General features: G+C 39.3%; 5 protein-coding genes across 13 annotated transcripts; 4 read left to right on the forward strand and 1 right to left on the reverse strand.

Moving 5' to 3' along the window:
* Positions 1-2217: 2217 nt before the first annotated feature.
* On the reverse strand, positions 2218-17208 carry CPSF2 (cleavage and polyadenylation specific factor 2). Its single transcript, XM_082058431.1, has 15 exons — positions 17087-17208; positions 16297-16482; positions 14746-14905; positions 14548-14653; positions 12622-12751; positions 11385-11500; positions 10656-10843; positions 9949-10239; positions 8751-8851; positions 8220-8420; positions 7403-7555; positions 6600-6825; positions 4874-5173; positions 3806-3940; positions 2218-3704 (listed from the first exon to the last, which is right to left on the reverse strand). The coding sequence occupies exons 2-15, from the start codon at positions 16443-16445 to the stop codon at positions 3612-3614; spliced, it is 2349 nt and encodes a 782-aa protein (XP_081914557.1). The 5' UTR covers positions 16446-16482; positions 17087-17208; the 3' UTR covers positions 2218-3611.
* Positions 17209-17213: 5 nt separating this feature from the next.
* Positions 17214-20901, forward strand: NDUFB1 (NADH:ubiquinone oxidoreductase subunit B1). Of its 8 annotated transcripts, none has more exons than XM_082058436.1 (3): positions 17214-17352; positions 18337-18481; positions 20560-20901. In XM_082058436.1, the coding sequence occupies exons 2-3, from the start codon at positions 18342-18344 to the stop codon at positions 20594-20596; spliced, it is 177 nt and encodes a 58-aa protein (XP_081914562.1). In that variant the 5' UTR covers positions 17214-17352; positions 18337-18341; the 3' UTR covers positions 20597-20901. The 8 variants fall into 8 exon arrangements, with proteins under 8 accessions (XP_081914562.1, XP_081914565.1, XP_081914566.1 ...); XM_082058439.1 differs by having other exon boundaries at positions 18340-18481; XM_082058440.1 differs by having other exon boundaries at positions 17215-17362.
* Positions 20902-21026: 125 nt separating this feature from the next.
* Positions 21027-39768, forward strand: ATXN3 (ataxin 3). Its single transcript, XM_082058432.1, has 11 exons — positions 21027-21432; positions 24942-25106; positions 25640-25684; positions 27067-27152; positions 27568-27634; positions 29943-30030; positions 30283-30415; positions 31510-31685; positions 32109-32232; positions 32971-33059; positions 34670-39768. Exons 1-11 carry the CDS (start codon positions 21409-21411, stop codon positions 34762-34764), a joined length of 1092 nt encoding a protein of 363 aa, XP_081914558.1. The 5' UTR covers positions 21027-21408; the 3' UTR covers positions 34765-39768.
* Positions 39769-39902: 134 nt separating this feature from the next.
* On the forward strand, positions 39903-75693 carry TRIP11 (thyroid hormone receptor interactor 11). 2 transcript variants are annotated; one of them, XM_082058429.1, is made up of 20 exons: positions 39903-42355; positions 44855-44931; positions 46042-46152; positions 47272-47547; positions 48388-48456; positions 49170-49335; positions 50996-51361; positions 52031-52071; positions 53006-53218; positions 54303-57332; positions 60141-60281; positions 60473-60666; positions 61740-61903; positions 62244-62347; positions 62673-62772; positions 68588-68669; positions 69444-69558; positions 70108-70230; positions 71506-71653; positions 73741-75693. In XM_082058429.1, the coding sequence occupies exons 1-20, from the start codon at positions 42217-42219 to the stop codon at positions 73947-73949; spliced, it is 5868 nt and encodes a 1955-aa protein (XP_081914555.1). In that variant the 5' UTR covers positions 39903-42216; the 3' UTR covers positions 73950-75693. The 2 variants fall into 2 exon arrangements, with proteins under 2 accessions (XP_081914555.1, XP_081914556.1); XM_082058430.1 differs by having other exon boundaries at positions 73750-75693.
* A 13079-nt stretch (positions 75694-88772) lies between these two features.
* FBLN5 (fibulin 5) lies at positions 88773-135877 on the forward strand. Its single transcript, XM_082058114.1, has 11 exons — positions 88773-89159; positions 91302-91356; positions 93740-93791; positions 94928-95170; positions 122070-122192; positions 125393-125509; positions 126447-126566; positions 129356-129478; positions 130026-130152; positions 132918-133113; positions 135021-135877. Exons 1-11 carry the CDS (start codon positions 89143-89145, stop codon positions 135180-135182), a joined length of 1335 nt encoding a protein of 444 aa, XP_081914240.1. The 5' UTR covers positions 88773-89142; the 3' UTR covers positions 135183-135877.
* The last annotated feature ends 7877 nt before the right edge of the window (positions 135878-143754 follow it).

Below are 143754 nucleotides of genomic sequence, written 5' to 3' on the forward strand. Positions count from 1 at the left end.
TCAGTTACCATCACAGGCAAAACAGACTCGATTTGGGGAAAATTATTTTAATTTATTGCAAATCAAATCAGAGTAGGGTAATGATAAAATAAAAACAAATCTTAAAACACCTTCCCCTCCCTCCACTCCTCCCTTCTTCTCGGGCTCAACTTCACTCACCATTTCTCTACCTCCTCCCCCAAGCAATGGAGGGGGATGGGGAATGGGGGCTGTGGTCAGGTCACCTGTCTCTGCCACTCCTCCCTCCTCATGGGGAGGACTCCTCACACTCTCCCCCTGCTCCAGCATGGGTCCCTCCCACAGGGAACAGTCCTCCATGAACTTCTCCAGCATGGGTCCTTCCCATGGGCTGCAGTTCTTTATTAACTGCTCCAGTATGGTGTCCCTTCCATGGGATGCAGGAACAGACTGCTCCAGCCTGGGTCCCTATGGGGACACAGGTCCTGGCAGGAGCCTGCTCCAGTGTGGGCTTCCCACAGGGATACAGATCCCTTTGGGCATCCACCTGCTCTGGCACAGGGTCCTCCCTGGGCTGCAGGTGGATCTGTGCTCCACCATGGACCTCCCTGGGCTGCAGGGTCACAGCCAGCCTCACCATCAGCTGCACCACAGGCTGCAGGGGAATCTCTGCTCCAGCACGTGGAACACCTCATGCTCCTCTTTCTTCACTGACGTTGGTGGCTGCAGAGTTGTTTCTCTCACATCTTTTCACTCTCTCTCCAGCTGCAACTGCCCAGGTTTTATTCGCCTTAAATATGTTATCCCAGAGGCACTACCACTGTTGCTGGTTGGCTCAGCCTTGGCCAGCAGTGGGTCCATCTTGGAGCCAGCTGGCACTGGCTCTATTGGACATGGGGGAAGCTTCTAGCAGCTGCTCACAGAAGCCACCTCTGTAGCCTTCCTGCTACCAAAACCTTGCCATGCAAACCCAATGCAATATTCAAGGACACAGGCTCAGGAAGAAGAGAATACAAAAGCCAGTATTTACCCACAAATGCTACAGACTTTGGGGATGGGAGAAGGCAAGTTTCTGCCTTTCCTGTGCCTCCACACTCCCTTGGCTCTTCTTAACTTAGGCACTGAATTACCCAAGGCTCTTGGAAGGAAGTAGTTTTACATGGTCAGTAAGTACCAAAACTAGGTTTGTCTTGACGTGAATATTCTTGCCCTCAAGGCCAATAGAGCAAAGAGTAAGAAATGCTACTCCTTGTCAAATTTTTACTGCTAATGAAGAAAATGCAGGAGTCAAAAAATACAGCAGCACCGACATTTTGTGGAGCTAAGGGGAAATGAATCTTTCATTCCAGATACAAACAAGAACCAGATTAGCAACTCCAAAAATTACAAAGAGCAGTTCAATTATTATTTAAAGTGAACCACAGTTAAGAACGACGACAACAAAATAGAAAAGAACAATAATAATCTATTGGAGAACTGATAGCAGACCAGGCAAAGTTAATGGGCATTTGCTTCAGCTCCACGCTGCTCACAAGGAACGAATGCAGAGCTGAGGCACACGCCTGCCCTGCAGCGCAGCTGCAGCTCGTGCTGTGGTCACTACAAGTGTCCTGCGCTCTCCTTCATCCCTCTCACCACCAGAATTGTCCACAAACCCAGCTTGCCCCAGGCCCAGCACTCAGATGACTATCACCTTGTATGTCAGCTTTCCAGGTCTGATTTCAAGCCACGCTCACACTGAACAGACTGAAAAAAGAACAGTTTGCTGGTTTGCTCATACTTGAGCCTCTTCCTTAGTGACTCTCCTCTTTACCAGAAGATGTAGGAATTTAGTAACTGACAACACTGCACTTTTGTTAACTGAATTTGAATCAACAGATTAAAAAAGCAAACCAAACTAATAGATCTATGATCCCACTGCCTTCTCTTTATCCCTTTCCTAAAAATAGCACTACTTTTAGTTTGATTTCCTATGGGTTTTTTTCTTTATTAGTATACTCCATGCAGGCATGTGTGATCTCTGCCTACCGAACGTCCTCAACAAAGTAACTCACTTTATAAAAGTTCATTAGTATCTGCAACAATAGTAATACAATAGTATTCACCAACAAGCATCCAGTATCATACAGATTTACACTGCTTTGCTACAAAACAGCTACAAAACCAGAGCATTTCTAAGAAGTTCTGTTTGTCAATATAATGGAAAATAAACATTTTTCTACATTGTTGGGGAGAAAAAAAAAAAAAGGCATCAAGTCATGCAGTCATTCCTAGCCAAGATTTTCTTTGTATAACAAAATACATTTTCACTCAGCATTAAATTTCCAAGATTTTTTACATTTGCAGTATATAGTTCTAGCAGGTTGTTTTTGACACGAACTTCAGTTTTAAGTTACTATTTTAAACAGAATAAATAGTCTCTGTATCAGATGGAAAACTCTTTGACAAGAATGAATGGCAAAGTAAATTATCCTTCCACTGATAGCCCACAGGGTTACTTTTTGCCGCTTTTTCAAAATGTTTTATTTAAACATACACAGAGAGCACATGTTACGTTGCTGTTGTACATAAAAACAAGCGAGCAACCTTCCACTGCCAAAGCTGGTGAGATCATTTGTTTGCAGAAATTAATTTCTGTGAAAATAAGGTGCCCAAACTGTGTTCCTCTTTACCTAAAAAGTGAGGCGAGTTCTTAGTATCAGCAGCAACAATAAGTGCCACTGCCAACTAGAATGAAAAATGGCAGAAGGGCATTAAATAAATCACATGAACTCAGATTTCAAGATAAAGGATCTTCCTGAACGTGGTTCATGGCACTCTGAACAACCAGCGGTGCACAGATAAAGGCTTAGACTTTGAAATTGTTAAAATCAGAACTCAAAAGATTTCAGACTTGGTGTACTTTTGCAAAAGCTCAAAGTTACAAATGCTGTGAGTTTGTACACAAGTTACTCTGAAGCACAGTTACTGTATTTTAAGTGGCTTGACAATACTATCTAGTCTTCTTAGAGTACCTTCCCAAAGTAATTTTTTGATCCTGCAGATTAATACTTTAGAGTATGAAATTCTGTTCTGGATCAAATCAGTAATGTTAGGATACAGACAGATTAACACTAGGGGAAAATTTAGATAGTCTAGCTTTAAGTGGGTTGTTAAAAGTGTACATTGACCTAGCTCCATTAGAAAAGAAAAAAAAGACTGTCTCCTAAACCAAAGTTATTAAAAAAACCCCAAAACCAAACCAACCAGAAAAACCAAACCCCACACAAAACTAAACAAACAAAGAAACCCACATTTGCCTATCTTGGAAGAATGACTTTTCAATATTTTGTACTCTTTGGCAGGGAATCTATGAAACCAAAACATCTCCTGACAAATTGAACCATTACTGAGACGGGTTCATAGTCATAAACTCATTTGTAATGTGTTATGTGGGAGACAGCAAGTTGTAATGGTTTGAAAATCAACAACACGGAATGTACCAAGGTCTATGAAGAACAACAGGAGCAGTTCATTACATGTTCAGGGTAGTTAATTGTTCTTTATGAATTAGGTTTCCCCTGTATAAATTAGAAAACTACAAAAAGTCAAAATTGGGAGAAATCTCCATTGCCTTTAAAAGTTCAAGTGAAAACATCTTTGCAGCACTTTCTTTAGACAATAGCGTATTGCTTGTATAAAAGGTCTCTTATCCTATAGAAGTCCTGACAGAGACAGCCTTCCAATCCAATGCGCCCCGTTTCAGTCTGAAACAAAAGATATTTCAATTTATTAGCTTCACACTAATGAGAAACTTGATTTTCATTTAGAATATTATTTACCAAGGTTTAAGACAGAGAACACCTACCCTGCGAACAGCCACCAGATTGTTGCACACAAGCACTCCTCCTACAAATTCAGCTTGTATACCTTCTCGCAAGAGAACCTGCTTGAAGTCAGACAGTCTTGGCTCATTCATAAACACAGACTGATGTCCAATAACCTTTAAACAACACACACAATGTTAATACTTCTGCTACTTAATACCTTCCTTTTTTCCAAAGATTATCTCATCCTTGTATTGGCAAGAGTGTGGCCTAGACTACAGGACTATAAATGAGAAGACTGGTTCTATTTCTGTTCACCTGAAGCAAGACATTTCCAGGTTAGGAATGCCTTGGAGGTTACCAGTCAAGTAAAGGAAAAGTTTCCTTCTTTGCTCACATATTAAAGACAAATGCAAAGCTGTCATTAAAGATTCCTCTTCCAAGCCATGCTATGCCAGGGCCAGAGCTGCAGGAACTGGCACTGCTGATCAGTACGTACTTCCATGACAGCTGCCATGAATCTGAACAGACTTCAGAGTTGTCTCCACATTCATCTAGCTCCTAGAATAGACTATATTTAGGACTGTGTAACAGTACCTTAAAAAGCAATTCTAGGATTAGAAGGCATTGTAATAATTCACTGACAAGATTAAATAATATCTACTCACATGCAGTACTTCAATGAACTCTCAAATCACTACTATAGTAGCAGAGGCATGAATTTCAAAGATCTGTACCTCAAGTATATGAAGTATTTTCTATAGCATCATATAATAAAATCCAAGAGTGACTAAACACCAACTAATTTCTAAATCTGCAAGTACTAACTACAAATACGAAACCTGCTAATTAAAAATCTTATATTCTCAAATAGATGGTAACTATATGTTAGGTACTGTTAGTGGATGCAAGAGATCACCCTTGCTGAAAAGTATAAAATCTGAACAAAGAACAGCACCAGGTTTAACAAAGCCAAAAAAACCCATGAAGATCCAGTTTCAGGTAGGCTTTCATTTGAATAAGATCACAATATCAATCTCTACACACTAGAAAAAAAACAAATACAGAGCTCTTCAAAAAATAATCCCAGATCAGCATAATCTCTGTACCTCATGAGGTGGCAGAGGTTCCAAAGTAGGAATGATCTCGCTCTCCTCACACATCTCCTTGTCGTCATCACCGAAGAGGCTTTTCATGGCCTTCTGCTGTGCAATAACACTGGAGTCTGAAGAAGGCATATCCACTTGCATCTCTGTGTCCTCATCTTCCCTCAACTCTCCCTCTTCCAAAATAACTCCAGTATCCACTTTTGAAACCCGCATGTCCAGAACACCATCTATCCAAGCCAACTCAGCATCTTTGGCTTTACAGAACTGAAGGGAGCTGACAAGAGAATCTTTCAACCTGACCTGGGTTGCACAAAAATAAAAGTACCATTAGTTTGATGGAAAATGCAGAGAGTTCTCACTTCAAACTTTAAAAATTAGCAGTCTTGCTTTCACTATCTGTCTACATCCGTTTGATTCATACTCTTTTGGGGAGGGAAAAGAGGGAATTGGTATCACTAAGGCAAGATGTACTATACTTTCAAAATGTAACTTGTATAACCCTCATGTCACTACTCAGCTTAAAAGACAGCAGAGATCAATACCATCAATACCTTTTTTGTCTTGGTTAAAATAAAAAAAGAACCTATATGACTGAAAACTTCAGTTAAATTCACAGCAAGAGCAATCAATTCAACATCAGAAACCTTTTTTGCAGCCAAGGAGTTCCTCAGTTAGCCTTAGTAAATTTAAGGAAAATTTCTATAGATATTTAGGTTACTGAACAGCAGTTCCATATTTCAACCTTCCAAAAAAAAAAAAAAAAGGTATTTTATTGTAATTTGTAATTTTAGATACCAGATTTTAAAGGGACCAAAACATTACCTTATCCTAATTCCTCTGATGCATTCCAGGACTTTAGCCCATTAAATAAAGCCCTCATCTGAAGATTGTTATTCACATGATATTGTGATGTTGTGCGTGATACTTATAGTGGAATCGAGGCTGCAACCATACGAAGGTTACTGCAATTAACTACCCATTCTATGAACTTTAAAAGGACAGAAGAAATAAAGGACTAATGCCTAAATTGCATGTAAGAGACCCTCCTCTAAACAACTTTCAAAAGTTGAATCAGGACCACATATGATTTTCACATGCTTCACACAAATTATCCAAGTTTTCTTCTTCAGAGCTTAACCATGAAAATTAAATGCAACATACTAAGACAGTGCAACACACCATCATAACCTCGCTTTCCAAGAACCATCAAATTAACTCTTTCTGAGGGCAGGGGTGTCTCGTTTATGTATTTATTTTCAACATTAATTTGTTCCTAACTTTATCTGTTCATTCTTGGGTACTATTTAGGTACAAAGGATTTTTTTCCTCTTCCCTCTCTAAGGCTCCCCTTCAGATTCCAAAAAGAATCCTGAATTGCAAGTAGTGTACAGTAGTGCTCTAATTATAGGTATCAGAAATCGGTTAAGACTCGAGTAAAGCAAACTGATGTCTCCATGGACACAAACCTTGCCTTCTGCAATACAGGTAAAAATGCACTGATCTTATGTTTAAGCTTTTACACTCTTCTTATGAATTATAAGCATAAGGAGAACGCTTACCCAGAAGACAGAAAAAAAGCGAGTAATGTCTAGGTCACACAAAACCAAGTATGCACATAGGGACTATTGTCTCTCCCAAAGAACAGAGGGCCAAGTCACAATATATGCCAATACAGCTCTCCTACAGTTCACAGCACTTACACAACTAACACGTTCCAGTACCTTACCTGGTAAATGTGAGTTTCACTGGTTGCATCTACAGTTTCATGCAGTTTTGGCACGTAAACTTTAATATCTTTTCCACCAAAAGCTCTGCAACACTCTGCAAGGTCCTGACTGGCCTCAGGTGGTCCGTGGACAATGACCAGTTGTCTTGGTTTCATTTGGTTAATAATTTTTTTAATTGAGTCTCCATCTGAGCGTCCTTCATAATCAATGTATGTAACTCTGGCTCTAGTTTGAATTAAAAAGCCAAGAAGAAAATGTTATAGTTTAATAGATTAAGCCCTCGAATGCTCCAAACTATTTTATTTAAAAATGGAAAATATTTTGAAATTATTCTGCATTAGCAAAAGCTGTCAGCACAAGGTATATTACGGATCAGTAAAATACAGAACTGTTAAATATCAGCATGCATGTGTATTTAACACTATAAATTCCCCAAATTCACGTACATAGTTATTCAAATATGCTTCTGTTTTGGTAAGTTGTTATTGTAACAAAATATATACACATTTGAGTATCTCTGCCAACATACTACTGTATCGTTTGTTCTTCCTCTTTCACTGTCCCTATCAGACAGAGAACAAACCGTGAGTTTCTTAAGAGTCGGAACCATAGGACTCCGCACTCTGCTCCCAGAAAGACAAGTGAAAAAATAATTTTGACAGGCTGGGAGAGAGGAAAAAAAAATAAAGGAGGCAAGCAAGCCCTTTCCCACTTTATTAATTCCAAGCTAGCCTTTTATCTAATTCGCACAGTACTCATGCCATCATTCTAGAGAACTGACAAGAACAACAAAGCCACTCACTTAATTTCCATGGATTCTGTTGCAGAAATGCATTTGGTAGGAACATCTGATAAATCCTGGTCCATAGGCTCTTCTCCATTTGTCAAACCAGATTCTAATTTGCTTTTTTCTTCTTCTGTTGCTTGAAGTTCTGGAACTAGAAAATCCTCAGGTCTAAAGAATGAAAGGCATTTTGCTTTTAATAGTCTTACAGTAAAACCAAAGCACTATATAACATAAAACCAAACTATGCTGACCGCTACTGTGGAGATGTTTTGCAATTGTTATTACCAAAAAGTTTCATTATACTTGCCTTCAATAGTTCCACATCTGAACTAAGCTCATTTGGAAAATGTCACCTTCCTATCTTAAAAAGATTCTGGGATCTTGGGAAATACCAGCAACCTGAGGCTTTCTAGTAAGTATCCCTTATGCAAACAGGACAAGTATTGATAGATTTTTCTAGGATTACAAAGATCTTTCTTCTCACTATAAATTTATCAGAACTATGTATAATCTAAAGCAGATGAAAAAAGTCAGGTTAAAAAAAATATATCTGACAAAATAAAAGCAGAGAAAAAGAAAAAATAAAAGCCTGGAGTGCAAACACATCCTAAGAGGTGCAACCACAGGCCAAGTATCAGCACTCGGCAGCTTCAATCCACTCATAAGCTTCCCGTGAGACTTAGTGTTAACTGTCCTAACTGTTCAGAAGTTACTGCAATTTGAAGAGCATGAAACAGTGCTACAAAAGACATGAAACAATTATTTTTATTACTTCTATTTTTGAATTATTTCATAGCTATGCTATATGTTAGCATGCATTACCACTACGTACTTGATAATTTCACCGTATTCATCCCATTTAATTCTTTCTTCAGGGGCTGGAAACATTGGATAAGACTTCTTTGCCTGTTTGAAGAAACTTCCTTTCCGGCTACCTTCACCTTTCATCATCAAATCATGTTTGGTCTTATGTACAGTTGGCTGATCAATATCCTCTTCAGCATCACTCTCATCACTGGAATCGATATCTGCCCTGAAATGACATTCCAAAAAAAACTAGTACTTTTTTTCTTCAGGTTTAATATTACATAAACACACTGACTGCAAAATAACAGTTGACATAACACTGACCAACGACAAGGGGAGTTTGTGGATCTGAGAAAGAGCTCACAGCCAAACAGCAGATGAAACACATCTATTGTATCAACCGTTCCTGACTCCTCAGTGCTCTCACACAAGTCCATCAGAACTATGATTTTCATTTATCCCTCAAAATGGTTGAAGCAGCAGAACAACAATACAGAAATCTCAACTCTGACCACAAAATCAGAATGTGAGAATTGCCAATATACTTAATACTTACTCTTTAGACTGTTCTAACTTTTTAGCTGCTTCTTTCTTAAGCTTCTCCTTTTCTAGGTATTCTTCAAGTTCTTTTCCTTCCAACTTGACACGTTTTCTCAACTGCAGATAGAAAATGAGTATTATTGTGAGTAGCTGACATAATTTTAATACTTTTCCTACACATTGCTGACAAGAATGTTTGTACTTAAGTACCACGGGCAAGTACAACTTCTACGTCACATACAAAACAAGATTATGCAAACACGTGGTACCTTGCTGTGGCAACATCATGACAATGTTATTAATTAGTAGAGACTAACAGAAAAACATTTCTAAAACATTGAAATAAATTAGCATTAAAAGGATTTCTTAAAACAGCTTCAGGAAACATCCCTCCAATAAGTGAACACAAATACTCTGAGATAAGCAGTGTTTTTTTAATTTTTGTATCACTAACATCAAACCAGAAGAACCCAGCAAAGACATACTAGCAATCAAAACAATGTTAAGTTCTGATTCTTGTTTTCTGAAAATCAATTTAGAGCATAGGTCACTTTGGATAATAGTGAATTCTCATAATATTCTAACACTGTAATTCAATGTTCTAAAGCAAATCTGAAACAAAGCTACATCATCAGGATTGAAATTATCACTGCGATCACAGGGCATTGCCATAAATTAACGTTTGCCAAAGAGAAGTAGACACAGAAATACAAATTATTGAAATAATTTGAAAGCATGGCTAACAATTAATTGTGTTCTTCTAATTCCTAGCTTTCGCTCATCTTTCTATTCTGATGGGATATATTATACTAATTTGACTTGATTCTCCCCTCATCCAAACCCAGAGTATTTTCCAGCAAGAATAATCCATCATATATTGCGACCTGTACATAAATGGCAAGCGAAGTTTTTCTATTATAACAAAAACACAAAGAAAAAATGTTATATAAAGATAAATATTTAAAAGCAACTTCACGCTCATCTCTATGGAGTACTAATTTTTCCACACCACCAAAAGGCATTTTGCAGTTCCTAATATAAGACCTATTTTTAAGTAAGTTTTCCATAACTGGTTATACATGCAACATACTGATTTTAGATTTCCCTCTTCCTCTAAAAGCATTTCAGTAGATCAAAAAGAAAATTAAATTTGGTTTTGCTCTTGTTTCCCCAGATGGCCCACAAAAATTTTGAGATATATAGACAACTCTTACCTCAATATCTATAACTTTTTCAGAAGGATTATCAATCAGAAATCGTGCTAATGTTCCAGGTGTTGTGCGATAAGTTAAAATTATAGAGTTTTTGGAATCCTGGCACCATTGAATGAAGAGATCTCTAGAAAACCCACACTCTAAGTCAGGTTGACTGGCAAGAACAACTTTTGGACTAGGCACTCGAGCCAGATCAGACAGACTATGACATAAGGAGAGATGGCGGAACTGGAAAGGATTGTTCCTCTTGTCCTCAAAGCATCTCAGCAACTTGTCACTCATCCATTCAACCTAAAATATGTATTAAGAAAAAGTTATCTATAGGAATGCAAGTTCTACAATACTGCACAAACCTGATATGGGGTACTGGATGCAATATGCAAATGATTACATCAGTGTTTCTCAGTAAGTGAAGAAATAATGCTGAGTGTAAACAACATAGAAACACATACTTTAGGGACCTCTTTTTTAACAGCTTTAAACTATGCTCACAAGTCTTGTGATAAAAACAGAAATGAGTATCAAGAAACATGACCACAGCCATGACTGGACTCTGTTACCTGATCAAAAGATTTGAGACACAAACACGCACTATAAAATAAAGACAACATCCAGTATTTAGCCATTTTCTAATATTAAAAACAAAATACTTTTGCATACATACTCCATTACCCTCTTGATAATTGCATTTTAAAATTAAAACAAACCTGTGATTTAGAGAACTCCACTACATTGTAGCTGACATTATTCAAAAGTGCAAGGGAGTAGACTCCTAATCCTGCATCTTTAGTTCTCCAGATCTGATCAAGAAGTTGAGCAAGTTCCAGAACTCTGCCTGCTGTATCCACAGCTATTAATACGTTTCCATCACCTCGTAATGTCTCCAAAACATTAGCTAAGAAGAATTAAAAACAAAACAAAAACCTATTTATACTTCACACCAAAATTAGAATGTCTGTGGCTTGAGGGTTTTTTATCACACTAACAACAATAATCGAAAACAAACTGAACACAGAAATAAATCAAACTTCAAATGAGATCCAAAACCACATTTCCAGAAAATTAAAGGGAGATGGGATTTTCTTGGTAGCTCAGAAGATCTCACTGCCCTGATACTACTTTTTCTTTCTTTTTCATTAAAAAATAAATAAATCTGTTAAACCAAGTTTTAAAAACAATGTGCCGAGGAAGGTCATTATAAACCCCCTCAAGAAGAGATTAATTGATACTGCATAAAATACATTATTTTCAGGTATGGTTCTTTGTTTTCAGGAAAATGTTTAACCCATAAGATCAGTACCATCTGAAGAGTAATTCAAAATATGTAAATTTTAATAAAGGTTCTTAATTTGGATGCTGATAAATTTCTCATAGAAAAACATTTTACAGTGGCCAATAAATCACATTACCACTACTTTCAAACCCAGGATACATACTCAGTAGCTGTTCATCCCTTTGTTTCCTCCTGGGCTGTACGTAAGTAGCATTAAATGAATCCGTAATAAGCAATGAAGGTCTGCTCAACATTTCCAAGGAACATCCATTCAGATGGCTGTAGAAAAAGGTGAAATCTCACTTTTTGCATTTCTACTTTATGAGCAAAAAAATAAAACAGTGAGATTCCAGATGTTTGCATGTACAGAAATCAAATTTCCCAGTAACTGAAAAATAGGATCTCACGTATAAACAAATCAAACAACAACTCACAGAAAATACTTGAGACTAAGGGGATGTTTAAGTCCAGGTAAATAAGTAACTTACATGTAGCATATATATACATATCTGTTAATATCTAAAACTGACTATCAGTAAGAAAAGTGATAGCTTCTGGTGGGTTTATTTTTCTACCTTACTCTCTTCTCATTTGCCTGAAGTCTTTTTACTCTGAATTCAGTTTGGCTTGATGCATAATTCAACACATATTCATTAATATTAACCAGCAAAATTTATCTTATTTCAATATTTATTTTCTTACTCCTTTTCCTTTCCTTAAATAGGCATTTTCAGGAAGGAAGACAGGGTATAAGAAGTATCCTGTCTACAGAGGAAGAAAAGGAAGACTTTTCTTCAATGTTTTACAAGAGTTTAAAAGCCAATAAAGTTTTTCAGTCTTAAATATCTAGCAGTTATGCAGTAATTTTTAACAGTCAAAATTCATCTATGTGTCCTAAATCCTCCCAGGATTTTTTTTTTTTTAAGTAAATATGTGTATCCCAACCTAAATACAATTATGCTATATGACTGCATTCCAAATTCCATCTTGACAAGCTGGAATTTAGTACATTGTTCTAAGAGTTCCTCTTCCTACCTTCTGAAGCAAGATAGTTCCAGAAAAGAAGGAAATTAGGTAAATGATAACTCTCTTTTTTACATGACTAAGAGAAGATTCATGTTATCTTCCCTTTTAAAAATCACAATAAAAGCTTTTCTGAACTGCATGAAACAGAAGTTTTCTGAATGTTTCCTGCTTCAAACTTACAAATAAATAAAACTGAGTGGAATGAAGAAACCCAGAGCTAACACTTGTTTCAAGCTGACTAATCTGAATGCAAGTGAAATCACCGGTCTTATTAGAGCTGGAAAGGCACTGCTACTTCCATCTGTTTAGCACACGCTAAATGGTGCACACCTAACACAATGTCTAAGAAATATATATTGCTATGTTGAACTTACATCTCCCTCTTGTGGTTGAAATCAACTGCATAAACAATTTCTTCCTCTCCATCTTTGACAATCTTCCAGATTGTGCCTCCTATCATGTGGCCAGCTGGCAATGGTGTGATTGACAAACCATGTCCTTTGCCTACAAAAGTTTTCAATATTTTAGGTACATGTATTAAAGTCCATTACCCTGAATAAGAGAGTAATTTTAAATAACTGAACACCAAATTTATTACTGGGGAAAAAAAGTCAAATGAAGTATGAAAAATTGCTAACGTATCTGTCCTTCCCATCTGACCAGTACCTTCAGAATTTTTTGCAATTCACATCTATTTTGCCTCCAGAAAAAACAACTGAAGATCACTTCTTCCCTCTATCTCCCACTGGTACTAGAGGCACTGCAGAGCTGCTATAACTACAGGCCTAAACAACAATAAATTATGTAACAAACATATGATATGAAAGCAAATACATGGGTGAAAGGCAGACCGCTCTCTGTGGCAACACAAAATGTTTACTCTATCATTCACTGCCTAGGTACGTATAAAAGCACATATAAATCACACAAACTGGCAGTTTTCCAGAATGACAAACATGCAAATCAATCGATTCCAGGAAAGGTGTCTGTGTGTTGCAGTCAAGACTGAAGGACCTTTTCAGCACCTGATGACTTTTTTTATGCACTGCTGCTCCTCACCATTGGTGCTGGCCTAGATCTTTGTCAGAGAAAAACTAGACCACCCATGACCACTCCCACTGACTTTGCTGCATCCCACCAACTAGACCTGAAGTGCATAGCTTTAATAATAACTAAAAAGTACATTATCTTCTTAGATGCATCCATCGAGTCTTCTTGAGTCACATCAATTAAATATGAAAAAGATATTTTTGAAAAAGTTTTTCACTAAAATTACTTGTAAGACGTAAAAGTTGGCAGAACAGATATAGCCTTGCTATAAATACCTTGAAAAAGGTTCAGTAGCCTTTCAAGGATCGTATCCCATTTCTATTTTCCAAATTACAAGCATGCAGCATTCAGGAACTGGGAGATACTGCATCTTAGAGACAAGTTGTTGGTGACTGGCCTGTCTTTGTTCAAGAACTGCATTCCCATTTCATTCTGACCTTTAAATTCAACAAGAGTGAAAACCTGCTGACTCCCTGGATGCCACAGCTCCTAGCAATAAGCTATACTGGGAATTTATCATGCAGAGTCAGTGAAGCCTTCCTCATTACACAGAATCACAGAATGTTAGGGATTGGAAGGGACCTCAAAAGATCATCTAGTTCAATTCCCCTGCCCGAGCAGGAACACTTAGATGAGGTTACACAGGAATGTGTCCACGTGGGTTTTGAATGTCTCCAGAGTAGGAGACTCCACAACCCCCCTGGGCAGTCTGTTCCAGTGTTCTGATACCCTCACTGTGAAGAAGTTTCTTCTCAAATTTAAGTGGAACCTCTTGTGTTCCAGTTTGAACCCATTACCCCTTGTCCTACAGTTGGCTGTCACCGAGAAGAGCCTGGCTCCATCCTCCAAAAACTGTAACTTAATCTCTGCAACCTATCCATTCTCTAGAGAGCTTTCCTCTGTGCTACTAGTTACTGAAGAATTCTGAGGTATCTACCACTTGGCATGAGTAAAAACTTTTGAGAGACATAAATAAATTCCAAGAAAAGTTACAAAAACACAAAAGAGAAACAAATCTCTAAACATGCTTTGGCATGACCTTCTCCTCGTGTAAGTTCTACCCATTTCCACATACAATTATGAGGCAAATATGCAGCTGATATAGACTGATACAGGGCTACTGAATTCAGCCCTGCAAAATGCACAACACTCAAAAATGTACTCCCTTAAAAAAAATCAGGTTACTTTAAATCTTAATGACTCTGCCTTTCACCGAAAGTCATTAATTGAAAATTTGGCCACAACTTTACCTTTCAAGTTCACAATCTGAGAAAACTTCAGCTGTTGTATCTTATCAAATGCTGCATCTACATCATCCAATGTAAAGAGTGTGAAATCTTCAGTATTATGGCGGGACTACAAACAAATAAGAAATATAGAGCATTCAAGAACCTGAGCACTCTACCGTATCAAAGATGTCATGCATGAAAGTATCAACTTGAATATACCTGGTAGAGATCATACATAAACATCTGTCCCATTTTATATACAGGAATAGTTGCATAAATGGCACAATTCAAGCCCATTTTTCCCACCGCATATGGAAGAGCTCCAAGGTGTAGAGGATCAGGATGAGAAAGAAGAACAGCATCAACCTGGTGTACATGTCTACAAAAAGAGGGACAAAAAGCTAGTGAGAAGAGTTCTGCAGCAAAGTTTTTAAAAGTATAATTAAGAGTTACAGATATTTCCAAATGTTCAAGTACTTAAAAATGCAAGTGACTTCTGAAAACATAATTTCAAGGTCAGGAACACACAAGCTTCACTTTAAATTCTTGATTAGAAAGACTTTATTTGGAAACCAGAAAGTAGATTAACTGAGGGGACAAAAATATTATCAATGCAGACATGTCACAAATTGTTCATTCATGTAAAAACCTAAAACAGGCTACAACTTTCCTTCTCATGAGAAAGACCAAGAGGACAAAAGACACAACAATCCCTAAACTGATAAGGATCAAACCAAAATATCTTTTTTAAAAAACAAAAACGGTCAAAATTATCATTTAAGAGAAGTAGCACATATAATTTCGGGGTTTTATTCATCTTAAAAAGATTTTTTTTTTCTTGTAAAGTGTTGCATAAAGTAAGAACTGAGACTAAAACTTACTACCTATCATGACTGAAAAACCTGAGGGCATAAAACATATGCAACAATTGAAAATACAAGTTGGGCTGAAAGCTTTTTGTTCCATCACACAGTAACTGAGGCACACGCATTCTTGATGGCTGTTATTAAAAAGGTGTTTTTATCTAATTGCTTCTCAGAGAAGACACTTGAAAAATTCTGTAAGTTAGCCTTGGTAAATAATAAACCTCACTTAAAATACTTCAAACACTAGAAGTGTGTCAATGCTAGAAAAGGGAATCTATAAAAATAGTATCACAAAGCTCACAAAGTATCACAAATTTGTTTAAGGAATTTCCATGTTACAGTCCTAACCTTGTAACCAGTGTTTGCATCAGCAAAGCTCCTTGCTGTAAACCTGCAGAAATTCGGTATTAAAGGCTATACAGGTTTATTTCTTTGCAGGACTGGGATAACTAACAGAAGCTGTTTTCCTGACTGACAGTCTATTCCACCTGAAACAAGAGGCGAGAGTTGAACCACTTTGTATTCAGCCTACATAAACTAATGATTTTTTCATTTAAAACTTATTTAACCATTCTAAACTAGTTTAGAGCCCAGGTCAGCCTCCCATAAACTCTGCTCTATCATGTTTATGAAAAAAACCAAAACATTCAAGCCAACAAAAACACAGAAGAGTCTGTGAATCACAGTTAATAGGTGTAACTCATTAGACGCACAAGAAATAAAGAAGTTTTTATCAGAAATGTTTCAACAGTATAATTCCCTTCATATTAAACACATTTCAAGCAAACCAAAAACAACAATTTTGGATTTAACATCACCATACGCATAACAGCGCATGATATTTTGATAATTTTTTTAAAAGGACAAGACCTATTAAAAAAAGTGTACAAACTGAACTACTTACTTCCTCAGAGAATCAATAATATCCATAGAAAAGTTCTCATCCCAGCCACAGTCCAAAAGAAAACGAAATTCATCTACTTGCAAGAGGTAGCAGAGGGCAGACTCCTCCTGCACACCTGAAAGCGTAGTCAACTTGATAATCGATGTCATTTTCCTCTCCAAGTGTTTAAGCTCGAAAAGAACTAACCTGAATGGGGGAAGAAAATGTTTAAATGACTAATCCAAACAAAAAGTCTAGTTACTTAGATCTAAATTCATATATTTTTGAGACTACACTGAATAGCAGGTTGTGAAGAACGATCAACACGACTACTAGTTATCAATTATTAAGTTGTAGGTCTTTTGTTATCAGGAAGAGGTGTTTTTACAACACAAAAAAGGAACCGCAAGGAGCAGCGCAGCTCCAGCAGCTCCCAGCGCAGGTTGGGTGGGCACACCGGCCATGGCGGTCCCAGGGCTGCGGCCCCTCACGCCGCCGCCTGCCCGGGGGGCCCCATCACGGGCCGGGCCGGGGACTCCGCAGGGCGGCTCCAGGGCCCCGCTGGGTCCCCCCGCCGAGACAGCGGCCCAGCTGTCTCCCATGGGGGGCCTCACCGGCCGGGCCCTCCGCCCGCTCCAGTCCCGAGAGGAAGAGGAGAAGGAGGAAGAGATGGGCGAGTTCGGCTCGCACAAGCTGAGCGCTTCACGCCTCAGCACCGGGCCAAGCCCGGCTCCCGCGGGAGGAGCGGAGCGGGCACTCAGCAGCGAGCGCCGGGGCCCGCAGCGCTGCCGCCGCTCCCCAGCGCCGGTACCTGCCGAACGGGCCGCCGCGCGCCGGCCTCCCTCAGGCCCACCGAGGCGCGCGCCCACCGCCTCCGCCCCGCGCGGCAGCACCCGCCATCTTGCGGGGGGCGGGGAGAAGGAGGAGGGAAGGTGGGAGGGTAACGGACAGCACCACCGCGAGGCCGCCGGGGGTGAGGGCCGTTCCCCCCCGCTCCCTGCGCAGCCGGTGGGCTCTCCCGGCCTGCTCGCGCCGTTAATTGCCCTTGGTGTGGCCGCTGCGCGGGGCCTGGTGGCGGTGAGGAGCGGTGAGCAGCGGTACCGGTGGGGCCCGTCGCGGGAGGGTGTTTCCGTGGTACCGGCGGCAGCCTCCCCCGGGAGTGCCTCGCCATGTTCTCTGTCCTTTTCGCCGGGACCTGGGGCCGGGCGGGAGCGCCCCTCAGCCCTGGGGCTCTACGGCGCTCCTGGCACTGTGGGCACAGGCGTGTGGGGGGCGGTGGGTTTCCCGGGCAGGTTCGGGGTACGTGTCGCCGGGGCCGGGAGGGCTGGCAGGGCCCTCTCGTAGGTCGGTACTGTGCGCACCGGGCGGAGCCGCCATCGCGGCCGACTGAGGGAGCGGCCTCGAGGGGGCAGCGCTGCCCGCTCTGCCCCCGACCCGCCTCGGGTGCCAGCGGTGTCCTGTCCCGCGGCGGTTGCCCGAGGAGCTACGCCGTTCGTGTCTGTATTCCTGGGTGGTTATGAGGTCGCAGCTGTATGACTTGCTCGGTGACTCTTAAAACTTCCAGCAAGGTGCTAACCTGGAAGGCTGTGGTTGGGCTGAGGAAGGCTCGCTGGATTTTTAGAAATGTCCTTTTTTTATTTGTCCGTTCCCCACTGAATGTCCAGCTTTCAGTCTTGTTACAGATAGCAAAGCGTCCATCTATGGGAGTTTGTTATAAATGCGTTTGTAATGTCTTGTGAAACAGCAAACTTCTGTATCATTAGAGTTACTTCAATGGGTATGTTATTCTAGAACATTTTACTGCTACTATTTCCCCAGGGATGTTTCTATTTCTCACCGATTTTGGGATAAAATCTCCCAGGGCCAAGAGTTAGTTAGGATTATTTCTAAGAAACCTGTGTATGGATTGGAGAACAGAATGTGTCTTGTAGGGAGTGTTTGATGGCCTTCATGTTTATTATGCTGTAGTAGGATCCTTGTGAGATTAAACGTGCCAGGTATGCAACATTTTCCATGTACAGGCTTTTCAGTAACTGTTATCTGTTCTGCTTTTCTTTCTAGCAGTCATGGTGAATTTCGCCCAAGTTGTGCGTGATCACTGGGTTCACATCTTTGTTCCCTTAGGATTTGTGATTGGATGTTATTTAGACAGAATGAATGATGAAAAACTGTCAGCCTTCCGAAACAAGAGCTTACTATATAGAAGGTCTGTTTTATGATACCTGTTAAATACATATTTATGTTCAGTTATTTTGCAAAGCACTTCTCTATTCTGTTTGAATCTTAAACATAAAAAAAACCCAACCGTGATGCAGTCAAAATATTAAAGGGAAGTAAGCCCTAAACATTTAATCAAACATTCATGGTTTTCAGTCACTAATGCCCTCTGAAAATTTGGGCTTTAGGAGCCATCTTACTCATGAAAAAAAGGATGTGTAATTCTATCAGTGTGACATTTTAGTCAAAATATTTGACTGCACCAATGAACCAGAAGTGTTGATGTTAATAAATTCTATTGGTGGAAGCAAGGTAAACAAATGCAGACATTAGTGAACATTAAGATTTGTATCTGAACTGATTTGTATCTAAACAAACTTACTAGAAGGGTGCACTACATGAGTACAAAAATATAAAGTAAACATTTAATATGCAGATGAATAAGAAACTCCTGTTGCTAGGAAAAAGTCCTCTGAAATAAAACTTAACCATTTGCTTTCATTATACTTTGCCCTTTACAGAGTAGTTAATGGAGTAAGAAAGTAAGCTTATGACATAATTAACAAAACTGTAACATTAATATTTCACTATATAGGAATTGTTAGTGCTTAGCACTGTTTTTATAACAAAAGTAAATTTGCAATGGTACCTATAAAATGAAATCTTGAAGGACTGAAGTAAAGAACATGACTTCAAACTTTACTACAACATGTACATTCAAGGAAAACCTCTAATGTAGTATGGGGTCATTATAAGTTAAGCCAGTGGAAAATGTGTGAAAGTGTGTACCTGTATGTTAACTGGGGGAGCAGAGCTAGAAAATGTATTTTAACGTAAAATAAATACCAAGTTAGGGAAGTGTTTTCTGTAGATGTGAATTTTCCTTCTTATTCTCTGTGTCCTTGAAGATTGTGCAGGTAGAAAATGCAGTCTCTTGCATCTTATTGTTGTTTGTGAATTGAAAATGGAAAATTATCTTTTTGGACCCTTAATTAGTTTTTAATTCACTAATTATTGATTTGAAATCAAATAATTTGCAAAAAGAAGGTATTTTCACATTAGTAGAAAGGACTTTTGCTCTCCAAAGCTTATTAATCATTAACTGCTGTGAAGTTCTGAGTTATGAAATGTAGAACCATTATTTTGTCTCTATAAAACTTCAGCAGGAAACACATTACTTGAATTTTAATTTTCAACTCTTTAGTGGTTATAGCAAACTTTTGTCTTAAAAGTGCTGTAATAATTTTAAATTTAAACTAACTACTTTCCTAATTTGTGTTAAAATAATAACCAAGTTTTGAAAATCTAAGACAACATCTTTAAATGTTTGTGTTGGCAACTGTCTGTGTCTTCACTGAAATATATTATTATATATACTAATTAGCCTGGACTTAGTGACTGACTTCTCAGGGAGAATTTAGGTAAATTAATGCATTGCCTCCTCTGTCTCTCCTAATTCTGTATTAGGCTATAAGGTTAGTGGAACAACGGGAGCAAAAATCATGCTGCAAAGCATGGACTAACAGTAGCAGTGTTACGATCAGTTTGCAGGTGAATTTCTTTTTTAATCTGGTCTCACCTAAGTTAGTTCTGAGTAAGATAGTAATTTTATGACAAATCCCCCCACTGTTACATGGGGACTGCTCTTCCTGCAGTTGCTGTTGAAGTTTGGCTGGTATTTCAGCTTATTGCAACAATCTCCTCTGCTTTCAGACCCACTTCACTTCCCAGTAAAGTAATGAATTTTTGTATTTGGAAGAGGGACATTTTTTTTCCTTTTGAATCCCATTGTGTAAAAAAATCTGTTAGCTCCTTAGAGGTCACCTGTTTTGTGCTTCCATTTAACTTAATGGTAGTTAAGAGGATTCAATCCATTGAAGACTTGGAAAGTAAAGAGGAAGCTTATCAGTATTGAAGGATTTTTAACTGATGATGATTGCAAAGAAAGTTAAATTTATACTTAACTCTCAAAAGTAAGCTATTCTAGAATAATTAATCACATTTATTAGTAATTATTCTGTAAAAATTATTTTAATTTTAGTCTCCTCTCTTTTTCTTTCCCCACAGAGAGTTGAAGCCTGGTGAAGAAGTAACATGGAGATAAAAGCTGAGGATGAAATGGAAAATATTTTCACTTGATTCATCATCTTATCTCACTCATTGATAGAATAGGGTTATGGTTTTTATCTTGATGGAATACTTAAAGCTACAGAAAAGGACATCTGCAATTTATCAGTGCTAGTTTAACTTCCAGTCTTAGTTTTAGAAAGGTGATTTAATTACATGGCTAATAGGTGTCCAGGAATTCCATTAGTCCATAAGTATTGAGAAACTTTTGTCCTCAGAAGTCACACTCTGGAGTAGCAGGAGAAAGAATTACATAATAAAGAAAAATCTATGCAAAAATCATTTATGTTGTTAATGATCTGTATGGTGTGAAATTCATGTCTGCATAGCTCATGTATGAACAAGCCTTCAAAAGAACACTTCATGTAGTCACAGAATGTGGTCGACGGTTGCTTGGGTTTTTCATTGAACCTGAATAAGTTTCCTTCCAGGTTTCTTCTGAAGAGAGGTCCGGAGAGGCGGCGGGGGAAGGGGGAGACTGACGGGACGGGCAGGGCTGAGAACACGGAGGGAAGTGGCGCTGCTGGGCGGCTGCTGAACTTTCAGGTTGTTCTCGAATTCACGCCAATAATACGAGACGAAGGGGCGGTACGTGCTTGTTTGACGAGCTGGGCCGCCGCGCGGGGCCGCTCCCGGCCTCCCGACCAACAGGGGGCGTTGCCATGGCCGCCAGGCCCAGCCCAGCTGGGGGTCTGTAGGGATTGGCCGCAGTGGGTCGTCGAGCAATGGGAAGGTTGATTGGCTGGGGAGGTCACGTGGGGCGGAGGCTGCTGGTGGTTGACAATAAACATGGAGTCAATCTTCCACGAGCGGGTGAGTGGGGTGGGTTTGGTTCCGGTGGGGCCGGCCGGCGTGTAACGGAGTGCGCGGCTCGGGCCGGGAGCGCCTTCTCTGACGAGCTGCTCGGGGCGGCGGTTGGGTCTGCCGTCCCTGCCCTGGCCCTGAGGCAGCCCCCGCTCCCCGCGGGGTAGGCTTGGCCTGTGCCCTGCCCGGCAGGGCCGCTCCCCGGTGTCCTGCCGGTGGCCGGATGGGGCAGCGGCCCGGTTCGGTCTCTCTCGGGAGAGCCGGGGCCCTCTGGCGCGGCGATGCAAGTGCCTGAGGCGTGGCGGCTCTGCGGGGAGAGGAAACGTTGTGACTGGAGGTGGACGGGGGTCAGGGCTGAGCCTCAGCGCTTCCTCTCGTGCGTTGGCTGCTCCGCTGGGCCTTTAGCAGCGGGCCGCAGCTGTGGGGAGCCGTAGGGAACTTCTGCTTCTGGGGGGAACTCCCGTGGCTGAGCAATGGGCATGAAATTGGGCAGTGGCAGGCAGGGCTGTTTGTGTGCTCTCAGACACATCTCTCCTCCTAGCCTGCCTTGGCTGGGTTGTGTAACGAGCAGGGGAAGGGAGAGCTGTTAGGGAAGTCCTGATTCATGTTCTGTGCTTCTGTGTGCTGACCAGTGTTTCCTGTTCTGGAGGACAAATGCTTCTGTGAACCACTGTGATCTATCCAGGTTTCCAAATATGAGCTTTTTAACGCTATTCAAATGTAATTGTCCTTTTTCATGTGCTGTGCCAATATGTCTGTACCTTTGTTATGTTAACACTAGTTCTTATACATTGTTCTCGTGCATAATGGTTGGCTCATTTAGGAAATAAAGCAAGATAATTGAATAACTTTATTAAAAAAATACTGTTTTGAAGTCTATAGAAACTGAGGTGTGTTATTTCAAGCTAGGTATAGGTAGAAAAACTTGGGAAGAATTGTCGTGTTTAACAGCTGCTGTTGAGAGGATGAGTGTTGGATTTCAGCCACTAAGGCCTCTGCTACAGTGGCCTTGAGTTCCAGTCTATATTTGAAAATGAGTTCCAAACAAGTATACCTTTCTTACATAATGAAATAATAACTTTTTTACTACAAAGTTGCTTTGTAGTTTAATAACAAAACTCTGCTGAAATTGAAGTAACAGAGCATAGCACATTCCAAGTTATAAGCTGATGGTGATTTGTGGTTACTACAGGTTTGGGGGGTTTGGTGCAGCCTTGAGTGTCTCCCACATGAAACATAACTGCTCCCTGGTTAAGTTAGTTACACAGTTAAGACATTAGACCTGAATGGCTGTTTTTGGAGTACCAAGTATTTCTATGATGTTATCATTATTATTTTAGGGAAAACTTAACTGAACCTCTGTCTTTCTTCTTAAGGGGTATTTTTCCCCATCAAGTGCACTATCTCAGTTCCTGTCAAAATATCTAAAGTGCTGCATGCCCCACCTGAATCTGCACACTTCAGATGTTCCAGTAAATAGGCATGAAAAAATGATGGTTTTTATAAAGAAAGTTTAACAAAACAGATGTAAGCCTGTGGCATTTTTAACAAGGATAGGATGATTGCAGAAAGCAGGACTTAAGCCCCTCCCTTAGAAGTTGGCTCTTTTTTTTGTAAGATACAGGTGTTTGAAAACACTGAAAGCAGGGCAGCAGTTTGTATCAGGATAGGTTTCAATGAGGGGATTTCAGATCATGGAAAGTACAGTATTCTCTGCACACACACAAAAAAAGTTAATTTCTGTTAAAAGCTGTAATATCAGTTTTCTGCATTTTGCACTTAATATATACAAAATTTGTATATGAAAATTAATGTTTATTCCTTTAAGTTGAAGCTATACAAGTACAGAAAGTTTCTTTCAGTGAAATTAAGATTTAAGCCTGTAATACAACTCTTTTTCAAAGATATTTTAGTATCTCAGTTTCATGCAATTTTGGTGGAGAAACTTGATTCTTGAGCAAGTTCTGTTACAGTTTTAGCATATGACCAGCAGCAGGGATGTGGCTCTGAAAGGTTGGAAGGGATCTTTAGTCTTGAGCTTCTTGTTGTGGGAAGGACATGAGCTGGAGGAGGTGACAGGGATCCCTTGGACCCTGGTCATACAGCCAATCTGGCTTTAATAACTCATTGCTCAATTGAGTGATGAAGCCCTAGGAAGATTCTGTAATCTTGGGAACTTTTGAGGTTCCTGCTGTAAGGGGGATCGTGGGAGATTTGTGCATGTGATTTGTATGAGGCTTTCGTGGAAGTCTGAAGAATATTCCTCCAAGGCGTGCTCTCCTGTTCTTAGTTTCTGTGGGTTTGGTGAGAGGGAACAGCGTTCCTGATTTTTGTTAAGGGGATTTAGTTTTGTCTTTAATATAGTGCATGTACATTAGCATTCTTAATGAAAATAAAAACGAGGTTAAAATAGAAAAGCAGGATTGTAAAAGTGATGTTAATATTGTCTTGCACTTTTGGTTTAGTTGTGCTTTTCATGGGGAACTGTAATGTGTTTTGGTTTGGTGTGGTTTTTTTGTTTGTTTTATTTGTTTTTGGTTTTTATTTAACAAGGCAGTATTTTATCTACACTTATGACGATGATGGAGCCTAACATGCATTCATTCAGATTAGATATTTTAAAATTTGTTCTACAAAATAATAACTGACATTTCTAATTTACTGATTTTTAATTTGGGTTGACAGTCTAAAAATATTACATTACATTTCTGTTATCTCCAATGTGCTGGATATGTAACAAAGTATCTGAAGTTTTTTCCATTTAAATGGTTTATCAACAAAAATATTTTCATTGTTTAATATGCTGATTTTTTTTTTCTTGTAATCTCATAGTCAAGATTTTAGAACCAGTAGTATTATCTTCTTTTATCTACTTCCTATATATACGTTTCATGTGGAAAATTAGCTTTACTGCTCATCCAGCTCCTAATCATTTCCTTGGTGATAAAAAAAATGGTTGTAACCTGAACTGGGTGAGTAACCTGACATGAAGGAAGTATATTCTGTAGAAGTATACTTCGAAATCTCTCCGAAGTCATAGTGCTCTGCTTTCTTTAACCACATGTGGAGAGCAGGTTGCCAACAGCCACACCTGGCAGGGAAGAAGAGTTGAAAAACAACAAGAGCATCTATTGCACAAAACATTCAATTGTAGTGTGATGGTGATTTGGGAGAGGACAGAATCCACTGTCTTGGTGGTTGTAGAGTCCTTGTGCGATTTGGTCAGGCCACCAGCAATTTTTACAGTGTTTTCTAAAGTAACATTTTAACAGGAAATTTATTTCCTTTGAGGAAATATAGTATGTATGCGTGTTGTTTTCTTTTCCCATCAAGCTGATGAGAGAATTGTATTCTATAGCTTATAGTGTAATACATCCAAAGAATATATGGCATCCTGGGCGAGTGGGGAGGGCAGGAAGTTTGCCAGAATGAAATGGTTGAGCCATTTTACAAATCAGAACAACAACATCATTTTGTTGTTATCTCTTTTTTTTTTTTTTTTTTTATTCCTGTGTTAGCAAGAAGGCTCGTTGTGTGCTCAGCACTGTCTGAATAATTTGCTACAAGGGGAATATTTTAGTCCTGTTGAGTTATCCTCCATTGCACAGCAGCTGGATGAAGAAGAAAGAATGAGAATGGCAGAGGGAGGAGTGTCTAGTGAAGAATATAGAACATTTTTACAGGTAAAATCTTCTTAATTTGAGGATGCTTGATATTTGCCTGAAATCTAATATTGTGTAGTACAGACCAGCTATCCTTGCATAGGTAGAGAAGTTTAATTTCCTAGTGCTAAAACTTCTTAAATGTATAGGCCTTTTCACTTATGTGTCTTAAATTTGGTGTTTTCAAATATTACTAGTACAGCTTCACAGTAATCCTACAAAAAGCTACATTATCTTCATCTTACAGGTAGGAAAGTCAGGCGTGATGAGGAGGATCAGTGATTTGCCTTTCGTTTTTGTAAGCCAGTGGTAGAGGTAGGAACAGAAGTTCTTATGCCTGGCTATCCTTCAAGCACTGAGCATATCTAATTTAAGGGTTTGAGTTTTTAATTAAAAAGTTTATTTGGGCATTGTATCAGCCTTACAGACTAGGACATACTAGGCTGTTGCTTCAAGTGTGTGCAGTTATATTTATTTTCAAAATTGAATTATTTCTGACCTTTTATGGTTACACTGTTTTTCCCTTTTCTCCCTCCCAACCTCACACTGAGCAGCAGCCATCTGTAAATATGGATGACAGTGGATTCTTCTCGATTCAAGTAAGCACAGCTCTATACTGACAGAATTTATTTATGCAATATATGTTCTCTCATACAATTTAAATGGCATCAAGCTTTTTCATCTAGTTTCCAGTTTACAGGCTTAATGGGACTAAGTGTTGGACTTCTAGATCATTGGAGATCATTCAATTAAAAGCAGTGATTTGCAGTTCTTCAGTTCATGGGCCCTTACATAGTAAAGTGTGGACTCCTGAGCTGTGAAATGACACTTGCTGGCAATAAGCTTGATTTCGAAGTTGCTTCTTATGGGAACTTCAGGTGTAGACCTTAGTATGTGTAAACATTAGTACATGCAGTCCCATATGCTACAGGTGAAAAAGCAGACTTGATATTTTCTCAAATTCTAGACTTTAGAGCGCTGGGCAATGATTACAGTGTTCTATTACAGTGATCTGCAGAATCGAAAAAGCTGCAATATTTGCATTCCAATTTTTATAACAAACTTCAGACACTTTAGAGCTGGTTTTTTTCGTTTTCTTTTTTCTTTTTTTTTAAGGACCATAATGGAAAAGTAATTAATAAGAAATACTTAAACCAGAACAACAACAAGAAAAGGTATTGAACACTGAACTGGGCCTTGTATGTAGACTAGAGCTGTAGGCAGTGCTTTGCACCTTTGGCTGTCTCCTGAGCTTTCGAAGGTGCTTGTCGATGTTCCAGAATCCCTCAAGAGCCTCTTTTCCTTATGGCAGGGCAGGGCTGTTTTTCTGTTTAGTGAAAAACCATTAACAGTTTGGCATTTCTTGTATTCTTGATTGTGCTGCTTCAATACTGAAGCTGAAAAAAGAATGCTTCCTCATAATTACATTTTTTTCCTGTCATTGCTTTGCTCACTTGCTGCGTAGTCGGCTTGCTGAAAGGAAGATGAATTGTTAATTTAAATTTTCTCACAGCATTATTTCAAGTAGTTTTAAAGAGATGTTGTAGAAGAGGTTGTACTAATGTACCTGAGTGATCCCATAACAAGCCAGCAGTGCAAAATTTTCAATAGTTACTGTGGGGAAGGATGACATTGTACTGCGGGGGAGGGAGGGCAGAGCAGAATATTGAAAGCAGAGAGATGGCAACTTATGAAGTATCTGTGGCAGATGAAGTTACAGCTTTATCTGGGGGAGTAGGTTTATTAACACGTCTCAGTTAAATCCTAATTTTGTTGCTTCCCTTTAGATATAGTATGTGTGCTGTGTTTGCGTGTAGATTCATGACAGTTGTGTTTTGAATAATGTGACTCCCAGGTTTCCTAGCAATGTTTTGAAATCTAAGTTTTATGAAAAGAGTACAGTTGTTTATAGCAGCTAAGCTTGCTTGCTTAAATTTAGATATGACTTGTTTGACTCATGAAAAGTGCTATTTTTTGACAGGTTATAAGCAATGCCTTGAAAGTTTGGGGTTTAGAGCTAATCCTCTTCAACAGCCCAGAGTATCAGAGGCTTGGGATCGACCCGATGTAAGGTGTTTTTTTCTTAGCACCCTGCTTTCATTTTACAGAAAAATAATACTCTTAATCAGTGATTTAAATCTATCTTTGAATTGCTGTTTCAAGCTCTGTTGCATTCTGATGTTTTTATTATCCCTTCTGTCTTTCATATTTTCCTTTTTGGGGTGTATATGAACATCTGTCCTCTGTGCCCTCATGATATCTCAGTATCTGTGGCATCACAGGTATATGGAGATTTCAGTAATGCTGACAACTTTCTACGTATTATATAAGAGCAGTATGAGTACTCTAACATCAGCAGTTGTACTACTGAAATTTTATTATAAAAGTTCAAATTAGTGGTAGCAAATAACTTAAACGTTAACATGCACTCCAGTATTTTAGTATTTAATTTTACCTATACCTTTTGTTTTTCTTTTTACAGAAATGAAAAATCATTTATTTGTAATTATAAGGAACACTGGTTTACAGTTCGAAAGTTAGGAAAACAGGTGACATTGTCTTTTTTTTATTTCAAATTTGACTTCAGAATGGGGGTGGAAAAGAGGTTGCAAGTAGACCATGTGTTGGCCTTTTGCAAGCTTTTGCTGCGATTTACTTTAATGGTATCCCATATTAGAAAAAAAAAAGTGATATCACAAAAATGCAGCTTTTTGTGAATGTTAGCCTGGGGAAAGACCCTGGGATTCCTCAGTAAACCTGTGGTCTAGGGAGCTGCAGCTCTGGTAGTCTGCAAGACACCTTAAGCTCTTTTCTTTCTTTCCTGCATGGAAAAATAACAGAAAAATTGTATGAGGAGGGAGGGGGGAGTTCTAGACAAGGATTAGGATCCCCATGGAATGCAAACTCAATGCACTAAAGTATTGACATTGTGGAAACAATTTTGCTTGTAGAAATGGATAGTAGGTACAAGTAAGTTCAGATTTCAAATGTATTAATATTTATGATTGCTAGTGTTTAAAAGTATTCGTCAGGATAAAGTTGGGGAAAGTAAAATCACAACTTTGCGCTATTCTAGAAAACTTCTAAAACAGTTGTATTGTAAGCAGGAAACAGTTATTAAAGGCAGGGGATGGCCATACAAGTACATGGTACATATACAATAACTCAAGTCACATCCATGTCCCTTGTAACACCAATGTAGTATTTTACTTCAGTAGCCAGTCATTCTTCTAGATCATACTGCATATGTTTTTATACAAAAAAGCTGGTTTGGTGTTGGTTTGTTGGGTTTTTTTTTTCAATTTTTGTCATAGAAAATGTTCAGGAAATAAATGTTTAGATTCTGCTGTAGTGAACAAGGGTCTCTTTACACATTTGGTTCATTTTGCAAGTGATGGCTACCTATGTTGTCATCCAGATTAAAAAAAAATCACCTGTGAGTAAAGAAACTATCTCTGCTGTTCTGTGTCAATATAAATGTATGGCTAATGTTTACAGGCAATTTTTGTATATTTGATATCAAAAAGGCTGAATGGTCTCTTAAAAGTACAGGAATGTTCCTTATTATATATGCAGGCATGCTGGGTGGAATTTTGCGAGATAGCATTCTACCTTCAAAAAGTTGGAGGAGGGAATGTCTTTTCCTTGTATATGTGGCTTGTAGCCATATGAAGATGATACTAGGTGCCTGTTGTTTAGAGGGTAATAAGAAAAGATAAAGTAGGTTGACATAGGTTTGGCCTGCTTCTCTTCTGTTACAGTTAAAGCCAAGTTAGCTTACCAAACCTTCTTCCTCCATATTCTCTTTTAAAAGCTTGTCTATAATCTATGCATTGTATTTGTTTACATAAGTTTGTATTCCCCACTCCTATGCTGTTGGTCTTCTTACCCTTTCCTACTGGCAAAGGGTGTTTTTGACGAGTTAAGTGACTGAATGACAGAATGGTAGATAGTCACCTGTATTCCAGGTGAATTCTAATATGGGCCTGACTGCATATATGGAAGTTTGGGCAGATAAATGTATTTTTGTGAGAATGGAGATAGAATTCTCCTACTACTTGAAGTGATGCTTCCTGGTTAAAATTGGATAATATTGAAAGTATGGTATACAAAAGGCTTTTCAGATTGATTACAATAGATATGGGGTTTTAAAGATAGACTGTTTTGTTGTACATGTTGAATATATTTTCTCTCTAGTAGGCAGTATAAATGACTAGCTGTCTTCAGGGAACTAGAAATTATCTGTGAATATTTCTCAAGTGTCCCTTATTGTAATATTATGCTGTACTGTCAGCGTATTAAATTTGAGTTTGTTTTCCTTAATTTTCAAATTTCAAAATTATCTCAGAGAGAACTAAACAATAGTTTTCAGCGTCAACAACTATCAAAGACAGCATGTTCAATGGGACTATTTCATGGAAAGAATTCAACTTCTGTTTCCTGTATCTATTAGTTTCTTAATATACAGCATTAATTTATGAAGGCTTTCTTCCTTCATTAGTCTGTGAACAGATTTAAAACTAGGATTAAGGAAGATTTTAGAATGATGTCTGAAGTAATTCTTCTACCATTATATTTTGATTGATCTGGTTTAATCCATTTGCCTGGTACCAGTGTTCAGTGATGGGAAAGAGCATGCAGTAATGTCCGCACTTCAGATCTCCTGTTAGCTGAAGAGTATTTGAAGAGTAACCTTTAGCAGTATAATACAGTGCTTCAAAGGACTTTTCGATAATTTATTTTTCTAGATTTATTTGGATGTTCCATCATAGAAAATGACCACAATGTACAGAAACAGATTACCGAGTAATCTTTATGCTAATTTGTTCTCTCAAACCTTTTTTTTCTTAATTACAGTGGTTTAACTTGAACTCTCTCTTGATGGGTCCAGAACTAATATCAGATACATATCTTGCACTTTTCTTGGCTCAATTACAACAGGAAGGTAATAGTAACTTGCAGATGTTAAATCTCATTAATTAAAAGTAGGTAATAATCATTATTTATTAGAACTCATGTATTCAGTTAACTACCCTTAGTTTTATGATTTAAATAGTGAAATAACCCAAGTCCGTATAATGAAAGGTAGAGCCTTACGTTGTAATAAATTGCACATCATTGTGTTTCATATAGTGTGCATTTTAGAGTGCTTATGCATGCACCTTAATGCTGTAGACTCATGATTTATTTTTCTTAGGTTATTCCATATTTGTAGTAAAAGGTGACCTGCCAGACTGTGAGGCTGATCAGCTATTGCAGATGATTCGGGTACAGCAGATGCAACGACCAAAACTAATTGGAGAAGAGGCCGCACAGTCAAGAGATCAGAGGTAAGGGAGAGATTTAATTTTAGTAGTGTTCAGTATGATTGATTTCCATGATAAATGCCTACTTGGCAACAACCCCCTTAAGGTGTAATTAGAAGTACCCTTAGTGCAGTATGCTTACTACTGTTGCACATGGTAGCAGCAAGTTGGTAGAATACAAATGGTGTATTTTTAAATGGGCAAAAACTACCTGAATAAGGATTTAATCTTTCCATGTGCCTAAGTGTTGTATAGTGCAGATCTTTAACTTCATGATTATGATATTTTTTTCCAATTATAGTAAAATGAGTTAGCAAATATTAGAAATTATGGTTAATGGTAATCCATCTATAATTAAGACTGGCTTGTGCATTCTGTCGTAAGTAGAAAATTTTGAGAAGCCCATATCTGAATTTCATATCATATACAACATACAGCATTTCTTTTTGAAATAATTTTGCTGTAAATGTGGTGCTGCTCTGTTGTGATGCATACTGCTAATATGAAACATCCATGAAAGTATAAAAAGTACTACTGCAATAATTTTATCACATTTTCATAGTGTATAAATTGCATACTGACAAAAAAGGCTTAAGGTTTTTCAGAGGAATTAATTCATTATTATTTCTTCTGCTTTGTAAAGGTAAACTGGTGTAAAATAAAAACAAACTGCTTGGCAGTAATGTGGAAAAGTGTAGTTTTACAAAGGTTCTGTTGCTCTAGCGTGGTCATCAAAGCTTTCTAAAGAGGAGGCCACATGGACTATTTTCTGCTGGTATAACTGTTTAAATAGCAATGAGTTCCAATAACTTGTATTATTGCTTTTTGTAGCCCTACTGTTTTTTAAGTTTTTTCTATCAAACAGATTCTTGTCAACATGGGGTTAGAGTTGCAGTATTTTCATTTTTACATCTTCTTTTTTACAGAGCTCTCCTTGCAGCTCTGTTGTGCTTTTTATTGTAGAAATGAAAATAACTGTTTATATAGCAGATTTTCACAACAGAATTTATTTTTCAAAAGTTAAAAAGTAGAGTTAAATCAACATTTACCTGAAATCTCACAGTAAAAGTTAATATCATTTCTCTCTGAACTTTGCCATAAATATATACATTTCACAGGTTACTCAGAAGCGACGTGGACCAAGCAATAGAAGTTAACCATCCTTTTGATGGAACAGGCATGTTAGATGAAGATGAAGAGAACTTTCAGAGAGCCCTAGCTCTGAGTAGGCAGGAAATTGATATGGAAGATGAAGAAGCTGATCTTCGCAGAGCCATTCAACTCAGCATGCAAGGTGCAGTGCTTATCTGAATTTCTCCTACACTCTTCGTGTTGCTTATGTTTTAGGCAGCTACTGAAATCAGTTTGTCAGACACTTTTTCCAGCATGCATCAAGCTCTCTAAAAGACTGGCTTTGAGGCATGGAAGGATAATCCAGAACTTCCTGAAGCTATCTCCTTTCTGATTTTTGAAAAGTTGCAATTTTCATGTTGATCGTTTGGAAGCACGAACAGATTAACCAAGGGTGACAGGTGGGAAAGGAAACCATCCTATGGTGAGGAGGAAAGAGAGTATCAAGCAAAGTTAGCCTAGGTGCTTATTTCTCCAACAATTCTCTTTTCTTCCACTCAAGTTTCAAGATGTTTTCTTAAGCTATATTTCACTTACTAACTTCATTTCACGGTAATTAGTAGGATATGTCGTGTTCTGGTTTTAGGTAGCCGTCAAAGTGAGTTCTCGGATTCATTATCACAGAATGTTCCTCAGTCACCTCACACCAGTCAGACAGACCCCCTTTCCTCAGAAGAACTGCGAAGGAGAAGACGAGTGCATTTTGAAAAGTAAAGTAGTTGATGGAAAACTGCATGTGGAAGTACATGGGATTATTTTCAGTGCTCTTGGGACATGGATGGGTTTCTGACTGGGTCCAGCTTAACTTTTATATCTTAACATGTTTTTCAAATAGTACCTGAATTTTGCTGTTTCCTCATTGTTCCTATGAAGAAAGGAAACCTCTAAGAGGGGATTGGTTAGTAATGCAACATCAGTCTTGGGAAGATAAAAAACATACATGTCACAGAAGTATTTTAAATGAAATCCTGTAAGTTTCTGTAATTATTTTCCTGAAGAAAAGCATTCTTTCTGTAAGACTTTGCTTCTGGTAATGATGCCTCTAATGTGCATCACATGAAAGGATTCTAGGTGATATTTTATGTTGCAGTTCTGGACTACCTTCTTAATACATAGAGGGGTATTGTTGTAGCTTTTCCTGCGCTCTCTCTCTTAGTAACAGAAGAAATAGAGACCAGGGAGAAATGCTATGGATTGGAGGAGTTAGACTTTGCATGAGAGGATGAGAATGCAGAATATCCAAATTCTGGGAAAATAGTAATGTGACTTGGAATATAATGTTGGGTTGGTAGGTGACAGAATGTTAGCAAGGTGAAATGATCAGAGATTTTTGGGTGCAGGGGCATACCAAAGAGCTTCTACGTCTCGCTCTTCACCTTCCTTACACCGAAATATGCTTGATAGAGGTTTCATACTGATGTTAATCTTATGCCTTCTAACACTTTAAGACAGCAACAACAGCTACAGCAGCAAGATCAGACCCCAAAGCTACATGATAAGCCAACTCTAACCTCAAGCACTCCACAAGCTGACGCAGGTACTGTTTAAATAAACTTATTTCCAGTACTGAAATACTTGTCTTTTTCACCTTTGTGTTGTGCTCTGTTTCCCAACTATCATCTGCCCACTTCCTCACTACAGCAGCCATTCAGACAATGTATCACAGCTGTTACAATTTTTTGGCAGTGAAGGAAAGGATCGCTTTCTTGAAAAGCCTGTTCTGCTTTGAATGTCACTATCCTGTTACAAAGTCAAGGGCGTTACTATTAGACCATTTGATTTCTGGCTTTGCTTTTGTTGTTTTGTTTTGCTTGAGCATTACAAATTGTGATCTTTGGGACTTGTGCCAAGAATTGGTTTTCTAAATTACTTTTAAAGTTGTAGGACAGGCCTGTATCTAGTGGAGTGCCTCAAGGGTCAGTACTGGGGCCAGTATTATTCAATATATTCATCAGTCACTTGGATGAGGGAATAGTGTACTATCAGCACGTTTGCTGATGACACCAAGCTGTGAGGAGTGGCTGACACACCAGAAGGCTGTGCTGCCATCCAGAGACCTGGACAGGCTGGAGAGTTGGGCGGGGAAAAATTTAATGAAATATAACAAGGGAAAGTGTAGAGTATTGCATCTGGGTAGGAACAACCCCAGGTTCCCGTATAAGTTCGGGAATGACCTATTAGAGAGCAGCGTAGGGGAAAGGGACCTGGGGGTCTTGGTGGACAGCAGGATGAGCATGAGCCAGCACTGTGCCCTTGTGGCCAGGAAGGCCAATGGCATCCTGGGGTGTATTAGAAGGGGGGTGGTTAGTAGGTCCAGAGAGGTTCTCCTTCCCCTCTACTCTGCCCTGGTGAGACCACACCTGGAATATTGTGTCCAGTTCTGGGCCCCTCAGTTCCAGAAGGACAGGGAACTGCTGGAGAGAGTCCAGCGCAGGGCAACAAAGATGATGAAGGGCGTGGAGCATCTCCCTTACGAGGAAAGGCTGAGGGAGCTGGGTCTCTTTAGTTTAGAGGAGACTGAGGGGTGACCTCATTAATGTTTATAAATATATAGAGTGCGTGTCAGGAGGATGGAGCCAGGCTCTTCTTGGTGACAACCAATGACAGGACAAGGGGCAATGGGTTCAAACTGGAACACAAGAGGTTCCACTAAAATTTGAGAAGAAACTTCTTCTCAGTGAGGGTGACAGAACACTGGAACAGGCTGCCCAGGGGGATTGTGGAGTCTCCTTCTCTGGAGACATTCAAAACCCACCTGGACACATTTCTGTGTAACTTCATCTAGGTGTTCCTGCTCGGGCAGGGGCATTGGACTAGATGATCTTTTGAGGTCCCTTGCAATCCTTAACGTTCTGTGATTCTGTGACAATGTAATAAACTTGGAGTAATTTCTGTCAACATTACTGGAACTAGTTTTCAGTAGAACGTAAGTATGTAGGCCTTACCAGTATTAAGTATTGGTGATCCAAAATTAATGTGTATTACTTGTTACAGACTGACTGTTGAGGATGGAAAGCTAAGTGCAAATCTCCAATGATTTTGAAAAACAAAACCAATTTTTGGGGTGGGAAACGTATGTGGACACAAAGAACAAAGAACGCATTTAACTACAGCTGAGAACTAGCTTTGTTCGTTTATTTTCTTTAGATGGTGATATGAGTGAAGAAGACATGCTTCAAGCTGCCATGAATATGTCTCTGGAATCTGTTAGAAACGACTTGAATACCGAAGAGGAGAAATGACATAACTTTTTTCCCCCTTTTATTGTCGAAACACTAAGTCTCCATTCTAACTTTACTGTGTGGATGTTGCACAAGCAGGGTTCATTTCAGAGTTCTGGAAGCAGGTATGAAAAGGGGGATGGAGGTCAGAGTTTAGAGGGAATCTGCAAATACAAAAAAGATTGCACTAATTTAGAAAACTGTGGCACTCCTACTACAGAACATCTGTTCACAAGAGTAGCTGTATTAAAGTTACTGAAACTATTGACATGAACAAAGTTAGACACGTGTAGCAGCTGTAACTTGCATTTAAAAAGCAAGTTTAAATTGTTTTGAACAATTCAAAAGGTGCTGAAAACCAGCATCAACCGATTTCCTTCAGTACTAATGGAAAAACAGATAAAAGTAATGTTTTCGTCATAAATTACTAATTTTTATAAGAAATCAGCTAACATGGGAAAATAATTAAATTCTGCTAATCTTAAATAATTTATTTTGTGATTGTTTATTCTGAATGACAAGGTCAACTTTTCAATCCTACTTGCCACTTTTGGAATGACCCATTTTGCAAGAGAAACATGAATCCATAAATTTCATACTTTGCAATTCAAGATAAAATCTTCAGTGTATTGTTGATTATGATGTTACTCCTGAATCTTTCAGTGATTTCTGACCTTCTAACACTTTCTGGTTTTACTTCTAGTTCCAACTGTAAAATTTTCAGATCCACGTATAAAGTAGGATTTTTGCATTGCTCTATTGTCTTTTGGCAGATAACTTGCCTTCTTTGTGGTTTGTTGTTGTTGGGGGTTTGTTTTTGTTGTTTTCTCTTTCGTTGTTTGGGGTTTTTGTGTTTGTTTGTTGGGGGATTTTTTTTGTGGATTTTTTTTTGTTTTGGGGTTTTGTTTGGGTGTATTTTTTGTTTTCCTCTGGTCTTTCTAGTTATGCCACTGTCTTTAAAAGTAGCATATAATCAGTTGGGTTAAACAGATCTTTTCTACCTCTTCTGGAGTCTTTTTTTCCTCTTCACACTCAACCCTTCATTCTGGCCTTTCAGTATGACAGAACTGTAACTGTGTCAAGGAGAAAGGAGGAGGGGATTCAGGTGCCATAAAGTCAGTGCCACACACATAAGGTGCATTCCTGCAGTCTGAAATGACCCCTGTGCAAGTAGCTCTTTGAAGAATGAATATTTATGTCTGTGTGGATGTTTTTTCTGAAATGCTTTTGATGAGTGTCTGTCAGAACGTTGCAGCTTTTTCAGGAATAGCCTTTATTCATGCACCTTACAATTTTTTATCATGTTGTTTCTGATCCTCAGAAAAATTGGGGAGCGAAGTATGCGAGAGAGCTTATTCTTTTGGTTTTAAGACGTTTGCTATTGATATCCAGGATGAATGTGTAACAGGGCGACCAAACATGACTTTCAACTTCAGTGCAGCAATTGAGATATATGTTTCATTTTCCTAAATGGTGCTTGAAATACAAATTCTGTTTACATATAAATTGTATGGAAATACGTTGTAGATAGAGTATGTAAGCTGTAGTCCACTTAAGGCGTAAACAAGTTAGCACAGGCATTCTAAGAATCTTTTGACAATAACTCCAAATTTCTTTTTCAAAATATTCTGAAGTAATATCATTGCACAATAGTAACATTTAATTAAAATCAGTGTAAAATGAATGGTAGCTAGATGGAAATATACATTCAGCATCAAGTAGTACTGTATTTGAAAGGGCTTAACCTCTCAGTAATGATTTGTTTACAGCAATGGTTTCTTGATAGTTTAGGATATAATAATATTATACATAATTGGGCGAAATTCTGTTTTCCTTACCTGTGTGCTGAATTTCCACCATGTCACCAGAACCACTGGTATGTGTAAGACAATATGCATTTTGACATGAGACAGCAGTACTTTTTAAACACTGATTTTAAATTTTATCTTTTAAAAATAATTGTGTTACGCACATTATCATCTGTAATGTCTCAGATTAATACAGCTAAACAATGGCTTTAAATGCCCATGTGTGCATATGCCATTTTGAAATGCTGTATTTTTCAGGATGTAAATTTCTGCTTTCAGTTTAAGTTTTATATGAAACTGAAAACAGGGATCTGTAAAGCACTGAATTATTTCTTTGCTCATCTGTAAACTACCCACAGCTTTAATTTCCCTTTTTTGTTGTGCCATAAATTGATTCAGAAATAAGACTCTTCATTTTATAAACAGGTGTGGGATGGCTATTTGATACCAGTACTTGGAACTTGGTCCTTTTATCCTCTCTTACAAGAATATAATAAAATTGTATTATTCCCATAGCTATATAGCATAGCAGCCCTGTATTTGAAAAAAAAAAAAAAGCCCCTTGAATTGCGTTAACTGTAACCTGTTACAATTCCATGTTTTTATAATCACTAAAATATGGTGGTTTGCGTTTGAACTTTCATGTCACTTTTTAAGTTACTTCATCACCCAAGTGTTTTAATATGTAAGGAATAGAAAGTAACAGTGCCTGAAAAGGACAACTGGGTCAATCATTACAGGGCTAACCATATTCCTTCCTGTGTAGAAACAGTGTCACTGTACAAACACCAATTTGATTTTCAGAGGAATGCCAAGTTTAATGAAGTAGGCACATCTGTCTAGTCAAGCAGTTAAGAGCTAGCAATTTAAGCTACATATGTTAATTGCACCAAAGGGAAAGACTAATTGCTGACAGCACATATTTTATAGGCCAGACCTAAAGTTCAAAATGTGTGGACCTGCCAAGAAGCTGTCAATAAAATAAAAAGCCACTCTCATTTTTTGGTGTGTGTTCTTTCAGTGACAAATAGTTCTCAATGAGACTGAACTATGCTTGTGAGGCACTGACTAATTTAGAGCCTTTTCCTACTGTTGTCTGTCAATCTGAAAGGTTTTTTCCTGCATTGTAGCTTTATGCCAAAGTCCATTGTAAAGGAGCAGAAATTGATTTTTTTATATATATATTATAGTATGATATTTGAGGGAATTTCAGACTTCATTCATGCAACAGATTTTTTTAGTCTTCCTCACAGTGAATGGTCCGTGTGATGTAATTTGTGGTTTTCTGCCTATAGAAATCAAAAGGGTAGAGGCAATGAATGAGTGATAGTTACATTAAATAACTTCTTAAATTACTTCTTTATGTATAATTCTGTAAACTGCTTTCCTGGTCTTATAATGAGGGCAGGAAGAATAAGTGTTGTAATGCAGTCATGCTTGAATGCAGTTCTCCTTAAGCACTGCAGGTACCAATGTGAGCTGTTGTAATGCTCGCATTTTTCTGGGCTTGAAACTCATCTGTTATAATACTGGCTTACTCTACACCATATGGGCTCCCTTGTGCCCTTGAAACAACTTTTGCAAGTTTAAATGTAATTTTCAGCTAACGTACTCTTTATTATCTTTCATACTAACTACTTTGCAGAATACTTAAAATAACCAATACAAAGTTAAGTCTCCAATGTGTTTTAATGTTGAACTATTGCTTCTATTACACATCTTTAACATGGTGGGGAGTTTAAAATAGCTTCTGCACATGTCTAGTAAACAATTCTATTTCTGTATCTCAAGACAAATAGTGTCATTTGCAAGCTGTATTTATTACAAAACTGACAATTAGGCTTTTAAAAATGAACAAGATGTTACAGTTCTAGAATGTTTGTGAAATTTTCTAGAATTTATTTTTTCAAACCATGATGAAAATGTACAAATGGTGGCCTTTTCACTGAGAAATATTACAGGGAATGAGATTGGAGAACTCTAGAACTCAGAATTGCAAATAAGTATTACTGTACAATTTGTATTAGCAGCACATATTTTTAAAGGAATTAAAAACAAAAAAGGGAATCTGAGGAGAAGAAAAATTGAAGTGGAAACTTTTTTTAAGGGCTTACATATAAAATTATGTTGCTTGCTTGGTAAGCCATTACTGTCTTTACATAAAACAAACTCCTGGGAAATCTTCATAGTTACTCACAAATCATTTAAAAAAAAAAAAGCCTAACAGTTAATACATATGTACCCATTCCCCACAAAATCCCCATTCCCCACAAAATCCCCATTCCCCATATAATCCCCATTCCCCATATAATCAGTTGTTCCAGTAAGAACAATACTTCCTATTAATACATTTGAACTGGCCTGGTCCAAATATTCAATTCTTCAGTTTCAAATTAGGAGCTTCTGTGTATTGTATCCAGGTTTGCATCTTAAAAGTGTCAGCTGTTTTGCAATAAACTACTTTAACCTGCATACACACATTTTGTTGTATTTATATTTCAGACACGGAGAGAATACTTCAGTAGTTAACCTGTCGCAGTCACCTCCTTCCAGTTAAAGTTCTTCAGAATGTTAAAATACATGACTTTTCAACTGCCTTTGCCAAATCAAAATGGTTTTATTTTAGTTGCTAGGAAAAGCAAATAATTATTACTATCCTTAGATATTTTTTTTTATTCCCTCTTTCCTCCCAGTACAGCCACTGTGTGAATTCAGGAGGGGAAAGTTAGAAAAAAAAGGGATGTAATATTTAAATGCCACTGCACAAAAGAAAAAAAAATAAAGGAAGAACCTTGATTTTGTCTTTAAAGCATGCAGGCATTGGTAAAATTTTATTTTTTGCTACATGAAACCCCATGTGTACAAATCTGTATAGAGGTAGGATTTTGTAACAGAATAATTTTTTTCATCTCTTGGCTAATAGTTGTGTATTTTAGAAATAATTTTCAGTAATAGATTTTTCATCTTGAGACCCTGCTTTCAGTATCATGTCTTTGGCTCTGCATTCCTATATAATTTTTGTCTGTATTTTGTGTATATAGAGCATATAGTACTGAAAAGTTTTAAAAAAAAACCCAGAGCTGAAATGATTTGTCATTGTTTTGACTGGAAAATGGCAGTGCTGTTTGATATTTTGAAAATGCTCTCCAAATAGGCTCGAATATATATGGTTGTATTTGGTATCACTTTTTAAAATAAATATTATTATAGCTTCTAAGGTTTCTCTCTTGACCTGAGTATTTGCATATGTGCTTTCTTTTATCTGTGGATTGGGCACAGAATCATCAAACATTAAAATCTTGTATTTGCTGTCAATGGGCTTTGCACCAGCTGTTGTGTATGTGCATTAGCACTGGGCTGATCTGCTGTTGCTCATAACTGACATTTTGTTATCTCTCTCTTTTCATCTGGTAATAATCCAAAATTTATGTAAAGCCACTTCTGTTAGGAAGAAGGTTGGTGCATTACTGTATTATTGTAGTTATGCTACATCTTTTAAAATTGTATGCTAATTTTAAAATAAGCTAGTATTTGCTGGTTTGCTACCAGAATACACATTCTTTTTATGTCACAATGAACTGCTTTTGTAGCTTAGTCAGTCCACAGACTACACTGGATGATTCTCATGTACCTTTACTAACAGTACATGAAGCCAGTCAGCTAAAAAAATGGAGTTGCAATGCTAAGTAGTCAATTGCTAGTTTTTCAAGAGCAGTAATTTTCAACAGTGGGGAAAAAAAGCCCTCTGTGATACTTTATTGATTTTTTGACATGGTATTATAAAATGAACCACACTAGAAGACATTTAATTTTTTAAGTTTGGAGGATATCCCTGATTTTATTTGAAAAATGTTAAGACAGTTTCCCATAAAAATTAGTTAGCCAAATGTTATTGGAAAATATGACACCTCTTTTAGCTCCTCTGGACCCATATGGTTTTTGTTAAACTATGACATAAGGTGTTTTGAGCATTGTAAACATTTCATCTCCATTAAACCCAATGTGTTAAATTAACAAAACCAATTAACAGATATGTTTCATTTCATGCTCCATCACAGCATCAATACCTTTTACTATGGTGGGTTGGGTTTTTTTTGAGGTAAAAATGGATTTGAAGTATCGTATGATTGTTTTTAATATGGATAGTAATAAGGGTGGTAAATATAATTTGGTAGTGAGTAAACCTGATGTAAAAATCATTCACTGAAGAAGGAAGGCAATTACTGAACTGTCAAACCTGACAGTTATTTTGGTTACTTTTAACTAATAAACACCTGGACCACATACTGTGCCCAGCATCAGAATTGCATCCAAGTGACAATGGACAGGAAAGCTAAAAGGCAATCCAGGCTTGCAGAGCAGCTACAAAACATTTGTCAAGGCTCTGCAAGATAGGGTTTGGTAAGCAACAAGCAGGTTTTTCCATAGCCTTTTGGTAACGTTCGTCCCCCAACACCTCCAGAGTGTGCATTTTGTGCCTGCTGATTTTCAGTGCCTCTCTAAAAGTGTTAAAATTTCACCTGTGTTATTTGAAACTAGCACTGAGCTAGCTGCCCAGTATTTTACTTCAATCATTTTTTATTCTGTTTCAGTACTGCATTTTCTGTAACAGTGCATTACTCTGCGTAGTCCCTTATATTTTTAAATACCTCACTTGATCAAAACCAAAAAGAACTTGGAATTGAACTGGTGCCAGGGTTGTGGCTGGAAATCCAACCATGCAGCCATGGCACCTACACCCAAAGCAGAGCGGGCCTAAAGGCTCTGAGAACTTGCGTCTTTCATAAAAATACGTATTGAAATACAAATGTCTTCACTCTTGTAGCAGTTGGACCCTGTGTTTTAATGACACATGACACAAGTATGTGTAGGTAATAAGGTTGGGGTTCATGTTAATCACAGGGCGTTCCCTGCCCAGTTCCAAGTTCGTGGGCCGTGTCTGTGGCTACAGAGTGACGCTCCGGGCCCGACCCCAGCCCGGCCGCCGCTCGCTGCGGGCGCTGCCCGCCCGGCCTCACCCGCAGGGTCTGACCGGCGCAGCCCCGTGTGGCGGCTTCTGCGTTCCGCCACTTCCCTGTTACGCAGACAGATCATTTGTGCATTTATCATTTACCACACGACGAGACGCTCCGGCCCCGCCTGCGGACAAGGCGAGCGCGGCGGAAGCAGCTTGCATTCCAACCCGTACCGTGGCTTTGGCTCTGTCCTCCTGCAAACAAGCACACTGCAGAGCCGCGCGTCTCCCCGTGGCTGCCAGCCGGCGGGTGCAGCCCGTCAGCTCGGCCGCCGTGCGCCGCCGGCCACCCGCAACCGCCAGCCCGAGGCCACCCCTCAGCTGCTCCGCCACTATCCCAGCATCCTCTGCTTCCGCGTACACGTCACAACCGCGGCGGCGGCGCTCTAGGCAGCTGCGGCTGGCGTCGATGGTGTTTCAGGAGGGAGTGTCATGGCGACCGTCGAGGTGGCAGAGGCTGGAGCCGCCGGGAGGAGCCGCTGAGCCGCGTCGTACTGGGGGAATGCGGGCGGCGCTGGCAGAGGGGTCGTCAAGCCCGGTCTGCTGAGCCCGCGGCAGGAGCCTTGACCCTCCCTAGCGAGGAGGCCGGTGTCAGCGGCGGCGCCGCCCGCGCGGGGCTGAGCGAGGCTCCGAGCCCTCCGAGCGGCGGCGATGGCGTCGTGGTTCGGCGGGCTGGGCTCGGGGCTGGGCCAGTCCCTGGGGCAGGTGGGGGGCAGCCTGTCTTCGCTCACCGGCCAGATCTCCAGCTTCACCAAGGACATCCTCCTGGAGGGCGCGGAGGAAGTGGGCGGTAAGGGGGCCGGGGCGCCGCGGGGGGTGACACCGGCCGGGCTCTGTCCGGTCGGTGCGGCCGTGCGGGGCCAGGCTGGTGCGGGGGCCCTTCCTGCGGCCGGGGAGGCCTCCTCGGCAGCGGCGGGACCTGCGCTGCCGGCCGGGGAGCTGAGGGTCGGGCCGAACCGCGGCTCGGTGCCTTTCGGGAGAGCTGCTGGCGGCGTCTGCGCTTTTATTCCGCCCCTCTGACCCCAGAATCCGGAGAATAAACATATTCCCAGGTTATTATAGCAGAGGTAAACCTGTTCTAGGTTTATTATTTGGGAGTTTGCGAATTGTTAATGAGGACCGAAAACCCATAAACAACACTCTTCTTCCGTTCTGTTTGCTTAGTTTATCTAAACCCCTGTCTGATTAGCTGCTTTTAGAGTGGTTTCAGAAACTGCAGAGTAGCAGTAGTACAGAGGTATTTTGGCCACTGGTGTGATCTAAGTCTGACGTGTCACACAGGCAAAGGTCCAGTGTTTCTGATGTTTCTGTTATTGTTATTTCAGTTGGGCCCAGAGGAACCTGTTGAGTTCTACCATTCTCCTACAGCCAAGTAGGAGAACATGGCCCTTGTTTTATAGGCATTAGAAGCTAACATTTATATTTAAAGCAGAACATTGAAACAAAAAAACTGAGACATCAGAGTAAGATGTTACTCTTAAAAAAATAATAGTAGATTTATTCTAGACTGTATTATTTATATTTTTAATTACGACTTTTTGTTACCAGTTTTTGAATACAACTTTTGATTTTTCTAGTAGAGCCATGATATAACCTGATAACAAACATTGTTAAGTTAATATTGCTAGTATTGTTTACCATCTTGGAAAAAAAAAAGCATGTTCTTAGAACAGTATTAAGAATAGCAGTCAGGAAGAACAGCTGGGACTTCTGAATACTCAAATGTGAAATTAAACAATTCTACTTTGTTTGCAACTTCACAACTATGAAGCATTGTGGAAGTATTGTATAAATCTTGTTGACAAGCTGATACTACTGGTCTCATATGGATGGGGTTTTTTGGTATACAGGCAAAATGCTCAGAAGAGAGAAATTTATTCTGGTAACTGCAAAATTATCTTTTTTTTACTTTTCTGAAAGACTTACTTATAATTGTTTCAGATTCCAAAATCTATATTAATGTGGTTTGCAAACTTATGCTGAAAAACTCTGTAGTCATCTAGTGCATTTGATTTTCCTTTTTAAAAGATACATGGAGATTGCATTTCACATATATGCACTTTAGTTTGTGCAAGAGAGATGTGTTGGTGTTCAGCAGTTACTTCCAGGTGTATTTGACTGCCAGATACTGCTGTGAACAACTTCAGTTTCCTAAGCATTTCAGAGCAATACATATTTATGAGTTACTAGCCTTGAGGGTGTAAAAATCTAGTGACATCTAAGTACTTTTCTGTAAAAAGCCTTGAAATACTATATGGCCTTAAAGAACACTATTCAAGCAGTTCCTTAAAATTTCCTAATGTTTTTTAATTTTTAATATTATCCCTTACATTCACTGCTTTCACTGCCATCTGAACTGAAGATGATGTTTGTGGATTACAGACTATAACATCTTCAGTTTAGCAGTTTTCATGGGTAGATTGTTGCCTCTGCAGAACTTGAGCTGCATCAGTTTTTAAACAACATATAGGAAATGATGAAATACAGTACTTGCTTGAAAATTTTTAAAAGTTTGAAAAATGGTCGTGGTTGTTTTGTAGTCAGTTCAGGATGATTTCTCATTAATAAAAAGAAATCTGGTATTTCTATCCATTGGAAGTGGGACATGGGAGAAGTAAACATAACCTGTTTGAGGAAGGTTGATCATTAAAGGAAGAGTATCCAGGGACAGAATTGTGTGGTTTTTGTATTAGATAGCCTGGTGTGGTAGATTGTTTCATCTCTGGAAATGAAAGTGAGTCATAGGATTTTTTTTTTTTGCCTTTATGTGGGGGCAAGGTTGGTGGTTTGTTGTGTGTGTTATTTTGTGGGTTTTATTGGGCTTGAGTGTTTGTTGTGTTTGGTTGGCTTTGTTTTTTGTTTTCTGAAAATTGAAGCACTGTTGTGTGTATTTTAGGGAACTAATTCTTGTTTTGAAACTTCACATAAGATTAAAGAGAAACACACGGCTGTCATGTCAGGGGCAAAGTCCTAAATAAAATACTGATTCAGTGGCACAAAATAGCCAAGCAAAACTTTACCTTTCCCTTATTTTAAAGCTTAAATCCATACTTTTCTTTTAGTTTTATGGTCTGACTTAAAACCTAGGTAGTGAGAACTAAAGTAGCTTCAGAAAGACTCTCTGGTCTAAAAAATAATTCTGATAGTGTTCTGATAAAAGCAACTTTTGATGTTTACTTGGGAATTAACACTGAAGCAGTCTGAAGTAAGATACTTATTAATAACTGTGGTATTAATTGATGTCTGTCTACTTAAGAGATTAAAAAATGAAATTTTCACTTTCTTTCAGATGCAGCAACAGAACTCCACGTGTCCAATTCTAGACTCAGAGAAATAGAAAGTATTAATGCAGCACTAAAATTGGAAGTAAGAACTTTTGAAACACTGCTAAAAATAACATTTGTCTCTTGTAAAGGTGAAATATTGCACTGAAGTTGTTTGTCCTGAATAAATCTAGAAACAGGTGTGACAGTGGTGAATGTGCCTCTTCTTTTTGGTGACAAACCACCGTTGCAGCTAAGGGGTCACATTTGTTTGTTGGAGTATGCACAGTGTGCAAGTTTTCATCTTTGGTGAACTGCTGCATCCTGTGACTGTTCCTACCTATCATGTGGACTTGGACTGCAGGAATAGACTTGGCTCTGAAAATCTTGCAAATGCAAAAATCTTTTAAGTTTTCCTAAATTTTAGCTGGTAAAGAGTTAAAATTGATGTATAGTGTTTTCAATGTGACCACAAATACAAGCCAATGTAGAATGGCAGATTATACTGGACAGCATGTGTTTTGCAGCGAGCTTCGAAGTGGAGAGTGCGTGTGTGTTCCCTGATGCAGTTCTCTGTCTGTGTTGACCTACTGTATGGTTGTTTTGACATAGCTACTGATGCTCGTACTCTTCCAAAACAGCTTAAAAATCCCATGTGCCCTTGTGGAAAATGACTTTGTATATTTTTACAAGGGACTTGTTGGGTTTATGACTTTATTTATGGCTGTAAACCAACAACTTTCATGTATGTCTTCAGCCTTTGAGAGCCTTGAGAAGTCAAGATTTTGAGGAAATAAGTGTTCCTGCTTGTCCTTTTTCTAGACTCTTGCCATCTGCTGTAGGCCAATGTCAGAGAGAAAATACTGGACTGTATGGATATTAGCTGCAATTTGTGCTCTGTGGCTGTTTCTAAATTCCACCTGTAGATCATGCTAAGATGTAATTCAGCCCTGATTTTTTTTTCTTGGCATTTACCTCTGGTCACCAAAAAGTTTTTCTGAAAGTCTGCTAGAGTCCATGCAATAAAAAAATGGAAAGCTTGAACATGAACATGATTTTCGGCCCGCTCTTAGAAGTTACTGTGCGTTTTGAGTGAAATAACATAAGAAATCTGTACAATGTAACTGATATTTTTACTGTTCAGCAGATTTATGCTTTTCTAATTCTGTAAGAACTGTTCCGAATTTACCAACATTCATTTTCATTTTTGTAGAATGAGAGACTGAGAAAAGTTTGTAGTGATCTAGAAGAAAAGCATGAAGCAGCAGAGCTTCAAATAAAGCAGTTATCTGTCGAGTACCGAAATCAGCTTAAACAGAAAGAGGTAGGATACAGAGTAAAATATTTGAGATGTCCAACAATCTTACGTATTATGATGTTTAATCGCTTTGTTACAGTATCTGTGGTATTTCAGTGTCACAGTTATGGTTTCTTGGTTTGTTACTGTAGACACTAAGACATATTTAAGTGAATCATGTAATATAAGCAGAGCTGCCAGGAGATAGTTGAAATGAGAAAACTGGCAATGTCATGCATATATCAGAATTTCGGTTGTTTCTGGGATCACTGTAGGAAAGGACACTGTTTTGTATTTCTGATTCAGTTGTCTTCAAGAAAGGCAACAGGAGCAAATTCTCATCTGAATTACTTATATTGTCTGTGGATATCATAATTATTTACCTTAACATATACAATTAAAGGGAACAGAGCTACCTGTCATAATTTGAGAAGTGTTCCCTTGTGAGAGAAACATCAGCTTTATAGCCTGTTGTGTAGCATGAGATTTCATAGCCTTTTAAATGAAGAAAGTTGCCAGTATGCCTAGAATTACACAAGAGGAGTTTTATTGCTGCTTTATCTGTAAATGCATGTGGAAACTAGAAGAAACAGAATTTTAAGTTGTATGAAATTCTGCTTATTAAATACAATATTAGAGTTGTTATGAGAAAATTGCATTCATCTAATTTCAGTTTATTTTAAATAAGTAAATTTTCAAGATACTGAGTTGTTAAGTGTAAAAGAAATCTAATGTAATATAAATAACTGGAGGAGCATCATATGTTGCTTAATTTTCATGTCTGAATACCATCTTTAAATATTTAAATTTCTTGTACAACCTGTTAACCTCAATCTTGCTATAGTACTTGGGTAGGTTGGCAGCTGAAAAAATAAGCAATCAGTTTTAGTGAAGTTTCACTTAACTGAAAACTATTAACACTTTTAATATGTGTCTTTGAATGAGGTACATTGTAAAACATCAGCTAAGACTGCTTTTCTCTGTTAGGAGGGTGGGTTTTTTTCTTTTTCTTTAAAGTGAAAGTTATCAGTGATCTGTGCAGGGGTGGAGTAATTTTGTTGGTTCACATTTCGTAAGGCTGTAAGGGGAAAGAGAGTGTATTTTGCTATTCTCATTGAAATAATGCATTTTATTCTGTCTATTCAGGTGGAAATCAGCCATCTAAAAGCTAGACAGAATGCACTACAGGAACAACTGCAGAAAGTACAGACGGCTGCTCAGTCAGCACAGTCAGGAGCTGCTGTTTTGCCACCAGCCACTACATCAGCTTCCTATGCTCCAGTGGTCAGACACTCCTCCGGTTTCGAAGGAGATGACATGGATTTTGGAGATACGATCTGGTTACAACAAGAAATAAACAGATTGTCCAATGAAGTTTCTACACTTGAATCTGAGGTTGACCACTGGAAGCAGATTGCACTGGTGAGTTGTTCCCCTCTGTCTTACCCTCCCCTCTCCCTTTCAAATTAGTGTTTTCATTGCATTTGGTATTTTTGGAGTGGCTCTTTTGAAAGTTCATGCTGTACAATTTGTAGAAGCAACATTATTTGATGGAAAAGCTGACACTTAACGATCTTTTAGTCATTTTCTTGCTGTCACGTGGGTAGGAACACATTCAGTGACTAACTTCCAAATGCTTTTCATGATGCTTTTATGTGTGATTTGTCAAGTTAGGAAAAGGGTTTAAAAAACACTGGCCTAGAATATTACTTCAGGGTTTCATTTCTATGCAGCCTTTCAGGAAATACTTTTCTTCTTCCTGGCTGTGATATTATTTATTGACAGCACAATACTGTTCAAAGTGATATTTGGATACTTGCATACAGTTTTTACTTACTCTTGTCTCAGTCCTTGATATGTCAGTTGTAATTCCTGGTCTGCTAAGACAAGAAAGAATGTAGTCTTTCAAGCTGTTGTTGTGAGTCATTGTTTCTCAAGCTGTAGCCTGATTTCAGAAGTATACTTTTCCCACGTGGAAAAATTAAAGTAAAATTAAGCAACTCTGTTGTCTTATTAGGTGCAATAACACCCCCACCCCATCCCAAACTTTTTCACATTTGCATATAATAATAAAAAATTATTGGAAAATAAAATGTTTCCATTAAAATGTCTTTTTTAAATCAAAGTTACTGTAGATTTGAGTTTTGCTTCATGTTAGTTTGTTGTTTTCTACTTTTGAGTATCAATAGAGGGAGTGCTTACATGAAAAACACACATATTTATCACAATTTTCACATGGATATGTGATTTTTCTTTTCTCAGTCTTCTAAAGTGAAAGGGACAAATGAGGCCGAACAAAGTGAAATGTGCAAACTGCAAAATATTGTTAAGGTAAGACAAGAACTCTGACAAACTAGTCTTCTCTTATGCTTTATTCTCGGTGATTTTGCATATGGTCACATGATTTGTGAAAGTAGTTAAAATATTTACAACACTAGCACCTACATTTTCCCTATTAAAATGTGTGTGGGCATGTACTGCTAACTGAAATACTGCTGTGCTGTATGTAAAAACTCAGTTATTCTGAGAAAGGGTATTTATAGGATTTAATGAATGTAATATGCAAGCTTAAAAGAATGACATTGGTATTTATGAGGGCAAATCACTTTCAGAAGCTGTTGATAACTTATGAAACTGAAGTTAGATACACAAAATAATTTCTTCTCCCTTCTCAGAAAGATTTTACTTTTTTCAGTGAACATGCCAAATACGGATTTGCATGTCATCCTTGAAAGTTACTAGAAATATGTCCAAAGTGTATCCACTTCCTATGAAAGAGTTGTAATCTCTCTTTATTGGTTTAATAGTTGCTGTTGTGTAGAGCATACTGTTTGTGTAAACATATTTTGGAAGGAGTGTCTTTCAACACGTTTAAAAAAAACCCAAATCAACAAAAGCCAAAGAAACCTGATCTCTCCTATGAGGAATCTTTTAATAAATTGTTTAATTTTACTAGGGAACGCTTTTTTCTTTATTTTGTATTTTTTCTTTCTTAACCTTCTGTACTGTATTTTACCATTCTGTTTCTCTGTTGATGTCTTCAGGAGCTCAAACGGAATTTAAGTCAAGAAATAGATCAACATCAACATGAACTTTCAGTATTGCAGGATGCACACAGGCAAAAGCTAGTAGAGATAAGTCGTCGACACAGAGAAGAGCTGAGTGAATATGAAGAGCGAATTGAAGAACTTGAGAATCAGTTACAAAAAGGTCTTTATTATCCCATGCTTTCTTTTTTATTTAATGTACAGTGAATTCTGGTTAAAGCATCAAATGTGTGTAACAGTGTAATGGATATCAAATACATGATATTTAGTAATTGAATTTGAACTTCAGTTCAGCTTCATGTTTAAGACACATGTGTGTCCTAGTATAATAGCTTACATCCACTGTGTTTGGCTAGGACACTGGAACGACAGCGTTTCGTTTTCTGACATATATCAGTCTAGAGGGTCATTTTCTATACATAACAAATGTTGTGCTCTAAATTCTACACTTCCTGGTTTTTTTCACTTACACTGAATATAGATGTGGATCAGACATACAAAGTTGAAGATAAGAAAATCTCAGCACAAAAATAATATTGGTGACAAGTACTATGTGTCACTGGGGTTACTTAACAAAAACTCAAAGATTGACATAGAATCATAAAATAGTTTGGGTTGCAGGGACCGTTAAAGATCTGGTCCAGCCCTGCTGCCGTGAGCAGGGACATCTTAAACTAGGTCAGGTTGCTCAGAGCCCAGTCCAGCCTGGCCTTGAATGTCTCCATGGATGGCGCACCTACCACCTCTCTGGGAAACCTTTTCCCGTGTTTCACCGCCCTTATAATAAAAAAATTTCTTCATCATGTCTAGCCTAAATCTCTCCTCCTTTAGTTTTAACCATTATCCCTTGTCCTGTTGTAACAAGCTATGCTAAAAAGTAAGGCCCCATCCTTCTTATAGGTCTCTTTTAAGTACTGAAAGGCTGTAACAAGGTCTCCTCAGAACCTTATTTTCTCCAGGCTGAACAACCTCTCTCAGCCTGTCCTCACAGCAGAGCTGTTCCAGCCCTCTGATCATTTCTGTGCCCTCCTCTGGCCCCTCTCCAACAGGTCTGTGCCTTTCCTGTGCTGAGGGCTCCAGAGCTGGACGCAGGACTCCAGGTGGGGTCTCACCAGAGCAGAGCAGAGGGGCAGAATCACCTCCCTCGACCTGCAGGCCACCGTTCTTTTGATGCAGCCCAGGATACGATGGGCTTTCTGGGCTGCAAGTGCACATTGCTGGCTCATGTCCAGTCTTTCATCCACCAGTAGCCCCAAGTCCTCCTCTGCAGAGCTGCTCTCAATCCCTTCATCTCTCTGCTTGTGTTGTTGGGGCTTGCCTTGACCCAGGTGCAGGACTTTTCACTTGATGAAATTGTTCTCTATAACAACCATTCGGCAAACCTTTGACATGTGATTAATTAAATCAAAACAGGGATTTTGCATCAGACTGAATTAGATGGGGTTTCATAAATCAGTCTTAGAAAACTGAAGGATTCCAAATCATGATAAATTAGATCTGTCATCTCCCCACAAAGAGAGATGGGGGTCAAGTATAGTTTAATTAAATTGTGAACAATATATGTCTTGCAACACTTAGCTTTAAAATTACTTCAAGCCTAGGGTGTGTAAGTATGTGAAAAGCTGCTTATCAAACCAGCAATACGTATAGCACTACTTCAAATGTTAATTTTTATCTAAGTGAGCTTTCTGTTAACGAAGGTCATGTCTTTGGTTTTGACTGTCTCCCTCTGTCAGAAAATTGGGTGGAAGAAGAGACTTTTAAGCAAATGATCTACAGTGCTGGCTTTGGTTAATATTGCAAACAATTTCTTTGCTTTTTAGATGATGTGAGCATTGGTGCCATGGATGACTCTAAAATTAGTCAACAGAAAAAAAATGCTCAGAGTCTAGAAGGAGAAAAAGTAGAAGAGTTGCTGGCTGTAAAGCACCTAGAGGATGAAATAAGAAAATTAAATCACAAATTGTCTTCTGTTGAAGAAGAAAACAAAATTCTTCTGGAACAGCAAGAATTGGCAAAGGTAGAAAAAATCCAAATAACACAAGAATACGAAAATCTTAAATCTGACTTTAGTATGCTTCAAAGTTCTGTTGCTGAGCAAGATGCTCTCCTGAAAGAACAGGAGAAGAAGCTCCAATCAAAGGCATCACTACCAGAAGATGTTGTCAGACTACAAGAAGCACTGTTAGGTACAAAGATAATGATTTTTTTTTTCAGTATATCTTCACAGATTTTCACTTTTAATGCTCAGAATTTATTTTAAGGATTTAGAACTTGAATATGAGAATGTGTACCTTTTAAAAGTTGCTCCTTTAGAAAAGAGTTGTCCATTGAGGTAAGGCTAAGCAGAAAAAGGGACATAATTAGGACTAGCATGAATATCATAGGTGTTTTTAATTAGGTAAGTAGTCATGTCTGCCAACTGTTTGATAGGGGTTTTTCTTTCAAAGTGAGGAAACCTCAATAGAAGTTGTTTTGCTTAAATTCTAAAAGTACACTTTCTGTGTGTAAAGGCAATCTGTTGCTAATATCTTCTCCTTAAAGAAACACTGAAGCGTATCTATTTAAGAAGTATATCTATATGTACAAAATCTTTTAATAATGCATAACTGATACACTGTAGTACCAAAGTCTTCCTAATGTGGACTCAGTTGTAAAAAGTAATGTTCTACTCTGTGGTGAGGATTTATCGTGCATTTGAATCTTTTACAGCACTGATGTTTATCATCAGAAAATACCATGAAGCTATCCCCTTCTGAGCAGCAGGGAGTTCTGTTGGGGCAAGGTGGGAGGATGATTTGTGTTTATTGTTGTTTGGAAAGTAGTAAAACTATGGGTTTTTTTGTTTTCTTTTATAGAAGCAGAAAATGAAATAGCAAGACTTTCAAGTTTAAATCAGGTAAAGCAATTTCTAATCTAAGCCAAGAAAAAAGTTCATAACTATAGTAATGGATGGAAAACAAACGTTCTGACATTATGTATTTTTTGGAACATTCACACTTCTACATAAATAACCTTGTAATCAAGGAAATATTTGTAGATTAATTCTATAATTACATGTGGAACTGATAGATATGGTACATTTTGACTTCTGAAGCTCCACATACTCGGTTAAAGAAAAGTAGTGGAGTTCCACCTATCATTACTACTTAGGATGCTGTAATTACATTTTTGCAGTATGAACAGTACATTCTGTAAAATTTGTAATTTTTCTCCTCTTCTACTTTGGCACGTTTCAGTTTTGACACTGTTACCGGTTGTAAAATATGTCGCTTCCATGTTGTACTCTAATAATACTAAATCCATATCCTACTGATAAATTGAAGCAGTGGAACACCCTTTTAGTTTTTCACAAGGTTGACTTGGTTTTATATAAACTCAGGCTTGAGAGATTTGGCTTAGTTTATATCCAGCAGTATTTTTCAGCTGGGGTCTTCTGTGTTTTGCATGCATTCAAGAGCTCCCATGGCTTTTTTCCTGTCTCACCATGCGGCATACTGTATGTTTAGGGGATCTCTTGGAGATATAGTAGTTTATCCCAGCTGTGGATCTGTACGCCAGAGGTGGATATGACTTTGCTTGTCAGACCATGGCTTTTTGTAGATTGCACTCCTAAACTTAGTGATGAGAAAATAAATGTGCATGTATGAATTGTGGAAACAAATACTTCACAATGAAGGATTTTTAATGGGGATAATATTCATGTAGGCTTAGAGATTCTAACGTAAAAACACATGCTTTGCTTTTAATTGGTGAGGTGAAAAAACTATTTCAAATCTGAACAGCTGGTAAATTTCAGCAAGAAAAAGTCTAACATTTAATTTTTTTTTTAGCTTAAGGAGGGACTTGAGAATGAACTGACAAGTGCACAACATAAAAATGAGAAAATTCTTTCTGCGTATGCTGAGGATCAGAATTCAGAATTAAGTCAGTTAAGAAAAGATTTGGAAAGGAAAGAACATGAATTAAATGAAAGTATTACTGAAAGAGAAACATTAATAGCAGAGCTGGAAGAACTAGACAAGCAGAATCAAGAAGCTACTCAGGTAATAAATATTGCAACTAATTATTAAACTGGTAAAATAAATGTTTTAATGTTTAGATTTGTGTGTGTGTGTTTATCTTTTCAGGTGATCTTTGAACATAGATAGCAGGAAAATATAAGTAATCCTTGAAGGCTTAAAAAGAATATTCAAACTAGTGTTTCTATGTATCTACTGTCTCAATGTGAAATTTTGAAGTGCTATAAACCCACTTGTTATAGACAAAGAAATAATCCGGCATGTCAGCTATCCATAAGGGATGTTACTTTCTCAAGTCCAGTTACATACTACTTAGTTTTTCCGTGTAAGACTTCTGATGGTTTTTATCCTGTTAATATTTTGACCTCTGTCTTATGACAGTATGCATAACATGAGTGAGTTCTTAAACTTTTTTCTTTTCATTATTTTAATTATGTTGAATAAGTGAGTTACTTTTTTTTTTATAAGTTCTTCGTAATATGAGCATTTGTGGAGCAAAAAAGGTCACGAATTATATTTAATCAAAATGGAATGATGCCTTTTTGTCAGTGTTCTGATATATTTGGTGTAAACAGATAGTTGTAATCCATGTGTTTTCAATATTGGTTTACTTTATGAAGTTGAACAATTAAAGTGTTTTACTGTCAACTGAATCCCAGCAAGTGTGTTTAAAAATAACCTCAAACAAGAAATTGAAAGTAGAATATACAGATATGCATTCACTTCTGTAATTTGTTATTTGAAATTTAGTGCCTCCCTGTTTTCAAGTCATGGGTGTTTGCTGCATACCCATTCCAGCTGCCCTGGCGAATTCTGACAGTTCTTTTTCTTAGGTAGTTCTCTTTTTGTTCCTTGATTCAGGTAGTTAGGGTTCTTTTGGGGAGTTGATGTTCTTGTTTTTAGTGAAATGTAATCTATGCCTATTTGATACTGGGTTTTAATTAATTTAGTAGTGACTAGTTGGTACTACTTGCCAAATTACATTGGCAACCAGGAGACAATTTTGTTTCCTCTCAATTTTTTGTTGTTGTTCAGAGGATGAAAACGAATAACATGTAGTTCAGCTGGTTCTCTTCTCCTAATGAATTCTTGTTTGTGCTTGTTTCAGCATATGATTACACTGAAAGAGCAGCTGTCAAAACAACACACAGAAACTGATAGTATCATCAAACAGCTGAAATTTGACATAGATTTTGAAAGAAAGAAAGTATCAGCATTAGAAATGGAGAAGATGGAAACTATTAAGGAGCTAGATAGTCAGAAAGAAAAACTAAGCCAGTGTTCGTATGCACTTAATGATTTGCATATAAGTAAGCAGCAGCTTCAAGATAAGATTAAAGATCTTCAGGAACAATTAAGAAAAGCCCAGGATCGTAATTTGCAAAATAAAAAAGAAATTGGAGAATTGCAGCAGAGACTACAAGAAAGAGAGGAGGAACTTTCTAGATCCTTGAGCAAGTTAACAGAACAAAGTAGTCAGGAATCTGAGCATACTTGTCAAGATTTGATTCTGAAAGAAAGGGAAGCAGAAATTGCAAAACTACAGAATGACATTTCAGAAAAAAAGCGATTAAATGAAGACTTGGAGAAGTCTCTGTCCAATCTCAGAACAGAAAATGGAAAGCTGATAGCAGCTATTGAAGAACTAAAACAGGAGTTAAGTGATGCCATTTCTGAGAAAAAGAAAGTTTACTTGGAAAAAGACACTGTTGTGGAGGCTTTGAAAATGGATAAAAGACAGTTAGAGAGCGAATTAAACCAAACAGAAAAGAGGCTTTTGGAACAAGCACAGAAGTATAAGCAAACTATCGAGGAATTATCAAATGCACGTAGTATGGATACCACTGCATTGCAGCTGGAACACGAGCGCCTTGTGAAACTCAATCAGGAGAAAGACTTTGAGGTTGCTGAACTTAAAAGGAGCATTGAGCAGATGGAGATTGATCATCAAGAAACAAAGGAGATGTTGACTACTAGCTTAGGAGGACAAAAGCAGTTGACAGAACTCATAAAAGAAAAAGAGGTATTTATTGAAAAATTTAAAAATCAAGCCTTACAAGTGAAGCAGGAACTTGAGGAATATATGAAAGTTTCAAACAAGCAGGATGTCTTAAAACAGAACTTGGAGGAAAAAGACAGAAGTCTCGCAGTCATGAAGGAAGAAAATAATCATTTGAAAGAAGAAATTGAACGCCTTAAGGATCAGCAAAGTAGATCTACACCTGTGGTTGAGCCTAAAACTCTAGATATTATTATTGAACTTGAAAGTGAGGTAACACAGTTGAAAATGATAAAGAATAATCTTGAAGAAGAAATAGAAGTTCACAAAAAAACAATAGAAGATCAGAATCAAACAACAGTGCAACTTCAGCAGTCTTTGCAGGAACAAAGAAAGGAAATAGATGAGTCTAAATTTCAGTGTGAGCAAATGAATGTCACACATGAAAGACTTTCCTTAGAGAAAGATGAGGAAATCAAAAATTTGCAGAAAACAATTGAACAAATTAAAACTCAGTTGCACAAAGAGAGACAGATTATTCAGACTGATTCCTCTGATCTTTTTCAGGAAACCAAAGTTCAGACTCTTAATGGAGAAAATGGAAATGAAAAACACGACCTATCTAAAGCTGAAATTGAAAGACTGGTAAAAGGAATCAAAGAACGGGAGATGGAGATTAAGCTTCTAAATGAAAAGAATGTTTCTCTAAGTCAGCAAATCGATCAGTTGTCAAAAGATGAAGTTGGCAAACTTACTCGGATCATTCAAGAAAAGGATTTAGAAATACAAGCTCTCAATGCTAGAGTTTCCTCAGCTTCCTGTAGGCAGGATGTTCTTTGTCTGCAGCAGCAGCTGCAAGCCTATGTTATGGAAAGAGAACAAGTACTAGCAGTTCTAAGTGAAAAGACACGAGAAAACAGTCAGTTAAAAACAGAGTATCATAATATCATGGATATAGTTGCTGCTAAAGAAGCAGCTTTGGTAAGGTTGCAAGAGGAGAATCTAAAGTTATCTACCAGATCTGAAAACAGCAGTCAAGACATGTCTAGAGAAACTATTCAGAATTTATCCCGTATCATTCGAGAAAAAGATATCGAAATAGATGCTCTAAGTCAAAAATGCCAAACCTTATTAACTGTCTTGCAGACATCCAGTACAGGTACTGATAATGGGTCAGGAGGTGTTAACAGTAACCAGTTTGAGGAACTTCTACAAGAACGTGATAAACTAAAACAACAAGTAAAGAAGATGGAAGAGTGGAAGCAACAGGTAATAACCACCGTTCAGAACATGCAGCACGAGTCAGCTCACCTCCAAGAAGAGTTGCACAAGCTTCAAGCACAATTTTCAGTTGAAAGTGATAGCAATTCAAAGTTGCAGGTAGATTATAATGGCTTGATTCAGTGTTATGAACAGAATGAGAAAAAGCTGAAAAGTTTTAGTGAGGAATTAGCACAAGTTCAACACAGTATAGGACAGCTTCATAATACCAAGGATCTTCTTCTGAGTAAACTTGATTTGGTAACACCATCTGTGGCAACAGCTTCCACCGTTTCACAGCTTTCAGGCATTCAATACAGTGCTCCTGCAGTACTCAGTGATGAGTCTAAACTCCTTCAAAAGGAGTTGCAACAACTGAAAGAAAAATTGCAAGCGAAAGAGTCAACTATTAGGACTCTGCAGGAAAACAATCAACGATTGTCTGATTCTGTGGCTACAGCATCAGAAATTGAAAGAAAGAGTCAAGAAGAAACTATGTCAGAGATGAGGCAGATCAAAGAAAAACATGATGTCTTACAGAAATCACTTAGGGAAAAAGACATATTAATTAAATCTAAAAGTGATCAGTTACTTTCCGTGAGTGAAAATCTTAGTAATAAAGAAAATGAAAATGAACTTTTGAAGCAAGCTGTGACTAATCTTAAAGAAAGAAATTTAATTTTAGAAATGGATATCAAAAAACTGAAAGAAGAAAATGAAAAAATAGTTGCAAAGAGCAGGGAAAAAGAGACAGAATTCCGAGCGCTTCAGGAGACTAATATGCAGTTTTCAATGATGCTGAAAGAGAGAGAATTTGAGTCTCACTCAATGAAGGAAAAAGCTCTTGCTTTTGAGAAGTTGTTGAAAGAAAAAGAACAGGTATGCGCATTCATATTCATTAATATCTTTTAAAGTTAGTCACATGGTTATATATTTTTTTGTATATGTAGCCTGTAATTCGTTTGTGACTCCTTATTGCATTGCGCTAAACAAAAATCCTCCCCCTGCAACATTAAGAAATCAAAAATCAACAGGTGAGTGGTTTCTGATGTTAACTGTTAATCAGGTAGCCATAAACACATTTTTCATTTTTTTTTAAATTGCCCATTTACTGTACAGCTGCTTAATATTTTGCTTTGCCTTATATTATTTTTACTGTATGGTGCTCAAACTTCTGCAGAGTTGGCCAGCAGGACTAATTTTTCAATGTGCTTTCCTCTAGTGTTTGTTATTCCAATGTGGTTGCTTCACACCATACCTGTGAGACATATGGCATTTTATGGCTGGAGAAACTCCACTGCAAAAAAAAATATTAAAGATTTAAAAGTTTGGGCAAGCTAAATTAATGGTTTCTTTACTACAATTTGACTTATGGAAAAATGGGTACTTTTTTCAAAACATATGTTCAGATAAAAGTTGCAATGGCTTGTTTTAGGTAATTTGAGGAAAAATCTTTTTTAAAAGAGCAAAGAATTATGTGACATCATTGATACACAGGTCAACAGCATGTTGTACAAACTGCTGCTGTTGGAGTTAACGATGTAATGTGTGAATTGCCATTTCCCTTTGAGAAACAAGCATTAAGTACAGTGCAAAAGTCTTACCGTAGTTTTGACAAACTCTTGACAGTAGAATTACAGATGTAGATAGTTTGGGTGCTTTTTAGGCTCTGAAAGTGAATATGTCCTAGTGGGCAGGCTTTTCTCGTCATTAATTCCAAACAATTTTCTTTCTTTCCCCTGTACTGTCCAGGTCCCCATTTTCTTCGTTTTGGTGGTTCTGTTTGCTGTTCTTCAATATTCTCTTTCAGTTATCCCCCTCCATGTACACTGTTCTTATTCTCCCTGTTGCCTTTAGCATCCCTTTTTGTTTCCCAAAGTTATGAGCATTGCCTGTTATCAGAGTGTGCTATTTATGTAAACCATTGCTAAATAACTTGGCATTATTTTTTTCCCCCCCCTGCTATAAGTATAATTAAAAAAAATCATAGAGTCATAGAATGGTTTGGGTTGGAAGGGCCCTTAAAGATCATCTGGTTCCAACCCTCCTACCTTCCACTAGACTGAGGTGCTCAAAGCCCCGTCCAACCTGGCCCTGAACAATTCCAGGGATGGGGCAGCCACAGCTTCTCTGGGCAGCCTGTGCCAGTGTTTGACCCACCTCACATCTGTTTGAAGCATTTTCAAACTACCAACTAAATTGTCGATCTGATGTATTTGGAAAAGCAAAATATTACTTATGTTTAAAAATATGTATCTTTTAAAATGTATAATTTGGAAGTCTCAACTTTGACATAATTAATATGAAAAACTAGGATTATTTTTTTTGGAGAAGTTTGGGTTAGGACAGATGTTTAGCTCTGTTTGCTCATAGTAGAGGTTTCTGGATTCCGTTCTGAAGAAGTACTATAGAATTACAATGAGTTTTATTGTATCAAAGTACAGATACATTGTGAAAAATAGCTTTGAATTGCCATTGGGACTTTTTATGTTCAGCAGTCTTGCCCATATAAAATATACAAATACTTTAGAAATTCACACTCTATTATTATTATTATTATTATTATTATTATTATTATTATTACAACTTACATTGTCTGGCATTGTCTGGCTAGGTTCACTTTGTTGTGTGTTTTTGCCCTATCGATTTTCACTTACTGGTGGCTTAGGCTTTCAGTTTCACAAGCATGGAACATTTGTCTGGACATTTCTCTTGTACAAATCAGAGAAGTTCCTGCTACAGGCTTTGTGTTTGCCATGGAGAACTAGGAAAAATAGTATTCAAACAGTTTTGCAATTTGTGTGTGTGTGAGAAGATAACACGACATAAAAAAAGGATGTTTGCTGGCGAGTTTATGATTCTACTGCAAAAAGAATTTTACTATTTTCAGTTTGAGTAATAAAAACAAATAATTGAAGCTCATAAATACTAGTGATAAAAACAAAGATTGGTTTACTTTTGTCAAACATATTCAATAAAAGTAACTGCTTTCAAAACAACATATAAGACAAAAAGTAAAGAACATGCTGAAAAGTTTGAAGTAACTGAAAATGCATTCACATGGACATGTGAATTCAGTGTAACTGACATACACTTCTCCTTTACATGCTAATGTATAGTTGTAGTAAATTGCATGTAAATGGGAACATTATTAATTGAAAGGTGACATCTGAAAATGTGATGGACATTGTGTGATTCTTTGAAGGCTAATCTTTGGGAGTGAGGTCACCTTATGGTTTGTTTTTAAAGATTTCTGCATGTGTTTAGTTTTTCTAAGTTCAGACAAGTTGACATGCTTTATATGTGCATGGCCTAATAATTGGGTGTCACAGAGAATAGATTCCAAACACAGGGGAAAGTGAAATATTCAAGTGTTTGAGACACTACATGTGGAATACCTGTCTCATCTAAAGATAGGCAGTTATCTGTTTCTTCACAGCAGTACATTAAAACAATGCATCCGCATGGTGTCTTTTAGCAATAACTTTTACTTTGTCTTGTAACGTGAGTGAAATATCTTCAAAATAATATTTTCCCTTGATGCTCTTCTATGTTGTAAGGCTATGGGTGTCCTGTTCACTTCCTTGTTTATATTGTTATTGTCTTTACGCTCTTCTCAGCAAAGGCTCTGTCTCCTTTGGTGAAATTATGTGCCATGTTTGAAAAGCTTGTTTGTGTCTTCAACAGGGCAAGACAGGAGAATTGAATCAACTGTTAAATGAAGTTAAATCAATGCAGGAAAAGGCTGTTACTTTTCAACAAGAGAGAGACCAAGTCATGGTAGCACTCAAACAGAAGCAGATGGAGAGCAGTGCCCTGCAGAGTGAGGTAACCACCAAAAAATTTACAGTTGCAAGAAATAAAACATAAGTTTTAATTCGTTTTGGTAGCAATCACTTGTAAAAAGCATTTACAATCAATACACATGCCATGTGCTTCAATGGATGTGTTTTACGTTTGCTTAAATTATTTTTATGAACAGCGATAATACAAGCAACTCAAGGTTCTGTTGTACACAGATACAGCATTTGCGTGAGAAAGAACAGCGCCTAAATCAGGAACTGGAGAGGTTGCGGAATCACCTTTTAGAAATGGAAGATTCCTACACACGAGAAGCTGTAGCTGCAGAAGACAGGGAGGTCAAGCTAAGAAAGAAAGTTTTGATTTTGGAAGAAAAACTCGCATCTTCATCTACTGCAGTGGAGAATGCCAGGTAGTCTTAATGTATACAGCAGTGCCGTTGGCTGTAAATGTCATAGTTATTTAGGCTGGTACTGATGGTTTATTTTACTGAATTACCATTCTGTAAAACGCTAAGCACTTGGGAAGACAAAAGGTTATGAACTTTTATTACTCCAAATCAGGAAGATGATTTGAAATAGATTTGACTACTGTTGAGAATTTAAAGTATTTTAAAATGTTTTTTCATTTATTTGCCATAATCACAGAACAATGAAAACTCAGGTTTTAAAATTACTTAGTACCTGTTTTGACTGCTTTTAATATTGATTTATTTAAAGGAATGTTGTTTACTTTTTTTTCATCTTGTTACAGTTGTCCAAATGAACAAGTATTTTAATTAAAAAAAAAATTATGTACCTGCAGTCCTTTTTCTTTAAGTGCCAAAGATGGCTTCTGCTCTTAATGTTCTCAGCAAAGAGAGTCAAGTGCAATTTGTTGTGAAAAATGGGGAAGTGGAAGAGTTGGGAGCATGTTTTGTAAAAACCGTTCATCAGAATTTTTCTTAATTCTTCATCAAACTTGTCAAATGCCTTTCAAGTAATACTGCCTATTTCCCATCTGATATGCACTCCTTAAAAGGACTGGCATAGGAGTAAATCACGTTCATAATATTTTTGCATATTGGGAAGCTGAAGGGGGTGTTCACTGGTCACTATGGAGCAAGAGATACTGAGTTCTTGGAGACTGGTTTTAAAAATAAAAATTAATAGACCTGTTGATTCATGTAGTAATTGAAGTAGACAATTAGCAAGATGTGGTTTCTTTTTGGGGTGGGGGGGTAATGTTACCGTTACAATAGTGAACAACAAATATTATTTTATTCTTCAAACAAAAGTAGGTTGGGCTTTTTAATTGCCAAAATTTTATTATCAGACTTATTTTAAATATGTTGTTAGGTTGTTTTTTGTTGTTTTGTTTTAGAGGAATCAAGGGAAAAATTGCCTTAATTTTTATAAACTGAGCTGAAAAAGTAAAGGTAGGCTATATTTGCTGAGATGTCTTCTGTTATTGTCCACATAAATAATGCATTTTATTTTTGTTAAGTCATCAAGCTAGTCTGCAAGTTGAATCCTTGCAAGAGCAGTTGAACCTGGTTTCCAAGCAGAGAGATGAAACGGTGCTGCAGCTCACCATCTCCCAGGACCAAGTGAAGCAGTATGCACTGTCACTGGCCAACCTGCAGATGGTACTAGAACAATTCCAACAGGGTGAGTGGTCAAGAAACAGCAAAGATTGCAAAGGTTGCAACAACCAGCTTTCAGCTGGGACAGTTGCATGTTTTCGTGCTTTTTAAATATTAGTTCTCCAGTTTCCTTTTTGGTAGCTTGAATTTCAGAAGCTGTTGTCTTTAAAAAAAAAAGTATAAAAACAATTCTAGCCCTGTGAAAACTGATGGCCAACCTCCCGTTTATGAAATTTAAATTCACCTCTAGCCCATAAAGACCAGACTTGATAATGCTGAGATTTTGCATTTTGCAATTGTATAGCACAAAAAGAGTTGCATATTGTGAACAAAGATATTTTTGTTTTGTATTTTTAACTCTTTAGAGGAAAAAGCTATGTATTCAACAGAGCTGGAGAAACACCAAAAACAGACTGCAGAATGGAGGAAAAAAGCTGAACACTTAGAAGAAAAAGTTGTATCCCTGCAGGTGCGCTGAATAATGAAATTGAATTCTATGAAACTGAATGATAATTCGTGACTCATTTTTCTTGTTTTTTACTGCCGTGCTGTTACTGTCTAAGAAAACATCAAGTTATCAAGGTATTCTCTCTTCCTTGGAAGAGAGGGAGGCACTAAAAGAAGATCACCTAAGTAGCATCCCTCTGCTGACCATCCCTTTGCTGGGGATGTTTACAATGCAGTTATTTTAAAGAACAAGTCTCTGCATCTATTACATTTGATCTGTGTTGTATTAGCATAAGTGTGATAGTGAACTTGCTTCTCTTTTTGTCCCTTTCCTGCCCTCTATTCAGGAAAGTTTAGAGGAGGCAAATGCTGCACTGGATGCAGCATCCAGACTTACTGAGCAGCTTGATATCAAAGAGGAGCAGATTGAAGAGCTTAAGAAAGAAGGTAACTACATTTTTTTAATCCCTGCTTGAAACATTCCAGACAGCTGAGGAGACAATGTAATATTCCTAGAAACTTACCAAATTTCATTTCCTATGAGGAAAAGAGTAATTCTGTTGCCACCTTTTGAAGACTTACTTGTTTATAAAGCAAATTTGAAAAAGTATGTTTACCTCTTCTGTTAGTGACCTTTCTCAAAAGAAAGCCATGTAGCAGTTGTCTGTTTGTTTGTTTTCTTGTAAACACCACAGTCCTTGATTTACCTCTGTCAGTGTCTCTTTAAAAAGTTTGTGAAATACCAAACCTCACATTTTCCAAAGTAACTACCTACCATATTTGACATAGACACAGGGATACAGTGAGGTGGGGCGAAAAGGTGTGCTGTTGGTAAGAGATGGAGAGGGAGCAGCTCTTGCACAGATGTGAGACTGTCTGAAGAGATTATGTGGAAGGCCTTGGATACATCTTTAGACTGTATTTTCAGATTTCATTTCAAATAAGCTTCCTGGTTGCTCGTCTTCGGAAAGATACCTTTCAGATTAGGTACTCTAATATTCAGTGAATGTTATTACTTTGGATTTGAAAGCAAAACTTGTCCAGATGGTAGAGAAATTTGTCAGAAGAAGCAGTTTTGAAAAGGAAGAATATTTACAGTGAGGGTGGTGAAATGTTGGAATAAGTTGCCAGAGATGTGGAGTGTTCATCCATGGATACATTCATACCCAAGGTCTAGGACGGCCTCCTGTAGATGACCCTGCTTGAGTAGAGGGGTTGGACTAGATGATAAAGACGTCCCTTCCAACATAAATGTTTCTTTGATTTTGTGATTCTGTGAATGTTTTGGAGTGTGGTTTTGGTGCGTTTTTTTTCTCTTTCTGATATAATTGAAACATGAATTCTGTAAAAGATACATACCTTCTCTTTCATAAACATGTTTAGCATGAAAACTGTAGGAAAGCCTAAAAAGGCAGATTAACCTTTTACTAAAAACTAAAATAATTTTGGTGCATTTGTGTTTTATGGCTTTACGCTATTTAGTATAATGAAATGAAAAAAAAGTAAGGATAATTTCTATAAAGCAAATTTGAATATCAGACATAACTAAGTTTTATAAGCTGAGAGACTCATTGAAGGTGGCAAAATAGCTATGTGAGTAACATAAGGTCACTTTTTTTATTACTGCATTAATTTTAGTTCTCATGCTAAAGCAGGACCTAGGACTAATAACAATAATTTTGCTGGATTTCTGTTACTTACTTTGAGCCCCAACTTGTAATTTTGTCTGTTTCCTTGAACCAAGAGGGAAGGTTACTTCTCTGTGTCTGACTGCATGACAGTTCTGATATGTGTGAAATTACTAACAGTACTGACTGCCAGGGGAATATTAACTTTTTTCTCCTTTTTTTTTTTTTTTAATTGTCTTCATCTGTCTATTCCTCCTTCATTTTCCCAGCTGAGTGCTACTTTCTCTTTCCCTCTTTATTTCTGTGGGTCACCGTATTTTGCTGTTACTGCAGCATCCTCTGTTATGGTCAGGCTTTTACTGAGCACATGGAATAGATCTAAAATCAGAAGAAAACTTGCGATTGGTCTCTGAAGAAGTTCTATAAAGGGACCTCAAAGAACAGAGGTTTGCTCACTCTCTGTGGTTACTTAATAGCTCTTACTTTCTGGGTTTTTTTCCCCACGTCTCTGTGGAATTTTGGGGTGAATGCCTTTCCCTAAGGCTTGCTGGGGAAGATCTTAAACATCATCTCTGCTCGATGCAGTGGTAGCTCTTGCTCTGAACATATATAACTAATTATTGCTATTAATTTTTAAATTCTAATTTGTCTTACTCTTGAAGTAAATATTTTTGTAAAGCATAGTTGCTTGTGATCAGGTAGTTGGTGTGAAAAGTCATTTGAAAGTCTTCACAAGTTCAGCAAGAACTCTACTAAAAAGTTCTGACTTTTGTACTACATAATCGAATGTGTACTTACAAGTGCAGTTTGACATCCAAGTGGGCATCATAGGAGTGGTCCCTGAGTTCACATATGAATTTGACAAGCTAAATTAAATTTCAAGCTACCACATGAATGTACAAATAAACACTGATTTGTTTTTGAATCAACTCATCTGCACATCTCTGTCTCACTACAGACATTCATGGCATAAGGTTTTAAACACCCTGGATTGAAATTAACTTTGTCATAGGCAAATACAGCACTCTCAAATGGGGGACTTTTCATTCCTGGTTAATTTTGATGGCAAACCTTCACGTATGCAAGTGGAGGGGGTTGTACTTTGAGAGAAAACTGAATCTCAGTATTTTATCAAGCTCTGTTGTATTGGCAAATGATTTACTTGTTAAAAAGGGGGTTGTTGCATAAAGGAAACAGCACTTTAATGTTTTGTATAATAAATTATATTTTTTATAGAAAAAAGAGACCATTCCGTTTTCTGTATTTACACAAGAAAACATATAATGTCTTATTGAAAATTAGCCAAATACATTCCCAGACACAGTTTTGTTGGCCAAATCTTTTGAAGGTTTTCTTTATGGATTTTTTTGGCAGGAAAAGTTATTTTAATGGAAAAGTATAAGATGTACCAGATGCAGTTTTCTGGATTGCCATAAATGGTTAACAAATTACTGGAGACTGTTGTAAATGTCTGGTTTACAGCAGTCCATGTTGAATTTTGGCTCAGGTCTTTTTAGTCATTCAGTCTTTTCATACACAAGAAGTACGTGTTTAAGTCCTTTTCAACTATAAGATTCTATCGTAGAAGGAAATATTCCATTTGAAAAATATGTTTCATGATGGAGTTCCATAGTGACTGTGGGTGGAATATAGCTGTATAGCTGTTGTTTAAAAGTTGGTCCTCTTCGATATAAAATCTTTTTGCCAGGAAAAAAATAGAAAACAACAGTAACAATTCATTTAAATTATTAATACATTTGTTTTAAAATTCATCATGGGAATAAAAATTGCAAAGGAAACTCATGATTGTCTTGCTTTGTAGAGCAATAACAACAGCATGAGATTTACTTGAAACTTGTTTTCAGATGCTGTTTATTTTTTTGTGGCATTAGTAGTTTAACTTTTTTAGTTCCCTTTTATTCTGCGGAGACCCAAATAACAGCTCAACTTCCATGTATGTTTCTACAACTGTTATAACTCCATAATTATATTGCAAATGTTTTCCTTCAAGTACTAGAGTCCCATTTAACCACATTTACAAAGTAATTTAATTTTAAGTAAGTTTGAACCTTGCAACCATGGATTAATTCTCCTGTGCCTCACCCTTGTGCTTTGAGAGAAGGGAGTACTGAAGAGCAGTCACGGTATTGGACTGGATTTCAGTGCATATGGTTGTAGTTGTTACAAGATATATTGCTGGTTTTAACTTGGTTTTAATAAGGAGTTTAATCCTTATGTTCCTTTAATAAGAACTGCCCCAGCATGGTACTAGTTAGTTTGTTCTGCTCTGTACTCTCTAAAATTCATATTTGTGAAGTAAAATGTTTATGTAAAGATGTGGATTTTTTTGAACAGGACATATTATGGTTGTATCAATTTCTCAGCCTAGCTCTTTGGCATAAATACATATACACAAAAACTCTGTTCTCCTGGAGCCATTGGCATTAACTGAGGACCATATTGTGTCAGCATAGTTGTGGCATGCACTTGTTAAAGATTGAAAGTCACGTGGAATATAGAATGGAATGTGTTTCATGCATCCCAGATTATTTGAAGGGTATGAAAATTTATGAAAGTCACTTTTCTCATTATCCTGGTTTCAGCTGGGATAGAGTTAGTTTTCTCCTAGTAGCTAGTATAGTGCTGTGTGTTGGATTTAGAGTGAAAATAATGTTGGGAACACACTGATGTTTTAGTTGTTGTTAAACAGTCAAGGACTGTTCAGCTTCTCAGGCCATGGCAGCTGTACAAGAAGCTGGGGATGACAGTCAGGACAGCTGAGCCCATCTGACCAAAGGGACATTCCAGACCATATGACAAAGTCGTGGTCAGTATAAAAGCTGTGGAAAGTAAAAGGAAGGAGGGGAATGTTTAGAGTGATGGTGTTTTTCCTCCTGGGTGACTGTTATGGATGACGGGGACCTGCTGTCCTGGAGATGGCTTGTTTTTCTTAGCTCGTGTGCACGGCTCTTGCTTTCCCTATTGAGCTGTCTTTATCTCAAGCCCCAACTTTTCTTACCTTTATCCTTCCAATCCTCTCCCCATCCACCAGGGGAGACTCATCAAGCGGCCGTGCAGCGCTTGATGCCAGCTGGGGTTAAACCACAGCACTTACAAGGGTGCTTAGGCTTTTTAGAAATTAACTGCAAGATAGATACAAGAAAAGTGTATCTTCTGGGGTGTTTTGTTTTTAAAATAAAGCACTTTTAATTAGTATGAGCCCAAGAAGTGTTAAAATGGTACAGAAATTAAGCCAATTGACAGTTTTTCCAAAGGATTTGAGGATAAGCATTCAACCTTATAGAGGGAGAGGAGAAAAAGGTCATAATTTCTGCTTATGGAACTGTAGGCTAGAGTTGGTCTTCATGTGGACAGTCCAGTTATAATATATTTGTGACAGTCAAGTTATATTTATCAAGATTTTGTGTGATTAAAACTTCCTTGTACTTTTATTAGGAAAAAGGTAACTTCAAATGCCGTATCTTGCAGAGTCCCAGTCTGGTGAAAAATTATATTTTCACTGTCTTGAGGCGAAGCCATTTGTAGTTTGTCTTCTAAGAATTCTTTGAACCTTGTAATAATTTGTTTTCTTGTCTGAGAACATTTTACTACCAGTGTTCTTAAATCCTGCATTTGGGGATTTAAGTGAGAGATGTTTATCTAGCACTTTTTACTCTGTTTTTTTGTACAAACTTATGTAGACCTGAACATCAGATACTTTTATTCATTTTCTGGTATATCTGAGTTTTTATTAAGGGAAAACTTTGTGCCTTGTTTCCTTACAGTCAAAATGTTGTAAAATATTTATGACAAGTAAAACTTCTAGGGGAGTTTATTTCTTTATTATGAGCTTTATTTTTATTAGTTGGGGGGTGGGTCAGAGGAAGCCTGAGTTACAGAATACACCTAACTATCCCAATCATCCTGTGTCAGTATTTGCACTAACAAGTAATTTCTGTTAGTGGCTTATTACAATTGTAGAGAAGCTCGTGCTGTGAAATGATTAGGCAAGAATGTATACCAGAATATCATGCCATGGCTCCTTTTAATGAAATGGGCTACTACATTTGTATCTCCCTCATTAAAACCACTGTCATTAGGGTCAAGTGTGTAGACAGTACACAAATAATTGACTAAGGTCAGGAATTTCAGAAAGCTGAAAAGTTATAGCGCTACTGAATGCAGAATCTAAACCTCCTCTCTTACTCTTCCAATACATCCTGGTTTGGGTTTGTGGAGAGGAAAAATAGGGTCCTTTGTGCAGGCCATGAACGTCATTACTGACATTGAGACCTCGATTAAGAGTTTCTTTTTAGTTCTGTATGATCTAGGTGCAACAGAGCAATTCATCAGACCTTCTGCAATTGATTTATTTTGTGTGTTCCTGTACTTTAGCATTGAGTATCTTTCCAGAAATTTTAGCTTATGATTTCAAATAATAATCACTTAGGTTGACACTTTTCTATAAAAATCAAGCTGATTTAGTGTTTGGGTTTTTTTTAAAAAAAAAAAAAACACCATAACAATATTAGCATACTTTTATTTTAAAACATCCATTATCAATAAGTTTTGTTTTGCAACAAAGTTTCAAAGTTTCAATTTTTGTTTATTTGCTGTGACATAATCTTTTATAGGTGAGATCAGAAGAGAAATGTTAGAAGATGTACAAAATAAATTAATGAATCTTATGAACAGCACAGAAGGAAAAGTGGACAAGTAAGTCTTTAATGAAAGACTAGGTATACATATTTGGTTTTTATTTGTCACAATGTACAGATATGTTGCTAACACAATTGCAGTGTAATGCAGAACCAGGTTTCTGCACCTAATCTTGTAATTATGCTTTGATTATTTTTACAGTTTTTGATTGCTTGGTGGTTGTAAATAGTAATTTTGATTAGTAGAATCAAGGTGTATGTAAATTTGGATTACTGATATGCTTCTTAAGGTAAAGTGCACCTCAATAGCATGAGCTCTGCAAATGGGGATAAGAGTTATTAATAAACTTGTGTTACAATGTCTAAGGTGTGAACAGCAAGCCCCTTCATGTAGCTGGCATCACCTGGATGTTGCATAAATCTCTCTTCCTTGGTCTTCTTTTTTCTTCACCTGTTAGAACTGAAACAGGGATGGGCAAATGGGTACTCTTGTCCCCTTCCTTACATTTACACATAAATATCTGTTTAAACTCTCTCCTGAGTCAAGATCTTAGAATAAACATTTTCCCTGGTTCTAGTACTTCCATCAGAACTTGCTCACCTGACTGCATACAGTATTTCTAGTACTGTCCAATTGACTCTTACCGTATAAGAAATGTTATAACTTGTAGGGGAAGGAAATTGATAAGGTACTCTGTTAGATCTTTGTGTTGGATTTGTTTATTTGGATTATCATAAATTAGACAAGAGTATGAGGAATAAATGCATCAATATTACAGTATCAACTGTTACCTAAGCGCAGATTGTGTAACAAGCTTCCTCTGTTCTGCAGACTCCTGATGAGAAATCTCTTTGTTGGACATTTTCATACTCCAAAAAATAAACGTCCTGAAGTGTTAAGATTAATGGGAAGTATCTTGGGAATAAAAAAGGAAGAACTCGATCAGGTAATACTTTGCAGAAAACTAGACTGACTTTTTTATTTGTGGTATCCTTACCTGAAAATAGAATGACTTGCTGCTAAATGAATTATGACTGGCCCTATACTTCTGTGGGCAAAGTATGCTTTTTGTTCTATCATCTGAATTCACTTTTTGTGCGGGATGTGCCGATCTTAATGGAATCTTTTGAGAACATTATTTTAATAGAATGGATCTCATTTTGCTGAGCAATGCCAATGCAGAAAGGAAGGGATTTAACTTTGTGCTGTTGTGTATAGTAGCTATAATATGTCAGTTACAGAAAAGTAAACCAGTTTTATATGTGCCACCAGGTACTGTGAGAATCTGTGGCTTATATTTTTAAATAAAGAGCCAGGTTTTTAGACTGTCAGTCTTTTATGAGGCAGAGAAAAAGACTTTGACAGTAATTAAAGTTTTTATTCATCTGTAGCATTCCCACATATTTATGGTGAATAAATATAATGATCACAATGTTGCAGTTTCTTTTATCTGCTGCTTTATTTTTAGTTTCCTTGTTTTTTTAATACTTTCTAGTTATTATCTGAAGACCAAAGAGGAGTTACAAGATGGGTGACTGGCTGGCTTGGTGGAGGAGCTGGGTCAAAGAGTGTCCCTAGTACACCTCTGAGGCCAACTCATCAGAACATTTTCAATAGTGTAAGAATTAATCATTCATTCTCTATGTTTGAGTGGAAAAAATGGGGCAGTTGAATATTAATGCTGATACTCGGCTCATCAGTGTATTGAGCTTCATTTACAGATGCTACTGTATCTTAAATTATTTGTTTGCTTTGTGCAACTGCTTTGGCATAAGGCTTTTTCTGCACTACAGAAATATGTAGGCATTGATGAAATTTATACAGTACTAAGTGTTGAGCTAATACAGAAATCCAGTTACTGTTCCACTGGTTCCTGGGATCACTGACTTCCTACATTATGGGCTTAGTCTTGGAAACTGACAGTCCTGGAAGTTAAAGACATGTGGGAGCCTGGAGTTCTGCAATATTCAACCATGACGTTGTATTTTGATGACTGTGTTCCCATATGTCCTTTAAATTTCATTTGAAAAGCTTTCTCAGCTGCTGCAGCTAGTGCCTCTTATGTGCAGCATATAAAGTTGATATTTTAAGCTTTCAAATACTGTAAAGCAACAGTTCTCATAGCGTGGTCTGTGGGAGCAGTTAATATGTGGAACTTTCCAGTTTGCAGACCAGCAAATAATGCACTCAAGGACAGAACACTGAGGGACTGGGCTTTTTGGATTAACTTAAGTTTTTTGCTCATTGAACTAGAAAAGCGTGTTGAGAATTGATTACTGTAAATTATCTTGAAGTGTAAGGAATGTTTCTACCCACTAAAATAATGCAGGCACTTAAACCACCAGAGGATTGTGGTCTGATTAACTACAGATGTAAAAGAGGAAAATTAATGCTTTTGTATGTATAGCACAGGCATTACTAAGCAAAATTTTGTCTTGTGATGCTACTGACACTGTAATCGTTCCATGCTTTCTTTATTCAAGACTTTTTGTCTAATAAAGCAAGCCATGGGTTTTAAGAGAAATGTTTAAGTTTCATGTGTTTCTGGAGGAGTGATTTGCTTGAGCATGGACACAGGAAATACTGCCATGTCAGTAGCAGCATAGGATTCTTGAAACAATCAGCTTAAGTCAATAATGGTGGAAGTATTTGTTTTGTCTTTAAAGTTTATCAATGTCACATAAAGACCACTTAGTGAAACAACAAAAAAAATGTGTATTTTGAAAATAAATGTCATGGTCTTTCAGTAAGGACTACCTAGTATCAAGTACTCAGTACTAAGTGCCAGTACAAAATTCTTTGGATGCTGTTGACAGCTTTTTGTTTTATGTACTTTTAACTTACATACTTTTCAGAGTATTGGTAAAATATAATGACTTGTAGCCTCTTGTAGTCTTTTTCAGAATTGTTTGTGAAATTCCTCGAAACAGAATCTTGCCCAAGCCTTCCTCCACCCAAGCTCTCTGTTCATGATATGAAACCTTTAGAAGGAGTGGGAACCGGTAAAACTAGCAGTACTCCATCCAGCAGTCAAATGCAAGGTAACATTTGAAGGAAAATTTGAATCTTTACCCAAAACATAAATAACTAAAGGTAGATTTTTTGAGGAAATTCCAATGATTCTGTGCTTCCTAACTTGTGAACTAGGGATTTGATTTCTCCCACCCCCACCTCCCTCAATTTCCTACTTTCTCTTTTTTTTTCCCCTCTTCCCACTGCTCCTATACCCCACTTCCTATAACCTCAATACAGAATAGTAGAGGGACCAAATTCCCTTTCATATGGAAGAGCTTTAACAGCACCTGTTGGAGCCAAACAGATGCTGTGTCGACAGCTCCATATGGTCTATCAGTGAACACAGTCCTGATTTTCAGCATCCCTGTTGATCAGCTTGGGTCTCTCTGGGTGAAGGATGCAAGTAACACCAACCTAGCAGTGCCTCTCTAGTGTGTAGAACCTGGTTGCTCAGAGAGGACTGAAATACAATCCCTTAAGTATTTTGCCTGATTTGAGATCTCTGTAAGCTGTGCATGAGTGTTAACTTTGATTTTTCTAAGGCAGAGAACAATTATGCTTATATTATGCATGTTGAAATTAATGCATTTTTGTCTAGGTATTGTAAAATCCAAGCTTTGATTTTAACTGATACGGTTTGCACCTAATTTTTTAATGTACATCTAAGACTATACCTTAATACAGTCCTGCTGATTTGCAGAAGCTTGTTTTGATTGAAACTTTTAACTGTAAACTCAAAAAAAAGAAAAACAAACCAACCTATGTGTTCTACAGATGTACAGAGAGAGATATATATGCTAAAAACCCTCTTTCAATTTGCATAAAGTAGTTGGACATTATGAAGTATAGATATCTACTGTGAAGTACCAATTTATTTCTGAAAGCAATATTTATATTTTTACTAAACCTAACTTTAGTTTAATTTTCTTTTTACTCTTCTTCCTTGTAGTATAACAGTGCTATAACAGGTAAAGTACCTGATCTACTTGGCACAAATTGTCTGGAAGAATGAAATTCTTCCTTCCTTTTGTTTATTCAGGAGCTAAATTGTTGGCTTGTAAAACTAGACACGCATTATATATATCCCTTTAATTGTCTGGGTACTTTAAGTTTTTTGTTCTTAGAAATAAACCATATGGTAGCAGTTTTTAAGTGCTGGACACAAATGTCAGTATAATATCCACACAGAAATGCGTTTATGAGAATTAGGATGTTTACATAATGTAAGACCTTTTTTAAAACAAAACAAAATCTGGATAAATTAATCTATCCAAACAATAAGTATAATACGGAATGTCGGTTTAGTTTCTGCTCTACATCTGGTGTAGGAACCTTGAGGAGAAGTTACATCTAGAGCTGAGTGAGGATCTGATGGGGGAAGATAAGGAAGGGCAAGTCGATTGTTAGATTTAAAAAAATAGTTTGCTATGACTTTATTAAAACTAAAATTTTGTTGGAATTTGACTAATGAGCAAACATTAAGTTTCGCCTGAAGACTGAATTGGGACTCATTGTCTGTGATGTTCATTTCCAGGGATTTTTGGGGGCTGATTGGGAAAGCTGTCCCTGTACCCATGGGGTGGGACCCCTGCTCGCTGCTACACTGTGGGGTGTGCAGGAGGGGCCTGTGTCTTTGCACGGTGCTGCAGAAAATGTGACATATGTCTGACATGGCATGTGGGAAGTGAACCCTGGCCAAGGGTGTTCATGTTGCCTGTCAGAGTTGTAGAGATTTTTGTGAGGAGCCTGAGCTGTTACTGAATTTCAGCTGCCAACGAGCACGGTGTGGTTGGCGGGTTCTGGGAGTTCCCAGATCTTTAACTCAGTCTTGTGACTGGTGGCCTGAAGTGTAGACACAGGAACTGCTCAGCTAAAGCAGCAGTGGCAGATGAGGTGCAAGACGAGAGAAGACTGAGAGAGTGCAAGTCTTTGAGAACAGTCCATGGCAAGAAAATAGGACTTTCACGTTGCAAAAGTAATAGGCAATTTCAGAACTTGTTTGTGAACTAATGCTGTAAAATTGAGTAGACTTATGAATGCTTTCTAACAAAGTGTTTTGTGGTTGGGTTTTGATTTTTTGTTTTTGTTTGTTGTTTGTTTTTTAACATTTCAGATTCTGCAGTCTCAAGAGCAAGCAGAAGACCGGATACAAATCCATTTTTAGCGCCTCGATCTGCAGCAGTGCCTCTCATAACACCTGCTAGTAGTTCTGGACATCTGCTTATGAAACCCATTTCTGATGCGTTGCCGACTTTTACACCACTGCCAGTGTCCCCTGATGCCAGTGCTGGTGCTGTACTGAAAGACCTCCTAAAACAATAGATGATCTCGTATCAGTACGACGATAGTAGCACTTTAAGGAAAATGAGAACACTACACTGCATATAATATACCACAATGAGGCCTTCTGTAAAAAGTCATGTACTTGTTTGCAATTGTACCTTGCTTTGCTTTTCATTACAAACTGTCCAGTGCTTTGGAAATTCTAATGGTGGCATGAATAACTGCCTTCTTTATAGCAGGCATTCATTTGGCTGTGGGTTAAATCTGAAACTGAGGGGGAAAAAAATCTGTCTTGTTGCACAAAACAAATAGAAGGATTTTTAAGCTTTAGTTATACTGTGAGTTGTTTCAGATATGCATAGATAGCATTAACTTTTTGGTGTTGAGACCTATTTTTCCATTAAAATGGTCTGGGCCTTCAAGACCCAGAATTTGAAAAAAGGAAAAAAAAAACCAAAACAAAACAACCACCCCCACCACCAATAAAAACACCTCCAGACAAAATTGATCTAATTTGAGTTGTTCAATTAATGACACAAACTCCAAAGAATAATACAGTGAGCATATGGGAGGGTGATTATTGAGCAGTCTTCCCACACACAATTTCTGGCATTTACTTAATGTACACTAGGACATGTATCTCTTATTTACAGGATTGGCAGGTTTGGGGGCAATTGGAGGCATGTTAATCTCTTTTTGCACAGCGATTTGATCCCACCCCCCAGCTAACAGCTGCTTTCAGCTGTCAAACCCATCAGCACCAAGGGGTTAACTGTGGAAGTGAGTGTTTAATTTCTAGAGGTGTCTGTGGGATGAAGCGTAGGTAATTTAGCGAAAGGTAGTTCACAAAGGCAATGTATTCTAATATTTTAAGATGTATATTTGAGAGACTTTTTATCTTGAAGGATTTTGTAGATCCAAATATAAGCTTAAAGCTTGAACACATGTATAGAATTTAAAGGGAAGAAGATGCAGACTTATCCCCAATGTGTAAATAGGTCTGTAAGACCAAGGCCAAAGTCAATTATTCTGTAAATTTTGCTGTGATAACTTGTACACTTTGTTTGGCAGGTAAAGAATTAAGTTGCATACTAAAGGATAAAACTGATCTTGCAAAAGTCATCTTCATAGTGAATCTGAGATAAAATATCTTCAGTTTAAAATCTGTAATTTCTAAATTGTTTTATATGCCATTCCTTGTTTAGTCAGTGTTAAGATGAGTGTTGTGCAAGTTCTATATTAGAACTGTCAACTTTCTCATTTCATTAAGATCCTGGGTTAAATTGTTGTAAGAGTTATATTTAAATAAAATAAATTACTGAAGCTTGTACAGAATCAACCAAAACAATGCAAGAAATCTTTGGATTTATTTATGTGGAGGTCAAATAGTGATTTCTTTTGTTGCCTTGAGATTTAGCAGTTTTTGAATTATTGTATTTACCTTAAGAACTGCTCAAATCCCTTTTCTCCAGTATGTTAATGTTTCATGGAAGACTTACGCAAATTTGGAAGTGGATTTACCATATTGAATTTGTAGTTTACATTTTTTACTTCATTATAGACAAGGTAATTAATTTGGCAGTTCGATTTCTGAAAGGATTACAGCCACATGTAGTATACCAAAGTAACTTCTGCATTATGTAATAAATGTAATAAAAATTTGAAATTACCTCGACTGAGAACATTTCAGTTTGGTCCTTCAAATGTACATCTTCATTTAAACTGGACTGGAATAGATACTTTTTTATTTTCTACAGCAAATATAAAGAAAACTGAAATCAGATGGCTTCTGTGCAGTTTCTCTTGCTCTTGGCGTCATGTCTATTTAACGATATATAGCTGCTTCAGAATAAAATTGCCTTTTGGTAAGCCAAAGCAGAAGGAAATGTTTAGTTTTTAAAAATTTGTGGCTTACATATTATAAATTATGAATGGACTCATGCTGCTCACTCTCCTCTGAATACACTAACTGAGCAGATCTTAAATTTTTTGTGCAAATGTTTTCTTTAATTGCAGAGAACTTAATATGTAGATGTTTCTCTTCCAGAAAGCTTTATAAATGCTAGTAAATAAAAACATGGTAAGACCATTCATTTCTGCGTGCTGTAAATCAGCTCTATTTGTAAAGTAAGCTGAGAGTTTGTGGAGGGAAATCTAAAACCCAGCAAAGCTATTGAAGAACATTAGGTTCCTCATTAAGCTGCTTTAGGAGAAGAACAACCTCCACAGGAGAGATACAAGAAGCTTCAGTTCTCAAGTCGTTAGAGGTCTTTTGAACTATGGAGAAAATCCCTGTGGCTTGGAGATTCTGTTCTAGGGCTTATCCCACAATTACATGGGTGGGGTTTGTTGCTTTGTGAGAAATCACATGTGCTCTGCGTTCCAGGCAGTACTTTCCCACTGAAAAGTGTAGAACAACTTCCTTGCCTTGTTTCTCTCATCTTTCTTATACTGTTTCACAGACTATTATAAACCTTCAAGATTTGTTTTTGTTGAAAATTAGCAGATGTATTTTTCCTCTAATTTTTCTTCTGTGTTTACTTTGTGCTTGATAACTGTTTCATACATGTTTACCTTACCAGTTTCCCACATGTAAGTATGTGACTCGTAGTCTATCCTGTTAATTGTGTGGGTGTTTCAATCAGCAGCCGGGGGAAAAAATTCTCTGTGGAATTTATGAGCAGGTGCAATAGTTGGAAATTTTTGTTCTTTATTTAACTTAATTGTTTTCCTTCACCTTGTTTTTTCAAGGAAGAAAAGAGTATGGTCCTCTTAGGTTTGGTCTAACAAGCTGTCAGTTACCTGTAGTGGTAAGAGAATTCTAGTAAGGAATTACTTTTGTAAACTTAATATAAGGGGGAAAAATAAGTGTTAAGAATTTATATTCTCCTCATTAGACCCTTCCATTTTTTGTTGTTCTTCGCTCATCCTGCATTCTGTGCAAAGAGAAGGAAGTAACTACTTGGTCTTTCTAATTGTTGCTGTAAAAGAATGCATTTTGTGGTGGTTGGTTGGTTGGTTTTAATTAAACTTTTCTGCATTAAACCAGTTAGTCACAGCCATGTAATTTTCCATATTATTATGATGAGTATGTAAATAATTATTTTTTATCAAATGTCAGTTCCCAGCCTGCATTTTATTGTTGCTTCTATTCATGTTCTTGACCCATTTTGCATAAATATTTATTAATAAGGCAGGCCACCTGGAATATGTATAGCAGTGACTGATTGATGAAGCGGAAGAGGCAGAATGGAAGATACATGCCTTATAAGTATTTCACATTATCACATACCTCATGAAAGCTTTGTGATTTTAAGCCCTGATGTCTTCTCTCTGCAAGTTGTGATGACGTTATTGCCACATTATCATATAAAAGTTCAAAATAATTTTCTCAACTTGTTTAATCAGACATACTTGTAAACTTGATGTTGGATCCTCCCAAGCACTCCCAGTTTGGGAGCATATTTAACTAGAATAAAATGAAAATCTTTTTTTCTCACCTACTTTAAGAAAAAATACAAACATTTAATATGGAGAGACATTACTGTGGGAAAAGCAGGAATAATGGCTTCATGCATTCTTTCCAACAAAAGTCTTTAATTTATCTAGACATTGAAACCAAAGTAGTCTTTGTGTCAATATACTTTGTCAATGTTAAAAAAAAAAACAACACAAAACACAACATAAAATACATATATGTGTATATACACATATGGCAGTGGTAGCAGTAAGGCTTGAGGAAACATTGTGTGCATTTGTTTTGTTTTGGCTCCTTTTTCCACTCTCCGGAAAATTTAATAGTCTGTTGCCTTCAGTTTATCCTTCAGGTAGAAAGCTTCTAATTAGCTTTCTTAGAAAATAATATATAAGAATTACCAACCTACAATTTTTGTTCTATTGTGTTGTGCTGTTATATACTGCTGAATTTATTTGCAACCTCACAAAGCTTAAATATAGAAACCAGTCTCCAATAAAAATAAAGAAATAGCCAGTTGCTGGCATTTTATTTAAAGGAAAAAATAATTTGTACAGGAAAACAGGAGTAGCAGCACTGAATCTTGCACCATTGCGTTTGTCTCAAGCTAATAGAAGACTAAAGCATTTTAAATTTCAGTATCTGACAGGATCACCTGTCTAACTCTGAAATACATTCTGTAACAAGTAGTCCTTAAAGCATGTTCTCAGCATAAGTGTGCAAGAAATGTGCTTGTTGTTTGCTGTTTGTGTTAGATGTGTTGAAAGCCTAATTCAGACAAATTTATTCCAGATTGGGAGTTCAGTCATGCTGTTAAAACTCTCAAACATTTTGCCAAGCAGAAGAAAAGTGTATCAAGTGATTAAAGGCTATTTTCCTTGTAGGACATAATTGGAAGATATATGTTTATTTTTTCATGCATGAGAAGCGGCACTTATCATTCAGTAAGGGACCACATTAAGTAATTTGGAGTTATTCTGTGCCGCCTTATTGAGCTTGTGGCGTTGCTGGCTAACTCTAATTTTTTTCTAAATGTTCACAGATGTACCATCATCTTCGAGCACCGATAGTGAATTTATCTTTCTCTACTCTTGTCTTAAACCAGCCATTAAACAGCTTCTCGCAGATTGCATTTTAAAATCAGTATTGCTTGCACTCGAGCTTCTGGCTGGCTGTGCCAAACTGCCTCTGAACAGGGTCACCTCTTCGGGGCTGTGATGGTCCGCTGATAAATGTTACTGTGAATATCCACATTAGCACCAAAATCATTTCCTAGGCCTCTTAGGCAGACTGAAAACTCCCCTTTTCTTTACTTGTAGTCATTTAAGTTCTTTTACGCCTTGGGATCTTTTTTTGTTTGTTTTTTTGGTTTTTGGGGGGTTTTTTTGATTGTTCTCATTGGGAACCATACAAAAATGTTTCCCCCTTCGAAGTGACATGATGCAGCTCCCTTGCTGCTCATGGTTCCAGCTACGTGGAATGTCACACCCAGACAGAAAATGCCCCTTTTTTAAAGTCCACTTCTGCCACTTCCATTTCATCCTTACTACCACAGCAATATTTTCTTCCAATGTGAATGTATACTGATTAGAGCACCTCCTGCAACTGTAAATCTCTGTGAATGTCATAGTACCACAGCTGGGATGGCACCTGTGCTTGCAGAGGCTGAGCATGGATGCTGCTGCATCACCTACCTGGGGATGAGAATGTCTTTCGAATGTTCACATGTAGTTGTGGAGCTCACGGCTGAGAATGGAGTGACATCTCAAATTGCCAGAAGAGAGATATAGATTCATACCAAGTCAGGAGGTAAAAAAGGGGGGATGGGAAATCACAGATAACTGTTGCTGTATTTCTGTTGTCACTCATTAGGTGGACTAGAAAAGGACAGTAGTCAATAAAAACATATGAGTGTAGTAGCATGGTCCAGGAGGCTTGTTCTTGAGTGAAGTGAGAATAAGTTAAACTGATAAATTTAATACACTTACATGTTGATCAAATTTAACATTGATTACCCTGACAAGTTCAAAGCTGTTCATTATGCTCATAAGATGAAAGAATAATTCCTATTTTAAAGATGCAGTGTCTGTTGGTAGGGATTGGAGCTTTGCCACATTTGAAAAGAGGTCGAACTCAACATCTCAGGCTTGAAGGAACTTTGCTGAACATGTAAACGACGAAGCTTCACAGCTAGTAACTATTAGCCAGCACTGCAGCACAACCACTTTGTAGGTCATGTTTGTTGCTGGAATAATTAATAGTCCAAAGGATCAGGGAGAAGAAGCACATAACCCATTCAAAATGGTGTGTATTTTATCATTTAGCAACTTTCTGTGAAGGCTATTCTATCGGGGGAGCAAAGTCAGCTGATTGATGTTGACCTGGGAAAAGGAAAGCGGTGGCATTTCCTGACTCCCTAGAATGGGAAGCACTGCTGAACACAACCCTTGGACAACAGGAATGCAGGAGTTATAATGTTTCACATCTAAACTTTTGTAAATGAGAGGGTAGGGACCTAAGGACATGCCAAGGGTTTGAGAAATTGACCTTTCAATGCTGCCCAGGGAGAGAGAATCCCATGTAAAGTTTGGCAGGGGCAACTGGATTTATGCAACTAAATGCACATAGGAAGGGAAAGAAAGGATTCAGTATTCAGCCAGTCATGGGGGCAGCCAAACACACGAAACGTTGGTTGTAAAATTAACCTTTATGTAAAAATGTTTCCCTGTCTCCAGCAGTTGTCTCTGTTGCTATAAGGTAATTAAGTACTTGAGCAATGCTTCTGTTTGTCATAACAGGGAGTTTTCAGAATTACAAGCAAATCACTGAGTTGATTCTGGTCGTTCAGGATATTTTGGTTTGCATGCTCTGCCATGGATGCAACACTAAATTGTACCAGGAGTAAAAATAAAGTAGCTTGAATGGTAGACTAGGGCACTGAACAATACACATAAAAACTGAAACGTTTTCTGGAAATAGAACTGGAAAATATTTAGACTGCTCTGTATGCTCTAGTAGTGGGTGCCAATAAAAATGAAGGCAAACAGAAGACTGCCTTATTTTTGACAATAGGAGCAGGAACAGATGTGTTTAACAGTTTTCAGCTAACTTAGAGGAGGCTTATTATGAAACTACAAAAAACTTGAGGAGTGCAGGATTCTAAAGAAAACGAATGAGTCATAACTAGGCTTGCCAGATCTGTCTGGACCCAAACCCAGACTCTGAATAGCTCAATGTCTGCAGAGCGCTCAGGATCGAGGACCTGCAGAGGGCCACCTGCCGGCCAAGGCCTTGTGGTTGGTACCTCTGTCTTCACCGGACTCTTGGCAGAATGATGGCGATGGTGTGCTGCCCAGAACCTGCCTGCTGGACTGCGGTTTCAGGGAGCCCTCGGCACTCTGGCTGTTGATGTTCTTCTCCTGAGCTCAATCAGTGGCTCCAGCCTCCTGGGACTGGTAGTTTTAGTGGCCTGCCTTGAAGCAGACTGTTGGAGCCTGCACTGCCCTGGCCAAATGTGACTGGTAAATCTAGTTCATGACACAAAAGATTTTCATTAGAAACTAAAATGAAATAAGGAAACATCAGAAATCACTGCAATGGATCAAAACCTGAAGGGCCCACCTTCCAGTCCTGGAGGAATAACCAAAACCCTGGTGAGAGGCCAGACTGAGAATGAATTGAGCCTGTAACTTGCAGGAAGAAGCTCACATGTACCCTGCTACAGTGACGCGGTCTTGACTTTGTGCTTGGCACTGAGTCCCTCAGCTGCCCAGGGTACTGATGCATCTGTGATTCATGACTGCTACCAAAACCAGAATGTGGAGGATGGGAGATGGGCTTAGTGCTGAGGAGTTCCAATTCAAAAAGGAGTTGGACTTACCTTCTTGGGTTCTTTCCTCTTTCTCCCTCCTCTGGCCTTCTAAAACTCTCAGCAGGTCTCCTAATGGCACGTTCCAGTGCCAAGACCCCTGGGAGCCTTAGCTGAACCTAACTCAGCTTCAGCGCCCATTCCATGGTCCCTTTGTTGGCCTGCCAAGGGTGGCTACAAAGGCTGTAGATGAAACCCTAGACTTAGAAAGAAATGACAAGTATTATACCCAAATTCTCAATCTTTTGCTGCCAAAATTTAATGTTTGCTATTTACAGGTGCCAGTTAGGAGTTGACTAGAGCCAGTTTCAGTTGCTTGAAGTAACAGAGTAAATGTAAAACTAAATCCATATACCATGGATGAGACCTAGTGTTCTGAGATACGTAGTTGTTAAGGATAATCTCAAAGAAAATCTGTGCCTGGAAGGCCACCACTCTCTCCTGTGCTCTGTTACTGATTTGCCTGAAACAGTGGATTTACTTCTGTATTGTTCAAGCATTATATGGAAACTTATTAAATACAGAATGTTATTTGGTACCTTCTGTTCTTCTAGCACTAAAGCAATTTTGTAAGAGGTTACACTTTTGATAAATAATTCAGCTGTTACATACCTTCACATTTAATTCAGTTACAACACTTCTAAATGAAGAGTGAGTTCTGATGAATTGCTACTCTTAATTTTTTTTGTTACACAACATCTTCTGCTGGCACTTCAGTTTTAGTCACATCTTCCCAAGTACGATTTGCTTTGGTTTTACTTTTTTTTAATTCCACTATATGAACCTCTGAATGTTTCTCTAGCAAATGCAGATGAATCACTGAACTTTCTACTGTGATTTTTATCTTTTCTAAGCACTATTTTTGTACCTTGTTCATCTGTTGGCTTTGCAGACTGTTTGGCAGTCTTCCTGCTCTTGGTGTGTCTGAAAAAGAATTTTTTATTAGTTTTCATGCCTCTTACAATTTGTTTCTCAAACTTTCTTGGCCTACCTTTCTGTTTTTTACATCTAACTTGTCGGAGTTTTTGTTCCTTTCTATTTTCTTCATCTGGCACAACTTCAGCTTCTTGAATTTTGCTCTGAAACAGTGGACAAAATGGGGACTGATTGCTTTATCTGGCTGCAGCTATGGGCTCTGTTAGCACTACAAGTGTCTCTGCTGGGAGGAGGGTCCAGTTCCACCCTTTTTCCATGTGGCTGCTTGAGGTTCTGCTCCTCTGGAGCCCCTGGGAACAGCCAGGCTGCTTCTGCGGGGGGAGCTGCGGGTACCGCTCAGCTCCTCCTGCTGTGACAACCAGCACAGGTCAAAGCAAAGGCCGCCAGATTAAAAAGAGAAGGAACAATCTCTGCTGTAAACTGCGTCCTTTTGCAAGGGTGTGCAAGTGCTGCAGTGCATGTGCAGCAGAGCTGTACACGCAGAGTAGCATCCCCTGCTCAGTGGACTGGGCACCTATATAGGGCACCTATAGCATTCTGAATTGTGTCCTTACCGCAGCCCCCACGGCTGCAGAGCAGCAAATACTAAGGCTGGAAACAAACAGACAATACTGTTTTCATCACCCAGTTTCACAGCCAATTTATTGCCAAACAGCACGGTAACCTATGAAATCCCAAAAGTAAACAGGTAAATTGTGAAATGGTGTAATCCCTGCCATGGGAATAAGTATATTAACCTTGGAGATCTTAAATTGAAGAATAGTTTAAAAATGTCTTCTGAGGTATAGGAAAGCAGTTGAGTAAGTGCTAAACAGTTAAAATTATCCCTCTGCTTATACACAAACTTTCTGCCACTCCTGTATTCGTCTAACGTATAACCCTGGACATCATAAGATAAGGAAAAGATCCAAAAATATAGGCTTTTTTGATGATTGTTTTATTGGAAAAATAAACCAGGTATGTACACCTCTAAGAATGAAACATGTTTTAAAAGGGAATATTTTCCACTACTTGGAAAGAGAGAAGCTCTGGAAGAGAGGGCTGATGTCAAATATTTTTCTGCTCTGGATTCATCAGCAGGGTTCTGGCAGGTGCCCTTACAAAAATAGCCCACATACTTGTGAACATTCAAACATCCCCGTTGAGAGATGGCATTTCCACAGACTTGTTTGGGTTTGCTCAGAACCTGGAGTGTTTTAATGGAAAATGCAGAATATGCTCAACGCTACCAAGGGCAATCTTTTACTCTTGATAAAAACAAAGTGAATTGCCCAAGCAGACTAAAAGAAATATTTTTAAAAATATAATTAAAAAAAAAAATATGCTCAACTAACTATGAAAATAAAGAAAACCCACCCAAAATGTAAACTTCGTGTGATGGAAATAATGCAGAAGGGAAAGGAGGGAGCACGGGTACTGCTGGTGCTTTAGCAGACAGGGAGCACCACCCGGTTAACTTGGAAGAGCGAACGACTGTCTCTAGTCAGCTGCTCTGACACGCAGCCTGATGCTGCTGTGCCAGATGTGCTCAGTGTGCTCAGTGCGGTGCACAGGTTTGCAAAGAACCTGAGAAACTGCAAAAGATGCTGCAGTCTTGAGGCATTTAAGCATAAAATAAATCAGTCCTGAACATTTCTAAGGGAGATTTTAGTACATATGTCTAAGTGTCTGGTCATCATTGGAGACTGATAGTTTATGCATCCCAGGCATTTGTGAACACTGGATGTTGGCTTGCTCAAATAGTGAAAGAAACTTTAGTCTTGGTCCAGAAGTACTAAGACTTGTAGGTCTTTATTTATGGAAGGTCATTCTTAGCTGAAGCTGGCCATAAAGGATTTATGCTTGTTATTAGAGGGGGCTGGTAAACATCTTGTCGCAAGATTAAAGAGCTTTGTATTCAACCACACTGTCTAGACCCCTTGACAAAAATGCAGAGGAGAAAAGATCACTGCCTAGCTTATGTGCATGTCAGTCTTAGAAAATAAACAAAACCAAACATGTCTGTCTAGTTTCAGCCAAAATGTGATTTGCAGTTACCAGATCTACACTCAGGAATCAGGTTCAACAGGAAAAAAAGTAAAAGTATTAAGAGTGGCCAGGGCATCGTGTTCTTGGATACTCATGACAACTCAAGGGGGAGCTGTGAGTTTTCAAGGCGATCTTTTTGTCTTTAGTTACAAGATGATGTTCCGTACGCTTTTTACAGGAAAATACTTTTTAAAGTGTAAATGCTGGTCATTTAAAGATTGAAAAATCAAGAGGAATGTTGTATACTCTCGCAAATAAATGTTAATATAAAGGGACCTGTTGAGATTTGTCACATGCACCAAAAATGCTTTCCTGGGAAAGTTTAAAAAGCTTTTCGTTTATTTGCTTACCTTACTCTTGTTGGGAGGAAAAAAAAAAATAAAAAACCTCACTGAACCATGTTCAAGCATTCTTGCAAGAATATGACTCTCTTTTTGCCTCAGGCAGCCTTCCCAAACCTTCCTAGAAAACACTGCAGCTAAGCAGGTGATCATGAACATCAAGTTCGATTTCACTAAAGGAAATATACCTGGAACAGTTTTGTTTACAGCAGACGCAGTTCACTGGGCACAGCTTTAGGGTGTTTGGGCTTCAGTATTTACCTGCTAGATCCTACTATTCCTCATTTAATGGGACAATTAACATGTTTTCAAAGCAACAATGTGGAGTCAGATACCGGTCCACGTTCAGTATTAGATTTCAGAATGCATCCAGTGATGTCTGGACTTTCCACTGATCGCTTTTTTCCCTAAAATAAAATGCGCTGTTAGAAACCAGTAGCAGAGTGACCACAGATCTGTAAAGGTAGTTGTAAGATGTGCGGTTAGATAACATAAACCAAAAGCTTTAAATTTTGTGGTCCGTCTGGCTGGGTTACTCTGAGACCACCTGCTACAACATGAAAGGGGCACTCTGCTTATTGTCCTTGGGAAGCAGTGATATGGCTGCCAGTATTGTCATTCCAGGTGGGTGACATCCCCATACAGGAGGGATCTTTTTGCTGTAGATATCTCACACAGGTGGTACCTGTACCATGTTGAGACAATCAAGCCCCAAGAGACAGCAGCAGGACAGGAAATGTTGCGCTTTCTCCTTCCTAACGACAGCAGTGACCTGCAAGTCACCACAATGTGACAAGCCATCTCAGCAACTCCGCGTTCACGGTACATTGTAGTTAGCACTAGTAATGTTTTCAAAATTACATATTTTGTTAATTTTCACTATTAATTTTTGCTTGTGTTACATTTGGCTAAGAAAGGAAAATATGTGTAGGACTGTGCTTTTGAGCTTCTGGCCGGAGCCATCTGGAACAGGTTATTGCATCATTCACATTACGAGATGGCAATGACGATTCAGACACCAAATGAAGCAGCCCTTAACTGATAGTGTAAGGTAGTCCACCTTTGAAAAAGGACAGGGAACCCTCCCCAGACACCACAAGTTTGTAACTGGCATTCTGTCCTGTGAGGGGAAAGAAAGCCCTACATTGTTTAGGCAGAACTAGGGTTTGTGGCCAAGTCTCTGACTTGCTTAGTGCAATCCATGTGGCAGCAGGGTGAGATGTGTGTATTTCAAATCACTGTCTGCCATGTCTTATATCAACATGTGACAGTATCAAAAGCTTGCTTATTTGGCAGTCTCCAAGAACATTTAGATCAATTTCCACAGTCAAGAAAAAAGCCCAACCTGTGAATCTCATGGAGCTTAGGTGCTATCTAATTGCAAATGTTTCTGTGAATACCCAGCAGTTGTGCTCTATGTGTTTCACCAGTTTTGCTGGTAGAAAATGTGATTCCATAAGGTTTGGTAGGAGCAAAATGGATGTTTTAAGCATCTAAGGCTTGGACATGGGCCCTTAAAATATCAGCTGTTGGCAAAGTGCTTTATTGAATTCAGGTCTGTATGGCTGTGTACAAGATGTCTAAGACCTGTCACTTCCAATGACTTGGGGCTCGCACACCTATCACCATACAGATCTGTGTGATTTGACTCTGCTCCTACAGTTTGACAGTGTTCTTGAGAATGTTCAGAGAGGGTGAGATTTCAAAAATGACAAGAACATCCAAGAAGGGTGTTTGGCAGATATAGTCCTCAAGAAGTGCAAATATAATTTCAGAATGTAAAAAGGAGAAAGAGTGTTGTAAAAGTTAGTAGATGGGGGCTTGTTTTTGTGAAGCAGACTTCTTGTTCAGGAGTGCTGAGTGTAGTTAACTCCTGTTGAGCTCTCTGACCTAAAAACAGCTTTTGTCTAAGCATTTGGAAGTCATTAGATCATGTTCTCCGGTGCTGAGGGTCCCTTCCTACCCAGTGGTGAGCATTAGCTGCAGGAGCATGGAGTAATTAATACATCGTGTTATCTTGCCCAAGGAAGGTAGAGTTAAGGTTACACAATGTAGTTTATGTGCCACTTGTAAATATATATTACACAATTTTCAAAATCCAAGTCTTAAACATAATTAGAGCTATAGTTTCAACCCTAGCTGTGCACAAAGCAAACTTATAAGAACATACTCAGTCACTAAACAGAGCCCCATTTTGTACTGTGGACTGTTCTGCACCTCCTCATGAAGACAAGGAAAACATCAAGGTAATCTAAATAAACTATTGGATTTCATAACAAGGGAGGATATTTGCGACCATTGACATGAGAGTGCTGATAGATCTGATGTTTATCCACCATCCTAAGCATAAATGGTGAAGGTGTTATCAGCAGATGGTGTTAAAAAATATGTTGAATTGTCCATGTTTTTATCGGGTGAACAAAAGAGTTTCTATGTACTACAAATGTCTTCCTATGTGCAGCTCTTCATATCAAAGAGAATTGTAAGAAGGGTGGAACTGCATCTTATTATTTTGTGGCTCATGGTAGTTACAGAAAGGTACTACAGAAATTCCACTTAGCCATAACATCAAATCCTTTTATTTAGGAAAAAGAAGTCACCACATTGTAAACTAGCCCAAGTTGTGGTTTGGTACTACTTTTTATACTCCATTTTTTATCCAATTCAGCTGCCAGATGGAGACAGGAAAAATCAAAACATTTGTACAGTATTCCTTCTTAGGGGAGCCCCTTAGGTGGTCAGGTCTGGATTCACCTCCCGTCTCCAGCACTGGCATACCTCTGCCAGCTGCCTGAGCTATCAAAACCCTTTAGTCTGCAGCAAATCTTTGGGAGGAGACTGGTGCTGCACTCCTACGGTGATTCTGGCATGCAGACAATGATTTTGCCAGGTGATGGTGAGAGAAATTCAGTGGATCAGGAAGTGAGGTATCAGCAAGTACATAAGGCAAGGCCTTCATCCACACAAATGGATGCTCAGAGCACCTGCTTTGCTACTTTTAGACTTCTTAGCGCTCCAGGTCATTGAGTGTATCGAGAAACACTGGACTTACAGAGGAACAGGAATACTCACTGTTAACCTTCAGCCACAATGAAAATTTGCCTGGGCTTTGCTTTCTATCTTTTCCCTGTTTTCTGACCTGTGACAAAACTTTCCTCTCACAACATGCCCAGAAAGCTTCCTTGGAAATCCCTTGTGTGAGTTTTTGTTAAGCTTTTGAGAAGTCCATTTAAAATAAGTTCACCGGTTCTTGTTTTTGACACTGTTGGAAGTACAGAGCTCTTGCACTTCCCGTGGCATCAATATCACTTGTGGGTGCTCAGCAACCATGAAGCAGCTCAGTCTTTGCATCTCAAACTGGGTATCCATGCTTAGAGGACAGTTTTATAAATATCTGTTATAATAACCGTGTTTCTCTGTTTCTTAATCTGTTACAGAGAAATGCATGATAGATTTTTATCTTTTGGGACATTTCATGTTCCTTAGGAATAAAGGGTTTCCTCAAATAGGAGACTCAACAGAAATTCAAAGTATTCAATTTAATATCTATGTCTGTGTTTCATTTCAGTGTTCATCTTCAGATCTAGCATAATCTTCACAGCATCTGATTGCTCACCTCTCACATCTCATAAATGTTCTGCTTGACCTACTGAGGCTTTGCCTGTGGCAAAGCTGCGAAACACCTGAAAAAGTACTTTATTTCTTTCCTCCTTGATCATAACTGGAGATCTGTAATATATTTATTTCCTGAGAAATATTTCATTTCACAAACCACTCCTTTAAGCGTGGGGTCAGTTTAGAAAGGGCCAGTGTTTGTAGACAAGTCATTTGTTTTCCTTTGAACATTTAATTTGTTTATTCCTGTTTTCAAATAATCCCCAAGCAATATAGTTCCTGTAGCTGTGATCATCATGAATTCAAGTTATTCACCTCCCAGAGGGTCAGACTTTTCATCAGTATGCCATTGGCACGAAGCAGCGAGTGTTGCATATTCATCATCCGAGACACCGGCTAGAGGGCCTCCAAAAAGCCTGACTTTTTTTTTTGTTCTCAGAGCAAGGAAAACAATCCCTTCCCTTCTCCAGTCCCTTGATAAGGGTTTCTGTCCAATAACGGTGCTCTCTGCTCCGAGGCACATTTAACTGTGAAGTTTGCAGCGGGAGAGGCTTTCCTTCAAGCTGTTAGTGTTTTATCCTGGCAGGCTCCTCGAGGTTGTTGTGAGGAGTCTAGCCAGTTGGTGAGCTTTGTAATCTAAACCAGCTGTCCCAGGCTGAGGCCCCCATTTGCATTGTTTAACATACTTAGAAAATGAAGTGTTCATTTTTAACATTCCTCCTCCAATTGGTTTAATGCTGAATTACAGAAGAGAACTAAGCAAAACCAGGTGCTTTCTCTGTATTCTCTCCAGTGTCTGAGGAGGTACAGACGGCTCCCGATCTTCTCCATTACTTGCTATTTCATTCTTGGGACTATAAATGACAGAGGAACTGAAGTGCTAGCAGAGGGTAATGTTTGGAAAAACTTTCTAGTTATTCATCAGCACAGACTCTGTTTTTTTTCCACCTTTCCCCAACGGTTTTGGACATGCAAGGATTAAAAAGGTAAGTGGTATGCATGAAACTTCTTACTGAAGGGAAACCTACTTGTGGAAAAACTCTGTGGCAGGGATTCGGTATGCCAATCCACTTGCTAAAGCCATTTGCTTGACGGGATCTCAGTGGTCAGAGGTGGGGAAAGATGATCTGTCTGTTATTAAAGCTGTGCTGCCTCTGACGAGTTCCTTCTTGATCTGTGCTTATATGCTGCGTTTTAGCAGCCGCAGCATCCACAGGAGTGCTGAATTGCAGCAGCAAACGATCCCGCTGGCTACAGTGACTGATTTGAACTAATTAGTCACTATTGCAGAAGTTAATTGCTAGTTTAAAATATATTGCCTGCTGGGTAAGCTACTGTGACCAGCTGAATATAATGTTGATAAGTTGTGCTGCTTGTCTGCTAATAATTCTTGAGAGGATTTGAGATCTAAAGTACCGAGCAAATTGCGGTGGTGGTTGTAGGCAGAACTCATCTGAGGCAGTAAGGTCACCCCCCCACCAAGAGGAAAGAATATATCATCTCCTAACAACAGAAACTAAAGCCTGTCTAGAAACGTATGAGTTTTGTCTGACCAGTTTTATAGGGGATTTTGCTAGCATGCACTGCTCTGCAATAATACAGAGCGTAGCCCAGTTGCTGGGTATGTTAATGTTCAGCTATAACCTGTTGTATTTCCTTCTAGTGCTGTTCTTGCTCTGTGCAAAGTGAGTATGCAGTCTTTATACCAGTGCATGCCTTAAAATCTCTTCAAAAAGATTTGAGGAATGAATAAATGAAGTGCAAGCCTAAATGGATAACATTGTACTTTGAATGTTTTCATCCAGCTCTAAGGAAAACCCCGTGCAGAATTTGCCTTTCCTTGTCACTCAAAAGCTGCCAACATGCACGATCTGCCTCTGCAGCACTATGAACCATTTTAGGGTTTATTTTTACTATTCAGAGCTTGTGCCTGTTTCCTCATTTAAAATAAATTTGTTCAAATGTACTGTTTGCATGTGGTTTTGTCTGATGCATTCGTAGGTCTCGTTCAGCAGCTCAGCTTGCACTGGAAATCAGAGCGGGCTCTAAGACAGAAAGTTGGCAGCTTGCTTGAGTAGCAGAGCTAAGGCTACCTAAAATATCCCTTGCTTCCTGTACTGGTTTTGTGGGAATGTATTATATACAATTGCCATTCAGAACTAGAATCCAAAATAAGCAAGATGTGGGTCTAATTGTATTGAGAAGAAATTTTATATAAAGCAGTGGCAAAGCACTGAAATCCATAGTACATAGAAAAAAAAAAAAACAACAACAACCTTACTGTCCTTTTCTTGTTTTCTATCTACTAGTCAATACTTGGGGTTGGGAGCTTAGTTGACCAGAATTTTTATGCTCCAGGTAAGGAGCTCCAAATACAGCCATAGAGCTCTGTTTGCAAGGGATCCTTTTCTTTCAGGGGCAGTGAAGAGACCCAGTAGAACCCATTAGACGCTAATATGATACAACTGGGGAAGGCTCCACTGGAGATAGCAACTTCTAGTAGCTGATGACCTGGCACAGTGTGTTTACTTGCCGAGCAACTTATTACTCAAGGTTGAGTAAAGGAACAGAATCTGGCCCTGATAAAATGGATTAATCTCAAATGCAGTCTCCTGGGGATGAAATGTGGTTTAGCGGTTAGAGCAACTGGCTTGGATTCAGGACCTCCTGCATGACATGTCTGCAGCCCTGCCAATGCGTCGCACTGGGAGCTTAGGCAGGGCCTGTGCTCTGGTTTACCCATCTGTAAAATGTGCACAATGTGCAAGAAAAACTTCTGTATTCTCAAAAGAAAGGTGTCAGAGAGGGGCAAAATTCTTTATTGAATATTGCATACTTGTTCATTAAGCAGCTGCTGCATGGGTTGTCATAAAAAATAGGTCAGGAAATAGACGTTCAGACTGATTCTGATCCCAGTTGCGTAAAACCATAGTAAAATTAGTGACTCTGAGATATTAATCTGGCCCACAGTTGTACTGCTCCTTCCCCACAGGCCAAACTCATGTTAGCAAAACTCTGTGGGATACACTGAAGTGCCACTAGAAACTAACTTGTCCATGTGTATTTAATTCTATACAATGAGCCTAGATATCAGAAGGTTTTCAGTTTATTTTCTATGCACATTACAGGATACTGACCGCTTTCACACTGGCCGTCTGCCTTTCAAGCCCTGGAAAAGCACAGGTGAGAGGTGCACGCAGAGATCTCTGTACTGGTTTGTACTGAAGGGCTGTATGGCATGAGATGTGACTGGCTAGCAGGTGCAGAGGAAGCTCTGTGGTCTGGGGTTTACATGAAGAGGAAGTGGTGTGGTCTAAGGGTTTAGAGGGGAGAAATGGGAGCCAGCAGGATTCTGGAGCTGGACATGGACTGAGCTCATTGACTCGTCCTTGCTAGCTCAGCAAAACATCCCTGTTGAAACCTGGACCTCGCTGAAAACCTGATGCTGCCTCTGAATGAACACTTCTGGAAAAGGAAATAAGAAAAGCCACCCCATGAGAGTAGGAGCAGCTCAGTTCTGTGGTGGGGAACATCCATGCTTGGAAAACTTATTCGTATAAATAGGCATTTTCTGTCTATAGCAGGAACTTGTCATAAGACTGTTTAATTTTAGACTGCATGACTGTATCCTAGTTTTTGTTTTAATTTATGCCTGAAGCCATTTTTGTTCAAGAGGCAGGACTCTTGAGGGTGGATGGAATTAAAGCAGTCCAGCTATTGAAATAGCAGAAGCATTAGTTCTTTGTGTTCTTGGGCTCCAAGTGGACATTAAATTAGGAAAAACAGTTCCCAAAGGCATGTTAAGTTCAGATTCCTAGTTGATAATCCAGATATACTCAGTGTCCAGAGCTGTGTTTCTAAATACCTTTGCCAATAGTCTCTGAAATGTGGGTTTTTTTTTTTTCTATTACATTGAAAATTTCCTCCACATGGCATGCTTATTGATACTTTTGTGAACATTGGATCTGTATGGGAAATGCTTTTCATGCTCCTGGAGAATTTTTGAGATCTCATTTAGGGTTTATTTTTATAATTTAAAAAATATTGTTTCCATTGTGATTTTTATAAAAATATCTTGTACTGTAAATTGATTTTTGAAGTCTAAGCAAAAAGCAACCTGAAAGCAAAATGATAGCAATAAATTCTTTCTGAAGATGTTGAAACTGGTCATTTCTACAATATTGGAATCTTTTCTAGAATAAAGCGCTATAAAGTTGTTTAAGCCTGTTCTACAGTAGTTTCAGTGCTTCTGAATCATTGTTTACTGTCCAAAAGAAAATAATTTTGTTTAAAACTATCTTAACTTTTCCTGCTAACCTAAGTGAACTCTATACACCATAGCACAGAAAGCGGGACAAAAGACAGGCTGCATACATTCCTTAAAACATGAGGCTGATTATACATTCTCCCATCAGAATATCTTGGCTTTCCACAACGTGATACCAAAACATCTCAGAATGCCAAAATAAATGAAGGCAAAATTCCTTTGTAGTTGTTTGACACTTTTAGAGCGGTTTTGTGTATTCACATGTGCAAGTGGCAGGTGCAGTCCAAATAGTGCCATGTGTTTCACTTGATGCAATGGCCTGCTTCCACTGACATCCATCTCACCCCTTGTCTCCCGCCTAGAAGTTACTGCTTTTCCAGACATGAACCAAGTACTTTACTCTTCCACTGATTCCTTCCACAAGGTCCAAAAATAAGTGTCTTTATCACTTAACAGCTACAAAAAGGGAAGAATCTTGAACATACTCCATCCCTCTGCCTTCTGATTACTTCAGTGGTTCCTGTTTTCTGGATATCTCTTGCTTACATTCCATAGCATACCCCGTTTACTGGCAGGACACTGTGCCTGTGCCAACCGCTTGGCCTATTTCTAAATAGCTGGAGGCCCAGTCAAAAACCAGGGAGAGCATGGAATCACTTTAATGAACTTTGACCCGTTCATCACCAGGACTCTCACTAGTTTAGAAATGCTGAGGATCACTTATGAGGTGCTGAAGGCTCAAGGTTGCAGCGCTGATTATGTGTCATGTAAAAATTTATCCTCTAGAAATCAAAAGGTTTGGTGTAAAAGCCTTAATTTTTTATTAAGCTTGTTATGTTTCAGCTGTGGTTTCAGTTCAGTCAGACGGCTAACATGTCAAGACATGTGTACTGAATGATCTATATGTGGAGTTTCAGAGCCTGTCAGAGAAGCTACTTAGTACCTTTTAAATGAACTCCCTTGTTCTGACGAAAAACAGACCCCAAAACAGAAAAATGTGACTTCTGTGTTAACAACTGGTGTGGAGCCCATCACACATCATGAGTTGGTTACCCCCAGGGAGACAAACAGCCTGACACTGTCACCACTTGATGGAACAACCTGCTGAGGGAAGGGGCTGTCAAATGGACTGAAGCCTCAGGTTCAGGCCTTGCTGACTGTCCTTTGGGGTAGGGACTTTATTTTGGTGTACTGTAGAGTGCTGAACAACTGTGATAAAATAAATAATCCAGATGAGCGTTTGACTCTGCAACCCTCTTATTTCACAGTCACTCAGTGTACTTTGTTTTCTCATTTTAGCAACAATGCACTAATGGATTTGACCTGGACCGTGCCTCTGGGCAATGCATAGGTAGGACTTTAACTAAATCAATACACTGGGGTTCAGAAATCCTGACTTTATTGAGTTAGCATTGTGCTGCTGTTAGTATGTTTTAGTCAAAAAATTCTTGCTGTGTGGCAAAAATGTGTGTTTGTGTATATGTATACATATGTGTATGTACTTACATAGCACAAGTGTCTACCAATCTTTGATGTTGTGGAGATACTAATTGGCTGTCAGTGCTTCTCAAATAGCTGTGATGCATTGAGATGAGTTTAGGAGCTCAGTCTAGCTGCCAAGTGACACGGGTGTTTATCTTCCTTCTCTTTCTCCTCCAGACTATTTACTGTCTTTATTGGCAGCCTCCACCTGGAGGCTCAGATAACGTCTGCCGCTGCTCAGCCTCGGTACTCCAAGTGAATTGTTGAGGCAATACAGGGAAACACACACTTTGTCCTATAGCATCCTTTTATCAATGGCCTTCAGCCTTCAGGGCAGCAACTCCTGCAGGTATTAAAGACACAGAAATGGCAAGGGAAAAACCAGCCACAGATTGCTTGCCCTGCCAGAGCAACCTATTGCTTTTGTGTTCCGAGAACCCTATGAATGCTCAGTTTGGCTAAACCATCTGTATCTTTCTAAATTTCATTCAGCAATGATCTCAATCAGAGCAAGAAAGAGGCCTGAACCACATCCCCAGATCTGAATATCCCAAACTTTTTCTGTGGGAGGGAGCTCGGGAGTTCCAAATCAGGATCCAAGTTTCACAGCTGGGCAAACCAAACCACCAGTGTTTGAAATCCTGATCTGCATGTTGTGGTTTGGACAGACCCCCTAGCAGGAATAGGATGTAGCATGCTGTAGCCATATATAAATCAGTGTTTAAACTGAACATTTATAGAATAGCAAAGTAGGCTTTCCCTCCTCCCTCTACCCTCTAATAGTGAAGTAGAACGCAGGATATGTTGAATATATACAATATTTCCTGTTTTATTATGATCTAACTTCAAAGTGAGGCTCCACAAGGAAGGATTAGCTTTTACTTTCAAAGAGAATATCGAATTTTTAGCTAAGTCTTGAGAAGAACATGTTAACTATTTTTTGATAGATCCCATTAAGAAGCAATTACTCATTTAACTTACATAACTTTTGTGATTTCCTTGCAGATATTGATGAATGTCGGACTATTCCTGAGGCCTGCAGAGGAGATATGGTGTGTGTCAACCAGAATGGTGGCTATTTATGTGTACCCCGAACAAACCCAGTGTATCGGTCACCATACCTGAATCCTTACTCAAATATTTATCCACCGGTCCCAGCACCAGGCCCTGTTCCTAACTACCCAACTGTTACAAGACCTCTGATCTGTCGATTTGGTTACCAGTTGGATGAAAACAATCAGTGTGCTGGTAAGCAGTAGAAATATTTATTATATATTTTTATTTATCGTAAAGTTTGTCCAACATTGCAGAAACAATTGTCTTGCAATTGTCCTTTAGTTATTGTATAATTCAAGCCCCATCTTTTGAAGTTGAGTTACTTTTTAAAAGGATGTGAGCTCTACATTTCATATAGTCAAGCTAAGATATGATTTAGTCATATTATTTAATCAGGAAATCCACTTTTATGAGATAAGTAATGTTTTAATGAGATTAACAACCATCTGATGGCAGGTGACTTATCAGTGCATCAAAGGCATACCTTTTATGCTTATGACTCTGTCCTCGAGAGAGAAGACAGATGGCCCTCCATTTGAAGCAAGAGTTGGGGACTGAGGAAACTCTGATTCAGTTCTTGGCAGTATGTGACCTCATTCAGATTTCTGGACCTTGATCTTCCTCCTGTAAATGGTATAAATAAGAGTTGTTTCCTGCCATGCTTTGTGTTCTTCACTTAGACTGTGAGCCTTTTGGAGCACATAGCTGCTTATCTACAGGGTGGTACACAACTGTTAGCACTACCGTTGCATTAATGACTATAGACGTCAGCTGAGACTGGAACTCCCTTGTTCGAGGCACTGCGCAAACACATGGGTAAAGAATCGCTGCCCCAGTAGTGTTGACATTGTCTTAGGACCTTGATATTCCCCAGTCTCCGATACAAGAAGCAATCCTAGAAAAATTTATGTTGATAGTTTTCCTGCTTTTGCATGTTTTGCTGAATTCTGATACACTCCATTTTATAGTGTATTTTAAATTGCATATAAGCTGCTCCTGTGTTGCTCACATTTAAGGGACAGTTAGATTATATCCCTTTGGTTTGCTTACTGTTGATAATGTCATGCTATGAAGGAATGGAGAGAAAATTTCTGAACCAAATTAAATTCCACTGGCCAAAATATGTATTTTGATGCCAAACTTGGAATTAAGAGATCAGGATCAAATTGATGATCGGCGGCTGCTCAGGGTAAAAGCTGAAGATGTAGCCCACAGGTCTACCAGGAAGTTAATCTATAACCACTACTTATTTCTGTATCTCAGTTATCCTAATGATAAAGTGACTTTAAATCTGTTATTATATGTAGCTAATAGAAGGCTTTTACCAAAATCTTTTTTGAACTAGGATTGGTCTTTGACAAGGAAAAGAACCCAAACCACAGAAGATGTGAGCTTTCAATAGAGAATTTTGCCTGTCTTTACACTAAGGAACTGCATTTAACTCAGAACATTTCTTTTTGAATGCTGCTGCAGAACAACACAAGAGCTAAAAGTGACTTGTTTTTTGGGCTGATTCTGCCCTATTGTCTGAAATTTCTGGCAGGACTTGGTTTCAGATGATGTACTTTGTTTGCTTCTCTAGTGAGGAAACCAGGATGCTTCATGGGAACTGTGAGTCTAGATTTAAATTCAGTTACTTTGGGACACATTTTTCTGTATTTGAATCATTGACTTTGTTACGTTCCAAGGTGGGAAAAATGTCTTTTCTAACCACCACTTGTAGTAATACCTACTGGAAAATTTTAAAACAACTTTTTCTTTTTTTTTTTTTTTTTTTTAATGAGGAGTTTTGAAATCTTGGGATAACTGATGAGTTTGCTGTAAAAATAAGCACATATGCTATCCAATCCTTTGAAAACTGCAACTAGTCCTCATCTTAGAAAATTGACCAGCCTCAGTTATTTTATCTACTGAGTTGTAGATTTCCAGGAGTGTTTTCATTTTGCTAACTTCCATGTAGGCGACTCAGGAAATGGGGCAGTTAATGGAAAAGAAGTGCTGAAATCAAAGGGGAAATGAAGCCCCCATATTTTACTGTGTCTGGCCTGCTGAAATGGAGAAATAAACTTAACAGGAACAGACGGATTTTGAAAATGTTTGCAGTGGACCTTCCAGCCTCCAAAGGGCATATAAGTTCCTATCCATGCTGGCAGAATTGTGAGGACTAATGCTTTGTTCAGTCAGGGCTGTTCACTTCTATCACTTTAACTTTCAAATGAGGGACTTTAATTGTGAGGGAAAGTTTGGTGAATAGAGACATTAACAAGAATAGATGGGAAAAGACAGACTGCCATTGGAGTACCACAGTTAGCTGGGAGCAGTTTTTGAAAGTCGACATCAGGTTTGAATTTAGGCAGATGATGGATCATATTTGTTAAAGGATCATATGTGTTAAAGGAAGAAAAACAAAACTTAAAGAAAACAAAGCCTGTCAGAGTGAAGGGGTCTTTGCTGGGGTTAGGTTTCATTTTTCTTTTAGTGAAATCCTCTGGAGACATTAACTATCTTGATGCAGTATTTGTTTTTGGATCTGCGTGCCCTAGAGTGTGAAGTGTGGACACCAAGGGAAGTGGTACAAATGCACATCTCACTGCAGTGGTGGTAGAAAGGCCTGACCCCCTGTTTCCAGGACTTCTGGTGTAGTTAACAGGGTGATGCGCAGTTTCGTGTTTGAAGTCCTTGGAGACAAGACATCAGGGAACCTTGATAGGTCCTCAGGAGTGACCAAAATTTTCCTGCAGTCATTCAAGAAAGTCTGGATCACATGAATCATGGCCTCATCCTATAATAAGCTAATTATAAACATTGCTCCTGTTAATGGTATTTCAGTTGCTCTGTGCTTCCCTGCTTGTCAGCATTCAGCATGCTCTTAGGTTACGAAGCACTACATGGGTTAATTTTTTGGTGGAATGGTTGAAAAGAGTAAACTGGAAGCTATGTTGCCCAGTAGCTAAGCCACTATATAACTTACAGGTTTGTTATGTTGGTGTTCTGGCACCACCTTCCAGCACCTTCTTTCCAAATAAAATTACTCACAGGTATTTCCATTAAAGATGATGAGGCTTTTTGCTATTGACTGCAGGGGAACCAGAGCTATTCTGATGCCAGTGTTTCTGAGAAATTTCCAGTTTTTAAAAGAGTAGACATTTCTATCTGGTCAGATATGGGGTTACAGGTCTGGGCCACATTTTCTATCGCTAGGCCAACAGAAATCTTTACTTTTTGAATTCCAGGCAAAACAGCTTATTAAACACAGGAACCTTCCCTGGGAGACCTGCAGCCTCAGGTTTGAAGCACTGAGAATGTTCAAGAGACTTCCAAAGTGAAACAGCATAAAAATTTGATCTGAAAGCTGTATAAGATTTAACAAGCTCTTTTTTCTTTTTCTTTTTCTTTTTTTTTCTTTTTTCTTTTTATTTTTTTAATCCCCCCCCATTTGCTAGAGCTGACAGAAATGTAGGAAGGCTGTGAGAGGGTCTGTCCCAGCCTGGCACTTGCCTTGCTTGCCAAGGCTCTACGTTCCTTGGCTCTCAGGGAAACGTGCACCCCATCTGGTTCAAAGAACGTTCCCCCTCATGGGGCTCATATATTCCAACAAAGCAAAAAAAAAAAAAGAAACCTAAGCCATTCTTCTCCCTGACAAGCTTTTTTTTCTCTCCTGGCCTGGATGGTCATAGACAGGGGTGCCTGTCTGTGTTCCTTCCCCATCCTGTTCACCACTCAGTCTTAACAGGACACTATTATCTCCAGATCTCGTCTTTTGTGAAAACAAAACCTTTCCTGGCACAAGTGCCTCTCAGAGACAACTGTCAGTGACCACTTTGCCCACTCCAGTGTCCTCTCTGTGGTGCAGAAGTAGCTGTAGCCATTTGTGTCAACAGGCAGAGAAATATTTTAATGATAATTACTTTTTAAATCCTCTACGGGTTTGATTCCTGATACATTGTATTTTTACCCCTGGAGTTGCTGAATGCTTTCTGTCTTGTATATATAAATGTATCGTGTTTTCAACAGCATGAAGTCTGTGTAAACTCATTCCAAAGCAGGTTGGAAATGATTTATAACCACAATTAATGTTGGAATAAAAGACCACATACAGGAAAAAGCAAAGAACATCTAGTGCAAGAGCGCTGCTTGAGCTGTTTGTCTTCTAATGCTACTTCTCCATAAATACAGAATGGTTAGTCATAATAATGACTTTTTGTTCAAGGAACTTGGTCTAGTAACTGTTGGCAAGACTAAACTGGAGTGAGGGCCCACGTTCTTGCATTATACATTCGTAAGCTGAGAGCTCTTTCCAATTTCCCTTCACTCCACCTTGCTGTTTCCTGATTTACAATGATCTTTAAAACATGCCTCAAACACAGATCCTTCTGGGCATTGTGGAGAGAACGGTAATGGGTGGGCTCTTATTTTTGCTTTCTCTCCCACTAGTGCATATGTACAATGTGAGGAGACAATAGGGGTGGGGAGGCATTTGAGAGGGTTGAATGGAGGGATCAGATGGCAAAGGCAGAGAAGTAGATTTTAGGAAAGCTATAAGCATAATGCAAAATGAGCATGCCCTAGAGACAGAAAGAAGGGAGGAGGCCAGAAAAGTTAATAAATGTTTTGGGTTGACTCTGGCTGGACACCAGGTGCCCACCAAAGCCTCTCTATCACTCCCCTCCTCAGCTGCACAGAGGAGAGAAAATCTAATGAAAGGTTTGTGGGTCAAGATAAGGACAGGAAGAGATCACTAACCAACTACTGTCATGGCCAAACCAGACTTGACCTGGGGAAAATTAGCTTAATTTATTGCCAATCAAGTCAGAGTCAGGTAATGAGAAATAACATCAAATCTTAAACAACCTTCCCCCCTGACCTGTCTTCTTCCCTGGCTCAGCTTCACTCCTGATTTCTCTACCTCCTTCCCCACAGCAGTACAGGGGGATGGGGATGGGGAATGGGGGTTGTGGTCAGTTCACCACACGTTGTCTCTGCCGCTCCTTCCTCCTCATGGGGAGGACTTCTCACACTCTCCCCCTGCTCCAGCGCGGGTCCCTCCCACAGGGAACAGTCCTCCATGAACTTCTCCAACGGGGGTCCTTCCCATGCGCTGCAGTTCTTATTAACTGCTCCAGTGCAGGTGCCTCCCACGAGATGCAGTCCTTCAGGAACAGACTGCTGCAGCCTGGGTCCCCGTGGGGTCACAAGTCCTGCCAGCAAACCTGCTCCAGCCTGGGCTCCTTTCCATGGGGACACAGGTCCTGCCAGGAGCCTGCTCCAGTGTGGGCTTCCCACAGGGTTACAGATTCCTTTGGGCATCCACCTGCTCTGGCACAGGGTCCTCCCTGGGCTGCAGGTGGATCTGTGCTCCACCATGGACCTCCATGGGCTGCAGGGTCACAGCCAGCCTCACCATGAGCTGCACCACAGGCTGCAGGGGAATCTCTGCTCCAGCACCTGGAACACCTCCTGCTCTTCTTTCTTCTTGGTGTCTGCAGAGTTGTTTCTCTCACATACCACTCCTTTCTCTGCTGCTGTTTTCACAGTATTTTCCCCCTTCTTAAATATGCACGATCAGCACCACTGATGGGCTCAGCCTTAGCCAGCAGTGGGTCCATCTTGGAGCCGACTGGCACTGGCTTCATCAGACATGGGGGAAGCTTCTAGCAGCTTCTCACAGAAGCCACCCCTGTAGCCTTCCTGCTACCGAAACCTTGCCATGCAAACCCAATGCACTGATAATAACAATTAAAAAAGGCATCATCTTTATTTTTTAAACAAAAGCTAAAAGGAAGAAGCACAAAACCAGAGGGAAATGGAAAGATGCTCTTTTCAAGCATAAGAGAGAATTATTCTTCAAGGTCTCATCTGTGGCATAGTCATTGCTTCACCTTTCCTCATTTCTCAAAGACTGCCAGGTCCTCCCACATTCCCACCTACAGGTCCCCAGTCCTACATTTGTTGAGTGAAACTCCTTCCTTCAGAGCATTACCTTTGCACAGATGGGTTTTAGATCATTATCATTTATATTGCAAGCATACCTAAAACCCACATCCAAGCCTGCAACCATACTGACCTGCCCTGTGCACAATCTCATTAAGACAAGCCTATGCTTAGATGAGTTTTCAAGCAAAATAAAGGAACCAGATGTGCATGTCTGGGGAGAGGGGAGGGAAATGAAGACACGGGGAACTGGAAGGAGGTGTCCATGTTTTGCCCATAGCTGTGCTGGGGATAGAGCCCAGAATTCCTTATTCAATAGCTTAGCCCCCTAAGCCAGGCTGCCTCCTAATAGTGCCTTTTCTAGTGACCTCTTTGGGCATATAGAAACAGGGGGAAGAAAAGGAAGGAAAGGCAGCAAGGAGATTATGCCCTGGAAGGTGTTGCGTAAAGGAAAAACAAAATGAATCCACTGCTGCCATTGCCTTTTTTAACCCTATTTGGTTCAGCTCTGTGTCTTTCCCTTTTCTTCTTCGTCTGTGAGATGATCTCTTTTGCTACTCCAGAGGGCCAGTTCCTGAAAGCTATTCATGGTCCCTGTTAGGGCAGCACTGCTATAATGTCCCAATTAACTAGGGGGTTAAAAAAAAAAAAAAATTGCATGAGAATAGGTTCTGCAAGAGCTTGAGGGTAGGCTCCTAAAAAGATATGTAATTGATGACAATTCCTGATTAAATTAAGGGCCATGATGTGTAGCCTTTATTTATAAGAAGGTTTTTCTGCCAGGTTTTATATGGGGAAATATAAATTTGTATCTCATGATGCCTTAGCAACAGAAAAGTTGCCTTTGAAGCACCACAAGAAGAATCTGTAATTGGCGGCTGAGGCTTGGGTTGGAGGATTTTGCATTCAGTTCCAGACTTTGCCAAAGATAAACGTGCTGGGCTTTTGGGGGTTTCAGGTCATTCTGTGCAAACTGAAAAAATAATTCATTTTCAGGATTGTACCAAGGATAATTTCACAAGTAGATAATAAGTGATGAGATAACTCCCTGACAAGTAGCATGTAAAAATATGTAAACAGGAGGAAAAAGGCCCAGTTTAAAATTCTACAACAGTGAAGCTCAAAGTGAGACATGTGGAATGAACTTTCTTTCCTAGTACACTAAACTGGCTGGAAATCACTGGGCAATTTTGTCTACGTTTCTGCATAGATCAGAGGAGAGGAGAAGTCCCAAAACTTTATCAGTACCTCCCATTTACTTCAAGAATACTTGTGCTAAAAAAGCTTTCAGTGGTTATTTGATCCTGAATTTTTCAGTCACCATCTACTTCATAGAATATCCTGAGTTGAAAGGGACCCACAAGCATCATAAAGTCCAGCTTATGTCTCATGCTGTTCTCTCTTTGTGTTTTAGCACAATTCAAGATGGTTAACCCTTGGTTGTCTAATGTAACGAGACTAGACAAAACAGGTAAAATAAAGACATGGAAAATACAAACTACATACATTAAGACAGAAGACCATATTCCAGGGGACTAATGGAAGAAAGATCATTAACACCAGAGAGTACAGACATACTTGACATAGCCCTGTCCCATTGGACAAACCCACATTGTACAGCTCCAGACAAATGTAACTAGAATTCTTCTGGGTCCAGCTTCAGTGCTTCTGATCTGATGGCCTGATCTATTCACAATCCAAACAATCTTCATAAAAATCACAGGTTGACCATAAAATATTAATGGGTGAAAAGGTACACCTGAAAACACTCAGAGCTCCTTCCTCCCTCAGGAAACCATTGCACCAGCACGGAGGACGGGCCGGGGCTGAGGAAAGACAAGATTCAGCTGGTTCCTACAGTGTGGTCCATCCAATAGGGTCATTCCTACAGAAGTTTGACTGTGAATAAATGTATCCTCCGGCAGCAGAATTTACCAGGGAGAATGAGAGTGGAAATGCTACTTTTCACTGAAGTGAATCAATTTGTGGTGGAGGAGTTTGCTTGATAGAAAAGGTTGCTGTATGTATAGGTCTGTAGCAGGGTAAATTGAGCCTTCTGTGGCTTGGATCATTCCTTCTTTCATTCCTTGCTAAGTGTCGTGTGGAAGGAGTACAGTCTGGTGGTTAAAGCACAGGCAATTGCTTCGTTTATTTGTGAAGCTTCTACTACTCACAAAGAAATGAGTAAAATTGAACCAAGAAATACAATATGCAAACCAGAAAGGCTGGCATGTTATTAAGAAAACTGGCATCTCTGTGTACTAGAACGAAAAATAGCAGGCTCCAGGGTATGGCAAAGTGTAACAGCAAATGCAACTCCATCGTTCTGCATGTCAGTGCCTTTTAAGCATTACTGACCAACTGTATTCATGTGTGATGGTGTGAGAAGGAAAAATAAAATAAACACAGCTACAGTATATCCACAACTGAACTTGACTGAATTACAGTCATACTGGATAGCTAGCTGGATAGTCAACTGGAGACCAAAAGCTCTCAGACTTCTGATTGTGGTTTCCATTTACTTTGGTGAAGATTAGGATATTGGAGCAAGAGTTCTTGCAGTGAATCTCTCTTGAGCCTAGGCCACTGACCATAAGTAACTTATGGTCAGGGAGATTGATACCGTATTTTCCTTCTGACAGACTTCTGATGATACCCTGATAACGATTTCCTAGACATTGTGAGGGAAGAATAAACAGCTGGTCAGCAGATATTAAAAATTGTGCCACCAGGAGTGTTTGAATTTGATTTCAGCTTTAGCTCAAGCTAAACTGATTCTGTCTGTGGAAGTGTCTTCACCTGCTTATTAGGGGTGATTAAAAGTTTTCTGATTTCTTCTGTACTGAGGCTGAGAGCCAGGAGGGAGGCACAGTGGCATATGGAGGGGTACATCTGAATGAGAATGTGACACGTTACAAAATATAACTGGTTTGTGTGCAGGGAAGGGGCATAAGCACGGAAGGGACAACGTCCATGTCTTGTTAGATGTGCAGGCCACAGTCCAGACAACAGGAAGGTTAAAATCTCTCTAGACAGTGACCTCTCTGTTTCATGATGTGTTTCAGTTTTCCCTCTTTCTTGGAACTGTACGATACTTTGGTATAAAAGGTGGCAAGAACCCAGGAATCCCATCTCCCTTGTGCTTTGTAGACTGTAGGGAGAAGGCGGATGTAAGGGAAAGAGGTTTAACTGATACTCTGGGTTTTGATTGGTTTAATGGCCTCAGTTAAGCTTGGTCTCTGAATTGGGGTTATTGGTCACTGGGATCTGAGCCAGATAATACATAGACTTCAGTTGTCACCAAGAGCTAGTTGGCAGGAGGTTACATCTGACTCACTTCAGAGGAGCAGTAATTGTGCCCAGTCTGCCATATCCTCAGGCATGTGCTGGCCAGGACAGGGCTCTCACCCCTGCTGTTAATCTCTCAATGATTCCTTAGTCTCACTGCTAACAGCGGTTTGATACATGGGGCTTTGTGGCCGCCTTGCCTTTATTATGTCTTACTTCCAGGGATTTCAGCAGTGCCAGATCAGTTAAAGCCACTATGTACCGATTAGCTCTGTCTGCTCTGGAGCAGATTTTGTGAGCTTTCCTTTCTGGGATAGCTGTCAATGCAAGGCAGTCCCGCCAACTAGACATTTACAGGCCTTAAAAGAAAATTAAGACACTTAACAGTGCTGGAGTAGTGACAGACTTCATGAGTACCCTTCCCCAGTCCATTGGCTCTGTGGCTTGTTCTGCTCTCATTTTCCCATGGGTGTCTGTTGTGACTGCGGATGACAGTCCATGCCTAGTTTTCCCTGGACCCTCATGGACTTTGACTGCATGACTGATGACTTCTCTACCGCCCTGTGGCATCATGTGCAGAGCCCAATATGTGATAGTGTCTCTCCACACCTGGAATGCTTATTTATTTTCAGTGACCTTCATAGCACCAGCACTCTGCTCAGGCCCCTGTCAATTTTTGCATATATTTGCAGCACCCAGGGTGCCTAGAGATGGCAGTATTCTCAATGACTTCAAAGTCACCATTTTTCTTGGCCTCTCCCTTATATTTTTTGGGTCAGCTTTGTTTCTTTTTTCTTGGTTCCAGCCTGAAATTGGCCATGGTTATATGTCACAATCAAGATATTAAGCCAAAATATATAGAAAATATGCATTGGCTCCTTTGCCAATATAAATCAGCCAGATGGAGTGTATGTTTTGCCAGACTCTATAGGCAGAGGTAGTGTTCTGGCATTGCTCCTTTGTCTTGTCCCTAAGACACCAGACCCATGACAGAGCTGCCACGCAGAAATAGAAGAGTTGCCTGATGTTGTGTGGAGTTTAACATGCTCTGACCCCTCCAAGTGCGAATTGGCTGCCTTCTCATTTTAGTACTTCAATGAGATGAGCAATTTTTCCAGGAAAAGAAAATTACCAAAAAATGAATAGGAGTTACACATCACCAGCCCAGTTCAAGGGAGTAGTTTCAGCATTCTGTCTCTTGGCTGGGACATGCTGCCCATTGGGGATGACAAGATGTGCTGAAGTCCACCTTCAGTTTTAACACCAGCAAAACCCTCTTGGCTTTTAGTTCTTTTCAACCATAAGTCATGATTGCAGGTGCCCTGTGCTATAAGGCTTTGCTGCAGTGTAAGGAGAAGGACAGTCTAGATGACAGGGCAGTATTGTAGGTGACAGGACAGTTGAAATAAAGGCCCAGGTCCCTAAAGCTTGGGTAGGTCCTTTGGTCCCACTGACCTTCTTCCAGAGTCTGAAGGAATCCACGATCTACTGCTTGGTCTGACACTATCTGTGTTGTTTGGTTTGGGTTTATTTTTCCACAAAAAGAAATAATTTTAGTGTCTGCTTTGTTCATATATATATATATATATAATTATTATTATTATTTTGTGTGTGTGTGTTTGAAGTAAAATTCTTGTTTTCCAGCCATCCCCCTGAGTAAATGAAGCATTAGCTGGTAAGCCAGTAAACTGCTGCTTGAATCAAAGACATTAATTGGTTTTGTGGTACAAGCCAAACATATCTGTAGGTTGGGAAGATTGCACAAACAGTAATACACAAAAGTTTAGAAAAGCTACAGTTGTGGTCAGGAAATTAAGGGACTGGAAACCCAACAGTAGATGAAAAAATAGATAACCTAACACATGGCCATCTAATGGAAGATGAACAGTAGAAGGCAGTGATGTCAAGAGCAGTGTAGCATGGGGCAGTTTCTGGCACTGTTGCTAAGACTTCTTATTCCAGAACAGAGAGGGAACAGTCCTGCAATATGTTCTGCTGAGAATAGATCCAACCTACTCACATTAAGTTTAAGTATCTTACTGCCAGACAAATGTAGATAAGTTTATGGAAATCTCAGTATAGAGCAACAGTAAATTGGGAGCATTATTGAGCCTGGCTTTGATTAAAAGAGTTAAGTATATTGTAAAGCTTAGGGTAAGATGACAGCCGTTGGAACTGTAAAAGTGAGGGAAGCAGAAGTTGTGTATGGCGGGTGGTACAGAAGAATGATTATTCCTGAATAAGGTATAATTTGCTGAATTTAAGGAAAATTACTATTAGACTGAACATAGTAAAGCCCTTTATGACAGTGCAGTGTATTAGGTTATACAAGAATACACTAGGTATGTTGTAGTGGAGGAATAGTGCAAATTGTATCAACAGAAGCATTTTAAAACTGCCTGGAAGAATTGTTAGCAAGAAAGAGTCTTGCATACTTTGAGAGCGGGATAGATGTTATCACGTGTCTTTAAGTTGCTGTACTTTTGAGGCCTTTTATACATTTTCACCTTCCAGTGTGTAGCACAAAATAAATCTGTTTGCATCACCTAACACTGCAGAGAAAGCGTCATAGCATGGGGAGGAACCTTCAGCCATTAAATAACAGTTATTGTCACTATGGTGGAGCAACGCAAAGCTGAGATACAGCTTACACGGGCAGCCTAACAGCCCCTTTCTGGAGGAGGGATCTTGGAGCAGTGCAGACTCAGTTTGCCAGACTGGCACTCCTTACTGCTGGCACAGGAGCCAGGCCAGGAGGGGAGATGCGGTCCCAAAGCTGCAGCACGCTGCTCATTCCCTGCTTGCGGAACCACGCTGTGAAATCCAAACCACGCATAGGCTGGAGCAGCCTTGGATCATGCTCACAAATTTCAAAGGCAGACTGCAGCAATATACACAACACTTGTTGCCAGCAAATCACTAAGCACTGCATCTGGAGCTTTAATTCAGAAGCAGATTGGAATTATTTTAATTAAAAGCAAGGCTGATTTTGTGACGGAATAGCCCAGAACTGCGCATTGACAGCAATCAGTTGGCTTAATGCAGTCATCCCAAAAAAACTGTAGCATACCAGCTTTAGGAGGAGTTCTTCACTAAATCATTGTTATTTGAAGATACGGTTTTGTAAAACTGTTATTCAGGTAGTACATTGCATTTTGGGACAAAATTCTCAGTGAAATCAGTGATTTGTTGTTGTGTTTGTTTGTCTGTTTGTTTACAACATGACAATTTGGATCATTGACATTTTCAAGAGGTTTAACTAGACCTATATTCCTGAGACAATATTGAAAACTTGACTGTAGATTTGAGCCCAGAGACCTATGGCACAGGTGTGTCCTACCTGGACTGGAGAATACCTCTAAACATAATTAGCAGATAACAATTTGCAGTATATCCATTAACGGCCCAGAAGGTCATATACATTCTGATGCTGATAAGGGATGTATATCATCACAAGATGCAAAATACCATCATGCTCTGCACCCCGCAAATTTCAAGCTGACATCTAGAAGCCTTGGACATGAAACCATTTCAGAAATACATGATCCATCCGTGGTTCATTCCATCTGACCTGGGGAAGGACATGAAATGCTGAATTAAACACTGTCTGCAGCATTTGATTGGAGATTATTAGAAAGACTACAAATGGCATAATGCTAATCACACGAAGGATTTGCTAGGCATGCTTCTGTGTTAGAGATTGTGCCTTCTAACATGTGCCTGTTCTATTGCATGACTGAGTATGACCAGAGACTTTGTGGTAATAAGGAGCTAATAAAGGAAAGTAGTATGATAAAGGAAAAAATGTAATTTAACTTTTCACTAGAGCAGGCCCACATGATGGAAAATTCACTGGGATGTGCCTTCTGGAGAGTAAGAGCAGGAGTTTGCTCCAGGAATAACCACAAATATTAAATGTTCCTGCCGGTTGAGAACATTGCCTTTTTTGTTTATTTATTATTTATTTATTTTTAATTACCTAAACAGAACATGGGTTTTTTCAGGCCAGGGTACTTGGAATTGAACCATTTGGCTTGGGAATGCTCAATGTGAACATGTGTCTTTCTGAGCTTTTATGGGTACTGTGACAGCTGGTGAGACTGCCTGTGACATTGGTAATATGACTGGCCACATGTTCAGCCTTTAGCACTACTCGGCAATTTCTGAACTCTGGTGCAAAGAAGGTAGACTTACCTTGAAGCTTTGGGGACAAAAATGTCCAGATTTGTATGTGTGAGTAGGGTAGTCCTGGTTGTAGCTGTGTTTGTACAGTATCCAGTTAAATAGTTCTCCTACTTCAACAGTTCATAGTAAATTAAGCAGAGATTCACAAAGCATTGCCACTGTGATGAACCATGCTGATAATAAGGTTTACAACTAACTTGTATATACAAGCATTCAAAGCATTTTCTCTACCTCCAGGACAAAGTTCAGCGTGCCATGGAATCCTGCTGCCTTCACAGGCATCCCATTCTTCCAACCATACTGGATCCCTGGTGCAAAAAGACATGTGCACAATAAAGGGCACTCAGCAAAGCACCACCATGGTAGTTAAGGGGTGGGAGCACAAAACACAGAAGGAGAGGCTGAGACAAGTGTGTTTGCTCTGCCTGAAGATGAGGCTGATGAGAGGATCATATTGTTCGCTGTCTTCAGTTACCAAATGTGTGTATAGAGAAGATGAAGGCAGCTTCATCTCAGAGGTGCACATGGACAGGAATGGGCAAACGTTGCAACACAGGAGATTCTTATTAGATATAGGGAGAAGCATTATCACTGTGAAGGTGGTCAAACACTGGAACAGCGGCTCATAAACTTTGTGGCTAAAGGTTGCATCCTTGGAGAAATTCGAAACTCAGCTGGAGAAGGCCCTGAGCAAGCTGACTGAATTGTTCATGCTTTGAGTGGAGGCTTGGACCAGATGACTTCCAGAGGTCAACTCCAAAGTGCCTCGTGCAATGGTTCTGACACTGCCTGAAGTGCAGGAACTTGTGTCTGATACTGGTTCTAGCCTTTAATTTATCTAAGACTCCAATAAAATGGAAATGATATTCTCTTTGTCACATAGACTTTGAGATTTAGCATCGATTTGATGTAAGCATCAATGTGATGTACACATCCATTTGATGTAAGATCTTTGGATGGAAGCTGACATATTGAAGTAGAAGCAATAATCAGAAGTGAAGGATTTTATTATCGGCTTTTCAGTGAAGTGAATCTTGAATTTTAGGGAGCGCAAATTCAGTCAAGACCATGCAGATCAACATGTCTGTTTTACACCAGGATCAGTACAGAGGAAGATTTGCCATTATCTTGGTTGATTCATTGGTGGACAGGTGGGGCCAGGGCTCCTGAAAGTGTTAGCTAACTTTTATTAGATATATCTTTGCTGCAGCTTCAGCCTCACATCTTGTCCTGCCTGGGGGTTTCACAACCACCCAGAACCTGTTGTCATCCTGCTAAAAACTGGCAGTTCTTGGGGGTAAACAAAACTCAACTCTTTGCCTCTAAGGGCTCAGCACATCTGCTTTGAGGATTCTTATCTCAGGATTTCACAAATCTTGGAAGTTTCTGTCTTAATTTATGCATTAAAGGTAACTGAATGAGTTCAAAACAGAGAAAGGGGGAAAGAGAGAGAGAAGGGAGGAAAGAGAGAAGGAAAAGGGGAAAGCCCTTTAAGACAAAACACCTCTTTTTCCAGGGAGGCATGAACTGAGAGTAATGAGAGCAAGAGAATTGCCAGTAGACATCCACATCACACACTAATTGGAACGAAGTAAACCTCCCATTTCCACACAGTTTTCATTTATTCAGAAAGGTTTGCAACCCAGTTGGCTGGCGGCAATTTTTGGAACATTGCAAGCAAATATGGCTCAATCATTATAAAACAGTGAATGCCAAATCTGAGTTAAAGCCAGTTATTTGAGCTGGGATTATAGGCATTTTCCAATGATCACCACCACAGAAATAAATAAATAGATGGCTTGCTATGTATACACTCAAAGGGGAATGTTGCCCAACATGCATAGCTCTTCACTGTTAACAGTAATGAGGACACAGCTGTCTGAGACTGGAAGCCAGTATTTGCAGAGAATAATTCTCAAGGATTTTTCTTCTCCACTGGCTTTTGTCCACTACCCATACTTAGCTTACAAAAGAGCTCAAAAGTCCCTAACATTTATACAAGAATTACCTTAGCTTTGTGCCCCTTTTGAGATTGTTATGAAGCATGTTGACTTATGGACAGATCTGAAACTGAGATGAAACATGGAAAAGAACTTTCTCCTCAGATAAGCTCCCCAATACCATTAGTTCCAAGCATAACACTCTCTTCATAGTCAATCATGATAGCTCCTAAAGCAGCGGGCAAGGGTTGCTGCCATGGGCAGAGATCGGAAGCTCTGCCTTCCCAGGAAGGACTTCTAACTCCCAATACCTGAAAAGCTTGTGGCTGCACCAGGGTAGACAAGTGATATGCGTGATTATGTATAGCCGGCCAGGTCTACAGAGCCTCTCAGGCAAACTTAAGACTGCCTCGCTGTCCAGACAGAAGTTTTGCAAGTGCCATTGGTGTGGCCAGGCTCTTTTCCCTGGATTTTATTAGCTAGGTTCAGCAAATAAGGTCTTTGGTGGAGGAAGACCAAGCACTGTGGTCTCCATTGTATGTGTGCTGGACTCACACAGTTTGAGTGACATGAAGCAACCTACAGATGTGCTACCTCTGGCTAGAGCCTCATCGTATACTCAAGCCAAGCAGCTCTGAATCCATCCCATTCTTGAATGAGACACTGGTGATGATTACTGAAGCTTTGTGAGTGATTAGTTAGTGATTAATTTCATGTTACTATTCCAGTTCCCTATAATAGAGATCCCTTGTTTACACACATGCATGTGGACCTCTTTTTTCATATATATTAAAGATCTGAAGATATCCCATTGGAGTGACTAGAGCATCCATACTGAATTCTGCCTTGGGGTATTTACATATTGCACACCTACAATCTCTCCTGTATTTTCAGGTGTCCAATACTTCACTCCCACAGTTGCTTGCGCAACACATTTGAGCAATGATTAAAGCTTTTGTCATATCACATGTCAGAAGTGGCTGCATTTTAATGGAAGAAGCAACCCTTCCAATAGAAGTTTCTGTTATATCCTGCAGATGGATATTTGCATCCCTTTGTTTTTATTGCGGCTTTAATTTCTGGATCCATTTGGATCAATTTCTTCTGCTGTATTAAAAGTAGGGCTGTTCTTCTCTTTACTAGTTATTGTGGTCTATTCACAGTCTCAGACCTCTTCAGCCTGCCAAAACACTTGGAAAAGGAGCTCTTAATGACTCAGTTAAAATGTACGGTCAAGAAGTTCACTTATTAGAGGAAATGTAAACTGACCACCAATTGGCTAAACCAGCTGGCTGGACTATTTGTGCTAGTGATTTCTCAAAGCTCCCAGGGGAGAGAAAGTGGGAATAGCAGTTCTCTTCTGTTAGTTCTCTCATGCTCTGTACCCTGACAGAAAAGTCTTTGAAAGAATTCATTGGAGGAGAAGCCAATAGGATTTCACAGACCTGTTTAAAAGCTTTATAAATAGTGCTTTAAACTCCTATATTTTTAATACATTTATTCTTACAGGGTCTTTTTAAAATATCCCATAGAATTGCAGAGAAAATCTACAATTCAGCCATAGAAAATCCACTTTTTCATTGTTAATGGCTCTACTTCTGTGAAATTTTATAAGCCTTCTCTAGAGGTTTTTGCATGAAACTGTTTCATATCATGCAGCAAAGGGAGGACTCTAAGACCCTTTTGCTAGAAGAATGTTTTAATTTCTTAGTGTGCATTTCCTGGCTCTGATTGCACATCTTCTTTGTTTCCATTGCAATAGTGTCACTTGCTTAGAACCTCCCAGCAGCTGGGAGTATTCTCAGTAAGTGCCCACTGGCTCCTCTCACCACCCTACCAGCAGATCTCAGTGTAGTACATGATCACACAAAATAGCTCGTTTTGATAAATGGGTAGTACAACAGTAACGCTCCATTTATTCAGCTGAAAAACATGTTTCCTGCTGATCAAGATGAAACCACGTTGAGCAGCACCTGCTTGGTACCTCCTATGATAATTCAGCAGGTTCAGTGTCATCAGTGGGATACTGACACATCTCTACCCACCTCCAGCAGGATACTTGAGTCACCTTTGTTCTGCTGTACCACAGCTACTTGGAACAGCATAAACGCAGTGGGGAAATAACTGAGATTTCCAAATCATGTGCACTGACCATGGATTTTATAAGTTGTGCATAACCCACAACAGGAAATCATGAAGCCAGACAGTACGGCTGTGCTTCAGGCCATGGAGTTTCCATGTTTAAGCAAAGCCTTTGACTGAAATCAGTAGTTTGTCTCATTTCTGATTCCAGAATTAACATGTGGACTGTGCATTTGTGCAAAAGCTCTCATGGGACACCAGGAACAGTCCACACAACCAGGTGTAATCTTGTACCAGCAGGGAGCCCTGGGAACTGGTAGGAGTGAGGAACTGTGATGGTGCAAGTGTACGAACCATTCACAGGTTTGTTCTGATCTGAAGGTGAAAGAGCTGCTGCCACTTTTGACCCTTTGCTATGCACTTATCTGCATGGCTGTCCTATAAATCTCAATCACAAAAGCAGGACTAGAACTGTGCTCGGAGAGGAAAGTCCTTTCACAGTTTAGCTGTTGTTTATCATCTCTGAGTAACATTAGAAGTGTGTTAGCTAAGGAAAGGCTCAGATAGCTGGCAGGATATCTAGAACCTGTGACACATGTTGAGCAATTTTCATACCAGGCAGAAGGAGCAGTGCTACAGATTCATGCTGCACACTACTCAGTCTCCCCTTTCAGGCTGACCATCTATGTGAAAAAACACTTTAATCCTTGTTTAGCAATCAACCAATAACATAATGCCTATGGGATACAGATAGAAAATGGCTTCGGCAACCAACGGCCAGTCCTCAGACACTGAAATATGCAATTAAACAGGTGTTTAGGGAGTTGATTTTGGATTGTGTCCAAGCTCAGCAAGGTCAGTCATCCTTGGAAAAAAAACACTGACCCCACACAGCAGCAGTTGGAATTTGGCTTCAGTCTGCAGGTTAGGAATGTGGCATTGTTATTTCTCCCCTTTTCTTATCAAATGTAATTATCTTGAGAAAAAAAAAGTTTTGAGAAAACATGTGATTTCACAGAGTAAAAATCTACTACTGAGGAAATTATTTCTCAGTGTCCAAATAAGGAGTGGAGGAGAAGTTTGGGGAAAGTGCTCTGTTCCAAGCAATCTTGGAACCAACACCCATGTTACTGAGCTCGGATGTTTAGTCCTGGCCTGCAATTATTCCTATAAAAAATAGACATCCAATCTTTGTATTATTTTAAAAAGGAGTCCTGAGGGTTATAAATGACTAAACAAGCTTCAGTGTCTGAGCAGACAGAGGTTCTGGAATGAGCTCCCAGCCTTGAACCTCTCTGCAAGAACTTTGTATCTCAAGAGTGGGGTGAGATCATGGGGTTGTGTTGGTACAACAGTGGGGCTAGAATACAGATAGAATAAAATAAAGAAGTAGGGCCCCAAAATCACCCTCACTTCCTAGTAGAAGGGAGAAGAAGGCTTTTAATGGAAAACTTTTTTTCACTCTGCAAGACCTGTGCTCTCCCAACTGTCAAATCAATCTTCAGCCTTACTGCATTGAACCCCGCGGTGCTAATGGCTCTCAGACAATCATGATGGCAAAAACATTCCCACTTTTGTCAATGGTTGGTCAAAAGAAGGAAACACAGACACAGCTACTACTGTGACCCACAGAAATTTGTAGCATGATTATCAGAATTCATTACTTAAGAAAGGAAGTCATGCATGCTAAATATGTTCCAAATAGAACAAAATGTAACAGTCCATCTGTGAAACAGCACACATTGCCAAAAGCATATCGTCTTGGAAATCTGCTGTCCACATTGGCTTCCCTCTTGAATACAGAGTCCAAGCAAAGTTTCTCTTCTAATAGCCAAAGTCTCCAAGAATGTGGTTCTAGCTCAGAGAAGATAAGTCCACATCCTTCCATGATAGCTCTCTGCTAGGGGCATTATCACCTTGCAGGGGAGCAGGGAAGGAGCTGTCATGGAGGGAGTGGAATGGTCACGGCACCTGAGCATGGACCACGCCTGTGGAGGGATAAATGTAGTCACGAATCCCACCACTTTCAACAGCAGTGGATGGACTTAAGAAGGCAGTAGTCTCCCTTGTTCCTGCAGTGTTAGGTGCAAATATCTCCTTGGGATGGAGCTGCTTTGGTAAGCTTTCCACATGCATTTACTCTGTTGAGTGGTATGTATCCACATGCTGATAAATGAAATTCATCAATATACTTACTTAACTTTATTTTCTTTTAAAAATACCTTTTTCTCAACATAGTCTTTTCTTGAAGGACTCTGATATTGTCTCTGAACTGATGAGCTGACCTTAAGGACTTTGTTTCCTTCTGTATTCTTTAATGTATAAAGTCCTGCTTAGACACAAAGTCCCGTTTTTCTGAGCAGAAGAAAGGCAAACAGTATCTTTGCTTACAGTTTTTGAACCTCATCTTCCAGTGGACAGGTGCTTCCTTCCAGTTCCTAAGCACCTCTGTTCCTTCTTCTCTTGTCTGCTTTCTCCCCTGGCTTTCTACCTCTTAAAAGTCACTTGGCTTGCCAAACAATCCCCTGCTTCCTGCATGTTCGCTCTCCCTAACCTGCAGTTTAGTCCTCTCTGAGCTCTTTGATTCAACAGATGGCCTGTGATAATAACTTGGATTCTTCCTCTTTATCTTGCTTCATGCTTGATAAAAATGCAGTCATTCTTTGTGTCCTGAAAGTAAAGTGGTTGGCATGCCCAACATCTTTAGGCTGATGACTCAACATCTTGTAGCATAAGAATTTTATCAACATTTTCTAAGTTTTCTGTATTTTTTTTCTGTAATTACTACAAACATTAGAGGTACAATATCTCTCACTAAGAATCAAATTTATTGATAAAAGTACAAACAAAAAATGAAAAATTGCACATGTGTACATTTAAAGCTTTGCAAAGGAGAAATCACTTGGAAGAACTTCACAAATTTCCACCCCCATTTTCAGTAGTTTCACTGGCCAAGATAGATGTCCTAATTGCCTAGGAAATGAAAAAAGATGTAAGGCAAGCAGCAAATCTCAGGTGTAATGGGTATGGATATATATATAAAAATTGCTAAATTTTGAAAGATATTAAATAATTCAGTGAAGACTGTAAGACAACACTTTGACCATATAATCTGTCTGTCTTGTGACACAGGCCATAGAACCTTACCTAGCAACTGGTGTTTCAAGTGCAGAGCTTTTTGCTACAACATATTTCAAAGAAGAAACACTGGTCAGGTATTAGGTCCTAAAAGTAACAAAGCATCTACCACCTGCTTTGTTGTATTTTAATGTTTAAATGATGGTTAATTAGTAATACTACTAAAGTTTGTGGCTTATTTTTATTTTGAATTTGTTTTGTAAACACTGAATTTCATCCCGTTGTCTTTTTTTAGTTTCAGCGACCATCTCCAGCTAAAAACTTCATTTCCATGGAGGTGTTTATAGATCACAGCAAGTATACCTTGAATCTTTTCTTAAATAGATTATTAAATAGAGCACTGTCTTGCTGTGAGACAAATTTTCATGACTTGGAATTAGTTTTCAGATATTTCCTGATCTCTTTGCAATATCACTTTTTGAAGTGTTGACACCAGACATGTATTTCAGTAATTATTTTACTAATGCAATATACAGTGGTAAGAACAATTTCCTGTGTCTACTCAGTGTTCTCATGTTTATGCTTATCCTTTCAGCAACACCGTGTCAAGAAAAGTTCATGTTCAAGTGATTATCTTTCATAATCCCAGAGTTATTTTCATTACCAACATTTTTTGCTCTTGATATATGACCTCATGTTTGTCTGCCTTGAAATGCACTTTCAAATGTGCCCACAATATCTAGCAAATTACTTTTATTTATATAAGAATTTTGCACACTTCTTAATTTTTAGCTCCACCAGGTTGCAATCCTCTGAATTTTATCCCAAATGTGGAAAACACTGGACCAAAACCAAATCCACAGGATCCTGTAGACACTCACATCATGATTCCACATTTAGGATTCTCCCTTGAGATTTCTGGTCTCCTAGTTTCAGCCTCTTTCATTTGAGCAGTGTCAAATATGTCTGGTCTTAATTCAATGGATTAGAGTATTGTTTTTCTTTCTATGCTGTGATTTGTTACGGTATTATTGATAGAAATGAGAGTGGCCTCAGTCCTGCATTCTTTGTGGACCTGAGTTGGTATAAAAGATCAGTGCATCTTCTGATAAGAATTAGCCTTCCTGGTGACATGTGGTGTTGTGCTGCGGTTTGACATCTAGATTTTCTTTCTGACTATATTAATATGCTCCCCTGTTTTTTGGTATGCATAGCTTTTAAATTATTTCATTTTTTAAACTTATGGGCAATGAATTAAAAATGTCATTCATTGTTCCATGATCTGGCTGAATTCTAAAGAATCCATGAATATTACTGCTAGTTTTTACAGATAATAAAACACAAAGCCAGTAATTTGCATGCTAAACACAATTAGTTCATTTATTTATTTTGACATAGTAAATGATTTCTATCCTGTCACTAGGCATCCTGCCATCCATTAAAAATACAATCTGTACCAATAAAAACAAAGCATCAGCACATCACATCCCACAAAGGCAGCCAGAAATATAAAAAACACTTCCTCCACCCTTTCAATCCCCAAATGAAACCCCATTGCCCCAGCCACCTCACCTCTGCAAAATGTCAAGTAAACAGAACATCACACCCCAGGGCTGCAAGACCAAACCTCCACAGCAATAAATTTTTAAGGCAGACACACTGAGACAGAGAGATGTGGTTAATTTTGGAATCTTTGGGCTCAGGCTCTTGCAGCGAGGACTTCCTGAGAAATGTATATGGAGACGCCTCCTACCTATTCTCCCATTCAGTCAGTAAACCAAAGACCTTTAAAATTCATGTCTTTGAGCCATGAGGCTCTGTATTCATTCTAGGTGGTATTTCTTCAGAGGCAGAGAGCAGCAGTCTGGATGAGCCATGTGGTCACTCTCAGTATTCAGCTGGGAAGTAACAAAGTGAATTGTTCCCACTTCAGGTCAAATTTTAATTTGAGTCTGGACTTGTCCCTGAACTTCTGCCCTTGGAACCCACTGTGGAAGCAGTAATGTGAACTCAACAACTGGGAGGACGTATGGGAGAATATAAATGACTGTTAATTTGGTAACACAGAGCAGCATAATCGAGAGCTGAGACATCCAGGGCCAGTGTTGGTTGAGCACTCTTGGGCAAGGGAAGTTTTGAACAGAGATCCACCCTGCACTGCCTAGGTTCCCTAGTGTGGTTTAAGTGCTGAACAGCTGCTCTCTCAAAATCAGGAACTTCTAAGGAGCCACCCAGAGTCACTAGTCACCCGAGAAAATTTGGACTTGCTCAAAATTATTAGGTCTTACAATGTTCTTTAGCACCCTCTTGTTTTTATATGTAATTTCACAGTAACTATCCCAGTCCTATCTGTAAGGGTAAGAAAACGTGTGGTAGGCAGATGATAACTCTTTCAATTTGCCACTGAGTGTGTCAATGGTTCTCTCTCTGTTTCAGTAGCTACTGGAAGCTTTGGGGTTCAATAGGTCATTAGGGTAAGACAATAATCCTGTGAGTAGTATAGAAGAAATGAGTTTAGCTGAAAGAGCCTTTGATGCCCCTGAGGTCTCCTACTAGAACAAAATGCTTTCAGAATGACTGTTAATCTTTTACTTCAGATCTCATTAGCCAATGTAGAGGCTGCATAAAATTTCTGAAAAGCCATATCTTTAAGTGTTCACATAAGGGCAGGTTGTATTGGGCTACATGAAGGACTACAAGTCAGAAACATCTGTGACCTGTTCTTGCTTCTGTCTTGTTGAGTGGCCACAGGTTAGTCCTTTAAATTCTTAGTCTTGAATTTCCTAGTTAAAATCCCACAGCACTGATATTTACACCAAGCAGGACACAAAGGGTTTCATAGTACAGTTTGATTTGTATTATGATTGGAAGCCTTCAAATAAAAATGGATTAATTGTGAACTGGCTTTGTATATAAGAGGATACGCCCTGCCCTGAATAGCTTTAGATGCAAAACAGTAAAGGGAGACTGGACTATGATAAAAATTTTGTTCAAATAGGATGCAGGGCATGGGAAGCTGAAGAGCAAGGATAAGTTCCCACAGGCTAAATTCTGAGCACATGAGTTACAGTGGGGTCACTGCTGCTGTGCCAGTTCCTTGTCCTGCCCAGTAACTACCACATACCTTAATCTGTTTTCAGTGAGGACAGATCTAATTTATGTTTGCTTCCTAGTTCACCTCTTGGCAATTCTTCTTGTAGCCACATACTGAGTAATCTAGCCAAAATCACAGAAGACGTATCCAGTAAAGCTAGCTCTCAGCTCTTAAATCCTAGACTTGCTCTTGGGACACAGGTAATGTTTCCTAAGGATCTTGGCAATGAAAGGTATTAAAAGCAGGTTTAGTGTAATGAAAACCATCCTTGGATATCAGTGACAGGTGACACCATCTGATGCTTTCATTGTACTGATGCCAAAATCATCAAATATCACAATCTAGTAACACTCTGAATGGGGGACAGTGGGGTTTCTAGGGCTTCTTGCTAGCTTGCTTCACTTCAGTAACTCTTCTGCTCTTCAGCTGATTAAACTTCAGGGATCAGACAACTAATTGCAGTATTTCTTTCCATGGTGAAGACAGCAACACAGGTTATGCTTTGTCAAAAGCACTCTTCCAGGCTCCAGAGAACTGCATCTCAGGGACTTCTTAGCCACATGCACTATCCTTGTATTTAGTGGTCTTTACAATTTTTTATTTTATGAATTCTTCTTATCTGCTTTGAACCTACAAAACTATTGACAACTTATTATCATGTACATTTAGTATCACAGTTTTACTCTAATATGGCCCAGGAACTCGTATAAGGGCAAAGGTTTAACAAATTAGCTTTGAAGATATATTCCCAGTGCATGAACACACCCAAGATTATGTTCGAATGGGACAGAAATAATAAGCTGTGCAACCAGCTGTTTGTCCCCCTTTCCCTGTCGAATGTCTAGTTTTGACTTTATCAATCACAAAAGTTCTCACTGTATGCTGCACTGTATAAATGGGCTGGGCAAGGCACCCTCTGTCTCTCAGCTCTGATATTCTTCCAGAGGATACCTAATGGTTAGCCAATTGTTGTACCAACATTTTTCTCAGTGTGCAAATATCAGCTTTCACTTAGTGAGCCCATGTAATGTAAAAGCCCCTGGCAGACACGTTGGGATTATACTACCTGTTTGAACTGAGAAGGCTTCTTGCCAAAAATAATTTATTTGATTGCATTGGATGAGCCTGTCAAGAGTTTAATGGTACATGGAGGTGTTTATATTGCAAGGAGCAATCTTAGAGAAAGTCAGAGACATGTAATATAGAACTGAGTGTGTGCACTCAGGCCCAAGCAAAACCATTTAAAGCTACCAGTGAAGCTGTTTATACCTGTTGGTTGCATAAAACTTCATTAATGAAGTCAGTGAAGTCTTATTCAGTATAAAATACGGGCAGTCAAAGTGTTCTGCAGGGATTTGGGCTGACCAGATTCTAGGGAGAGCAGAAACTCCACAGGTAGCCTCCGTTGCAAAAAATTTTGCTTTCAAATGGAAATATGTCTTCGACACCACTACAAAAGGTGAAGACTGAGGGTAAGCAAAGAAATCAGCATGGTAGACAGCAAAGAGGACTGATGTCTTACTTTTCTGAAGTGATTGTACTGCTGCACATGCAACTCCTACAAAGATGACTTGGGAACAAAACCAACCCTGTAGCCACCTGTTGCTTTTGGTGAAGGATGCATGTTGTATCCCTGCAAGAAAGATGCACCACAGCAGAGTGAAGGATCTATAGTCTTCGAACAGCATTGCTACTATATGCGGTGGTAAGACCCTCACCCTCACTTTGTCTCCACTGTGCTTCAACTAGCAATATTACTAGAAGCAGAGAGCGTGGAAAATGAAAATCTCCTTTTTAAGCTCAGGGTAGACTAGAAACAGCAGAATTGGCCATATCTCAAGGTCCCATTCCTAAAACAATAAGCAAACATGACGAATAGAAAACTTTTTCATTTAGGAAACATTAATGTCATCCTTATTAAATTTATGGTTAGATAAAATCTGTGTTCAAGTACTACTGATTATGTGCAATATGCTGTATGAAGGAAGGATGCAGAATTCTTAGCCCAATCACAGAAGCATGAACTGAACAACATATTTATGTACCTATATAGTCTAGACTTGTTATCTTACTCCTTTCCCACTTCCTCCACAATTTTGCCAATCTTTCCTCTGGCCAATAAATACGTGGGAACTGATTTCTGACAGAGTTAATTAATTACCTCTAATTGCGCCACTCTTGTTATCTTACCAGCTTTGACTCACCATAAATTGCCCTGGTACAGATGTTGGAAAGATAAGAACTCTAGACTCTCTCCACATATATGATCTGTATGTATTTATTTATATATCCAAACATGTTAGATATGCTGCTGTGCTAGATTGGAACAGTTATTCCACGATTGCTGGCATTTTACAACTGACCGGCTGTGCCAGGTGCCTCGGGGCCAGACACGGAGACATAATTCCTGCCCTCTGCTGCCGGCTCCAGCTTGCTGCGTTTGTGAGATACTTTCAGTCATGACCCAACAAAGCCTGGGTTAATAAGAATCAGGGGGGATCAAGGGAGCAGCGTTGCTTGAATGACCTAGTACTTCAGTGAAGGCCAGTGCACAGTATGCTGGAATAAAAACTAGATTAGGTATCAGTAAATAAAACATAGAAATCTGAGTTGGCTGAAAAAAATGACACCATTTATCTTCCGATATTTTAGTTTCTGACATCTAGAGGCAAACCCGATGCCTGAAACATCGAGGAAGAGATTGGGCAAGGAGGGATTCAAATTGAACTTCTGACTCTGAAAGGCATTTTTAATCAGTTACGTTCCAGCGTCCTGGCTTATATAAATGTAGGAATGCTATTCACCTCCTTTGCAAAAAAATAAAATAAAATCCCACAACAAAAACACCCTAAGGGATTGTAATAAAGAAATCAAATACATTAAAAACAATAAGGATGGTTTAAAAAACGAAAAGAGAGACTTTTATTGCCAGGAAATTGATTCCAGGGAAGTATACATTTTTTTGGTCAGGTAAAGGTTGATTTTGGTTGAACCCTCTGTCAGAAAAATTACAGTGAGATGATCTGCATTGGTGGGGGTAGGAAGTAATTTTTTTTATATGTCTGAGTTATGTTTGTACATGTCTCAAACTCCTGTTCATCTCTTACTCTGCGGCGGGGTTATATAGCCCTTTCAGCAGCCTGTCCCCAGGGCTGGATGCTGCCCTATAGCATGGAAATCCCAGTTCAGTGACAAAGCAAACGTGCAAGCAATAAAAAGCTCAAGGTAACGTGATCTCTTTCTTGAGGATCTCTGAGAAACACTGGGTCATCTGCAAAAGGGAGTGATGTGATGAGCACCCTCAGTTCTCACTGCCTTCAGACAATTTCATTATGAATTTTACTTCAGGCTATGGTCATTCTCTGTACTCCACCACACTGTTGCTTCTCGCATGGAGCTGTGTACACATTGTGAGTGCAAATCCCTCTACAGTGTGAACAGTCTTTTGTTGTTGCCATTTCTGATATTTTCCTGCTGTATTTCTGTGTTGCAGATGTGGATGAATGTGCTTCAGATTCTCACCAGTGTAACCCCACCCAGATCTGCATAAATACCGAAGGGGGCTATACCTGTTCCTGCACTGAAGGCTACTGGCTCTTAGAAGGCCAGTGTTTAGGTAAAAACCTCCCACATTATGGTATTTGAGCATCTGTGTATGTGCACCTGTGAATAGCTGAAATAATGTCACTGAACATCTTTGTCAAGTACATGGTTAAACCGTCGGCTACGTGGAAACTGTCTTTCACCTTTGTGAGCGCCAACAGTACAATTGGCAGACAGACTCCATCGTGGAACAAAAACGTAGATGTAAATGCCATATGATGATTTATCCGTGTAACACGTGGGCTTTTCATATTCCCAGTCTGAAGGATTCCCTTTCATATAAGATCAATCAAAAGCATGTATACAAAAAGATCTGTTCCCAAACAGACCTGCCTTTTCCATGCTGTGACACTGTGGACTCGAAGGGATCAGTATTTGATATCAAGAAACAGGCCGGTAAATCCACAGATTCAACCAACCCTTTTGCTTGGAGGTGAGAGAAAAATTACCTCTGAACTGGGTGCCATTTCAGTAGCTTCCAAGCAGTTTTATTTTGATTTTATTATTTTCCTTTTAGCTCAGCCATGCTGAAAAAAACACTCCTCAACAAACAGCAGGGGAAAACCTTCCAGCTCCCCTCTCCTCCAGCCCATTCCCCTCACTTGACATCTCACTTGACATGCCCATGGGATGATGAAGTAGATGTTAATTTTAGCTACACAGATAGGACCTAGGAGATAGGATACAACTTTTTTTTTCTTTTTTTAAGTTTGCTCATTATTATTTTTTTCCCCTCGGCACAAGCCGTTTCCCTGCCAGCTCCGTGGAGCTGGACCGTCCTGTCACAACACCTCAGCTGGAAGGAGAACGGGCTTTCCCTGCCCATTCATCCCTGGAGCCTCTCCAGTTCTTTTCCAAGTCTCTCCTCCCAAGTACCAGTTCCAGTGAAGGACTGACTCACAGCTGCTTTCCTGACTACTGCACGCAGCTGCTGTGCAGCTCCCCTGGCCAGGCAGCCCTGAGCCTCCTCCAAGAGGGGTCTGCACAGACATGGCTGCTTTGGGGGTCACCATCTAGTAGTTCCCCTGGGATATGAAGTCTCCGCCCCTGTCCTGCTCCTTAATCTCTAATAATTCCTCTTCTCTTGGAGAAAAAAAGCTTGTGCTGGAGGCTGTACAGGTGTATACGATGGGGTGGGGACAGGGAGGGCAGGGAGGAGGATTCTGCTCTACATCACCTGTTGCGTTACCCATTTACTTCCCTCAGTTACAGCCCAAACTTAAGGGTTGTGTGCAGCACTCAGGATCTGGGCATGGATCTATAGTGATTTACTGCTTGATGGATGTACCAGAGAACTGAAGTGGCTGCTCTGCTGAACTGATTCAAGCATCTGTTTATGCCATTTAAAATAGGCAATAACATCCCAGTTTTGCCCACTTTAAGTAATCGTGGGGTGAATTATTACAAGGCAATGCAAAGAGCTAAGAGCAAATTGCATTTAGAGTCACTATATTTTTCCCTAACTGTCAAAAAAGCCCCAGTTTTCCATACTTTTTACTGGCCTTAGAGAAGTTATTGTTTTGTTGGCAGTAAAAAACTATTTAATGTAATCAGAGGTCTGGATTGGGTTTTAGAGACAGGCTTTTATGGTGCACTGTTAGTAAACCACAGTTACAAAAAGCTACACCTTTATTGTAATTATCTATTTTATATATTTATTGCAATTATCCCAGTAAATTTTATATAGGAGCAGGTACAGCAGTATCCACAGGACCCACCCACAAGAAGAAACCCTGTAAAAGTCCTTATCCTCAAAATGTTGTGCTCTTGAGACAAAAGTCACGCAAAAGCCAAAGCATGTGTTTAAAGTAATGCATTGTGTCAGTTAAATGAGTTATTAATTTACTTAAAACCTATGTCACTTTTTCCAGGATTTAGGCCAAGCCTACTACTGGTGTACATACCTTAGCCGACCCTGGCCTTTGGGTTGTCTTACTATTCAGAATGCAGTGGGAAAGATTATAAAAGCTAGTAAGGGTAAAGTGTCAGTGTTCTTGTTATTTTATACAGACAGTATTTCCAAGACTTTTGAAATTTTCAGAATGGTTTCCTGAGACTTTCTATGGCAAAACTACCTCAATGAGGCCAACAACATAAAGTTGAATTGCAGGATGTAGCTACTTATACAACAGATTCACAAGATTGTTGTTTTTGTGATAGTACCACATCATGTAAATGTTCAAGTTGTTCAAGAATTTAGCTCTCCAGCACATTCTTTATATTTAACACTAAACCAGGAAGCAGCCAATTTAGCTAACAAATAATGAACTGCTGGAATTCATGCAGATATATATGTAGACGTGTGAACCATAGGGAGGATACTGTTATTTTGATTTTCACGTGTGTTGGCACCTACAGTGGGTGTAATTTCACCAAAACCTTTGCCTTCCTGCTTTGCTCCTTCTATCTTCGACTGGAGATAATACACTTGCTTTTCTACTGCACAATCTTAACTTCAAAGCTTTGAGAGTAGCCATTTTAAAATAATCTCCATAAATCAAAAGCCAGTTAATACCAAAGGAAATGTTAAGCCTTGGAAAGGACAACTACTCCTGGTGTTTCATTCCAGTTCTTAGTCAAGAAGCAAAATTCTTCTAGCACTTACCAGCATATGTACCTTACAGGGTTTTCTTGTGCTTATAACAGTCAGTTCCATGTATTTCTAAAGCTGCATTTCAGCCCAAACTGCTATTTTGGCAGTAAATGTACTGTTTACATTTTACAGTCTATAACTTATTAAAAGGTCATATGAAATGCTAATGTGCCTATTGGAAAAAAAATCTTTAAATAATATCCTCTCTTAAAAAAAAAAAAAAAAAGTATTTAGTAACAAATACTTCTTGCTTTTCCAGTGAGTAGCTTTGGTGTATGTGGAGGTAAAAAAGGTTTCTATCTTGATTGTGACAAAAAAATGTTGGCTGTGCTTGTGTTGACGGGCTGTGCCAGCTATCAGGTGTCCTTCGAAGTAATTGCTCAAGGGACTGACTCTGGGTTTCCTGATGACATCGCATTAAGTTCACAACAATGACAATCAGTTCATAGGACATACTGATAGATGTCAGCTGTGGATAAAAACACATTATGGCGTTATTTTGGGTAGAGATGTATTTTACCAGTATGCTGTTATTGGTACTGTTGACCCAATGTGTTTGCTGCTTTGTATCCGCAAGTGAAAATACAAACCACTTTACCTTCCATCTTTCCCATCTGTAGATATAGATGAATGTCGCTACGGCTACTGCCAGCAGCTGTGTGCCAATGTGCCCGGTTCCTACTCCTGCACATGCAACCCAGGCTTTACCCTTAATGATGACGGAAGATCATGCCAAGGTACCGTGTATGTTAAACCATGACCGAAGTTTTTGGCCCCAACCCCTAAAACTTGCTTTGTTTTTAGAATACAAGTATCTTTCCCAACATCGGGTTTGAAAATGTTCATAGGTTTGTCATGAGGCATTTTTGTAGCTTCCCAGTATCTTGGAGGTGTACATGTGCAACGTGACCAGTGTATCAGGAGAAATATGCACAGAAGCGCAAGCCCTCTAAAATACAGAGTTACACAATTCATTTATGTTACAGAGAGTTTAGGTTCTGAAGTTACTTTTAAAATCCAAGCCTGTGTGACCCACCTGAGACAGAAAAACTCTGTCAGGTCAGCAAATTAGATCTGTCTCCCAAGCTCCAGACTCAAGTCCTGAAGACCTTTTGCTGTGATGTGCTACCTGAATCAAAGTCAACACAACCTCTTCATAAAACCTCTCCCTGGGTTTTCCTCCAAGAAATGCTCTGTGCTAATTGTGCGAGGTGTTTCCAGAAGCTGCTGGTTGCCTAAAAGGAAAAAAAAAAACACCCTGTTTTTTTCATAGCCCTAGGTTCCCATAAGGACAATTAATCATTGCATCATCTTCCCCAGGTACATCCTGCTGCATTTTGTCTCAGGTCTGTTATGACAAAATCAGTTCAAAGGTTTTAAAATTGCAGGATAAAGACAGAAGCATTTGTAATAAATATTTCATCCCATCTTCCATGTTATTTTTGCGATTGAAGACATTCCCAAAATGCTTCATTTCCACGCACTGTTGTGTTTCCAACATGCTATTTCCAGGCATCAGCTTGAATCCCAATAAATAATACTGACTTGGTTATACCTTTTTCAGACAAAATCATTTTGACTGTACAGCTAATCTCTTTGAAATACTTTACAGTAATGAATTCAAAATAGAGTTTGGGGTGAAATAACTGATGTTGGGGTGTTGGTTTCCTGTAGATGTGAATGAATGTACAAGTGAAAACCCTTGCACTCAGACCTGTGTCAATACCTACGGCTCTTTTCTCTGCCGCTGTGAACCTGGCTACGAACTGGAAGCTGATGGAGTTAACTGCAGTGGTAACTGTCTTTAGTTATTTATTGTTTTGGTTTCTTCAATGCTATCAAGTTTTCTTTTTCCAATGTATTGTTTTGTACATGCTTTTTAAAAAGCTTTTTGCCTTGGTCCATGGTTAGCAGCAGGAGAGCTGCAACTCATATCATCTTCTTTCCAGTTAAAGCACACAGCAAACACACAGAAAAGCACAGTGGAAGAGGGCTGCACATGGGTTTAAAGAAAGAAGCTAAATATTAAAAAGCACCAAGATAACAGAAAAAAATAAGAAAACACCTCCTAAATGCTGAACAGGAAGGTTTATCAGAGCAAGTAAAGCAGGGACTGTCCTAGAACATTCTTCCATGATTGAAGAAATACTTTATATAAAGCACTTTTCCAGTTGTCTGTTGAATGCATGTATTCCTCTTGCTCCTACAATTGAATGCTTCTGCCTGAAACCTTCCCCAGTTTCCCCTGTAGAGCTTTGGCTACACTTCAGAAACTGTATATGGTTTCTTAGTACAGCTATTGCTAATCTGTTCAGCAGATAGCAGAAGAAACCGTGCTTATGTCGCTGTAATTTTTCCTCTCTTGTTTTTGTTTTTATTTTATTGCTTTATTTTAATTGAAGGCAAAATTTATTTCTGTGCTTAACGTTCCCAGAGACTGGTAAAATTAGAGAATCCAGTGAATATTTCTTGGAAAGAAAAACACACTGGAAAATACTTGTCTTTTACTTTACAGTAAACAGATCTAACATGCTGTTTCTGAGAGAAAAGACATGTGATATGCAGTATGTGTATAGTGTTTCCAAAGCTGTTCTTCCCTTATTATAGGGAAAAGAACAAAGACATATATCTAAAGAGTCTCATGCATTTAATATTTAGAGCTGCAACACCTAATGTAAGTTTTCTGCTTTCTAATGGATTTTCTGCTTTTAAGTTAGACTCCTGCACCTTTCATGTGCTCCTGAGCTAGTTGGGGGCCTCAACCAGTTAAGCTCAATGCAATGCTAGATAAACTTTGCCAGTACAAAATGGTGACAGAAAAGGTAGTACTTGAGCCTCATTCATGTCTCAGAGTTAAACCAGCAAAAGGGACCTTCCACCACTCATATTTAGAGCAGAAAACCTTTTCTTGACAAGTCTGTGTGAGAAAATACTTGTCGAAGCAGGCCAAATTTATCTGGATGAGCTTCTTTCACTTCCCAACCACTCACTAGACATCACTGTGGTTTGCAAAGGGAATGCCTTAGTAGGAGACATGCCTGTGAGACACCCAGGATCCAGATGTGCTTCAACAGTCCATGGCCTAGCAGATGTCTTACCTAAAAGATGGGATAAATCCCTGCCCCAGTTCAAGGAGTCAGAGATTTCAACCCTACTTTCCCAACATTGGTGTTATTTTCTAATCACAGAGGCCTTGCATGTGCATTAGATGTTCTCTGAAATGCCGAATATCTAGTCCTCTGCAGGTAGTCAGCAGCATGCCAGAAGGGTTTAGGAACAGCAAAGGTGTGTCTGTCCTGTGTGGGGTCAGCAGCAAACATGTAGGACCCTCAGGGCTTTAAGTCCCTCCAGCACTTGGCAGCAGCTGAGCACAGGTTATATGAATCTGTTGTGCTGGAAGCCTGGGCTAGGACACCTCAAGGCAATGGGTGATAACATTGTCCCTTTATGGAGTCAGCCCTTGGTCCATGTTTTGTCAGGAAGGTGTTTTTTTCAGTGAACTCTCTGGGAGAAGTTGGACAATAACAGGATTATATAGGTGTGGAGTTCCTTTCATCACCATTTTGCTACTGTGGTTGCAGCAATAAACCCATTTAAAAATATTTGGACTTCAAATACTTTTCAATTCATCTGCACAAAACACTAAAAGTGGATAAATGAACTGAGCCCAGTTTAGAAGAAAGAGAAATTCAGTCTGAAGAGTAAAAGTGACTTGCCTGGGAGAGTCAACATGTCAGAGCTGGGAATAAGAACTTGGGAGTTCCTGGCTGGGGCTCTGGCCCTTGTTTCTTTCTTCCCCTGAACAGGGAAATAAGGAAATGATTAACTGCAGCCTCCCTCAGTCTAGTGCCTTTGCATGTGTTTTCCCCGCAGTCAGCCATGCCTCCATGTGCAGCTCTGAAGTTCATCTTTCTCACTCGAGCACAGTTCTGCAGAATATGACTGGTCAGTTCATAAGTGCAAGGGTAAAAGAGCACAATTTCTGCTTTCCATCAGAGACTGGACAGACTGCTCAGCTTCCTGGGTATCTGGGACATGGCTGGGCCTTCCAGTAGGTCTGACCCAAGCTGGGATGAGCTCTGTAGTCTTGCTGGAATGCCTTGGAAGTAACTGGCTAGAGGTTAAGAAACATAAAACAGCCAGAGCTGGCTGCAGGAGTTCTGCTGGGACCCATGTGGCCCTGGGAAAGGGAAGTTTGCTCTCCAGAAAAAAAGAAAAAAAAAGAAACCCCACCGCCAAGTCTCTCCTTTCAAATTACAGTTGCAGCTTTGTTGTTGGAGTTGCTCTGTCTGTGACGTAAAACACAACTGAAAACATGTCCAACTGGTGACAGGTATTCAAAAACAAATACATATAAATAAAAGCCGCATTGTATTCAGCAGAAACTTTGGTTTCCCTGGGAGAAAAATGTTTAACCAAGAACTTGTATAGCATTTTGCCAGGTTGCCGAAGATCTCTGGGGAGCTGAGGGGTGCCAGCCTCCAGCTGGGGTGACAGGCATATTGTCTGGATGGTCACCTGCCTGTGGGACTGCTCTTTTGACTGTAAAGCCAAAGACACTAAACTTTGTTTTACCACTGCAGACATGGACGAATGCAGCTTCTCGGAGTTCCTCTGCCAGCACGAATGTGTGAATGGGCCTGGTTCTTACTACTGTATCTGTCCTTCGGGCTATAACTTGCTTGACGATAGCAGAAGCTGCCAAGGTAAGAACATTCCTGCACTGATTAAAACCCCAGGGGCACGGAAAATAAGTCTTGTGTCTGGAAAGAGCTTTTCAAGAATTGAGATGCTTGGTCCTGACATTGCACAGTGAAATACTCATAGGGGCCAATTATGTAACTCTGGTAAGAATGTCATCATGTGAATAGTCCCGATGAGGTCAATTGGTGTGTTGGTGTAAGTAAGACTTTACTGACGAAGAGGCAGCTACACAGAAGCAGCTACACAGAAAAGCCCTCAGATGCTCTCCTCTCTGCTGCACATCTCTCTTTAGTTTTCCCCTTCTCTAAGGTCAGAGAGCTTGAGCAGCCAATTTATTTCCCAGTTTTTGCAGCACTTACCATATGGGAGCACTCCAATAAGCAGAAATGAATGGAGTAAAAACTGATCTTAAAAGAGAGGCCTTATTCAAAGGTCACTTCTCACGGTGCAAAAGTGTTATGAATTTGGGGGCAAGTCCTTAGACGGAAATTGTTCTGTAAGAGTGGTGTCTTGCACATATTTCCCTTACTCTTGTTTCTTGTGTTTTAGATATCAATGAATGTGAAACCAGAAACTTCACCTGCACTCCACAGCAAACGTGTTTCAATATCCCAGGAGAATATAAATGTTTAGACCCAGTAAGATGTGAGGATCCTTATATTCAGATTAACGAGAAGTGAGTAACACACCCAGAGCCACAAAAGCTATCCATGTGAAGCATATCTAGAGTAAACCAAATAAGCTGCATTTTTACAACACAGCCATGAAATGTGTCTAGATAGCTATACATACATGCTGTTGCTGCATTTACCATTGGTAAGCTTTATCAAAATAATAAGTTGCAATTCCTTACCAGGTCACCAGGTGGGATATGATATGATACTCAGATGTGTGAGAAGTTAGACTGGAAAAACACTTATCAGTGGGTAGAGAAAACAGCAAGGTTTGTAATGTAATAAAAGATATTTACTTACATTACTGACTTCATATACGCTCAAATTAAGCCTGTTTGTTAGCATGAGTATTTCCTGTAAATGTTAACTCCCTGATGTCTGGGAAGTACTCTAAAACATGAGACGGTAGCTATAGCAGGATACAAGTAGTTTCCTACTGTTTAAAGGTTAAAAGTGATAAAAAGTCCACAGACTGATTTGCCTTATCCAGAAAATGGGTATATCTGGATGGGGCTGTTAGCACTGTTACTGTCTAAATTGGGAATCATTTGAGCAAGCAAAAAGATAAATTCCAAATTTCTAAAAATTGCCTGTTTCTTTTACATTTTTGTAGATACTTGCCTGGAGCTCAAAATAATATTTCAGCTCCAGACAATTCTTTATATATTGCAGCCCATAATATTTAATCTGTAGTGTTTGCACTAAATCCATTTACTTGGGGTTACTTGGTAGCCTAAACTATTTTATAGAAAGGCAACAGATGAAGAATCAGCTTCTTTCCACTATAATTTATTCATGTCTTTGAATTGCTTTCTGAACTAGGGCAGCTGAGGAATGGACACATTCTGTTCTTCCAGTTCTGGGCTTATCTACCTTCAGAGGTGGTAGAGTCATAAGCTGGAAGTTGAAATATCTGAAACCTCTATATCTAAATTTCCCAGAGCCCAACTACAGAGTCCTCGCAGATCAGCTTGCACCGGAACTTTTGATCTTTAAGCTTTGTTTTTGGTGGCTTTGGCTCTTATCTAGATGTGACTGCATTTAATTTGTGGCATATGTCTAGAAGTGGTCAGTATAAAAGCCAAGTGGATTCCCTGCATCTGTGTTTTCTGTGGAAGGAATTGGGTGTTTGCAATGCCAGGAGCCTTTTTATGGGGGACATGCCAGATGAACTGTCTGAAATCAGTGTCAGTAGTGGAGATTATAGAAAAATAAGGCAAAAAGACCCAACACTTTTCCAGTAATTTTCCCAACATGGCTTTTATAATGGGACATCCTGCCTCACAACAAAAGTAGAGTTCTCTGAAGAAATCAGCAGCACGTGACGTGGGCACATGGGCTGATGCAGTCTGTTTGGGTTTCCAAAGGTTGCTGAAAAGAACCCTACATAGGGTTATTATGGAAATGAAGCAGCCATAGGTAAGAGAGAAGTCCCTGGCACAGAATCACAGAATGTTAGATATTGGAAGGGACCTCAAAAGATCATCTAGTCCAATACCCCTGCAGAAGCAGGAACACCTGGATGAGGTCACACAGGAAGGTGTCCAGGCAGGTTTTGAATGTCTCCATAGTAGTAGACTCCACAACCTTCCTGGGCAGCCTGTTCCAGTGTTCTGTCACCCTCACTGAGAAGACATTTCTTCTCAAATTTAAGTGGAACCTCTTGTCTTCTAGTTTGAACCCATCACCCCTTGTCATACTGTTGGTTGTCACCAAGAAGAACCTGGCTCCATCCTCCTGACACTCACCCTTTGTATAGTTGTAAACAAAAAATAAATAGCGTATAGTATTAAATTGATGACTTTCACAGTGAAGTTCTGCAGAGGTCTGAGCTGGATCTACTTTGTCTTACATATTTGTAAAGAACCTGGAAAAAAGGATAAACTATGAGATGGGCAAAGTCTGCAACAATATCTGAGCACAGTAGAGAAAAGGGTGGGTAGAAAAGAACTGCATGGGAAGCCTCAATGACTGTGCAATAAAAATGGAAGACGAAATTCAGTCTAGGTGAATGTAAAGTAAAAAAACAATCCCAAATTCACAAATTAAATAAAGAGCACTGATATGACCATAATCCTTCCAAACTCAGATTTGAGCATTGTTACGGATAGTTCCATGATCTGCAGTACTCACTAGAGGTCAGAAAAGCAATCTGAATTTGAGGTGTTAATAGGTAGAGAATATCCTTACAGCATGTGCCATTGTGTAACTATATCTTCAAGACTGTGCAGTTCCTTCCCGTCCTCTCAAAAGAAATATAACTGGACAAAGGTTCATAAAGAGCAATGAGGATGATCAAAAGTATTGGGTTTGATCCAGGATGTCTCACTGTATATTTTCATGTAGTATATAAAAGATTGTTAAGCAACGACTACAACATTTTCACCATCAGTGAAATGAAGCAATAATCAGCATTATTTTGGGGACAGTTCAGTTTAAATTACTATCAGAATAAATACATACCAGGTATTCTATACCTGCAAAGCTGCTTTAAAAAAAGTACAGATTTTCAGGCGATCTAAGGAGACAAAGGATGCCAAGATATTTTTGCCTAGAAGACAAGAAAAAGAAGGCAGGGATATAGGTAGGTCAGAGCAGCAGCACAGAGAATACTAAAAGTGAGAAAATTCATTACAAGTGTCATTTATTCTTTTAGCTGGTCAACAACATTTTTGTTTATTTATTCATGCAGCTGTATTTGCATCTAAAGAATCAAATATTACAGCAATTTGTAACCCCTGATGACAATCTTCTCTCTGACAATTAGCCGCTGCATGTGTCCAGCTGAAAACCCTGGCTGCAGAGATCAACCATTCACCGTCTTGTACAGAGTGATGGACATGGTGTCCGGGCGGTCCGTGCCTTCGGACATCTTTCAGATGCAAGCAACAACTCGCTACCCTGGAGCCTATTACATCTTCCAAATCAAATCAGGGAATGAAGGCAGGGAATTCTACATGCGGGTAAGTCTGGAGCTCATTGAAAGAAAATAGGGAGTATCTTCTTGTTAGCTGAATACCCTTCTGATAGCAGAACCCAGTTTTTAATGAATATCGTTTAAACCTTCAGTATGAGGCATTTCTACACACATGCAGAGCAGTGTGCTAATCTGCAGAGGCTGCTGGCTCTTTCAGGAGGGTAACCTGCCCAAAGCAAACACACTTGTCTGATGAGACATTAGGTTCAGGAGAGTCCAGGGCTGTACCCATGCCTAAGAATAGCTCATGTCTCTCATGCTCAAGAGAAACTATTGTGCCAAACCTTTTTTTAGTTGATGAACAATCAGTACTTGCCCCTGAAAGAGTCAATGTTTCTTCTTGGTTTTGGTTGGGTTTTTGGTTTGGGTTTTTTTTGTTGTTGTTGTTGTAGTTGGGATTTTTTTTAAACTCTTCATTGGAAAATGAAAAACCTGAAAACCAAAAAAGTAGGGCAAAAAAACCACAAACCTTTACCCCAAGAATTGACTTTCTGGGTTCTTTGCTTTTATTTGTTATATGGGTTTTTTTGACTGAGAACACACACTTTATGTAGATATTGCTAGAAAAACACAACTACTTTTTTTTTTTTTTTCAAATCTAATTCCTCATCGAAAAACATCTCTGTTCCCCAATCATCTTCACAGCACCTCTGACAAGTGGAGGTGGGTGGTGTCTGCACAGAACAGGGCACAGCCTCCAGGGATGGTGGCGTTCAGAAGGTTGATTTTTACGCCTAGGCAAAAACCTGGCTTTGATATTCACATTAGGTGATGATCAGTGGCTATTGACGGTTCCCATGCCTCACAGAAACATGACAGATTTCATTAGATTCCAATACGCATTTCTACCAAGAGCCTCAGATTCTCACTGTTAAAAAAAAAGGTGATGTTTCAAAATCCCCAAATGACAAGTGGTTCAAGAATGCTCAGTTACATCTCACAAGATCTTTCCTCTGGCAAAGTCATTACTAATCCCACTGACCTTTTTCCCTCACCCGGGTCGTACCACCAGATGCTAAGGCTCCAGCAACCCACATTGTTGCTCAGATTTTGTGCGTTTTCTTATATTTATTTATCCCACTCCCATTCGTCACCTCCAACACTCCGCTTGCACAAGCTGTGCTTTTCCAGCCACACGTCAGGTTGGCAGCCAGAGCTGGTGGCTGTGGGAAGGGGCCAAGCAGTGGGCAGCACAACAGGGCGCTGGGGGAACGGGCCCTGGGCAATGGCTGCTCCTGGGGTTTTAACGTCAGAAGCTCTGATTTTTATATGCTTACAACCCACTGCTCTGGACAGACGTTTCAAAGGTCTGCTTCCACTTACTAAAGGACAGATTGTCTGAAGAGCCTTCACATATTTAAAACTCGTTTCAGAGAGTAAGGTTTTGTGACGTTAATTGATGCAATTATACAGCAAACCCCGATCCTGTTCACATCTGTTCTCAAGCTCTGTTAATATAACCCCATTTTGGTGTTCACTACTTCAAATTAATGGTGCTCTTTACATCAAATAAAATAATATCTCACACATCAAAAAAAATTGTGTCACTGCTTGTGCATACCCTAAATTCATGTTTTCATCTTGTTGCACTTGGACAATAGTAAATTTCTATGTTCAATAGCAAATTTATATGTTCAACAGCTCCTTTTATGTACAGGTCTCCTAAAGGCTTTACAAACTGTAAAAGGTGATAGTTCATGCAAAACACTGAAATGCAGCCAAATGATGAAATGAAGCTCTCCCATGAATTGCAGTCACTTCTAATAATTCAGCAGAAAACAGCGTTGTTTTGGCTGCTCAAAGACCATGGGCATAATGTGGGTTCACCTGAGACAATAGTTTTCAAGAGCCATTTCTGAAAATCTCACCTGCTTCCTCTTGTTTTGTGCACAGCAAACGGGACCGATCAGTGCTACCCTGGTGATGACCCGCCCCGTGAAGGGGCCCCGTACTATTCAGTTGGACTTGGAAATGATCACTGTCAACACTGTCATCAACTTCAGAGGAAGCTCTGTCATCCGACTGACGATATATGTATCACAGTACTCCTTCTAAACCTTGAGTTTGTGCCCTGGAAACATTCATACAAAAAAGACAGTTCCTCCTCTGCAGAATTCTCTCCTCAGAAGCCAGTACATATAGCAGCTCCAAACCAAACCAGTATTTCCACAGACCCAGTGACCTACACCTGTCTGAGGATGGAGGCCTCTTCATGCACAGCCCCTACCAGGATGCAGACATCTGGAGATGTATTGTCAGCAGATCCCATATGATTCTCTATGTGGTCATATATTTTAAGGATTCTTTTTTCCATTGTAAACACTTCTAGGGTATGAGTCTATGTTTGAAAGACTGTGAACCTTTGTAGCTCCAAAACTGCTTAGCAAAAAGCACCAAAGAAACTGAGGAAAAAGCTGGCTTTTGCAATCTTGCCTTTTTTTTTTTTTTCTTTAGAAATGGAAAGCAGACAAAGAAGCAGAAGCAGAAACAAAAAGCCACCTATTGAAACAAGGGATCTCAGAAGTGCTAACTTACGTTCCCAATTATCTCTGGAATTATCAGTCAGGCACTTTGTCTCAATTCACCCTGCATTTGCCTTAGTTTCAACTGTTTTTTCTTTGATTCTATTTTATAGTTAAAATCTATTGTAAATTCATTCCAAAATACATGTTGTACTATGTAATCTTCTACTTTCTAACAAAGTGTCACATGTTTGGGTTCCTTCCTGTATTAAATCTTTCTATATAACAGAGTTCACAGAAATCTATCACTGAATGGTATGTTTTACAATGTTAAGGATGTTATGCTTCTTGACACTCAGGCGCTTTGACACAGTGCTCCATTACTGGAATAGAGTCCATGGACTTTAGAGCAGATAAGAATCAGAACCTTATTTTTTCCTGTGATAGTTGCAAACAGTTTGTAATGGTATAAGGTAGTGATACTAACTCTGTAATTAAGGCTGCAACTAATCTTCTGTTCAAAGACCACTCAGCTCAGACCCATCCAAATTCCTTCAGAAAAAATGAATTCTTCTGTTCACATGCAGCCTCCTTCCTATTCCTAACATTGGGGAAAATAAGCTGAAAAGTACTTGGACCAGTCTTATTGTTCATGCCTCTGCCATAAAGCAGACCCCACTGTACCAGTACCCAGACTGCAAATGATGGGATCCCAGTTTCCATAGGCAATGTCTTCTCAGGTATAGCTGCTGTAACCAAAAGAAAGTTTCTCCTAAAGTCTAATCTGATAATCTCTGCTCTCGTAATTTAAACCCATTGCTTTTTAGCCTACTTCCAGTAGAAATAGAGAACAGTTTATCTTCCCCTTTGTAGCAGTATTTAACATGTCTGAAGACTGTTGTCATGTCTCCCCCCAGACTTTTCCTCTCTAGTCTAAACAAACCCAATTCTTTTGGTCTTTCCTCATACATCACATTTTCTGGACCTTTGATCATTCTTGTTGCTCTCATCTGGATTATCTCCAGTTGGTTCACATCTTTCTTGAAGTGCAGTGCCCAAAACTGCGGAAAGTATTCCAGCTGAGGTCTCACAGTGCTAAGCTAAATCTATATATATGTTTAGGAGTTTGAAAAAAGAAAAAAAAAAGTATAGTTTGGAGGTATACTGGTTACCTTGTTGAAGGCACTGTCAGTTTGGTCTTTTATTTTAGTAGGGATGACCGTTCATATCCCTTGTTCTTGAATTGCTCTGAAGCAAACTGCTTTGCTGTGTCCCTCTGCATTTTCCTTATGGGCTTATTTGCTCTTCAGCACCGCCAGGGCAGGGAAGATAATTTTTGCTTTGTCTTTTTGAGGACTGGAAATGCTTAATGCTACTTGGGAAAAGGAGTTTATGAAGCTTGTAATGTGAGCAGGCTGCAGCAGATTAGAAGCAGTATGTGAGGTCTTCATAAAAGTGGAGTACTAAAAGAAGAATACAGACTCAGAAAGTTATCACAGCACAGGCTGCATGACACAATCAGAAAATTTGCTCTGTTGTTCCTAGTGAAGCTTTGTGAGTTAGTCTGGAGTTATTTTTCCCTGGCTTTAGCAGAGACTCTGCTCTTTTTACTTGTACTCAGCTTGAAGGAAGCCCTGATGCAATGGCTCACAGCAATGAAATGCTGAGTTGAGTGTGCTTAAGCACCTTCCATTTCTTAGTGGTTTAAAGTTTATTCTGTGCTGCTGCAATGTCCTTGGATCCTGTGGCTCAGAGCCCTGTACACAGACTGTCCTTTATTGTAAAAGTAAAAAGGCTGGAGCCTGAATCCACAGTTTTGTGGGCCAAGCTGAGGGCGGGAAGCCAATGATGAGGGTAGCTGACTTGGAGGAGAAAAATGTAGAGGAAATGCGCAGAGAAGTATCAGAAACACAAACGTGTTTCCTGAGTGTATCATGGCTCATCATATACCACTGTCTTGGAGGGGATAATGGAGATGACCAGGAAGGAAAAATGCTAGTTTATAACCATGAAGCTAAAAGTGCTCGTGTATCCCAGATGATGGCAGTGAGACGTGGGAAACAAGCAGGATCTGGTGGCCCAGAGAGCAGACAAGGGGCAGGCAGGGTCTTGCATTAAAGACATTAAACTCTTAACATGCTGAAAGTTTTCCCAGAGCTTAAAAGCCCCTTTTCCCATGTTCTGTGACTCTATGTTATGGCTTCTTCATGTCCAGTTGAGGAGTCCTCTCTCTTCCTGCCATCACATCACCTTCTGGAGAGGAAGTGCACCCTGTTAGACATCAGACAGTTTCTCACTTCTGGGTTGTTCTCCCAGGGCCCCCACATACCAACCAGATTTAACCCTAATGTAGAAACATCAAAATCCAGAGGAATTCCATAACAAAACACTTTGTTAAAAGAATAAAGCCCGAATGCTTGGTTTTAGCAGGGTCCAGCAAATACTCATAAAACAATATTACACTTGCTATATAAACATTCTGTGCCTTAGAAAAAAAAAGTGAAAAGTCTGGAAACAAAGGAATTCAGCCACTTCTCAACTGCCATAACATCTTTCATCACTCACTATCACTCCAGCCAGCTCTAACTTTGCCAAAATATATGCCAATCTCAAAGTAATAAATTACTGGCAGTATATAACATCTAAACTCTCAATTTCCTAGTCAGGGGTCTGTTTCCAATAGACCATCACAGGCTCATATATTGCAGTAAAAAAAAACAAAAACAAAAACAAAAAGACTATGCATGTCAGGTTTTTACAGCATGAAAGTTAAAAATGCAAACTTGCAACTGCTGTGTGCATTCCTCTTCTCCTTCGAGGTGGAGAATCCCTAAAAGCAGACAGAATTCCAGGTCTGCTCAGAAAATGATGCTTTATTCTAACCTATTGCAGAGGATTTTCTCACACAAAGTGTTTTACCTTACGGTTAATAGACAATATTCTGGCCAGGACCAGATGAGGGCACTGAGCCTGGTTTGGGTACACACGTGGCTTCCCTCCGGCTCTGCTCTGACATGCTCCTCGCTCAGGGTGGCAGAGCCAGTCCCTGCCCAAGCTGGGGATGGACTTGGCCTCTCCTGCCTCTCCTGTCAGCTGTCCTGTCTAACCAAGGTCCCCAGGAGAAAGACTGCCTCTCACTGCATGTTTGTACAGCACCTATTGCCAGTGCAATAATTGGAATAAAGGTAAACGAAGGCAGAAATGGCAGTAATCTTTGGTACAGATCACAATGATTGGGAAGGAGAATCTATTTTGATAAAAGAACTGAGTGATTCATGCCAGTCGTGGTAGGTGCCAGAGGGAGAAGAATGGCAAGAGATGAATGATCCAGTGCTGTAGAGCTGAATGGGTTCTATTGTCCCGCTTTTTTGATTTTGAGACATTTTTAGGGCATTGTCTTTTTCTGACAGAGACAACAAAATGTTTATTCACCTAAGGGTTTGCTAGATCCCACAGAATGGCTTTTCAACTTGTGCTTCTCTGACAACAATAACTTTGTTGAGAATAACTAAGCTTCTTTGAGTAACTGGTCACCAACCATCACCCAATACAGTTTCCAGGGCCATTCACACAGAGCTTTCACCTTTTCAGGTTGGGGGCCTGTACTCATATTTACCTTTTTTGGCTCAGCTTTTAGAAGAATCAACTTTCATTGTCTCATAAACATAGTAACAGTATCAGCAGAACATACGTATTCATTTTTCTCTGTCTAGAGCAAGCAGAGCAATAGAATCAGTACAGGTTGTGGTCATTCATGTTCTCCAGATTTGTTTATTGTCAGAATATGCTACAGAATATCTTCTGTAGCATGTAGCTGTATTAGAACACAATTAAATTTTCATACCAAAAAGATGGGTTTTTTAAAAAAGAAACACAATAAAATTATGCCCTAACATTATTCAAGCCTGACAAGCACTACTGTTAAAATAAATCTCTATCCTGGATGGAGAGAACCCTCAGATAGTGTTAATTTGCATGACTGCTGCTTTTTCATGGAAAGATAAAAATTATCCTTAGGATCTTCCCTGTGTGTGAAAAGCACTGTGCGTCTATCTGTATACAAGGAGAATTTACAGAAGCTAAAACCAGTTGCAGCACTGTGGCTCTGCATTTGGAAGTCAAAGCCTTGTAAGACAACACAGCACAAGCAAATTGTGTTTTCTCATCTGACACGAGTGCAGATGTGTAATTTAAACCTGTCATGTTTTGTTGTTTTCAGTCTTTGAATCAATTCTGAATAGCTCAACCCCAAAGCGGGTGCCACACATGAAGACTGACGCTGGTGATCACAACTAGGTATTTGGGGATTCCGCAGAAAGCCAGCCCAGAAAGGTGACCTGTGCTGAAGGGTCCGTTCCATAGGCAGTGCAATGGTCCAGAGGTGTTTGTGCAGGGATGTCTCTGATCCTGCAGCCGCCTCTTTCCTCACCTGTTTCAGTGCACTGTGCACCTGACATTTGGAAGTGTGCACATCAGAGGTGGAAATCTCACCTATTCCTGTTCTTAGTTCAGACTTCTGAGATCCATCTAGTGGTTTCCACTGGCCAAACTGATCCCCCATGTAACTCAGCTAATATTGGTGAAGTCACACAAGGCAGAGTTTGAGTACAAGGCAGATATACTTTTACACTAGCAAGTGAATAATGATGCAGTAACTTTGATGTAAGAATTGAGGAATGTAGCTGGGTAGCAAAGCGATCTTTAGAAAACACTTCAGCATCCAAAAATTCCTGAAACATTCAATGTGTTTCAATTTCCTCCTGAATTTCAGAATTCACTCATTCTCCCTTTTGAGTCTGTCCTGGACAAGTGATCTCATTATGGTCTTGCACTGCAAGCCCATGCCGAGTGAGCTCCACTTCTCCTCTGGCACTACGTAACATTTTTCACTTTGCTTTTTGGAGACCAGTTGTAGGCTATGCGTCTCTTCCAGGCTCTGAATGGCCTCTGTTGCTTTTCTCACAGCCCAGGCAGATCTGTCAGTTCCCTGCCAAGTTCCCCTGCGCCCACCATCTGTACAACAAGCTCTTCATGTGCTTCACTGCAAATTCAGGCACTGCTGTTGGCCTGTGTGCTGCTTTTGTACCCGACTCCCTCAGTGATGTCGGCAGGCACCCTTACAGCAAGTATTAGGTCTGAACAGCCAAAGGGATGCCCAGTCTGCTGGCAGAGTCTGGCTTCATGAAAAGGATTAAAAAATTCCCACACTCCCCCCAATTTTAAGGCTATAGATGCTCTTTTAGGTCCCAATGAATCACTTTTCTCTTGAAATTCCATCTATACCATGCTGGCTTGATAGTCCCAAGGCTTTTTAAGAGGCCTGGTAAGGACATGCTTATGCAATACATTCTTAGGCTCTTCACACCTTGGATGAGGTTTTGCCAGTTTTCAAACAAAGTATTTGGCTCAGTCAGAGTGCAATGGGATCACCCCTGTGTTGAAGCCAGTGACTGACTAACCACCTTACATCAGGTCTGGATTTAGCTCAGTTTTGTTTTAAGTTTTGAATCTCAGTGTCAGTGGTATAAATGTAAGCAGACATGTATTATTTTTACAGTAGAGCTGAAAGATTGTTTCCAGTAAATAAACAATAGTATGATTGCAGTATCTCTTCCTCTGTGGGCACCATCTTTGGGTACTTTAAGATTTCCTGAGATATTCTTTGACACTTCAAAATTTCCTCTGCTATTTCAAGCCATGCATTGATGTGTTTCCATGAATGATTCCTCATCCCTGTTCTTCACAGGCCAACGCAGGCACTTGACTGTACATATTGTTAAAACATAAAGCTACACCCAAGCCTTTGGAGAGTCACAACTCATGCATCGCTCATAGAAACTGTTCCTGTCTGTAACCTATAAGGGGTTATGTCGACTTTCTTGAGATTCTGCAGTGTTCAAAGTAATGTGTGTGCATGCGTTTTTAAAGACTGGGACCTTAGTCTGGAGGTCATTCATCAGCAACTTGGTACAAATGTTTTGTATTCATCATGTGAAACTACAGCTACAAAGGTTAGTTTTGGCAAAATCCTCAAAACGTGGTGTTTCCTGGATGCCTTCACATAATGCAAACACAATTAAAAAGCCCAGGACCAGAGTTCTCCAATATTCCTAGGAAAAAGCTGTCTTTAAGAAATACTTTGGTCAGTAAACTAATTTTGTAGATTATCTGAAATGCAAAAAAAAAAAAAGGAGGCAGAAGACCTGCCCAGATTATACAGTGTTTTGGTTTAACACAGCAGGTAGCTGTTATAAACACCACACACAGCCATTTGTTCTCTGCCAGCTCTGCCCTCAGTGGGGTAGGTGAAAGAATCAGAAAAAACAAACAAACAAACAAAAACCAAAAAACAACCAAAAAAACTTATGGGTTAAGGTAAAGCCATTTTAATAGGACAGAAGGATAAAAAATACTATTACTAATAAAAGCAATAATAATGGTAATAATAGTAAAAGAATATATAAAACAAGTGATGCACAATGCAATTGCTCACCACTTGTCAAATGATAGCCAGCCAGTCCCAGAGCAGTGGTCCCCCTGGCCAGCTTCCTTCAAAATGATGTCATATGGTCTGGAACTCCATCACCTCCCTCGGTGCCCTTAACAAATAGATATGAGGCCCTGGACCCTGAAAATCAAGCAGAGGATAGACAAGAGGATCCACCTGGAGAGCCCCCTGGATCGACCTCACCTGCAAAAAGGATCACAACTGCAGCTGTAAGAAGAAAAAACAAAAGAAGAGTGGTAGTAGTTGGTTACTCCCTTCTGAGGGGAACAGAGGGCCCTATATGTCGCCCAGACCCATCCCACAGGGAGGTCTGCTGCCTTCCTGGGGCCAGGGTGAGGGACGTTAAAAGAAGACTTCCAGAGCTAATTCAGCCCTCAGACTACTATCCCCTGTTAGTAGTCCAAGTTGGCAGCGAAGACATCAACAGAAGAGGTACCAAGATAATTAAAAAAGACTTTAAAGCACTGGGTCGATCAGTTCATGGGACGGGAGCACAAGTGATATTCGCCTCAGTTCCTGTGTTAGCTGGGATGGATGAGGAACTAAATAGAGAGAGGAGTAGAAAAGCTCATCTCATCAACAGATGGCTTAAGGATTGGTGTCGCCGTCAAAATTTTGGGTTTTTTGACCATGGGGCAAGCTCCATGGTACCTACTCTCCTCAAATCAGATGGGCTTCATCCTTCTAGGGAGAGCAAGAGGACTATAGCCCATAAGTTGGCAGGGCTGATCAGGAGGGCTTTAAACTAGGTTTGAAGGGGGAAGGGATCGAAACTGGGCTCTCCAAAGACGAGATGAAAGATGGAAAGCCCGAATTAAGAGTGAAACCAGCAGCCCACTTGAAGTGCATGTACACTAATGCACGCAGTATGGGCAACAAACAAGAGGAGCTGGAAGCCATTGTGCAGCAGGAAAGCTATGACATGATTGCCATCACAGAAACATGGTGGGATGACTCTCATGACTGGAGTGCTGCTATGTGTGGCTACAAGCTCTTCAGAAAAGATAGGCAGGGTAGGAGAGGTGGAGGGGTGGCTTTGTATGTTAGAGAGTCACTTGACTCTGTTAAACTTGAGGTCAGCAGTGACAAGGTTGAGTGCCTGTGGACCAGAATCAGAGGGAAGTCCAACAAGGCTGACATCCTCGTGGGTGTCTGTTATAGACCGCCCAACCAGGATGATGAAGGAGATGAATTATTCTACAAGCAGCTGGCAGATGTCTCAAAATCGACGGCCCTTGTTCTTGTGGGGGACTTTAACCTGCCGGATATCTGCTGGGAGCTCAATACTGCACAGAAGAGGCAGTCTAGGAAGTTCCTAGAGTGTATAGAGGACAATTTCCTTCATCAGCTGGTAAATGAGCCTACCAGAGGCAAGACCCCGCTAGACCTACTGTTTACAAACAGAGAAGGGCTGGTGGGAGATGTAGTGGTTGGAGGCCGCCTGGGGCATAGTGACCATGAAATAATAGAATTCTCAATACTCAGAGATGCAAGGAAAACCATTAACAAAACCTCTACGCTGGACTTCCGGAGGGCAGATTTTTGCCTATTCAGAAGTCTAGTTCAGAGCATACCCTGGGAAACAATGCTTAAAAACAAGGGGGCCCAGGAGGGTTGGACATGCTTCAAGCAGGAGGTTTTGAGTGCGCAGGAACAG

Source organism: Streptopelia decaocto (assembly GCF_964273445.1).
Source record: "Streptopelia decaocto genome assembly, chromosome: 7".
In the NCBI taxonomy this organism is placed as follows: Eukaryota; Metazoa; Chordata; class Aves; order Columbiformes; family Columbidae; genus Streptopelia; species Streptopelia decaocto.

Excerpts from the sequence above, each read along its gene's own strand:
- FBLN5 (XM_082058114.1), top strand. Across the intron at positions 95,171-122,069 it reads TGAAAACAATCAGTGTGCTG|ATGTGGATGAATGTGCTTCA; the intron begins GTAAGCAGTAGA and ends TCTGTGTTGCAG. Across the intron at positions 122,193-125,392 it reads CTTAGAAGGCCAGTGTTTAG|ATATAGATGAATGTCGCTAC; the intron begins GTAAAAACCTCC and ends TCCCATCTGTAG.
- TRIP11 (XM_082058429.1), top strand. The coding sequence starts at position 42,217 with ATGGCGTCGTGGTTCGGCGGGCTGGGCTCGGGGCTGGGCCAGTCCCTG. Across the intron at positions 42,356-44,854 it reads GGGCGCGGAGGAAGTGGGCG|ATGCAGCAACAGAACTCCAC; the intron begins GTAAGGGGGCCG and ends ACTTTCTTTCAG. Across the intron at positions 60,667-61,739 it reads ACTGCAGTGGAGAATGCCAG|TCATCAAGCTAGTCTGCAAG; the intron begins GTAGTCTTAATG and ends ATTTTTGTTAAG.
- NDUFB1 (XM_082058436.1), top strand. The coding sequence starts at position 18,342 with ATGGTGAATTTCGCCCAAGTTGTGCGTGATCACTGGGTTCACATCTTT. Across the intron at positions 18,482-20,559 it reads AAGAGCTTACTATATAGAAG|AGAGTTGAAGCCTGGTGAAG; the intron begins GTCTGTTTTATG and ends CTTTCCCCACAG.
- CPSF2 (XM_082058431.1), bottom strand. The coding sequence starts at position 16,445 with ATGACATCGATTATCAAGTTGACTACGCTTTCAGGTGTGCAGGAGGAG. Across the intron at positions 14,906-16,296 it reads ATTATTGATTCTCTGAGGAA|ACATGTACACCAGGTTGATG; the intron begins GTAAGTAGTTCA and ends CTCTTTTTGTAG. Across the intron at positions 10,844-11,384 it reads AAGGGATGAACAGCTACTGA|CTAATGTTTTGGAGACATTA; the intron begins GTATGTATCCTG and ends AATTCTTCTTAG.
- ATXN3 (XM_082058432.1), top strand. The coding sequence starts at position 21,409 with ATGGAGTCAATCTTCCACGAGCGG. Across the intron at positions 27,153-27,567 it reads AGGCTTGGGATCGACCCGAT|AAATGAAAAATCATTTATTT; the intron begins GTAAGGTGTTTT and ends TTCTTTTTACAG. Across the intron at positions 30,031-30,282 it reads GGCTCAATTACAACAGGAAG|GTTATTCCATATTTGTAGTA; the intron begins GTAATAGTAACT and ends TATTTTTCTTAG.